The following is a 141361-nucleotide window of genomic DNA, read 5'->3' as shown; positions in this document are numbered from 1 at the left end:
GTGTTTCAGTATCCAAAGAACGCAAAGTTCTGAAAATGAATGTTATTCTCCTTTTATTTTTAATCAAATATCTATTATAAGGTTTGTGTACATCTCACCCTCCCTAGACCCCACTAAAGAGACTATACTGGATTTGTTGTTGTTGAGTTGAAAATGCATGCTCATTGGTAGTAGAAGTGGTAGCATGTGGACACAGATTATTATTTTTATTTTTTTTACTGTAGAAAGTTGAAAAGGAGACTACTGTGGGAATGTGGATGTTTGGGCTTTAGGAAAATGGACATGAGTTTTTCTTTTAACATTCAAGTGGGCTTCTTAATCACATTAACTCTACCTCCTGCCGCCCGAAAAATGGGATAAAAGAAGGGGGGGAGAGAGTGAAAAAAGAAGACTATTGGACCCTCTTTTTTTTTAAAAATCCGAACAGTTGACTCTACTTTGTGATACATGTTGTGATTTTCTAATACTTGTGAATTGTTCTTCTGTGTTTGAGCAGACAGGAGTTGCATTAGGAATAGAGCTTGAAGATAAGATGCCACAACATGAATATTATGAATACTTTGGTCCAGATTATACCTTGCATGTTGCTCCAAGTAACATGGAGAACAAAAATTCTCGTCAGATTTTAGAAGATATAAGATCAAAGCTGCTTGATAATCTTTCGAAGCTTCAGCATGCCCCAAGTGTACAGTTCCAGGAACGACCACCGGACACTGAATTGCCGGAGGTTTGCCTTCATTTACCTAACATTGCTCTTAGAAACATTACCAGTTTCTACTAGGTGTTTGAGTTTCAGTTACTAAGATTGGGTTATAATTTGAGACAAAATTGTTGGATCTATGCTACTATTTGTTTCCATATTTGCCACTTTCTATATTTAGCAATTTATGTTCCACTTTAAAAGATGCCAGCATAACCCTGCCCTATGTATGATAAAAGGGGCAGCCCGGTGCACTAAAGCTCCCGCTATGCGCAGGGTCCGGGGAAGGGCCCGACCACAAGGGTCTATTGTACGCAACCTTACCTTGCATTTCTGCCAGAGGCTGTTTCCAGGCTTGAACCCGTGACCTCCTGGTCACATGTACGCAGCCCTATGTATGATAGGCTTTCATATTTCTGCCATTGATAAGAATGTTGTTGGATTTTCCCCCCAGGGCTTTGGTTCGACGGTAAGGACACAACACCTGATGTGTGGGCTAAGCACACATCATGGGTTCAAACTGTACCATGGACAAAACCTTGTATATAAGTTAGGAGGAGGGTAGCGGGGGGAGCCCATACTCCCTGGGATTTGAACTTGAAAGCTAACTGGACTCAGGCTAGCAGCCCACAGGAGATTTATCTGATATTGAAAAAAGAATGTTTAGATTTTCTGTTGGAAGATGTTAATGTATTTTTGCAACATTCAGGCTGACGAAGATCAAGAGGATGCAGATTCAAGATGGGATGCTGATTCTGACACGAATGGCGAAGAACGGTACTTCACTTTTTCTATTTTATTCATCTGCACAGAGATATATTAGTTCTTCAACCTGCACCCTGTTATCTTGCTTATTATCTAAAGTGTGATTCATGCCATGTTCCGTTTATACAGTAAGCCCATTCCTAGCAGAGTGAGGAGGGAAAATGTTGAGCCTGAAGGAAAAGACACGGTATGCATCAGCCTTAACTTTGTATCTGAAACAATGTTTAGATGTGATCATCTGTTTTTGTGATGTATGTCAATGATTTCAATTCGGTATCTGTTGTTTCTGTGCAGACATTAGTTTAACAAAAAAAATTCCTCGTTCATTTCTAATGTGCTACAAATTCTCTCCTTGATGTTGATGGATTCTCGCTTCATATACTGTTATAGGAAAAACTGCTGCTTGTGGTTGCCATTCTGAACATTTTGAGTTTGCATCTCCCTTGAGTCAATATCATCTTGAACCATAGTGGAAAATGCTTTTGGTGATCAGTATAAAGAGGGAATGGGGGTGGGGGTTTACGGCAGTAACTGCATCTGTGATTGAGGATTACATGTAGTGCTTTCTTATGCTTTGGCCTTGGGTGAATTTAACTGGTGAACATGGTCAGTGAGGATTCATATAGTCGACCCCAATTTGTTTGGGACTGAGGCGCAGTAGTAGTTGTCGGTGAAGAAAGGTTTGTGGTAGGTTAATAGTGATTCTAATCGCCGTTAATTGGTAGAAACTAGTAACGCACTTGGAAGTTAAGCTTCACAAGCAATCCCTTACTCAAAAATAGTCGGAGATCTTTAAGTCGATGTTTTTTAGTTTTCGTATGTGGACCAGCTCTTGTGGAAGTCCTACTTCTGAAATTCCTTTTCTTTCCTCTTAGGCCATTCTTAACCTCCAAATCATGATTCTCACACCTCATGTAACGTCCATGATCTTTTAGTTGATATCCTGTAGTCCTTTTGATCACATTGTATCTTAACTTGTTCATTGAGTGAGAACATGTTTTTACCTCCAAGAAATTTCAGGTGTTACTAAATAAATAAGACAATACTCGACTTCCATCCTTCTCCTCTCATCAGAATGTAGTATCACCATATACTTCTACTGCATCTGGCAAATCCTTGTTATTCCATGAATATTATACATCATTCCCCCCGTTCCTGCTTAACCCTTATCGATCATTTTCATACTGATTGCCATATGGAAGTGTAATAATAATTTGTTTTCGTTCAAATTATCAGGACGATATGAAAACAGAGGAGCACCTAAGAGAAGTGGAGTCGACATTTGCAGAGTCAACAAGTTTGAAGGTTTTTAGAACATTATATTCGCATTTATAAACCGTAAAAAAATAATTGCATAGATCTAACAGCTATTTTATTTAATGTTGTTTTAATTCAGGGTGGCAATTCAGGTTCTGCACTGATGGATGGAGGACAGATTAAAATGGAACAAGGGAACTCTAACAAGCCTTTTGATCAACCAACAGATGTTATTTCTTGATTGAACTTTTCAATCTTTTGAGCTCTACTGTAATGTTTGATCTTTAAATTATACATTTGAGTCTACTTGTCATGCAAACTAATTTACAGATATGATATGATCCATGAACAATCTCTCCCTCCCCCGAACATAAGTTGAAGGGAAAAAACATGCAAAATGCCAACTGATTTGAGTAATCGGTTAAGTTGTTATCATGTGATCATGTGTTGACAGGTTTGAGTTGTGACATTTTTGTTGCAAAAAATGTAGCGTAATGTTGCGTATAGTAGATTATTTGTGGTTTTTGGAATCTGAGTATAGCGGGAATTTAGAGCATCGGGCTGCCCTTTTATCTGATTTGAGCACATTTTCTGTGGTTATAGCTCTTTGGTTCATTTCTTCGAGCTAAGATGGACATATTGCTACTGTCTGCTTCTGCGTAATATTACAGGAAAAAGAATAGTATTTTTTTTTGAAAACTATAATTTTAGCACTTAATATCTTTTTATTAAATAACTTCATTATTGTAAATTTACATGGTTTGGTATCAATGTAGAGTGTAGATAAGTATTTTCCTACCTATTGTGTGAGATTTTCTCACATCGATGTCAATAATATTTTCATTTACAATATTTCAGTAAAGTTGAATGACATTTTGAATACAATTATTTTTTTGTGATGCCTGGACAAAATTAAGTGATTTTTATATAAAAGAAGTTAGTTAAATAATTTTAATATAATAAATTAAAATTGAGTGACAATTCGTGAAATTCTCCCAATAATTCTTCCCCCAAAAAAGAAAAACAAGAATTTTTTTTTCATGTACATTCCTAATCTACCAAATACTTTCATTTTTGATTGGCAAACTTTGACCATTTCAAACATTTACAACAAACATGTAAAGACAGGGAAACATCTTGACAATGTTACAAAAAAATGAACATATTTTCCTCCATTTCCATGAAATAAAGGCCTAAGGGTGTGTTGGTATAGAGGATAAATGATTTTAATTTTCTCATGTTTGGTTGTTTAATATTGTAGAAATACATTTTCTACGAGAACAAGTTTCTTAAAAAATCGAAAAAGAACTTTCATGGGTAGAATAAACAAATTTCATAAGACACATAACTGTCTTTCTACGTTGATCATACCCTACCCCACCCCAACCCTCCAACATCCCCACCCCATTCAGCCACTCTAAGTTACTTTTCTTATCTCAATGTCCTTAGTCTGTCTAGCGCTTTTCAATTGGGGTGCACCTTGGAGGTTAGGTTAGACCCCTTAGGGGGTTTTCACCCTAGTATATATCAACAAATGCATGCAATTAATGTGTTAACTATTTCGCGCTACTCATTTGCATGTCATCGAAAATACCACTTTCCATCTGATTTTCACGTGTTAAGCATGCTGTCAATGTTCATCATGAATCAGGATCGAACTCTTCATGAGATTCTTAGCATTCCAATAGTGTTTGACTAGATTATCAATAAATGTTCTTGGATAATTATAAACTATGTGACTTTTCTTCTTTTTTCTCCTTTCTTTTCTTTATTTTTCTCCAAAAACTTTATATCAACAATAAAGTCGTAAAATTAAATCAAATTGGTAAACTACGAAAAGGTTAAAGAAAGTATTAAGATTAGAACCAATAAAAAGGTTAAGCAAATGATGTGTGATTTGACTAAAACAAAATTATGGAAAATTAGAAAAGTGAGTTGAAAAAAGTAGAGTAATTTAGCATATGGATTTACAGCTGCAAAATTTGTAATGAAGACTTTTTAAATGTCAATGTAATCATAATTTGTATCGCATGTCACGGCTTTAATTTGTTCTTTTGTTTGGTAAACAATTTTGATTTATCAACTACCATAGTATATTTCCGTTACTACGTTAAACCGTATTAATTTATCATGATTAAGTGATTAAATGATATATTAATTAATCATGATTAGATGATATGACATTTAAATATAAACATATGATACATGCATTTACTGATTTGATGTAAATATTGAGCGTGGGTGAATTTTGATCATATGTGTTACTGTGTGTTTGTTTGATTTTATGCGTTTTATTTGTTTAATCATTGGGTAAGATTACACTTAAAAAATCTATTTTCAGGATTCGGATCTAAGATCTCTAGTTACAGGGTAGGAGGATATCATCCATCAAATCGTACCATTCGATAGTGTTGGTGTGTGTATATTATACAAGGACGAATCTAGATGGTTGATTATCATGATTAGGGGTGCTCACGGTTCGGTTTGGATCGGTTTTTAATTAAAAAATAATCAAACCAATTGAGTCGGTTTTTCAAATTATCAAATCAAACCAAATCAAACGATATCGATTTTTACTATTCGGTTTTTGTCGGTTTTTATCGGTTTTTTCGGTTTTTTCGGTTTTTATCGGTTTTTAAAATACCTTGTAGTCACTATTTGAATAAACAGAAAATAAATTTCAAAAGTATTTTCTTATTATAAATTTCATTGTAGCCAGTAGCTACTAGCCAAGATTGACGCATACATGTTTAATAATAGAGAATGACTCACCTAAAGTTTTACTATTTGTAATTGTGAGTAGCTTTTCTGTGTATGAAGTCTATATTTTATTTATTTTTACTTTATTTAGTATAATTCAAAAGAATGGCCCAAGATCAAAAATATAAAAAATCAATATAAATTGTATTTTTTTCATAAAAAAATTAAAATACACACACATATATATACAAATTTAATTTTTAAAATATGTATATATAAAGTCGGTTTGGTTCGGTTTTTTCGGTTTTTTTTAGACTTGAAACCAAAACCAAACCAAATATAGTAGGTTTTTAAATTTAAAAACCAAACCAAATCAAACCAAATAAATGTCGGTTTTTTTTTCCGGTTTGGTTTGGTTATCGGTTTGGTTCGATTTTTTGATTTTTCGTGTTCAGCCCTAATCATGATCAATAGTTAGTAGTTTTTATTCATACCTTGTATATATATATTAAGAAATTATACTAAATATTTGACTATGGACTTAAAGTATTATTATAGTTTTTACACCAAAATAAACATGATTGTATATTTTACATATACATATATCCATTTAGGATGATTAAATAATATCTATTTTGCCTCAACTTATACTTGCCGCTCCTCCTAGTCGTATGAAATTAGCATGCATCTTGATTCCAAGATCAGGTCAAATTAATGATTGAGATTCCACCACCCTTAATCAAGAGGTCTCGGGATCAAATTCCTAGAAACAGAAAAAATTCTACTTGAAGTGTCGCTCCAGAAATAAACCCTACAATACGTCAATCTAAATTTAATCGGGCCTTCGGTAGCATGTTTTCCCCTCCAAACATAGTTGATTTCACATTAGAACACTATCAAAACATGTTTGTAAATGATCCATACAAAATTATATCTAAATTAATACTCATAAATAAAACAAAGTTTAAAGTTAATATATCCATGACATAATAAAACCAAAAGCAGAATCATTTCTGGTCCAAATTTGTACCTCTTTTATTGATTATTATTATCTAGATAAAAAAGAGGGGAGAGCTTTTTAGGAGTTCTTTTTTCAAGTAGACATTGTGAAAAGGGGAAAAAAGTACTCTTTTTTCTTTCAAAAAAGTGCAAAAAATTAAAGTGAAATTTGCAGCTTCCTTTTTAACTATAATACAAATTAATGATTACACATTGATGCTATGTATTATTCATCATACATGCACTAATAATTCTTTATATTTCGATACTACTTTAAGATAAGATTAATTTAGATTCACATCTAGAAATATTACCTTTTTTTAATTAAAGATAATTTAGTACACTATAGCTCAAACTTTAAATTTTTAATTGAAAATGAGAAATATTTATCAGTCTACCCAATGGTTATCATTTCCAAGTACTAGTATCATTTACTTGTCTACTTACATAATTGTTGAAGACATACTAAAATTGACTTAACGTACAAACAACTTTTTAATAATTTGGTTGACTTTTACGTGAGAAAAGTTGATGATAATAAAAGTAAAATTGTTGGCCACTAGAAAAATGATTGCTAAATAGTCCATAGCATTGCTAAATAGATTTAGCAATATTTGTTTAGTACTAAACCAGATATGTATGTGTTAACGCAACTGAGTCACTTTTGTTTTTAATTTCTATTTGATGTTCGGTATTTGTTTGAAAGTCGATTAAATTTGAATTTACGTATTATAGGATCTATTTTTGGGACAATACTATCAATAAAATTTCTTCCATTCCCACAAATTTATATTCAAAACTTCTGATTAAAACTAGATGGATCTCAATTACCTCATCACGATTCATAAATATAAGTCACATCACTCATTCAAGAAGGTAGTTGTGCTCTCCATATTTAATTCAATATGTAGAGTTAAAAATGAAAATGCATTATATATCTTCAAGTGTGAAATTAATTTTAAGGCAAAATTCTGAGAGGAAAAACAACTAAACTAATTGACATTTGTTAAAAGGATGTTATTTAATAGTTGATTTTTGTTATATTAAGAGGCGTAATATTTCATATTACCAAAGTCATTTTTCTCTCTAAAAAACTATTTATCCTTCAAAAAAGAATGATACATTAGAAATATAAAAGTTGAATTGTGGATATAAAATTAGACATAATCATGTATATTTCAAATAAATTTTAAATATAACCAATCATGTATTTTATTCTTAGTAATATTTCAAAATTTATAGTTAAAAGACAAACGAATTAATTGCAAAAATACTAGTTGTGCAAGTAATATTATTTTTTTCCTCCAAAGTTGTGCTAGTAATTAGAAGTAATAAATAAACAAACAAAAAATGTTGCAATAATATGTGGGGTCAAATGGATTTGCTTATGAGTCATACAAAAGTTGGACCAAATTTGCCACCAAATTTATGACACACCATCTATTTATTCATTTATTTAATTAGTTGTTGTATTATATTTATTATTATACTAACTATAAGGTAGGCCCTTTTAAATGTTATAAAATAAAGTGATTCGTGGATAAATTGGTCTTCTCTCTTTTTGATAATTTTTTTTTTCTGGTTGGGATTGTCTTTTGTACCCAAAAAACCGTACCATCACGTGGGATGTTAATACAAAAGTCTAATTAGAAGGAAAAACAATAAAAATGGGGAATTATATTTTAAGCTTGTATTTAGACATAAGATATGAAGAGTCGAGAATTTAATTTTAAATGTAAATTTACATTAAAAAAATAAAATTTATATATATTTGAAAACAATGGAGAAACTATAATACCTGTCATAGGATTAGTGTGTCTTTATAGTTCTTGTCATATATCGTTTATTGCATTTTGATTATTACATTGTTGCTGTTACTATTTTCTCTCTTATGCTTTCTTTATTGTTTTTTTTTTCTGAGTGTGATACACTTGAGCTGAGAGACTTTCGGATACAAGTTTATATCTTTACGAGGTAGTGATAATGTCTGCATACATTTTACCCTCCTCAGACCTTATTTTGTGACATTTCACTGAATATGTTGTTGTTGTTGATAACTATGTAAAAAGTACTATTAAGACATAATAATAGACAATTTAAAAGATATATAATTTTTTTTTGTTTAAATCGCAAAATTCAAAAGTGCAGCATAAATTAGAATAAAGGAAATAAAAATTATTTTAAACTACATTTAAAAAAAAAATCATAAACACCAATCACTGCGCGAAGGCAAAGCTGAAAAAGAAAAACTTCCTTTTTTTAAAAAAAGAACTGGAAATAATTTCTTTATTTTTTTTAAAAAAAAGAACTGAAAATAAATTATTATTATTTTAAAAAATAATTAAAAAAGAGATTTATAAATTGGAAGGAAAAAAGAAAAGAAAAATGTGAGGTTATTAAAAGCGTCTATACTCTACCGTAATCGTAGCCATGTGACTTTCTTCCGTTCCGACCCGTGATTGGAGGAAATATGAAAAAACGGGTCAAACCCAAAATTGTTTTTATACGACTTTGAATTTTGATGACTTGGAATTATAAAACAAACTATTTATATTAATGGAGGTGAGTTATATAGGTATCAAATTATGTATAAGTAGTATGATGTTTGATGGTTGTTTAGAAAATAAATATTCATATATAAAATTAGTACGATGTATGATTTATAATTTAGAAATTGGCGTAATTAATATATATATACAATTTAAGAAAATTCATTTATTATTTTATGTAGAATAAAATATGAAATATATAAATAATTCTATCATAATTAATTAGTATATTATTAATATTTACATAATTCTATCTAGCTACCAAATGAACAATATTCATTCTTTTTGCTTAATTTTACCACTTAATTATGGTAAGATGGATATTTTTCTTCCCGATTTAAACTCTTCCTGTTTCCGATTATATGATGCATTTAGATAGTCAAACAATTCTCCTTTGACTTTTATTTTACTTTTGTCATATTATCTTTTAACTTTTCTTAATTTATAAGAAAGTTGTAATTAATATTACTTCATATAACATATGAAAAACCACACCACACATCTATTTAAGGATTAATATTACAATCTTTATATTTATTTTTTTATTACTATTTATAAATTTTTAATTACAAGTATTAACATATCAATTTTAATAAATAAATTAATTATATTTTATAAATTAATTATATAATGTTATTTTATAATTAATGGGTGAGAGAATTAATGAGACAGAATCAGTTGATAATTATCAATTTACATCTTTTAAGGGATTTTTTAACTTATCACACGCCACCCCTCACCCTCACTCCAACATATCCACGTTTCAATTTTAACCCATAGTTACTTTTTCTCTTTCATGTTCTTCCTTGTTCTTCTTCTCCATTCAAATGAAAACCTCCCCAAATCTAGTACAAATTGCGTAGAATCAATCGGTTCACAAACAAACATGTTGAAGAATCAAAAAGTTCATCATACATTTAGAAAGAGTCCGAAAATTTGTAGAGGATGTATCTAATGTTGAAATAGAGCTTACAAGTTTCAAAATATGTATTCCTAACTTATTGTAATTTGTTCATAATAATTAATTCACTTTCTTTCTCAAAATTATTTTTTCAATGTTATTTCAGTGATTGTGACTTGTACACATATCTTTTTGCTGAGTATATTAGCAATGAAGTTTTTAATATGGGGCACATTGATACAAAATATCATCGTCAAAGGTATGCCACAATCCTCTAGGAGTATGAAAGAAGCAAGACCTCAATTATTGAAAGCAAAGTAATGGTCAATGTTGATAGCAAATTTAGTGGACCATGTATAGCAAAAGAACATGCTCCTGATATTACCAATTATCCTACACCAAGACCAAGAAAATTAGTTGTCAGATAGATGATTGTCTTAGACTTTAATTATATGTGTTTGATTTTAGAATGTTGTATATTTTTTGCTTTAGTTTTTGACAATAATATATACTATGCATTATTTTATTGTTGTTACTGTGCAGTATTAAACAAATTTTATTAATTTCGTTCATTTTTTTTGAAAATCAAAAGTATATTTTATGTTCAATATAAAAACATACATTGTTAGACTTATTTTTTCTAGTTCGATATCAGTTAGATACCAATTGCATACAGTGTTAGTCTTAATTTTTCAAGTTGGATACCAATTGAATTCAAATTGGAGATCAGCAGTAACCAATTTTAGATTGAGATTTTACTTTTGAAAAATAATGCATAAATAAAGTAGTAAGAATTAAACATTTTCAAATTCTATTTAGATACCAATTGCATACGTTGTTAAACTTAAGCATTCCAAATGGATACCAATTTGATACAACATTAATTAGTTTTAAATTGGCTTACTCGATTGAAATCTTAATTATATATTGTATTTTTTAACTGGATACTAATTAGATACCAATTGCATACATGGTTAGATTTAATATGAACATTGAGATATTAGTTGGATACCAATTGCATGCACTGATGGACTTAATTTTTCTAGTGGATACCAAATAATTACCAACAGTACTTAGTTTTAATTTTTGACTCTACATTTGAAAAACACTGTATACACAAAGGAGTAAGTAGTACACATAATAAGTGTTCTGAAATCAGAATTCATTAAATTAAACGATCGAGAAAATCATAACATGTGTTTGTCACAATTAAACAACTAAATTAAAATAAAAACAAATTATGATTAATTTTTAGTAGGGTAATTTGAACATATCTTCCTGTTGTGTCCCTTCCAACGACATATATTGCACATAACTTTAGACCTCTTGAATTTCACATTAGCTAACCCCTTTCAATGTTCAAGTTGTGGTCTCCCTACCTTTATTTTAATTAGAACCAGGCGGTAAAAATTTAGGCCCCGACACATAACATGGTATATTACTTTCGCATGGGAGAGGTCAACAAGAATTACATGTACATCTTCAAAAAATTTGTGATATAAATAGTATACCAATTACATACAAGTTTTTTGTCGATATCTATACCAATTTCATACAATTATTATGTAAAATTCTATATTAATTTCATGTCAAAATTAAACACTGATTCATATCAGATTCATACCAAAAAGATACAAATCGTAACATCAAAACATGTGTTTGTCACAAATCTTAAAACTTGAAATTCAATTACATAAATTAAATATTTGTATATAACAGTACAACCATCAAACTATTAAACATTGAAATCCAAATTAGATATTGTATTTTTACACAAAACATATATATTTATTAAGGAATTTAGAGCAAAATTTTCATGTTGTCCCTATTCATTTTAGCTATTAAGTAACTGTCCTTTTTTTGATATATAATTAATATGATTTTTTTTACAGAGACAGAGACGAATACATTTGAAATAATATACCACTTATTTTAAATCAAAATATTACACAACAATAAAAAATATTTAATATAAAACACTAACCTGAACAATCTCATCTACTATCATATTTTATCAATATTGATATTAAACTTCCAACTTCCATAAGCATACAAAAGGATACCAAAAAAATATATATTTGAGAGAGAAGACAAACAAATAATTAAGGAAAAAAAAAAGAAATCCATTTTGATAGATAATTAAAGAGGTGGGAGAAAATGATACTAATTGTTTTGAGTTAATTAAGGACGAGCATTATACTTCGAGTTATATTCTCCTTATTTTATGCCAATTAATATCTTTGTTAAATATTTTACATTTTTTTAATTTTTATTTTTATTTATCAAATGTTATATCCGGTAAGTGTTTTACTGTTAAAATTTAAAACATAAAAAATAATGTCATAACTAGTAATACATAATCTTATATATGTCAATTATAAAATTTTCTCTATGTTATATGTTCAGATTATAGTTATTTAAAGAAAGTTTGACCAATATATTGTGAAGCCCCTCATCGTCTTGAAATGGGGGGAGTAACAAATTTGAAAACATAATACTCCTTTCGTTTCTTTTTAATTGTCATAATTTTCTTTTAGAATCAAATCGTATGAACTTTGACTAATATGTTGAGATGTATCTTTTTTAGGAAAAAATATCAAATTACACACTTTATATTCATATATTTTCAATTATTCCCTACCATTTGTAAAAATTTCAAAAATCCCTCTTCTAATGCATAGAAATGATGCTGATACATCGCGATTTGATACATAAGTCATTTTCATGATACATCGCTAGTTGATACAAACCAAACACAAAATGTATCAGTAAAACTTATGTTTTACTACTATTTTTATTGTGTTCATGATATATTAGGTGTTATAAGCTGATTCATAAGTTTTATTGATATTACAATGTTTGGTTTGTATCAACTAGTGATGTATCATGAAAAGGACTTATGTATCAAATCGCGATGTATCAGCGTCATTCGTATGTATCAGAAATCTGAAAAAAAAAGGGAATTCGGGTAATTACCAAAAAAAAACAGGATAAATTGTAATTGGTTTTTTTTAATCATATTGATATGAAAAAAGATTGCAACTTATAGTAATTTTCGTATAGTTTTTGAATATTTCAGTTTTTATTTTAAAATTCGATATTAATGTAATCTAATTTAACTTTGAAAATTAGTCAAATTAACTCTCGAAAAACGTAACATGACAACTAAAAAGGAACGGAAGGAATAATATCAAGAGTGTTTTGGGATTTATAAGTGAGTTGATCGATATTTCTTTATTTTTTATCAGATGGTTCGAGTTTGTTTTGAAAATGAAAATTTCGTTTTGATAAAAAGCGTTTTAATTTCGATTATAATATGTATTAGCAATGCAAAGTCGAATATTTCGACAGGTAAATTTTGAATACCAAATGATTTTTTTTAAAAAAAACTATCTTCTTACACTTTGGTTGACGAGTACTTACTTTAATTCTCTGAAAAGATGGGTTAAATCTTTTTTAAAAGTTGAAGGGAAAAACTATAGAAGAGTAAATAATACACAATTGTCTATTTTTGCCTTCACAAGGCGCCAATAGTTCTTATATATTTCCCACTAATTTTTCAAAATTGTCTTTTTATTTCTTTATTAGTCTTCAGTCTTCACATTGAAGTTGTCTTTTTATTTTATTTTTTTGCTTTATATAAAATAATTTTTGTTAGAAGAAGTTTAAAGTATTTGTAGTTTGTAATTGCTTTGTTTATGTAGGTGCTTTTAATACTATTTTACCGTATTATATTTTAAAATCACAGAATAAGTTTTTTAATACAATATAAGTGGACTACGTAATTCCACATTTGTAATATTCATACATAATATTTCTAAATACATAAAATATATTGTGCTTCATTGCATATTTTGCTTTTATCACAAGTGGATATACTAGATGTTGAATGCTAGTTGGATATTTGTGACATTAATTAATTGATGTTATGATCGTTGGGGCCAAAATGTTTTCGTATTGCTATTTACGTAATAAATATTTTTAATGCTTATTAGCTTTCTAAATATTTTTTAATCTTGTGATCTTAACTCTTGAACATGTCACACCAGATATTAAAATTAAAGAGCTGTCAAATTATTATTTTATTAAAATACATGCTAGCAACAATTTTCCGCTTAAGCAAAGAGGAGAGAAAAGGAAGGCTTAGCGAGCTTTAGAATACCGATCACTACATAAATCATAATGAAGAAAGCTCAAACATAGTTTCCCTTTCTTAAATAAAATCATGAAATAGGAAAACTTTCGAAGAGAATTTTTAGTATAACTTGAGGTATGAACAAATATATGCAATTAGATATTACTAGCATACAGTGGCGGATCCACCTTATGCCGAGGGGTTCATCCGAACCTCCTTTGGCGGAAAATTGTACTATTTATACATGGTTAAAATATTTTTTTATGTATATAAAGTAGATGTCGAACCCCCTTCGACTAGCTCGTGTGTCTAGTTATTTGGATTTTGAACTCCCTTATTTAAAATTCTGATTCCGCCACTGCTAGCATATATTATATGAAGTGAGAAAAAAAGGATGCATCAATGAAAAACATGTGATAGGTAGAATTGTTTCCACATTTTTGCACATGGAGTACACATGCAAAGGTTCATTTTCCAAAAATAAAAATAAAAATAAAGGACCCTAATTAACTAGTGAGGTGTATTGATAAAGAAATTTTAGACAAAAAGCTATAGGGTGTCCAACTATTTGGTAGAGTATTTGAAGATCAAAATAATTATTCCTATAGTTCAAAATAAATCATATCCATGTGCTACATTTGGATAGTTGGGGGGGCAATGGGGTCATTTGCTTGACAATTTCTTTCTTAGAGATTTGGCCATGATTAAAACTAGATAACTAACGATAATTAATTTCTTGCTTAATTGTTTTCTCATAATACCATATAACCCTTAGAGTCTAAAAAAATAACAAGATTCTTTTTATGTAATTTCACGCAAGTGAAAAAGTCGATATATAAATACAAAATCATGATAATTTGAAGATTATATTACAGAAAATAATATCGTCATTGAAAAAAAGATGATGAATATCAAAGTACGATCGCAAAGTTGGGATATATACATCAAAAAAATTGTTATTCTTTTGCACTACATATATAATAATTGCACAAAGAAAAGTCACATCTTGTATTAATGAATTTCAAGAGGATTATTATTGGATTGTTAAATATCTGAATAATAATTATCCATGAAAGATATAGCCTCTTCTTTTTTCATTTTTTTTTTGTTTTTTTTCCCATCAAAATTGGCTGGTTGAAATTGAATTCCATGTGATATATTTGGATGGTAGGGAACAAATGGGTCAATTAGAAAACTATAGCCTTAATTGGTCACAAATACAAAGAGTACAAACTAAAGTTGCAATAATTTTGCTCAATTGGCAAACTCTTGTTAGTATAATACTTTTTTGTATAGATATTACAATGAATGACCATTCTGACTTTCACTTTATTATATAATACTAAATTCAGTAAATTATTACTCAACTTTAATTTAACCCCTAAGTTCATAATTTTTCACTTTGAGTACGTAGGCTTCCTAGAAATTTCTTACTTGTTTCTTTATGTCAAGATTATTGAAGCTTCATAGCCTCCTGCAAAGTAGTAATTGTACAAAGTAGTTGGTCGATTTTTACTTGATTTTAAATTATAATTGATGGGCTGATGTCGATTTTGATCCTCGATTTGCAATCTGTTTTTAGTAGTATATTAAATTCTATCTATTTATTATTTTCTAAGACAAATCAGATGAATTTCCAAGAGAGATTACCCACATTAACCATTTTTAGTATTAATTCATGTATTACTATTACTGATATAATTTCATTAGAGAGTTTTATATATTATTTCATGGGAAGTAGAATATGAAGTGATAATCTTTATGTAACATCACATCGATCCGTTTTAATAATAATGTGAATACTATTATTTATCGTGTACTAATCTTGAATTATAATTCCTTTATAATTTAATGGAGGTTATAGACTTACAGTAATTTTGGGAAGTTTCCATATCTTTTTCTAAGTAAAAGAGCTTCTTTACTGAAAAGTACATATGAGAAACTTCTAATGTCTTGTCCCTTGAGCACCATGATAAAGATAGTGAACAACTAAAAAAAAGTTGTATAATATATGCTTCTTCTCTTGCGTGCAATAGCTACTCAAATATTTTCATAGAAATTGACTTTTTGGCACAAATCGAGATTTAGTCAAATCTATAGAAACTACACACTGAATGAAAAAAAGAAGAAGAAGAAATTCTCGTGCACAAGGGTAAACACCAAATCTTCTTGCTAGCACGCTTATTGAAAGTATAATAGGATTATAGATTTATTAGCAAAGAAAGGAGCCAAGAAGAATTTTTTTTGAAAAAATTCATTATAATAGCAAATTCTTATAAACGTATATGATACTTTCTGGACAAACATCTTTATAAAACGATGCAATGTTAATAATAGCCAAATGACTCGATACACTCTTTTGAATTGCTTACGCTTCCTAAACCCTACTTGTGAGTTGTTTGTTTGGGTGGAAATTTGTTGTACAAAAAATGTAGAAATTAATAAATTGGTTTAGTTGGACTTAACATGCAAAACTATAAAACTAGTGAACCACTAAAATGAAAGAATTAATAGATGGGGCCCCTCAGTAGCAATTTCCCAAAAAAAGCTGTTAAAAATGTAAATTCCACGTGAGGGGACTTGTCGTTTTATTAACGGCTCTGCAAAAACATTTCTAACGGAATTTTACTCTCAAATGTCACTTTCATTAACGGCTAAACATTAGTAGTAAAAGTTTATTTGCAATCTTAGTTATCGTAAAAAAATATGTATTTATTTCTAATTTTATTAACGCATTAAATTATTTAATTATGATAAGTTGATATGACTTAATACATAAATGGGTATGTGTAATTTTGTTCTGTATAATAATCACCACCTCTGTCTTCGTATGTGTTAGTTATTACCTTTTTATTTTCGTTACGACAAATGCATACCGTCGTGTTGCAGAAAATGAAGAAGTCTCAAGTTCAAATCTCAACAAAAATAAATATTTTAGATTTTTTAAAATTTGTCTAAGTCTTGATCTTGATAAATAGAATTATTCAATACCTATATATGCTGATGAAAAATATATATATATCCTATCAAATTAGTTAAGATGCAAAATAAGCAAAATAAATCATCTCGATTACTAAAAAAAGAAAATACTTTCATGCTATGTAATCTTATTTGTTAGTGACCCTTCATACTTGTGCAGGATAATGCATAAGTAACTCTGTAAACTATATCCGAAATTTTTAACTACACACCTCAACTTTACTAAGGTCCTATTACCCCTCTGAACTTATTTATTTTATAATTTTGTGCACATTATTTGCATATGTGGCACATTGAACCAACACACGCGTGGAGTCATGGGGTGTGCCACGTAGGCAATAAGGTGCACGAAATTACAAAATAAATGAGTTCGGGAGGAGCGTAATAGGACCTTAGTTAAGTTAAGGTGTGTAGTTGGAATTTCGGGCATAGTTAAATGGGGTACTTATGCTTTTCCCCTACTTGTGCATAGGGAGGCGCAAGGAAAATAAGAGTTCACTTATAAAATTATATTTAATATTTTATTATTATTTAATATCAAAACTACTTATATGTAAAGTATTTAAAAATCAAAATCAACAAAAACCGTAATTTGGCCAATTTATAACTTTTTTAGCATATAGATAATCTTTTCCTTATCCTAATATATTTTGTACTTTCAAGATTACCCCTTTTTGTGGTTTTTCATTTTAATAACATTTAATTTTATATTTTTTTAGTAAATAACACTAAAGACATTCAAGTCATATTATTAGCATTTTCCACTAAAACACTCCAACTATTTATTATCAGTTTAATATTTCTATTCAAACACATAATTATTTATTTATAAAATTATTTTCAATAAATAAAAGTACTTTTTAAACACTTACTATCAATTATTTCTATTGAAGTAGCTCAAATTAGGAACTTGATTGATGGTCCGTTATTCGAGGTAAAAAGTGACCAATTTACGTACAAGTAGACTATAGTACTGTCTCGAATCTTGACCAATTTGACTAATCTACAGTTTGAAAAAGAAAATAAAAAAGTAATGCAAAGAAAAAATATAATTAAATTAAAGCTGTTAAATGCAAATGTTGGTAACAAAATTAATGAAAAACTACACATTGGCCTACAAAATCAAAACTTTTACTTTTCAATGAGTAAAAAGAAGATAGTAATTGAGTGACAAAGAGTGAAAGAATTGAGTGACATAACCCCACAAAAACTCTTGTCTATGTTAGGAAAAAAAAAACTATTTCCTTGCTTGTAGGTCAAGATATATTGAAATAAAGGCATGTTAAAAGAATTGATTTCTACTATGGTAAAAATAATAATTCATATGGTCCTCTTTGAAATTGGCATAAACTTCATTCAAATAATAACATAGTTAGTGTGATCTCAAAAGTGAGGTTTGAGGATGTTGCGATATATGTGGACTAGTCTTTATTATTATGCGAAAGATCTCCGCTCAAGAAAGTGATTTTCAAAGAAATACAAGAGTAGAAAGATGAGATGAAAGTAAATAAGGAAAAAAAGTAATATTGGAAATAGAAAGGTAGTCGGATATAGGCTACTAGATATGGGTTCAACTGCACAATTTAATATTTTTTTGTTCAAATCTTATATATGTGGTAAAAATAGTGTCATCTGGCCATTTTTCGGTCATGTCTAGCAAAAACAGTCAATATCTCAGAGTTGTAAAATTTCTAGGTGAAATTTCATGATAACATCTTGAAATTTTATTTGTGTAATTTGAAACTCCGCGACGATGATTGAAAAGGGGCTATTTGCAAACTTTACCCGTTAAGAAATTCGCTATATTATACAAAAATTAACAGAATTGAATTACTAACACTTAAGGTCATTATCATGATAAAATCCATAACTTATAAAGGTCAAATATTAAAATCGCGTCATATCCAAATTTTTCAAGAATGGAAATACGGAAACTAAAATATATATAGTAAATAGTAGAATTAACTTTTAAAGGTTTCAAATTATAACCATACTCATTATATTCTCTTGATATGACTTACTATATTAGGACAATTGTATGTTTAAAGTCTTACAAGCAAAAGATTATTTAGTGTGAAATAAGTCAAACATAGATGATGGTAGTTACATCTAATAACTAAAACAAATGGAAAAATATCATTAAGCATATATTTGATTAGTTTTAGTTTCTATGTCACCATCCATATATTAAACTTTTAATCTGGTCAGTAACATAAGTTGTGGTGGAATGATTGAAATTTTTCCACCTTTAATTAGAGATTTCGAGTTAGAGTTTCTTAAATTGAAAAATCTTGCTGAAAACGTCGGTCTTCTCTAGAATGGACTTTGCAATGTGCAAATCCAAATATAATCGACCCCGTGTGAATATCGTATGGAATGTACAAATTCGAATTTAATCGGACCATGCGAATACCAAATGGGATACCAAAAGAACTACTAATCTAGCCGAAAGAGCAACAAGAAATTAGTTCTAAAGCAATTTCCACAATTATGTTTTTTTGTCAAACTTCTGAAATTCCACATTAGTTAGTTAGTTATTGCAGGTGTTGACTCATGTAAAATAATATTTCAACTTGTGCTAAAATTGTGAAATTGATTGAGATTTATTAATTAATGAATAAAATGTAGCTTCGAATTTTATAGCTTAAAATCCATCTTTTACTATTTCACCGTACAAGAATAAACCCTTTATGAGTTCCAAACTAAGTGAAGTTTTAATTCTTTATAAGTACATATGTATCCATTTTCGATCAGCTTATATAAACCGTTGATTGATAGAGTTATCCGATAAATAAAAATTAACAAACAACTAGTGACCTACGACTATTCATAAGTAACCTATAATAAATGATAATTAATAACATGTTATAACAAGTTAAACTACATTAACGCTAATATAGAAAATCATTACACTATAAATGAATAAAACTTAAATTCTAATAAAACCTAGAGTTTCCAAAAAAAAAAAAGAGTTTGTTATTGAAGCTAAATGAAATAAAACAAGAAAAAAAGGAGCAGTTGTATGAGCCGTTAGCAGTTAGATCATATATGCGGTTTGTAAGGTAAATGATGACAAATTGGACCATGCAATGACCTAATTTAATTTGATTTTTGCTTTTTCATTAGGTTCGATATTCATATTGAGATCTGAGTAATTCACAACAAAAAATATTAGTAGTAATCTAAAGGTAAAACATTCTCCTTCAAAGACGGATTTCATATCCAATGCTCGAATACAAGACCATTGACTAGGAAAAATAATTACTACTTACCGCTCTATCATAACCGCTACTGATAATTATATTAGTGTCTAGAATGCTTTTATTTCATTATGTTGTTTTATATGTATAATGTATGTAACTTTTTATGCATGGAGCCACCCACCCATCTCACCCTAGTGGGAGGGGTGGGGGTAAAAAAAACTTGGGATTGGGAAATTAAAATGTAGTGTATAGAGGCGTGAAAAAAATGTTATGATGGAGGTCACTTGGTTGTTGCATGGAGAACATAATATTGTCCCATTTTCCCCTTCTAAAAGAACAATATTTTAGCCAAAAGCTCAAAATTTTGTAATAATTCCCAATTTTGACTTTTGCCACAAGTTTAGGAGATACCCTTTTTAAAATAAAAAATAAAAAATGAGGGATTAGAGGATTTAATTTTGAATTATTGATAATTTGTATGGTAGTCCTTGTAACATCTGGTTAAGCTCAATTGACCTGAAATTGATTGAAATGTGCACTTTTAATTTTTATGTTTGTGAATCTTTACAAAAAATAAATAAATTGTCAGTCAAAACTCAGAACAATCCAATTGAGATTTTTCTTTTTGTATGTTTGTTGTCTCTCTTTTTATATGTTATCCAAATGATTTAAAGTGCTGGTTCAAGAATTTTGAAAATCATGTTCTATTTGAAAAATAAAAAAAATTAAAAGGTGGGGTGAGGGTGTGGGGAGCATAGTTTTAAACGTAAATTTAATTATGTTTAGTTAGGTGATGATTATACTATTGATGACTAGCAATAATAACCGAATATGGCATCATTTCTGTGAAAAAGAATTAATTCTCTTTTGAAATGAAAATAATGTAATTGTTTGTAATATTCGTTCTCTTTAATTTTGTTAAACCTTTTCATGTGATAATTAAACAAAATAATGCATTTGTATGGGGTGAAAACAACTTTGGTTAGGTGGACGTATGATGCAATGACATGTAATAAGTGTATTGAATTATATCTTCGAGACAAAATTAATAAAGTTGATCTGATTCAAAATTTTAAAAGTTGATACCACATAGATACTCTGATACAAAAACAGACATCGAATCATAGTCATATAAGATAAAAATAAAATTAGCTCGTTGGTCCGTCTATCATAGTATTAACACATAATACTTACGATCTCACAAGCTATTAAAGTCCTCTCTTCTCAAGTTCTATCATATTACTTTGTTTCAAGGCTAAGACACAAATTCATAATACAAATTTTATATTCGGCTATTTATTATTGCGCGTTCTTACATTTCTTTAATACACAATTATTGATATCTATTTTTTACCACACTAAAAAATTCAATTGTAATTTTCTAAGGGTACACACTATTAATTTATAAATCGTGGAAATTGATGATAAACATGATTTAATAGTTAGTTTGACAAAGTTAACATTTTTTTTTTGTATACCAAAGAGATCTAATTAAATAGGTGATAGTATGGATTGAAATTCAGATTTAACGTTTGAACCTATCGAAAAGTGGTATGGGGTAATATGATTCAGTTCAACAAAAATAGTACTGAATGGAGCATAAAGTCATATTCCGTAAAGTTATTGATTTTATCCATTAAATTTTTTTGGATTGTCCAGAATGACGGAAGCGGAAGAATATCATCGATTAACCAAATAAGATAAGCTCTAATGATCAATAAATTACAAAAAATTCAGACTATAAATTCAATTGCAATTCTGAACCACAGCTTTAGAAGTAAACAAAGATGATAAAGTTGGAGTACGGAATCAAAAATACACTTAATCAAATTATTCTAGAAATTTCAAAAGGTGAAAAAACGAATATTATATTTTTAAACTAGTCGTTTGTCTGTAATTTGTAGAGTTAGTAAACAACTCATATAACATGCACACCCAAAAATTAAAGTCAACACACATAAATAAATTCAAAATAATCATTCCAAACAATCAATCATAGGTAGCATTTATGCATACACCTCATATTCCTTTGGACAATGTTTAATTTTAAGTTAATTTGTATGTATCTCTATCTGTTAAATATTTATTATCTCTGATAAAATATTGTTATTATTTAATTTCAAACATTGTTTACAAGATTGCTGCTTTAACTTTTTAATCGTTCGATATCTTCTTGTTATTGTACCTAAACGTTAATAAGAATCACGCTTCAATCTCAAAAAAATTATATTTAATGATATGAATCCTTACTAATCGTATCATGTCACTTTATTTAAGCTCATTTTATATTATGTATTGTGAAAAATCATAATAAATTAATTAATTTTACCATAAGTCTACAATCTCGTACGATTTCCGTACCCAAATGCTGCAATACTAAAAAAAAAAAAAGAAATTTGAAAATAAAAACTGAAAACATGGTAGCAAAAATTCATGAAGATCCAGACAGAGATGAATTATAAGATACTTAACAAACCGAAAAAAAATGCCTTAATTGACACGTCAAATTTAAACATTATATAATTTTTTTATTTTTTTAAAAAATAAACAGTCTGTTTGACAAAAACAGAAATAATCACCCAACAAAAATTTTCCTCAATGAACTCCGCCGAGACTCCCGCGGATAGCCCATAATTCTTTATTATTATCTTTTTTTGGACTTATACTTTCTTTAATTCTCTTTCTGGTCCTCTTTTTTTTTATTTATTCATCATTTATATAGGATGACAAATAAATTCCTTTTGTTTGGACTTTGGAATATAAAAAAATAATTGTAACACCGTAGAATCAGGTAATCCCCGTAAATCTTGTTCCGTTCCGTGGGAATGTTGGAGCTTTGAGGCAGAGTGAAATAGTTATATTATGCGGATATTAAAAAAAGAGTTGTATTCAGATGACATACATTAATTAAATCAAGTAAATATCATCTGTGTTAACACATGTTGAACAACTTAACACAAACAATATTGCCTATGCAACATAAATTATTGTCAATTGAGTTAATTCATTGTCTTTGACTTATTATAATGTCTCAACTTTTGTCTTTTTTCTTCGTTTTTTTTTTAAATTTCAAAAGTGAAATAAACATCTTAATACACTAAAAATCTGCTATGTGGGGGTTTAAAAAAAGATTAGATTATAAAAATTTATTATAAATATCTTACCTTATATTTCTATAAAAAGTTATTTTTCCTATTTAAACCCATAACCTTCTCGCTTGCAACTAAATGAATCAATGAAATAAATTTTATTAACATATCACAATCAATTTTAGATAAATGAAATAAATACAATCATAAAAAGGGTCATTTCTTAAAAGAGGTCATAGAAAAAAGAAAAGAAAAGCCTTAACTTTAACTTAAGCAGTTAGTGGCGGTTACTAAAGTGGTCACTGGTTGGTTAAAATGACAATTTAACCTCAGGACCAAAAAACCAAACCACTAACCATAGTTAGTAAAGAAGATTTAGTTGATAAACGGCCGTTAAACCTAACGTTTTCTGTTAACAGGGTCTATAAAAAGGGCATTCAGAGGCCGTTACGTTGGGCTCAGTGCACCTTCTTCTTTTCTGACTCTCTTTATTTTTCTTCTTCCTTTGCTCTGTTCCCTTTTTCCAATTTTTGAAAGAGGAAAAATGGCAATGGGTTCGTTGAGTTCGAAGAAATGGCTTTCGTTTGGCTTCAGTTCTCTGCTGCTTCTGTTGCTTCTCGTCGGAGTTTACGCCGCCGGTGTTAGGAGCAACGACGGTTCCGACACTAGGTTCGTTCGAGTTTCTCTGAAAAAGCATAGATATTCACTTTTTGTACAGTGGAAAAAGCTTAGTAGGAGTTTTAAAAGTGAAATTCTAGCGAAGTGGAGTGTATTTTTGGCTTCTCTGCTACAAAATTCATCTGCATTTTCGGAAAATTTTAACAAAATTTATGTTTCATGGATTCTCAAATTTTTTTACACCAGGTCCGTCGAATTTCTCTGAAAAAGCACCTATATTCACTTATTCTTCAGTGTATGAAGCTTTGTAGGAGTTTTAACAGTGAAATTCTAGTAAAAGTAGAGTGTATTTTAGCTTCTCTGCTACAAAATCCATCTGCATTTTCTTTTCATTTTTTTTTTTTAAATTGTGTTTCGTTGCTTCTCATTCCTTTTTAGTGTTTTGCTTCAAAGTTCTTCGAATTCCAGCTCGTTGGGCTCTCTCCTTTGAAATTTTGGGATATTCTTACAGATTTCTAGAGAATTCTGCGAAATTTACTGTTTCGAACTTTGTTTTCGCAATTTTGGGACATTCTCCTTAATTTTCTTAGTTTAGATTCTTCTAGAAACACTGTTTTTTGCAGAATTCTTAGAAAATTCTATGAGTTTTACTTTTTGAGCTGTTTTTAAACTCTACATTAACACAAAGCACTATAGTTTAAGCTTTTTCCAGGGAGTAAATACTCCACATTTTACCTAACGAGGGCTACATTTTGGTTTTGGTTTAACAGGACTGTGGAAAAAGAGCAGTTGCTGAGCTCTGAAAACTCAACAATGGCGGTGAGGTAAGCAGAGACTAACTCATCGAGTTGACGACTCAGTATATGTGATAATCTCAGCCGTTGGTTTTTGGTTCCAAAAGGATTTATTCAATATCCACCGTCGGATCTCACTGTTCCGATCCAAGAACTTTGTATTCGAAACAATCTCAGCCGTTGAGATCCTTTATTCCATTAGATCTGGACTGTTTAATCTGTTAAAACATTCATTTTCTCACTCCCATTGGATTCCTCTGCTCTTCGACCAGAAAATCTTCATTGGTTAATTAACTGCCTCTCCTTAACTTGTATTCCCAAAAATACCCCTGTAAAACTCCTTAATTAACAGATTAATGATGCAATAATAGTGAGGTTCATGGGCATTTTTGTCATTTTGCTTCATGCTTAACGATTCGCCTCATCTCACAGTTTTACAGTTGCACTTTATATATATATATATTCATACATACGTATAGGGAGTGTATATTTATGTTTATACTGCATTGAGCTGTGTAAAGAAAACACGCACTTAAAGTGTAGTGTGTGCTTTTTTACAGTGTACTTTGTGTCCCCCCACTTTTTGCTGCGTGAAATAGTGGATAAATGTCGGTTGCTGCCTATGTTTTATCTGAAATTACCAATATACTCCTGTTTTTTTCTTTAATGGTTAAGGGGTTGTTTGGTTGATGATTTTTTTGTTTTTATATATCAGTTTGGGAGAGGCTGAGGAGAAATTAAGCAAACATGCAGTGGAAGATCCAGAAGAAGTTGTTGCCATGGTTGCAGAGTGAGTTCTTTTTTTGTTCTGTTTTTACTATTGCAATTTTTCTTCTTTCTTTTTAAAAGTTTTCGTGCGCGAAAGCCGGACGGAACACCAATAAAAAAAATTGCATTAACTCACAATAAGTTTTGGTAGTTAGGAGTAGATCATTTTTTGTGGCCTTTTATAAACGAGTCCTCTATGGCAGACCTACTCAATCGACCCCCACAATACACATGGTCCAAACATCTCCTGCACTCTCTACCCCCCACCCCCTCCTTTTTTGGGGATGGGGGTGATGAATCTATATTTATATATACAATTGGAAGTGTCTTAAACACAAAGAAGTGTGTATGTTGTGTTTATTGTGTTGGCTACTTTTTAGTATTTCTTGGTTCTTGTTTGATTACTTAGACATTTCCAGCATTAAAAATGTAGAGACCCCCTTAGTAAAGATCTCTACTGTCTCCTTGTCCTTTTTCTAATTCTAAAAAAAATGGCAATAGTTTCTCAGGCGTAGGATAACTTAATATGGGAAGTCAATTAAATATGCTAACTTTAACTCACCAATAGGCTAATTAGTAATTAATAGCTTCTATTTTTGTCCTTTAAAGACAATGAAAAAGGTTGTTTTTTTTTGGGGGGGGGGGGGGTATTATTTGTAATCTGTAAAGTCATTAATAGACTGGTTACACATGGTGGAGTTGTGACCCTTTTATTAGTGCATGTGCATGCAAGAAAATATATCAGAATGACAGAGCAAACTGAATGGTGCAATGCCTACTAAAATACAATTGGATTATAGTCGTTCAGATTATACTGTTTTCTTTTTATGATTCTTATCTTTTTCTCATGTGGCAGCATCACCCATGTCTTTGGTCTTTTAAACTATAGTGCCTCCATAATTATTGTTTTGCCTATTTTACCAAGAAAACAACAACCCAAACATGAAAAGACCAAATTAGTCCTTGTGGAATGACGAAATGCTTTAATGCATTTTCACTGGCTCCAAACTGATGGTCCCTACACTTCTAACCGTATAATATTGCTAGTTATTTGCACCGACACTCTTAAAAGTAATCACAAAAACAGTAGTTGATTTTGACCATTGTATTTCCATTCCTAGGAATAAATGAATTCCCCTGTTCTTAGACTCAATAATTTTACTTTAAAGAATAGAAAGTGACATGTTCCTAAGATACTGTTCAATGGATTTACTGTCAATGTGTGAAAATGACAGTTATTTTTTTTGTTTAACTAAATATGTTGTGGGTGCTAAACAGGAGCATTAGGAATAGCACTGAGAGGCGAAAACTTGGATATTTCTCATGTGGGACAGGAAATCCTATTGATGACTGCTGGAGATGTGACCCCAATTGGCAAAAGAACCGGAAACGCCTTGCTGATTGTGGCATTGGTTTTGGGCGAAATGCCATTGGTGGTCGTGATGGTCGTTACTATGTTGTCACTGATTCGCGTGACGATGACCCTGTTAACCCCAGGCCTGGTACTATTCGTCATGCTGTTATCCAGGAGGAACCCCTATGGATTGTGTTCAGTCGCGACATGGTCATACAGTTGAAACAGGAGCTCATTATGAACAGTTTCAAGACAATTGATGCTCGTGGCTACAATGTTCACATTGCCAATGGAGCTTGTATCACGATCCAGTATGTTACCAATATTATTATCCATGGTCTCCACATCCATGACTGTAAACCAACAGGAAATGCCATGGTGAGGAGTTCAACAACCCATTTCGGCTATAGGACAATGGCTGATGGTGATGCCGTTTCTATCTTTGGCTCAAGCCACATATGGGTTGATCATAACTCACTCTCTCACTGTGCTGATGGTCTTGTTGATGCTGTAATGGGCTCAACTGCCATTACTATTTCTAACAATCATTTCGCCCATCATAATGAGGTGCTTTTAATTCTTGAAACTAATTTTTAGATTTTTATCTCTGATGTCCAGAGGTGTGGAGCTAACTTCAGGGGCTCTTTTTGTTAATGCAAACAGGTCATGCTATTGGGCCACAGTGACTCCTACACTAAAGACAAGCAGATGCAAGTGACAATTGCATATAACCACTTTGGAGAGGGTCTCATTCAAAGAATGCCTAGGTAATCTCTGCCCTTGGACTTAAAATTCCAAACAAGTTGGAATTGGCTATATAATTACTCATTACTTGTCAAACGAAGATCAGAATTTCCTTTGAGGAAGTGTATTGATGTGATGGTTTATGAAAAACTGCAGGTGCAGACATGGCTACTTCCATGTAGTGAATAACGACTACACTCACTGGGAGATGTATGCTATTGGTGGAAGTGCTAACCCCACCATTAACAGCCAAGGAAACAGATACCTCGCCCCAACTAATCCTTTTGCAAAGGAGGTAAATTAAAAGCCAAAAACTGGTAGATGATTGCTACTTCATAATGTAGTGAATTAACAAAAATACTAATTCAATTGAAACTGTTGAAACACAGGTAACGAAAAGGGTTGACACAGCAGCAGGTCAATGGAAGGGATGGAACTGGAGATCATCGGGAGACTTGATGCTTAATGGTGCCTATTTCACTCCATCAGGTGCTGGAGCTTCAGCAAGCTACGCAAGAGCTTCAAGTTTAGGTGCCAAGTCCTCCACGATGGTTGGTGCCATTACCTCAAGTGCTGGTCCCCTTGCCTGCCGTAGAAGCCGCACTTGCTAGTACAGCCAGCTTCACTCTATCATTTATACAGATTTACCAAAAGAAAGTGTCCCTCTTTTCCCTTTTTTGCTTCTTCCACTGTTAGATTTCCATTCTTACTACTAAAAAGCACTACTCTATAGTCCTCCCAAACCAAAGTTATATCCCATTGTTTGTCAATCAGTCCATTAATCCATCTATTCGATTCCTCTTGGCAAGTGTACATTTTTTACACTGTCAATTCATCAGTTCCTGTCTCAAAGCGTTGTGCAACCTCGGCCTCATTTCAATTCAAGAAAAGCCAATGTCTGTTCTTGAAGCAGGTGCAGAAGTGTTGTCCATGCCCAATTTCTTCTTTGTTTGTTTTTTTTCAATCTCAAGAGTGCTCAGCTTTCTCATCCATTGGTTTCTTCTAACCACCACCCTTTGTTCAACCCTCATTCTATCTTTGTGATGCTGTCTTGAGTCTTTAGTCTGCAATATTGTGCTTTGGCTATTGTGTTTTTCCCTTTTTTTATTACTATAGGAGTGAATGGTTTTGTAAGTTTTTTCTTAGCTTTTTTGAGTCATACAAGCTACATAGTGTGAATTGTCAAAAAAATTGTTATTGGAAGGGAAAGAAAAGAAGAACCTTTCTGTTTGAAATGATGCAAAGTTACTACCTTTATATTACCTTTTACTTTCTTGCTTTGTCATTGTCAATGCAAACATTAATATCATCTTGGTTGTGCCTTTTTGCTTTGTTAATATCATATACTATAATTTGATATCAATTACACTTGTCCAATTTTTTGCTTTTCATCTTCCTAGCAGTTTGCCATAATGGTGGTAGCATGTGCTTAAAGAGTGTAAACTTAACTTTCGTAATGACTAATGAGTATGTCTTTTGTAGTAATGAGATACTTTTAAAACTTGGTAGATTTACTTACCTAATGGTTTGTAAGTGGCTAAATCAACTCCACTTAAGCATAATCTAATATAAAATGATGAAAAAGATGTTCTAATCACATGGGGTTACTTTTCTCAACTCTCTATAATTTTGGCAAATCACCTGATAGTTGGATAGTACCGACATTGTTGGAGAGATGATAATATGTCATTTTAGGATAAAATTATATATAGTATCTTACTAAAAGAAAGAACAAATTGGTTGACAACTATCTTAAATCTTTGACAAAAGATGACTTGACATAATAAAAGCATCGAAAAGCTAGTCCAAATATCGTTATATCGAATAACTATACCTCAATTCAAATTAGTATCATTGTGCTCATCTCAGTCCAATATTATATAATAAAATTTTACAAAAAGAAAAATATAAGTTCAATTGTTGTATGAAAGGAAGATAAGTTAATAGGTGCTGTACCCAACATATTGCTACATTGACTTGATTGGACAATAAGCTAAAGAGTCTCAATTTCACATTATGGGGAGGAAAGGAATTGAGATAGCATGTGAGGATGGACCCCCAAAGGGCATGTGACCTATTCTTTAATTTTGCCCCAATTGAAAAACACTGCTTTTGTAGTGTTGAAAGAGGAGTGGGTGTCTTTCAATATTATTCTTAATGAGATGACCAACTTACCACATGTATACCCATGTTACATGTTATAGGTACATTGAAATGTATAAAAAGAGATAAAGATGTCACATTCAATACAACTACACAACCCAATTTTGATCCATGTTCAAACACTTAGAAATAGTATTGTTCATGTCAATCATGATTATTGAGTCCCAGACACTTTTTAATGTATATTTCACCCTTCATAAAGTGAAAACAGAATGGATATATTTATACTATGAGGATTCATCATGAATCATCAAGTTTTATGTTGGTTGTTATTCAGACTTGACCAGCAATATAAGCAAACCCCGCATAAGTGTACAATGTATACACAAAATTAGTAAAATATAATGTAGATTTCTTAAAGGATATTCTCTATCCTAATCACAGGCTTAATTGTTTCATGAATTAATATGAAACTTTCCTCTTCATACTAAATTGCTAAGTAGATAAAGAATATGTGGTACAGCAGATTGATTTGAGTTCAAGTGGTATAATTAATACCCATCCTTTTTGTGATAAAAAGCAATATATATTAATTTAATATAGAAAATAGACAAGATCAAATTTGGTTACTTGATTAGGTTAACCACAATGATTATGTTGGTGAGTCCATTTCAGCCTGAGGGGAAAATGATGAGTAATAATTAATAACATAACTTATCATTTTCATATTGCAGCTTTGGATGCCTTCCAATTTCTGTACAATATGGTACCAAATGTTTATTATAGTTTGCTTTTAGTTTCTTAAACAACACTACTCTTTCTTTGCTATGAAAAGAAAGGTCATCTAGGCAGAAAAAAGAATGATTTGTTGTCTAGAGAACATGATCTTGGACAATTTCCAACCTCGTAAGCTAGCTTTTAAGTTGAGTTAGATATAAAATACAATTTCCTAAGATCGTATCAAGTCAGGTCCGTTTTTATTCATGGTTTTATTCGATGTTCACACCAAATGTCCAGTCCTGAACGTTGCAAGGGAGAATATTAGAGTATCACATGTTGGTTGAGGGAATGACCGCTATCACCTCATATGGTCGTGGACGATTCTCATTTCAAGCTAGTTTTTGGGATTGACTTATGCCAAATATTGATTTTCCGGAGCCTACCCCCATACCAAATGAAATTTAAAAATAAAAAGAGAAGTTGTGCTAGATCGTAAAATCTATTAGAAACAATCATAAGTTCCAAAATTTCGCGTATCTCATCCTTCATACTATTTTAGCTGGGAGAATAAAAGAAGCTTACATGGTCATCAATTATAGCTCTTGAGCAAAAATATGAAGATTATGTCACTACAGAGGCATGCATACACACCCTAGTCTTAAGCACTGGAGTCCGTCTGGAATGTGTAACGAGCCTCAGCAAAGTGTAACTTCACTAGTTCAAGAGCTTTACCCCGGTGAGAAATCTTGTTCTTTTCTTCCTTGGGCATCTCAGCGTAACTGCAACACAGTTCTATAAGTTAGTACTCTCTTCATATCAGATGTTCTCATGTTCAATAGGAAAACATTCAAGGGGAAAGGATTTACGTCTGGTCATAGCCATGAGGTTGAAATATTGGATCCCATCCGAAGTCATTGGGTCCCCTAGCTGGAACTATCCTTCCCTGAAGAACCATGTTCGCAATGTTAGTTCTATTGTTCACACAGTTCAACAAAGAAACATTAAGTGAAAAATCTATCAAGTTTCATGAGTTCCTCATTTTAGGATAGGATCCAAAATATTGTCTTACAAGGATGTAGGGAATTTTCGGATTATACTCTAAAGTATGTAAATAAGTGGAGCGATAACACTCTGAATAAACATCATCAAAAGGTTAAGGTACAACAGTGAAGAAAAACCAAAAGCAAGATTGACAAACAAACAAAAAGGAAAGCTCTTTAGTTTTAGATGTTAGTAGTGGGATTTTGACCGCGGGGGGTTGTGAAGCAGCAGGCTTGTCTTGCTACAAATAGCCATATTCTTAAGCAACTCAATTCACCAAGTGGATTGCGACAGAACCATCAAGCTTGTCAAACAACCAAGTTTAAGGTGTCTGCTGTATTCTAGGAGGAACAGTCTCTTATTTCACCAAGGAAATATGGTGCCATATAAAACATGGCAAGAAATTCACCAGAAGCTCAGAATTTGGGATCTTCTGGACATGCCTATCTCCTAGGACTATTTTTCATCAAAAACCAAGAAGAGAAAGGTAAAACAACTTTCACGAGTAATACCTTGCATCTCTTTAGTTCTCTGAGTAAAAACTGATGTGCTGATTTTATGGTCGCACTAACAGAAAAAGAAGCACCATTGTAAGAAATAGAGGAACTACCTTCTATTTCTCTTCATAAATAGAGAAATGACCAGAACTATGGTACTTAAATATAAAACGAAATAACCACCAAAGACCATTCTAATTTGAAACATAACCTCGATCAGCAGAAGTAATAATGAAAAAATTGAACACAAAGTCCAAAGGAAGTATTGATGGATTACAGAAGCAAATACTTACAAGCGTTTTTCCTACAAAAGTCATTGGCTCTGTATTTGGCCCAAGAGCAAGCGAAAAGATACACATGGCATATGCAGTTTTATCCTCATAAGCCATCAATAAGTTGTTGAGACCTAGAAAATGTCCGGAAAAAATGAAAAGCAGAACAGAAAAATAGAGTGATTTCACAGAAAAGGAAAACATAAAAGAATAAGTCCAAGGCAATGGTATATGAGGAAAAACAGGCTAAGCAATTACCTTCATGACCGATCTTTTGCAAAAACCACTTGCTGCAGAAAGTAATATGGCAAGCAATCCCCGACATAAAGCAACAATGACAAAGTATATTATGTCAGCCATAAAAGACAATAGTTAAAAAGAATTGGCAAATAACAACATAAACAAAAATGTCTCCTGGCATGTTTACATTAGCAGGGCTGTTTAACAAGTGCAAGAAAAACGTTCTCCATTTAGGTAAATGATATGAGCAGGGTACATTCTCAAAGGTAAGTTCCACAATTTTGCGTGCCAGATATTGTCCATAGGCAATTTTAATGTGAAAAGTTACCAAAACTCCAAATATTATTTAGTACAGGAAAGAAACAATCGAGGAAAGTCCTATTAAAACAAGATTATGTCAAATAAACATTGACTAGCTATTGTAACATATTTAATTTCCTCCACACAGTTATGCAGTTTTAAGTTCATCCATCAAGCACTCCTTTCAAAGCTGATAAAAAGACACATGACTAGTTGTGGTAAATTTTAGTTTATAATTTTTTCCACTTTGATAAGGAATCATTGAAGCAAATGCATGTTTCTGTGGTCATCTAATGGAAAAATGAAATTATCACGTCCTCTCTAGCTTCATGGACAAATATTAGACCAATAAATGGCAGCACGAGCATGCTGGGTAAGATTCTAGTATTGAGAAAGAAGATTTTCCTATGGAAAGATAAGCCTTTACATTTTGACATTGGAGCAATTATCTCTAGGAACCTATGTCACAAGAATGGACCCAATTATTAGGCTGTGAGTTCAACTTTTTCGACTCAATTTAGTCATAGAGCAGTAAGAATTCCACTTGTATATAAGGTTTCACTGCAACCCATGTACTGTTTTGTGATATAATACAAAGTTACCAAGTTCAAAAAAAAAACTATTAGGCTGTGAGTTCAACTTTCAAGATATTCAATGAAGGAAAAATTTGAATGTGTCATGTTTATTCCCAGATCAAAAAGGTGAGCTTCAGACTTGCAAAGGACTGCATCTAAGTAATGACAAGACCCAATGATTCCCAGTAACTTAAAGTTTTTTAACACACTACTACCAAAAGATAGCCAAATGATAAAAGGAAAAAGAAATGCAGAAAGTTGAAGATACAGCTAGTTGATCAATTAGTATAAAAGTATTTAATAAGCGAAAAACTTGCAACAAAAAGAACACAAGGTTGCCTACTGCACAATGAACTAAAATGTTGAGAGAATTCTAACAAAGAGATTCTATGTTTGATATGCATGGGAGCAGAAATTCGTTCAAAGGGAAAGCATAAGTTTCAAAGACTTGGTTCATCAGCACATTGTTGCATGATAATTTTTTGACATATTAAAATTTCATTGTATGTTGCCTATTCATTTAGAGGTTTCATTCTTAAAAGTAGAAAATTTGTGCCGCATCCCCTATATTGTACATTTTTACTTTGAAATAAGTTATCGACCTTCATACCCAATACTGGAACCTGATCTAGAAAATAGTTTATAAGGAAACATTGAAATTGGACTATTGGTCATTTGGTTGAAGCAAGTTGAACAAGAGTTAACAATTGTAATGACTCACACACATCAATGTAAGTCAATTATCCCTATTTGGTGTAATAAAAAAAAACCTTCGCAAAACATTATAAACATTATCAAAAATTTAACACAACCAAACAGTAGAAAATGGTTTCATCAAGGAAAACATTTGTTGTCAATAAATATCTTAAGCCATACGAAACACAACTTATAATTCTGAGAATGCTAAACTTTATAAACCACATGCGTTGAGTAAGGAAGTAGCTTGTTAGTACTAACAGAAGTCTAACAAACTGAAATAACTAATCACTATATACAAACCCAATATTTCACACATTTTAAAGTTTATTAGTTCAATTCATCTCTGAACAGAGACAAATTGAGAGCTATAGGTTTCGTATTGAGGAAACGGCACAAGGTATTGCTCAAGTGCAATTAGCAGAATTGCATAACAAGAATATTACTCTAGAAGCATCACTAAATATCATAACGGCTATTATAGGAAGTATATAAAGAAGAAGACAGCCCTTAACTGAAGAGCAGAATGATGAAAGAGAGGATGAACTTACACGTAAGGCCCTGCAAAAATAAGAAAACTCAGCACCTTAGTTCATTGTCACAACTCTAATAAAAGCGCATATACTGATCCTGGAATGTGTACATAAGTTTGTTGAGTACCTGGGAGACCCTTAAGGGCGTTGAAACAAAGACAAGTATCCTCAACTAGCACTGGTCCATTCACCTAAGAATTTTTTCAACTCAGTCAATTTCCCAACCATACACAAACAATAAATATGAAAGCTATCGTTCATAGATGGGGCAAAGAAAATTACAAGAGGATAATTAGAAAGTGACAACAAGTGTTATATCCCAATGAGTGGTGGCTCATGTATTTAGCATCATATTATTGAATAGCAAGATATTAGTGTTATATCACTTGTCTCACATCAAATATCAAGACAATGCAAATGCTCATGTCAAAATGAATAAGAAATACCGCAAGGATTCAGTATCTCAATAAAACCTGTCTAAAGTTGAAGCAGGAACAATAGGATGACAAAATCCTTCAATAAATCAACTTACAGAAACCAGAATTTATTGAATAACCTTTAGAGTGGTAGGCAGAGTTACCACGTGCCTTTGCTGATGGGAGGTCATAGGTACCTGGTGGAATATTCAAGGTGCTCATCCCAGAAAAAGCCTTCAGGAGTGGACTACTTGGTTGAAAGGTTCATTGGAATGGATACTCTTAACGGATTAAGATTATACGCAAGATAAGAACTTGAATTACGAAACCGGATCAATATAACTTCGGTAAACACAGATTCGTCTAAAATCTAATAAAGGAGGAATTGGCACCTAGCTACATCAAATATCTGCTTTCGGTATTGCATACAAACAGACAGTACACACTTATAAGTTAGGAAAGAGTGCTTAAAAGCTATTTTGGCTTAAAAGCACCTAAAATAAGCCAATCCAAACATTCTCTATAGTGCTTATTCGAAAGGATCATTGAAATGGATGCTCTAGAGTATTAATCAGTATAACTTTGGCAGACATGGATTCAACTAAAATCTAATAAAGGGAGAATTAGCACCTACATGAACTATCTGCTTTCGGCTTTTGCTATTGCATGCAAACAGACAATATACACACATATATATGCAATAAAGCCAAGGTATAGTACCTCTTTGGCAGCAATTCTTGCTTTTTCTTTGGATATATCTTCAGGCTCCCCTTGAAGTTCTGGTACTAAGATCAAATTTTGACATAAAGGGGTTCAATTTCTTAACAGGAAACATTGAAATTTAGCACAAGTAACATATAAAATAAAAAATATTGTGAACTTACAGTCGAGCTTAAGGGACTGAAAGGGAATAGACTGGCCAAGAATTGCCCTAACTTCCTCCAACTTCTTAGCGTTTCCGGTAACAAATGTCACTGACCGCGGCAACACCACCCCTGAACCCACCGTCCTCGCCGCCGCCGCCATTGTCCCTTTCTCACCGGAAAAAAATTGCACGTTCAAAGGAGGGAGATTTATGGGTCTATTGAGTTTTTGGAGTAAAAGGTTATTAGTGCCAGCAACTCAATTAAAAATAAGTATTAATACAAACTTTTTTCCAATCAATATCTATAATTAATTAATTAATAGTTTGATGGAGTACTATCAAATAATATTATATAAATAGTATAAATAACCGTGTATATATAATGTATAATTATGTATCGAAATATTTTTTGCGATTTCGATCAACTTGAATTTCTTCTAAACAATCTTCAATTTTGATATGAGCTCCTGTTAATGTTCAAGAGAGGTCTTTTGATATTGTAACATCATCCCTTTATTCTTCATTCTATTTATTTTTTAAAAAAAGAAAAGAAATATCTTAGAAATAAAAAAAAACATGCCCATGTATATTTGGCAAAGAATGACACTTTTGATGTTTGGCCAATGCACTTTGAAAAATTATTGGTTATGAATGTATGCCAATGCACTTTAAAGTTTGGCCAATGCAGAAATAGAAAATTATGCCAATGCACTTTGAAGTTTAGATAGCAACTGATAATTTAATCAAAATATTTGGTGATCTAAATTAGAGGTCTCGAGTTCAAATTTTAGATATAAAAGAAAATTTTGTTGGAAGCGCTAGGTCTTGCAGTGCGCGATTTGAATTTAATCATTGTTTCAATGTGGACTTCGAACACAAAGTGAAAAATAAAAAAGGGACAATTTCAAATATATACAATAAACTAATTAGTTTATAACAAACATAGTCATATTTTATTAAAAAATAATAATATTAAAACTTCTAGATTGGTTGGGCCAACTCCACAATAGACCCAAAAAGTGGTGGTTTAATTGAAGCAACCCATGAGGAGGCTTTTATTGGGTCTGATCAGCACCGGCCTGTTATCCTTCCGTTGCACAGAGCAGGAGTTGTTCGTTGCTCTGTGAAACCAGCCTCACACTGTCCACCCAACTTTAGGAGCCTAGCAACCCATTCCTTCGATTGGATCACAAGGCCCATCTCTGTACTAGAACAGGGCAGGCCAGATATAAGCCCACTAGGCCCAACCTTTTTGGAATAGCCCTATATTCCACCACATTATTGCCCCCACTTGGGTTACAAGTCGAAGTTACTGAGCTCGACGATTCACGTAGTCTATAATATAAGAATGAAAATAGTTGTTCATTTACGATGTGGGAGAATTTTTCATAAAAATTATTTTGTCATGATAAATAAAAAATAAACAATAAGTCCAAATTGTTGATAGACCATATATATTTAATAACATTGAAACAAAGTAAGATCTTATAAATAACATTTATCACAAGAGGATTTTCACCAGCTTCATCATTATCTAAGGAGATCTTTTATAGTCCGGAATAATGAAGCTCGCTAAAAAAATTTAAAAATATTTATCTATAAATCACTTGATTTTATCAATTTGACATGTCTACAAGTACAAACTGATTTAATCAATTTGACGTGTCTGTTTGCTACCTCAATCCCAATGTCGATAATCTGATCTTGGGCACAAACAACTATCAATTATTTGCATCCGTCTAAACATTGTATTAGTATTCATTGAAACATGTTTAATAATTACAATAATTTGATAGCATACATGTATAGATTTCGATTGAAGATATTATTTAAACTAGATGATAATGAGTAGTAATTTACTGGTGGAGCAGTTAACACATGATTTTATTTTAGAGGTGTAATTTCCAAATTAGAAGGAATTCACAAATTTTGCATTAGAAACCTAAGAAAATTCCTACTGCAGAGAAAAGAAGATTTAAGAAAAAAAAGTCCCTTTTCAAATGTTAGATTAGGATCTAATATTGCTCAACCTTATTGACAAACATTATTAGTATGATATTTGTAATAACATACAAAAAATTTAGACCAACACCATTAAAAAAAATTCTTGTGGGATTTATAATTTGTTCGAAAAAAATATTAAACCAGAAAGTATTTTACTACACAGATACAACCAACAGAAGTTTATGAGGAAAATGAAAAATGCTTGAGAAAACTGTATAAATAGTTATAGTTTAGAGCACAATTTCTTAATATAACTGTAGTTTGCGTATTTGCGAAACATAGGTAGAATTATTGTATCAAACTGAAGAGTTGTATCAGTTGGTAAGGGTTATATTCATGCAATGTGTATCAACTGTATCATGTGAGTTTCAGGTGAGTATCAATTTTGGTATCAGCTATATCAACACATAATGTGTCAACTGAAAATGTGTGAAAGAATAATATCAACGCATCATGTATCGCTTGTATATTGTATATTTGCTATAAAAATTGTAAATTAACTATGTTTCGTAATTTTTTAAAACTGCAACTATATATCGTAAATACAATCTAAATATGTATCGCGTCGTCTAATTTTTTTTGGACGTTTTTTTGCATTAGCTCATTAATTTGCCCAAAATATGTAGTTGACTGGTTGGTTATTCTCAAATAATAAAGTGTAAAAAGAAGAAAAAAGAAGAAGGAAGTCACATGATTTATCATATAATCATGTGAGTTACACCTAATCTATATTTAATATACATTTTTTTAATGATTATACCTTTCTTTTATTTTCCTAATAATTGAAGAAAAGAATAAATACCGCGGACCAATGTTCAAAAGTTTATAACAAGGTCTATATGATGACTGGAGTCAAAAAAACATTATTAATAATTAGCTATTTTAGTCTCATACTTTTATTAATGTCTATTGAGTGTATCTACCTTACAAGTTGCACATGACATCAATTATTTTCTCATATTTTAAACTCTTTTTACCCTTTGTTTTTGTTAATAATTATTAATGTTGATCACACTTTATATGAAATTTGAATTTCCAAATATTCAAGTCTTGCGTCCGAAGAAAATCTCCTATTTCTATCAATTAACTGACAACAGAAAATAATAATAATATGTATTTAATTGCGTAAATTGCTAAGATTTGGTTCAAGATTTTTAATTATTCAAAATCTGCAGATGTCAAAATGCCAACATTATACATCACAATATATAGGGTTGAAGTTAAATTATAGTGAAGTAATTTGTCTAGCTCATTGCCAGAAAAAAAAGAGGAGGGTTGCGATAAATTGGAAGTAAGCATAAAACTTTCAAATCCATGTTAAATACTTATAATATGAGAACTGCTATAAATATATTGTATTATGGATGTTTATTTAAGTACTCTTATAGCTTCTTGAAAAGGCTTACAAATCAAGCAGCCAACTTGCAAATAGTTTATACAGACCTTCCAAGTTCTTTGGCTACATCTTTTTTATTGTCTTTGTATTTTTTTCTTGTTAAAGGGAACACACAATGCTATTTTTCAGGTGCGCTTTAGGTAAACTTTGCTCTGATGTAATAGCCCACAAATTAAATAGAAAATGTAAATCGTACTAAGTAAGTCTTGTGCGACGAGCTCAACCGAATAATAAATGCAGATGATATCTAACTCAAGATTTTGCTTTTGAAAAATCTTCTGCTCAACCGACTCGACCAGAACCTTTCTCTAGCCAAGAATTCCATTATTGATCGAATCGGGGCGGATCCAATTCTGAAGTGGTTGTTGTATTGTATCTTCTTTTTTTTTATAAGCCAAAGTGTGAATGAGTGAAAGGGTTTTTGGTTGACACTAAGACAGAGCAAAACGTGTAAAGATTCCAATAGGAAGAGTTTAATTTTCCAAGGCCACAAACACCCTTATTTTAGGGAGTAGTAGGCTCTTCTTTAATTTGCAGCGCCGTTTATCTTTATCTCTTTTGGACCTTATTGTCCAAATTCTTTTCTATATGGACCAGAAATACTATATAGTCCAAACCCCCACCCCCCCCCCAAAAAGATCATGCTAATAATTATTTCAAAAAAATAATATCTAAAAGTCACTATTTATGGAATTTACCCTTTTACCCTTTAGGCGTACGATGTTTAAAATATGGAGAAATTACTTAAATATACAATTTATTTTTATCATATTTTTCAAAAAAAAAAATTATCTAAGAAATTTATAAAAATTTCTACTTTTTTCTATTCTCAAATACATTACTTTACGCGTATCGATCATATACATCACTTTACGTGATGTATCGAGACGTCAGATATATATCACATTACGTGATGTTGGAAAAATGCGGACTAACACAAAAATATATATGATCAAAATAATAAAATAAAATAGGGAAATAATGACACCAAAATTTTTACGTGGAAACCCTTTTAAATAAAGGAAAAACCACGAGCCAAGAGGAGCAACTAATATCACTATATTAAGAAATTTTACACTAGTTAGTACCGAATATAACACTCAAAAAAGGACTACCACACACTCAAAAGGAAGAACACTCTTTTGATTTACCACCTTACAAAAAATATCGCTCACACTCTAATTTCTTATAGTCTATGAAATACTTCACAGCTCAAATATTTTTTTCTCTGTTTGTGAATTGGATGTCTGAAATGAGGAGCTGAAAAGCTCCTTTTATAGGTGAAATTTGTATTTCACCGTTCACCATTTGTTAATAAAATGGTGCTACTTTTCCACCAAAAATTTGTATTTCTGCAAACTTTGTTGACAACTTCAGCTGCCTCCAATTGTTGACTAAACGATTTAGGCAATTGTGGAAAGAAAATCATGGGATAGACGTCACACGCGATGTATCGGTTACATCACTTTACGTAATGTATCGTGACATACGTGATGTCATATTGTAACATTGAGTGATGTATCCGAATTCAAGACGATGTGTATCAGAACATTGAGGTATGTATTCGAAATCGAGATGCGATATATCAGAACGTTTTGGGATGTATTCGAATTCCACCAAATTTAAAGAATTTTTGTAATTTCAAAAAAATAGAAAAAGGATATAATTAACTCTTCACACTATGAAATTTATATAATTCCACTTAAAATATATCATTCAATTAATTCAAATTCACGTCGATAGATCAACTAAAAGAGGTTGAGCTTATGTATGTTAAAAGAAGGGTAATACAATGGGAAAATGAGAGTAGTAAACGAGAGTGGTGATAATAGAATTCACATGTAATTTTGTGAAAAACTCATAGTTAGGCTCACCGGAATGATTATCCTTGCCCGATGGGTCTACATTCATCCCTGAATATCGTTAGCTAAGAATTGTTATTGTTTTTAAAATATTTATATATTATAAGTAATTTTATCAAAATTAATGCAAGATTTGAACTAATATTATGGAGTTTGTTGAATTTGTAATGTTTATAGTACTCCTACCACTAAACTCTCGTTTGAACGTAAATTGTTGAAATTTGAAATTTTTTAGTTTTACTTGATTTTTTTAATTATTTTTTTGAAATTTTATGAGTGGAAGTGAAATTTATCCCAAAATTGATTTGAGACAGTTGTAAAAATATTTTAAAAATATTTTTTCAAAATCTGATAAAATTTCATGATCAACTAACTATTTAAAAATAATTTTTTAAAATCTAATATATGTTATAAATATACTACCTTTAATAATTAATTAGGCGGAAAGGGTAAGGAACATAAAAGAGAGCAAAAGAGAAGAAAGTGTATGTATTTCTTAGTTTGTTGTTCAGTACATTTCAATTGCCAAAAGCTTAGCAATTTATAGAGAAGAAAAGGGAAGATGTGGGAAACTTGCCCACTTGAAGTGGGCCCCACACAATTATTTAAAAGTGAAGATAATATTAAGTGGATAGCCACCTACTTGGCTTCTAACACTCCCCCTTGGGTGTCCACGTAAAAACAAAATCCTAATGAAAGAATAAATATCCTGAACACTAATAGATGTTGAGTCTCGTTGAAACCTTACTAGTAAAAACCATTGGGAAAAAATCTAGCGAAGGAAAAAGAGTATACATAACTGGTAATACGCCTTGAATGCTGCCTCATTAAAAACCTTACCAGAAAAACCCAGTGGGACAAAATTTTGGTTAAAGAAAAAAGAGTACAGTGCGTATTTTACTCCCCTGATAAAAACTTCATTTGATGTTTTTGGAGACGACGCATTCCAACCTTATATCTTAGCTTCTCAAAAGTTGATGTTGGTAATGCCTTTGTGAATAAATCTGCAAGATTATCACTTGAACGAACTTGTTGTACATCAATATCACAATTCTTCTGTAGATCATGTGTGAAGAATAATTTTGGTGAAATATGTTTCGTTCTGTCTCTTTTTATGAAGCCACATTTCAACTGAGTTATGCACGCGGCATTGTCTTCGAATATAACTGTGGATACTTTAACATCCTTTTCTAGACCGCATCTTTCTTTGATGAACTGTATCATCGATCTCAACCACACACATTCTCTACTTGCTTCATGAATTGCTATTATTTCAGCATGATTTGAAGAAGGTAGCAACAATGGACTGTTTTGTAGATCGCCATGATATAGCAGTTTCTCCATGTGTAAATAGATAGTCTATCTAAGATCGAGCTTTATGTGGGTCTGATAAATAACTTGCATCTGCATAACCAATAAGGTCTACGCAACCTTTGTTAGTATAAAACAAACCCATATCAATAGTACCCTTCAGGTAGCAAAATATGTTTGATACCATTCCAATGCCTTCGCATTGGGGATGAACTATACCTTGCTAGCAAATTAACAAAAAATGTTATATCAGGTCTAATTGTGTTAGCAAGATACATAAGTGCACCAATAGTACTGAGATATGGTACTTCAGGACCAAGAATTTCTTCATCCTCTCCTGCAGGTCGAAATTGAGGTTTTTTCCACTTCAAGTGATCGAACAACCATTGGAGTACTTAATGGATGTGCTTTGTCCATGTAAAATCTTTTTAAAGATTTTCTCAATGTAGGCAGATTGATTGACAAAAACCCCGTCTGCTAAATATTCAATTTGCAGACCTAGACAATTTTTTGTCTTTTCAAGGTCTTTCATCTCAAATTCTTTCTTTAGATATTCAATCGCCTTTTGGACCTCTTCAGGGGTTCCAATGAGATTTATGTCATCAACATAAACGGCGAGTATAACAAACTCCGATTTCTTTTTCTTAATAAAAACACATGGACAAATGACATCATTTATATAGCCTTCATTTATTAAATACTCACTAAGGCGATTATACTACATACGCCCTGATTGTTTCAGACCATATAATGATCTTTACAGTTTTATTGAGTACATTTCTCGAGACTTTTTACATGTTGCAGGCAATTTTAATCCTTCTGGAATTTTCATGTAAATTTCATTATCAAGTGAACCATAAAGGTAAGCTGTAACTACATCCATTAGATGTATTTCAAGATTTTTATGTATAGCTAAACTGATGAGATATCGAAATGTTATTCCATCCATAACAGGTGAATATGTTTCTTCATAGTTGACCCTGGGTCTTTGAGAGAATCCTTGTGCAACAAGGCGTGCCTTATATCTTACAATTTCATTTCTCTCATTTCGTTTCCGTACAAAAACCCATTTATATCCAACTGGTTTCACACCTTCAGGGGTTAGGACTACAGTTCCAAAAACCTCACGTTTAGAAAGTGAGTCTAATTCGGATTGAATTGCCTTTTGCCATTCTGGCCAATCACATCTACGTCGACAATCTTCGACGGATTTAGGCTCAATACTTTCACTATCTTGCATGAGGTTAATTGCAACATTATATGCAAAAATATTATCCACCATAATTTTCGATCGATCTAGATTAATCTCATCACCGGTAGAACTTATTAAAAGTTCTTCATTCACTTGAGTCTCGGGTTCACTGATTTCTTCGGAAATATCAAGATTACTCAAATGTTGACCTTCTTGAGGAAGTTCTTGTGTAGTATCATCTTTATTATTTTTCACGCTTCTCTTTCTAGGATTTTTATCATTTGAACCCAGTGGTCTACCACGCTTCTTGCGTGTTTGGGATTCAGAAGCTATGATACTTGTAGATGGTCCTTTTGGGACATCAATCCGGATAGGCACATTAATTGTAGTGATATGTGACTTAGTTATCCGTTTCAAATCAGTAAATGCATCTGGCATTTGATTTGCTATTTTCTGTAAGTGGATGATCTTTTGGACCTCCTGCTCACATGTGCTGGTACGTGAATCAAAATATGATAGTGATGAAACTTTCCACACAATTTCTTTTTCTTTTTCTTTTTCGGGTTCTTTTTTCTCTCCCCCTAATGGCGGGAAAAGTATTTCATCAAACCGACAATCTGCAAATCGAGCAGTAAATAAATCTCCAGTCAACGGTTCAAGGTATCGAATTATGAAGGGTGAGTCAAACCCAACATATATGCCCAACCTTCGTTGAGGGCCTATTTTTGGCACGTATACCGCACAACCAAAAATTCTTAAATGAGCTATATTTGGTTCATGACCATATACTAATTGTGATGGAGAATATTTATTATAATGTGTTGGTCTGAGACGTACAAGTGCTGCTGCATGTAAGATAGCATGACCCCAAACAGTAATTGACAATTTTGTTTTCATTAGTAGAGGTCTTGCTATCAATTGTAGGCGCTTTATAAATGACTCTGCAAGGCCATTTTGAGCATGAACATGGACAACAGGATGTTCAATATTGTAGTAACATTTGCTTTTCTTCTTAGCAAGTTAGAAAAATATTTCTCGTCTTTAAATATAGCATGAGTTGTTACACTATCAATCACACAAATATCCTCGTGATTGGTCATTGATCTAAATAAAATTTGAGGCATTTCCATATTTTCTTCAATAAGAAATAAAATAAGTATTAACACATGGTACATTACACAAATTTTATTTATTTACATTGACTAGGAAAATACAAATATCATATTTAATACAGATAAAAAGAAAAAAAAATATTTACATATTATTAGTCTTGTCAATATTCATATTTTCGTCTGGAAAATTAAAGAAATCAGTTACATCTAAATGCATGGGCTCAATATTATCTCCAGAGATAAAATTTGTCTCTCTATTATTTTCTGCCCTTTTCAAAGATGCCCGATATAACTGAACCAAACGTTTTGATGACCGACAAGTCCGCGACTAGTGCCCCACACCTCCACATCTATGACATACACTTTCTGAATTTTTCATCGGTAAAGCTTCTGGCTTTTTACCCTGCCTTTTATATTGCTGATTATTTCTCGGTGCCAGCCGAGTATCATGATTAAAATTTCTTCTTTGACCACGACCACGACTAGGGCCATGACCTCTTTCTCGTTGGTTATAATTTGCCTAATTCACTTCAGGGAGGGACAAAGAACCAACGGACCGACTATCATGATTTTTCATTAATAGCTCATTGTGGCATTCAGCAATCAGAAGGTGAGAAAGTAGTTCAGAATATTTTTTAAATTCTTTTTCGCGATATTGCTGCTGTAGGAGCATATTTGCGGGTGAAAATGTGGAGTATGTTTTTTCCAGTTTATCTTGCTTAGTGATCTCTTCTCCTCATAAATTTAACTGAGCTATAATTCTAAACAGAGTAGAATTATATTCAGTTATATTTTTGAAATCAATTAATCTCAGATTTAGCCAATCATGACGAGTTGTGGAAGTATGACCAACTTCAGGTGGTCATATCTTTCTTTTAAATTTTTCCACAATTTAAGGGAGTCTTTTAATGTAAGATATTGTAATTTTAGCCCTCGTCAAGATGGTGACGGAGAAATATCATGACTTTAGCACGGTCTTGATTGGATGTCATATTGTCATCTTTAATGGTGTCTGCCAGACCCATTGATTCTAAATAAATTTCGGCATCAAGTGCCCATGATGAGTAGCCTTTTCGAGAGATATCAAGAGCAGTAAATTCAATTTTTGAAATATTTGCCATTTTATGAAAATAAAATTAAATAAAACTCTTACCGCTTTTTGTTACCTTGAAAAATTAGCCGGAGCCTCGTGCTGATAATGTGGTATAAATATACTACCTTTAATAATTAATTAGGCTAAAAGGGTAAGGAACATAAAAGAGAGCAAAAGAGAAGATAATGTATGTATTTCTTAGTTTGTTGTTCAGTACATTTCAATTGCCAAAAGCTTAGCAATTTATAGAGAAGAAAAGGGAAGATGTGAGAAACTTGACCACTTGAAGTGGGCCCCACACAATTATTTAAGAGTGAAGATAATATTAAGTGGATAGCCACCTACTTGACTGCTAACAATATAAAATATATGATTAAACGCTAACGAAGTTATTAATGTCTTCTGTCTGGACTATATTTTTAATTAAACTTCTAGTGTTTATCACTAAATAACTTGAATAGTAGTCAAGTTGATGGAATGGGGAGTCGAAAAAAAAGTTTAGTCAAAGTGATACGAGTGTGCTGTGAATCATTGTTAAAGAGAAATGAAATAGTAAAATGATTATCGAATTATACACTTGAATTTTTATCTGATATTCGATATCTGCTTTGATATTAATTAATTTAATTTTTCTTAAATATCAAAAAAAAATCTATATTCAGAATTTGACTTTGATTTTTTTTTTATTAAGAATAAAGAGTATTTACCACTCTACTTCAATCTTTGATAGGTTATTGAATTATAAAATTTATGGTATACACTAATACACAATCAAAATAATTACTCTGTATGTTTTAATTTATGTGAAAAAGAATGATACACTTTTTAATTCAAAAACATTTAAGCTTATACTTCCCATTTTAAAGAGAATTTTTTTTATAATTTTATGACAAATTAAAGACTACAAATTCAAAAGGAAAAAATTACCATACAAAAGCTCTAGAATAATCAAGTCAATAATTTATTTATTTTTAAAAAAATCGTATATTATAATCTCCTTCTTTTCCTCTTCCTCGTCCTTCACAAAACCAAATAAGAAATACTTGAAAAGACAAGTCAAATACTTATTGACTAGTTTCTAATAGGAAATAAATAGACGAAAAAGAGAAGAACATCATATATACTATAGTTTTTTAATAGAATAGTCCAACACTAACCAAAAAAATAACAAGAAAATTGAAAGGGGAAATTGGTATGGTGAAGCAATTAGTGGACATAATAAAATTTGTGAGATTCTTAAGCTCACGTGAAGTGCCCTCAAAATCTGGAATTTTGTTTGCCAAAAAGCTATCATTATTCCTACTAAATTCCACTTACTTCCAATTTTATATTTGTTCTCTTTCTATTTTTAAACTTCACTAGAGATAACAACTCTCTATGGTCACTTTAACACTTAAAAATAAAATTTGAGCGACCGCTACTGTTTAGATATGTATTAAATAGATTTATTTCTGTATAATAAGCGTAAATTACATTAAACAAACATAACGTAATAAACTCAACTGAAAAAGCATTGAAAGAAAGAATTAATTTTTGACTTCTCTTATGAAATATCACATATTACGTCAACTGAATCATTCTAGCATTGGGACTCTTTTTTATTCTTCTCTATTTATTTATATTTATTTCAATTTTCTTTTTAATTTCCACCTTTTGATGTTCATTTTAGGAGGCTGATGGACACTACATATATATAGGTCCCACTCTTTAGATTTGATTTTGACTTTGGTCTACATAATCACAAATTCACAATCAACATGTACGTGTGGGTGGATCTTGAAAATTCTCATGTCCTTTACCTAAATTTCATCTTTTTTGGACAATCATTGTTAGCTAAATTTGAGGAAAGTTAGCAATTCTTGATTGTTTTGCTCTACCATATTGAGCGGTAAAAATTAACTTATAAAAATATGAATTATTTAATTAGCTGACTTATTTAAAAGTTAAGATAATTTGAACTAAAAATGTAGTCCGGATTAATTTATAAAGTTTGCTATTGCGATATTATTTTTCTGCTTGATAAAGTTATATATAACCAAAATGAGCGAACTTTTTGTTAATTTTGTTTGATAATTAATTATATTATAAGAAATTAAGCAAAACAAATTTGAAACGGAGAGAACATTAAATTCAAATTTATAACTTTTAGGTTATAAGTCATAAATCAATTAAAAAGACCTTTAAAAAGAAAAGTAAAACGAACAAATTGAAACGGATGAAATATTAAATTATATATAGGGAAAATCGGAGAAGGGAAAGAAAAATTAGAAGGAGATTATAAGGTGGAAAATTAAACTTCCATTAACAAAATAAAAATTCAAAATAGCCAATCAATTAGATTGTTATTTTGCCAGTTTTTAAATTTAAAACTAAAAACCAAATCAAAATTATTATTTCTTTTTTTTAAAAAAAAAAATTCTTTCAATTTCATTTGATTTTGATTTGTGGTGAACGCCTTCATGCGCATTTTCAATAGATTGAGGTATTCAATAAATTGAATTGAATCCTTAGTTTAAATATCTAAATAAAATATTTTAATAGTCCAAAGGATCGTTTATGTATTCCGCCATTGATTAATTTATAGCTTTAGCTTAGTTAAAAAACTAATAAATTCAAATGTGAAAGAAAGTCCATTTTTCATAGTCCTATTCTAAACCAAAAATAATATAAAATAATAATTTTTGTACAATCCTTTAAAATAGGCCAGAATTCACATTATAAAAACAAAATAAAAATGAAATTAATTAGTGGGGAATATAGTAAAAAAAGAAAGATATAATAGTTAGTGTCAAACAACTTTATTAAATATTATATCCTTTTGTGACTCCCATAATTCAGTTTTTTTTTAACTATATAATAATTTAATTGAGATGACACAGCAGACTTTTAACCATAAAAAATAAATAAACAAATAAAGAGTTCCCCTTCCCCTTTAAAGTCTTACATCAGCCTAAATATTAATTAAACATAATTTTGAAATAGTTATGGCAAGATTTTGTTTCCTAATGCATAATAAAAACATAAATTACATTGGATCTTGAAGTAAATTTTGCTAATATCGATATATGCTCCAATGTTAGGTGTGGTAATATGTACTTAGGAATAGTACTTATTACCCCAATAAACTTATGATCAATACATGATTATACGTGCGCGGCTGCTCCACTTCGCTGCGGTCTCGTTGGCTCACTTCTGAAAACTGAGTGACGAGAATCTGTCTTCACAAACCTGCGAAACGAACTGAACTTCGTTGTTTTTTCGCGCACGAAGCGAATGGACGCTGCGGGCTTTACACAATCGATCGGATTAGACAGATATCCCTTCAACATAGGTCACTTGTTGCAGAAAGAAAAGTAGCATTTTACAAACAGCTGTAGGAGTTATGACGTCATTCCTTGCAACAACCACTAAAATATTACAGAATGATCTAAAGAGGGGAGGATTGAATAAGGAATTTATTTCTCTAAATCTAAAAGGAGGAGTTAAGGTAAAATAAATAAGTTAATTAAAATAAATTGTAATTTTTAATTAACTAGCTAGTTGATGTAATAACTTAAGAAAATAATGTATTATCCAAATATGTCACGCCTATACGCATGATATTACATGTTTATGATTAGTTCTCATGCTCGTTAAATTAAAGAAACAATGAAAAAATATGAAGGAAAAAAAGAACAATTTTTCACAAATAGATTCATGTAATTTAAGACAAAAAATTAAGAATAAAATAATTCATGTATTTTAGAGATTAAATGTCCATAGACATTTGACTTTTCTTCCCTTACATGGAATACATTTTCTCATGACCTTTATATTGTTAATTATATGATATTCAAAATTAACTGACATGGTTGATTTGAATTTGTGCCATATAAGATTTATTAAAAGGAGAAATATTTTTTAATTTTCATCACTTAATATTTAAGATATTTAATTAAAATTAAAAAAACTATATTCGTTATTAAAAAAGCTGACGAACAAAAAAAAGAATAATAGTTTAGCGAACATCATTTAAAAAGTGTTTTTTAAGTTGATAAGTAAAGAGTCCTCACTAGAATATAGCCATTGTTAATTATCTTTTCCCTCAAATTTCATGATAATGATCATATTTTTAATTACATGAACGAAAAAGGGGCTATATTGTGAATTTTACTCAAATATTATATAAGTATTATATATATTTTTGGGGAGAAATAATTCTTACCATATTAGTAGATGTGATAAAATTAGCTCATAAAAGCATAATCTGTTTACTCTGTCCAAATTTGACATCCTCATTTATTACTTCATTTCATCAAAATTATAAAAGATAAATAAAACAATTAAAATTTAACAAAAATTAAACGAATTAAGTTATAATTCGTATTTTAGTCCAAATAATTTTTAGACGGTCAATAACTCACCTATATTTAGTTAAATCCGTTCATTTAACACCTCTACGTTGTGTGCTAAAATTAAAATTATTTTTGTCTCTTTTTTTTTTTGCTCAGCAATGACATGAGACTAAGTAAATTGAAGATATGCTTTGGATGATAAAATGAGGTTGCAGCCCGGTGCACTAAAGCTTCCGCTATGCGCAGGATCCGGAGAAGGGCCCGACCACAAGGGTCTATTGTACGCAGCCTTACCTTGGATGATAAAATGACGAAATCAAAATTTGAGATGGCAAGAAATAATTGGGAGCATGAGAAAAGCCAATTATATAAAACGTAACTGATTTATGAATTTATACACTATATAAAATAATAATGAGGAGAGTGATAATATCAAGGGCATTATCACTAAAAATTGTGATAGAATGATAAATATTCTTTTATTCTTAACAAAAAATATTGATTTTGAGTCTTATATATATAGTCACATTTAATAAAGAATTGTTACTCATAAATTAGAACTTCTAACACAAATTCAAATTAATCGAACCCTCAAAATAAATTTTGAATATCAAAAATCTTAAGTCACCATCCACAATAAATAATGTAAAATATTACATACAAACACAAACGCTGACTCTCTTGTGTTTGCTATCAAACTCCAGCTGTGTTGCCTCTTCCCCTTCTATGCATGACTCCATTGGGGGGATCTGCAATACAATTTATATGCTTATGTGAATATAATAATTTTTACATATTATTTTAATAGCGATTGTAAATTTTAACTATTACTATTTATTAACTTACTATCATAAAACAAAAACAAACTTTTGAGAGAAACTTTCTCTTCCATCAATATTTATAATGTCACATTCTTATATAGAATCCATAGCCGTTATATTACATTGATACTTTTTCTTAATTAGACTTACGATTATATAATTACCAGAAATACAATTTATCATATTTCCTTGATTATTATTTTTTTCAATTCAAAGCTCACAATATGTAAATTTTGTATTTGAAGTCTGAATTCTGAATCCACGGCTGAAAGTATATTTACGTGAAAAATACACACACATATATATAAAAAAAAGATTTTAATCTAAATAGTCAAATCACAATTAAAATCAAAAAAAATAATTATAATGGCATGAACATGAATGGAGTGAACTTGTCGTTAGAGGATTTATTCAAATCCCATAATAAAATTCTTGACTCTGCCGCTAAGCGCAAATATATATTTTTGAGTAAGGAGGGTAGTGTGAGTTGTAGGGATCCTAGGGGAAGATGGTGGTGGAGGTGCATAAGAGAATTGCCAATCTCAATGTATTCCTTACTTGGTTCATTTGTTAACCATTTTCCTCTCTGTTTAATCTTCTCTCTTTTCACTTTAAAATATTATTTTAATCATGCTGTGTTCTGCACCATCACCAATAGAAAAAGAAAGACAAAACCACAAATAGCCTTCAAGTTTTTAAAACTTATAGAGTTTGAGTAGAAACCAAGAAAATACACAGAGAGAAACAGAGCAAAACCCAAGAAAAAAAAGAAGAGATTTTTAGTTAGTTTTTTGATATGCAATTGCAAACCCAAGAAGAAATTTTTAGAATTTGAGGCAAAGATGTCTTCTTCTTCTTCAAATCCCAACAAAAAAAACCATTTTTTTCTTTCACTTCTTTTCTTGGCCACCCTTTTCTTCACTTCTTCTTCTTCTTCTTCTTCTTCTTCTTCTTCTTCTTCTTCTTCTTCTTTTGATGCTGCAATAGCACCATTTTCTAATTGGGACATTCTTGATACTACCCCATGTAAATGGTCTTTCATAAAATGCAACTTTCAAGGTTTTATTACAGAAATCAATATTCAGTCTATTCATCTTGAACTTCCTTTGCCTACAAATCTTTCTTCATATAAGCACCTCAAGAAACTTGTTATTTCTGATGCTAACATCACTGGTACTATACCCTTTAATATTGGTGACTGTTCTTCACTTGTTACTATTGATTTGAGCTCAAATGGTCTTGTGGGTAACATCCCTTCAAGCATCAGAGCTCTTGTAAACCTTCAAGATTTGATTTTGAACTCAAATCAGCTCACTGGGAAAATCCCAGTTGAGCTTGGAAACTGCAGAAGCTTGAAAAATCTTGTCCTTTTTGATAACAGGCTTAGTGGAGCTTTACCAAGTGAAATAGGGTTGCTGTCAAATCTTGAAGTGTTAAGGGCAGGAGGGAATAAAGATGTTACTGGAAAAATCCCAAATGAGTTGGGGGACTGTGGGAATTTGACAGTTTTAGGCTTAGCAGATACAAGAATATCTGGTTCTTTGCCTGTTTCTTTGGGTAAGCTCAAGAATCTTGAAACTCTGTCTATTTACACTACAATGTTGTCTGGTGAGATACCTTCTGATTTAGGTAACTGTACTGAGCTTGTGAACTTGTATTTGTATGAAAATAGTCTTTCTGGTTCAATCCCATCTGAGCTTGGGAACCTTAGAAAGTTAGAAAAATTGTTGCTTTGGCAGAATAATCTTGTTGGTGTTATACCAGAAGAGATTGGGAATTGTACTAAGTTGACTATGATTGATTTGTCTTTGAACTATTTGTCTGGGAGTATACCATTATCTTTTGGTGGTCTTGTTATGTTACAAGAACTTATGCTTAGTAACAACAATGTTTCTGGTTCAATCCCTTCTGTTCTTTCACATGCTACAAGTCTTGTGCAATTGCAGCTTGACACAAATCAGATTTCAGGTTTGATTCCTTCTGAGTTAGGGAATTTGACTAATCTTATTGTGTTTTTTGCTTGGGATAATCAACTGGAAGGAAGTGTTCCCTTAACTTTGGGTAGTTGTAGTAACCTTCAGGCATTGGACTTGTCACATAATTCACTCACTGGTAGCATTCCTCCAGGCCTGTTTCAGTTGAAAAACCTTACTAAGCTACTACTGATTTCTAACGATATTTCGGGTACTATACCTCAAGAAATTGGATATTGTAGCTCATTAGTGAGGCTTAGACTTGGAAACAACAGGATTGCTGGTGGAATTCCTAAAGAAATTGGAGGTCTTAAGAGCTTAAACTTTCTTGATTTGTCCGGAAATCGCCTTTCTAGAACGGTTCCTGATGAGATAAGTAGCTGCACTGAGCTACAAATGGTAGACCTCAGCAACAATACACTTGAAGGTCCCCTGCCTAACACTCTGTCTTCACTATCAGGGATTCAAGTCTTGGATGTTTCAAATAACCGATTTGGAGGGCCTATACCGGCTAGTTTTGGGCGTCTTGTGTACTTGAACAAGCTGATTCTTAGTAAGAACTCGTTCTCAGGATCGATACCTCCATCTATCGGCCTCTGTTCGAGTCTCCAATTGCTTGATCTTAGCAACAATGAGCTCTCGGGCAGCATACCGATTCAGTTAGGAAAAATTGAGTCCCTTGAAATTACTCTCAACCTTAGTTTCAATGAACTAACAGGTCCAATTCCTGCTGAAATTTCTTCACTAAGCAAGCTGTCAATACTTGACCTTTCACACAACAAGCTTGAAGGGAACTTGAATCCACTAGCGAGGCTCGATAATCTAGTCGTACTGAATGTCTCATACAACAACTTCACTGGTTATCTTCCGGACAATAAGCTCTTTCGACAATTACCAGCATCAGACCTAGATGGAAATGAAGGTTTATGTTCATTTGGAAGGCCTTCGTGTTTTCTCAGCAATATCGATGGAGTAGGAATAGCTAAAACTGAAAATGATGAGGGAAGGTCAAAGAAGCTCAAATTAGCCATTGCATTGCTAGTCACCATGACAATAGCAATGGTGATCATGGGAACTATTGCTATCATACGAGCACGAAGGGCGATGAGAAGGGATGATGATTCAGAGATGGGAGATTCTTGGGCTTGGCAGTTTACTCCATTCCAGAAGCTTAAATTTTCAGTGGACGAAATACTCAGATGCCTTGTGGATACTAATGTCATCGGAAAAGGGTGCTCGGGGATGGTATATCGTGCAGATATGAATAATGGTGATGTCATAGCAGTGAAGAAGCTTTGGCCAATAACCATGACTACAACTAATGGAGGCAATGATGAGAAGTGTGGAGTACGTGATTCGTTCTCTGCAGAAGTTAAGACGCTTGGTTCAATTCGACACAAGAACATTGTTCGATTCTTGGGGTGTTGTTGGAACAGAAGCACAAGGTTGCTCATGTATGATTACATGCCAAATGGGAGCTTAGGAAGTCTTCTCCATGAGAGGAGAGGTAACCCTTTGGAATGGGAATTGAGATACCAAATATTGCTCGGGGCAGCACAAGGGCTCGCCTACTTGCACCATGACTGTGCCCCTCCAATTGTTCACAGAGACATCAAGGCCAACAACATTCTCATTGGTCTTGAGTTTGAGCCTTACATTGCAGACTTTGGCCTCGCAAAACTAGTCGATGATGGTGATTTTGGTCGTTCCTCCAATACAGTTGCGGGTTCTTATGGCTACATTGCTCCAGGTAAAGATTCTTTTTTATTTCATGTCAAGTTACCATTCATGTCATCATTTTCCTTACTCCTAGCATATTATTCCAAGTATATGTTTTGCTTAGTTATAGTTTAAGAATTGATTGCATATTGCCACCACCACCACAACAACATACCTAGTGTAAGTCCCACACACTGTGGTCTAGGAAGGTAAAGAGGTTGTTTCTGATAGACCCTCGGCTTAAGGAAAAACAAATCAGAGCAATGCAAAGAAAAAAAGTAACGGATGTGAAAGCATAACAAAGCATGTTGAATAGTAACTACATCAAAATAATATGATAATCAAAGTACAAGAAACACACAGTAGTAATAAAAATCGAAGGACAATGATTGCACATTGCATTTATCACAAATTTTCAAAGAATATCTGTAGTTCTGATGATCATGGATCTAAATTGTACTAATGTTGTTCATTTTCCTAATAGAATATGGCTATATGATGAAGATCACTGAGAAGAGCGACGTCTATAGCTACGGAGTGGTTGTGTTAGAAGTCTTGACAGGTAAACAGCCAATCGATCCAACAATTCCCGAAGGAGTGCATCTAGTGGATTGGGTAAGACAGAAAAGAGGAGGAATCGAGGTCCTTGATCCAAGTCTACACTCGAGACCAGAATCAGAAATCGAGGAAATGTTACAAGCATTAGGAGTAGCCCTGTTATGTGTTAACTCCACTCCTGATGAAAGGCCTACAATGAAAGATGTAGCAGCAATGCTAAAAGAAATCAAACATGAAAGGGAAGAATATGCAAAAGTTGATGTTTTACTCAAAGGCTCTCCAACAACTACTACTGATCATACACAAGAAAACAACAACTCATCAAAGGGTGTTTTAGCAACATCTTCATCAGGACAGAAAGCAAGAAGTATGTATGCAAAGAGCAATAACACAAGCTTCTCTGCTTCATCATTGCTTTATTCATCATCATCATCAAATGCCAAAAGTGGAGTTTAAGTGATTTAACAAAACTACATTTGCATTGAAGTTTGTCATATTAGTTACTATTAGTTTTAAGTTTCTTTTAAGTCCAATAATCCTTTGTTTGTTTGGAACTTTCTGTAAAGAGAATTAGAAAGGTAGATATGTGTGACTAGTTGTAACAAAAGAAGCCAACTTATGCAAATTTTGCTGTCGAGCATTTTTAAGTTTTCATGTAGTCGCTAAAGTCAACTTTATTCCTCCAGGTTTTAAGGTTCATGTTTGCAGCTTTCAAACAAATATTTGGGACTATCAAGAAACTAATTGGACCACTTCTACTACATGAATAAAGTTGGATTGGAAAATGAGTATGATAAAACAAAGTTGTATGGAACAGTAGTGATTATTGTACATCTTTTGTTCTTGATTTAGGTATTTGAATAATGATACCATATATAAGAACTTATACGATAAGGATAACGTTCGCGTATATTTCATCCTTTTCCAACTTTTTGTGGGATCACCAAATTTATTGTTATATACTATAAGAAGTTTTTTGATACGCGGAATAAGGTGGGATATCTCAAAATTAAATTTGGAATTAAATTTATCAACCAAACATAGTGTAAATTTTATCTCAAATTCAATCCTGAATATCCTAGCTTACTTCATCGAATTTTGATATTATTTTATTCCACCTTTCAAGCAGAATAAATTAGTCCAATAATTATAATTTCAAAACTATAATTCTAAAATAATTTAATCTTGAACCAAATGACCTACTACTTTCCGTTTTTCTTTTGCTCCTCCCAAAATTCCTCTTTTTCATGAACAATTGACTAATAATTTATAATAAACTCCTAAATCATGCACAAACTTTATCAACTTTGTGGATTTGTAGTGGGAAAGAAAATTTGGGACAGATTTCCAGGGGCAAAGCATTCCCCACTAGCCTTTTTTTATGTGTTTGGTTTGTTGGAAATTATTTTCAAGAGAAAAACATTTTCCAATTAAAGGGGTGTTATTATATGAACTTTTAGTTTGTATCAATATATATCATTTTTCTTAGAAGTATCTTAACATTAAATTCATATAAGATGTTCATCTTACATATGCATATTAATTTGAAAAAATAATTTTCACTCATCAACCAAAGTGGAAACTATGTTCTCTGATTTCTGTTATTATCTATTACTTTTTGTACTTCGATTACTCTATTTTATCTCTGTCATTGTCGTTATTTGCTTTCTCATATATGCCTTATCTGACCTCTTTTATGCTTTTATTGAACCGAGGATCTTTCGAAAATAGCCGTCCTACCTTGGTTGAAGTCAGGTCTGCGTACACTTTACTCTCCCCAGACCCACGTTGTGGGATTTCACTGGGTTGTTGTTGTAACCAAAGTGGAAACTATTTTTCACGAAAAATGACTTCCAATTATACTCCAATTTAATTATTTTCAAGAGATAACAAATAAACATGTTGAAAGTGATTGTCATGATTTCAAATTTACCGAAGGTGATGTAGCGGATGGAGTTGCTTCTTCTTCAACAAAAAATTTGATTTTAAATCTTGATCCTTAGTAGAGAGCGCTTCCCATTAATAGACCCGACTTGGCGCAATCTAGATTACAGATATCAGACATGAGATAAAAACCAATAAACAAAATTCAAATTTTGTTTTCTTTATTTGTTTTGTACTAGTTGGGGCAAAAGTATCCTCTATTGTCTGAAAATAATATGGGACTTTATTATTATGAAAAATGATTCCCTTACCTGATTTGGACAATTATGTGGTCAAATATGACTATTGAAACCCAAAGCAATCAATCATGAAAAATTCTCAATACTGAAAAAGTGTAACAAAAGCTAAAAATGCCTCAAGTGGTAAGTACTTTGAATGAGTTTTCCACAGTTGAAAGAGGCATGTGACTGATTTGACATATGTAGTTAGTAATGTAGGAATCAAGTACTAGTAGGCTCTTTGCCATATTGTCATGCATGTGTGCCTAAACAATATAAGATGTCCCTTAGCTTTCACTTTTTTTTTTTTATGACAATGTAATGAAACAATAGGTAAGGTCGTCGGGTTCATTCGAATTCAGTTTGAAGGAAAATTTTATTGTATATATAATTAATTTTTTTTATGTTTATATAGTAGATATTAAATATTCTTAAACTTCTTTATTTATTTGAATTTTTATATTTTGAAATTTTTTAGTAAAAATTTCAAATCCGCCACAGATAACAATGTATCATTATTCTTGTCCAATTTTTATATAAAAGTCCTTGAAATTATTTAGGATATTTTACTTAAATCTCATAGTGAAAAAGCTCAATTACAATTTATCCCGATTTTTTTGATAATTATCCGAATTCCCTCCTTTTTCCAGATTTCTGATACATACGAATGACGCTGATATATTGCGATTTGATACATAAGTCTTTTTCATGATACATCTCCAATTGATACAAACCAAACATTGTAATATCAATAAAACTTAGGAATCAACTTATCACACCTAATATATCATGAACACAACAAAAATAACAGTAAAACTTATGTTTTACTGATACATTTTGTATTTGGTTTGTATCAATTAGCGATATATCATGAAAATGACTTATGTATCAAATCACGATGTATCAGCATCATTCCTATGTATCAGAAGAGAGATTTTTGAAATTTTTACAAATGATAAAAAATAATTGAAAATATAGGAATATAAAGTGTATAATTTGATAATTTTTCCAATTAATACATGTAAATTTTGAACAAAACTAAAAAACGCCTAAAAGCAATAGACCAGAGGCTGGCCAAGCTATTGGGCCTAAGGCTCAACCACAAAGAGGCCCAAGAACTAAACAACTCAATAATAGATTTGATCGGGATCTAAGTTGAGTAGAGTTTAAATGATTGTCGTCTGCATTTTTGGAAAATTATGCGAATTGTTAAGATTTCGTCTTTTCCAGAGTAGAATCTCTCATTTCCATTCTTATCTTTATCTTTTGATATTTATTAATGAGAGGAAACTTAAATAAATATATTATATTAAGAAAATATTTATCATTTATAGCAATAAAAAATTTTTACTGGACACTTATAATATACGTTTAATATATATATTAGCGAGAATAATTTATAAAATTCATATTATACAAGTTTTATTCATTGATAATATATTTATCACACACTCTAATAGATTTATAATACATTATGTCAATTTTTTACCAAACAAGTATAATATATTTTAAAACAATTATAATACATTTATATTGCATGCATAATTCACTTTTAATACGACAGATATATCATAATATTATTGTGTATTGCTATAAATGATAATAAATACAACCACTAAAATTAATAAATATTTATTAAAAAGTTTCAGATTTGAACCTTAAGAATGAAACAAATCTTGATTATAAAAAAACACTTCTTTCTTTAATTGCCTTACGCAATTAAGGCGAATCATTACTAATTAGTCAGAACCTCAAAGTGCATATCAATCAGGAAAAAATGGACAAAAAGAATAAAAGACCAATACTCGCAAAATGCAAAGTTTTTTTTTATTTATTTATTTTACTATAACATACTGATAATGTAAAAGAATTATCAGTTAATTTCAAGGAAAGAGGAATTATATCATTCAAATTCAATAAAGAAATAAATACTTATTGGGAGCAAAACAAAAATCATAAAAACTATTTCTATGGATCACAACAACAGAATTGCTCAAAAGGTGGAACACATTGGCCAGACTTAAATCCTATTCTTTTGCAAAATTCATCACAATCTGGAAACTCCTCACATTTTCCTTGACACTCTGGCCCTGTTTTATCATCAACACCTCCTCTTGCCACAATCACTTTGACAAACAAAGAAAAGAATAATGAAAAGAGAAACATAATAAGTGTAATAAATGTGTAAACAAGTCGTGACGGAGTCAAAATTTCCAGTACGAAGATTCATAATATAAAGAAATAAACACGAGATGAAGATTGACAAATAGATTCAACATCTACTATATAGTGCAATTTTATATCTACTGTATAGTATATTTTTTCAGCGAAGAACCCCCGTTCTGCCTCCTACCTCTGCCCTTGAAAACAAGTAATTTGATCTACAAACATTCGATGTAAAATGCTTCTTCTAAAATATTTATTTTGTATTTCTTTTTTGGGGTATTAATATATATTATAAATGTCAAATTAATTATATTTACTTACCAACTGAGAGAAGAAGGAGAATGAGTATAGCACTCCTTAAGATTTTCTTAGCCATGAAAGAAAGGACTCTGATTTTGATTTCCATATAATTAGGCGTTTATAAAGGACTTAAGATTGGCACCATAATATATATAAGTGGTAACATATAGTGAGTTTTATTTTTTGTTAAATTAGTACTTTAAGTAAAACCGTTGAATTAACCTAATCATACTTAAAATATTACTTTTAACAAAGATTATTCTTTAAATATTTCCAATTTGAACCCTTTTAATGAGTTATCACCTCACATAGTCACATGTTAAATTAATCTGATCATCCTTAAAATATTACTTTCAACAAAAATTATCCTTCAAATATTCTTAATTTGAGCATTTTTGACGGTTTGTCACTTCATCACGTGTTGAAATTAATATGACCATCTTTAAAATATTACTTTTAACAAAGATTGTCCTTCAAATATTCCTAATTTGAGCACTTTTAACGATTTGTCACCTTACGTGTTAATTAAATTTACCTAATCATTGTTAAAATATTACTTTTAATAAAGATTATCCTTCAAATATTTCTAATTGGAGAACTTTTAACAGCCTGTCATATCACGTGTTCAATTAATCTAATCATCCTCAAAATATTACTTTTAACAAAGATTATCCTTCGAATATTCCTACTTTGAGTACTTTTAACAATTTGGCACTTCGCGTGTTAGAAAATGTTATATGTGTCCATCGCGTGAAAGATTTTGTACGAGTTAATGATGTTATAAAGTTTGTATTGGATGTGCGTATTTATTTACATTGTATCAAGACCAAAAATTTAATTTGTCTATTAATTTAATTGCTCAAAATTTTTCTATTAGATATATTTTTATACTTATGTTATAGCTACTAAAAAGTTATTTCCCATCTTTTTGAATGACAAATGTCCATTACCTTTTAACAAAAAAAATAATTTAAGCCATCACCAGGGTTGTGAGCAATGAAGTCGTCTTACTAAGAGGTTTCATTTTGCAAATTGCAATAAATCATTGTTAAATTAGGTATACTTAGCTGATTAATTAATTTAGGGCATAGGATTACGACAATTAGAGAGAAATATATAGCAATCGTTCAAAATTCAAAAACAAATGTCAAACAAAATTAAATATTATTTGATTCTAATTAATAGTCATTTTTATCTACTTTAAGATCCCGATTATTTGCATGATTATAATTAATATATATAAGATTGATTAAAAAAATATCATATAGATTAAAACGATGAAAGATTATTTAGATGAAGTAAAAATAGAGAAAGGAATAAAATAAATTTATGGAAGCTAGAGTGAAGGTCCACTATCTTTAAATTGAATCGGTTGTTAGGGATGAGATTGACTTTTGAAGTTTTTTAACGGTTACTTATTCTTTTTAAGATTAAAATGTATGAATCACAATATATATTTAATTTTAAAGATATTATATTGAAACTCATATAATGAACCTTTTTTTTTCCAATATCTATCTATCTCTATATATTAAAGTTTATTTTAATGAAAAATTAATAAAATTAAAAATTAAAATTAAAATACTACACGGAGAAATATTACTAATACTACTACAATAAAATATTAAAATTGATAGTTAATGTTGACAATTTTGAATTTGTGATAATTAATAATATTCAATAGTAATGATATTGATAGTGATAATTGTTTATGATAATCTATGATAATATTAGTATGATAGATGTAAATAGTGGTGACAGTGATACCGTGGTGAATAAGTAGCATCTTTATAATGTTGAAATTTTGATATAGGTATTAATATATCTTGTAGGTTTATGTATCAGTAATCTAAATGCCATTTTTTTTAAAATTTATGATCCGAGTAAATTTAAATTCGAATGTTACTCGTAGAGTCTATTTCTCGGGCAACGTAAGCTTTTAATATGATTTTTTTCCCAACTGACCTACTTACGAAGCAACAAGTGTCACGCAAAGAACAAATGAGAGTTACATGCATGGCCTCTGAATGGCTTGAATAACGTGAAAGGCATAAAGTCATCATACCTTTGGAATTTGTTTTTAATTTTTTGAGTTGATATCACTATACAACTTTTTAAATTTTTTGTTCACCTAACTCTGTCGTCAATAAGCAGAAAGAAGACCATTCTCGAGATTGTTAGGGCTTTATTTAATACTCTTCATGTACTGTATTATTTGCCTCTTTAATTCCTTCCATTCTCACAACTGTCCCCTCCCCTTTGCCTTCCTTTAAATACCCCTCTTCACCATTTTTTATCTCCTTACCACACAACAATAGAAGTAAAAAAAAAAAAACTTACCCTATTTTTCTTGTGTGTGTGTGAGAGAGAGGGAGGGGTAATTAAGAGTGAAAAAAATGGCAAGTAATATTTGGTATGTAATGTTTGTGTTTGCACTTGTACTTGTCCATGTTGTCACTGCAAGAAACATTCCTCAGGTTTGTTGTTTAGCCATAAAAGTTGTCCGTCACTAATTTCTTTTTTTTTGGTACTACGTGTATATACAATAAGAGAACAAAATTACGTTACATTATCTTATTATTTTTACTTGTTGCAAGAGGTAGTTTAAATTACCTCATTTTCTAACTTTCACGGATGGTTATCTCATATATTTATTTTTTTTGGTGATTTTAGTGTAAAAAATTCTCTTTTATAAAAATTAAAGTTGTCCATATACTAAACATTATATATTGTAGCATGCATCCTTACGTACGTCTATTGCTGATTTTTCTAACAAAAGTAGTTCCTAATTTGTCTGCTTCAGGCTCAGACTGAGGGTGTAACGGTAAACACTGAGGTTCTAAGTAGAGCTCCAACACCTAGTGAAGGCCTTGATGACAAAAAGAATTTCATCTCATTTGGTGGGGTTGGTGGCTGGGCAGGAATTGGTGGCTATGCTGGTGTGTTGCCTACTTTTGGTGGCATTGGTGGCGCTGGTGGAATAGGTGGTCTTGGTGGACTTGGTGGAGCTGCTGGTGGCGGTGTTGGTGGTGCTGGAGGACTTGGTGGTGGTGGTGGTCTAGGTGTTGGTGGTGGAGTTGGCGGTATTGGTGGCATTGGTGGTATCAAACCCTAGGAACATTGTAATTTGTTGTTGTAATTTTGTCTAATTAAACTTTTTATTTTATTTTAGTATTGCATGCATCTCCTAATTATTATCCTACGTTTGTGTCAAGTGTAGGTCTTTGTGTTTTGAAAAGTTTCATGTATTAGTAGTATTTTCCTAAGTTGGAACTTAGGATATCGTACTACTACTTTGTTTGGGTTCAATTTCCAAGTCATTGGAAGTAGCTAGTGTTCGTTTGACTTGTTTCTATGTTATCTACTATAAGTATATGCTTCCTTCTTTTTTTTCCTACGCAAATATACTACGTGGATGTAGTCATTATATATATAAGATTCGCGTAAGAATTATTAGATTCTGATGTATCCGTACATATACTTTTAAATTTGCCCTTAAAAGTCTTATACATCTGAATTATGATAAGAAAAAAATGAAATTCAATTTAATCGATTGAAAGATGTAAAAGAAAAATATGAAATGCATGATAATCTCAATGATATATAAAACATCAAAATATTATAACCTTAGTTGAAAATTAATAAGGAAATCTCATTTTTCCCAATTGAACAAGTCAAAAAGCTATATACAACGTTTGGATAAGGAGATTGACTAGAATTCTAGAAAAATCTTTCGACACCCTTCTAAAACCAAATACATCCATCTATAACAATATTTCATTATAATAATTATTTATTTTGAGAATCAATTTTTTATTTTATATTTTATTTCTTTGTGGTGAATCCAGGGTGTTGTATTAATGTAATTCACAAAAAATCACATGGGCAAAACCAAACCTCTGGCATACAACACTTAATTAAAAAAATAATACGATTATAAAAAGGTTTGATTGTATTATCGTAAGATGCCATTTCAAACCCCCGGCATTTAATAAAAAAATCTCTACGATTCGTGAAAAATGGTATATATGCCCTCTCTCTTACTGTGAGCTATCAAATGCCACACTATTGTTGCAGTAAAATAATTACAATTTTACATAGCCATATACAAAGAAAAAATAAAGACGAATTTAGAGTCGAGTCGATTAGACCGGCCCAGTGAAATTATATGCAAGAGAACATATATGACGATAAAATTTCTGTCTTAATTATTATCCAAATGGTGCAAAAGTTCTCCAAGACCCTTAGATTCTGGCTTTCTTGATTATTTTGCGTCACTTTCTGTTTGTCACACATTATTACTCCACACACCAACACTTCCTTTCTTCCTTAATTTCTTTTTTTCTTTCTCTCTCTCTTTCTTCTCTTTTGCTTAGAATTCAATCTTCACTTTGTAGAAGCAGCTAATAAGGCGTAGATTATGTCACTTTTACCCACAAAAAATGGCCTTTTTGGTACGTAAAATATGTTCATACTTGTCTATTCACGTGAGGTACGTAGTTTTTCTACGTATATATATGTACATTTTCTACTCAACAATCATTAAGCATTCAAGGTAGTTTTCATAGTTTTAGAAACATGGCTCGATTATTGTTGTCGACGTTAGCATTTTTCCTCATCATGATGATGAACATTAATATTAGTCAAATTTCAGGTTCTCCTCCTCTTATAGTGCCCCTTCCTTCCCCAATTAGCCCCGCACCTTCACCATTACCTAGTGGAGGTAGCGGTGGAGGAGGTGGAGGAGGAGGAGGTGGTGAAGGAGGTGGTGCAAGAGGTGGTTATGGCTTTGGAAGTGGTAGCGGTTCTGGATGGGGAAGAAGTGGTGGAGGTGTTGGTGGCGGTGGTGGAGGTGGAGGTGGAGGTGGAGGTGGAGGTAGTGATCGAGGACGAGGCCGTGGAGGATCAGGCCAAGGTAGTGGTTATGGTGGGGGCTATGGTTCCAGCGGTACCGATGGAAGTGTTCCAATTCCTAGTCCTGGTGTCAAGCCTTGGATGACAAGGAAAGTGTTCCCAGGCTTTTACTAGTAAAAATGGTCATGTACTGAATTGTAATATGACGCAGTAATATACGTAATAATATTCTCTTTTGTACTAATACTATAGTACAAAAGATAAATAACATGTGCATGGACCCTTGATTATGAATGAGTATTAATGTGATCTTCTAAGTTATGTGTGCATGCTCTACTTACTATTTTAAAATTTTAATAGCTCGAGTTGCTTTCGAAAATGATATAACATCGTTTTAGAATATTTCATATTGATTGGTTTTAATTTTGATTTTGGTATAATCCCGACCAAAACGATAATTCAGATGCACATAAAAATTTCTTCTCATCCCGATTTTTTGCGAATAAAAAGACTAAAAATATTTAATTTGAATTAAGAAAAAGTAAATCTTAAGTTATGATATGAACACTTTTACCTCAAAATTCTTTGGCCTCGAAAAAGTTTTAAAATTAGACTAATTTATCCATCATTTAACGAATTTGATTTTGCACTCCATTATAAATGATACTCAATTTGGTTATATGATCCTTTCTCCGCAAGTATCAATGAAAAACTTATACTACCATAAAAGATCTATAAATAAAATACTAAAAATCATCACAAGATCATTTTTTCCTATTAAAATTATAAATCGTATAAAAAAAATTCATATTGAATTGACAAAAAAACAAAAAACAAAAAACAAAATGGGGTGTCTATGCTAATACTACATCGAACAGGTGTCACTATGTAAATAAACTTAAATCAAAAGGGTAATAAGAAAACTTATAAATTAATCTATAAGTCCCTTTCATTCTCACTATAAATATTTCCCCAATCCCAGAAGGCGGGAAAATTTGGGAAGGAAAATTCACACAGAGAGAAGATGAAGAAGAACTCAAATTCAAAATCCGGTAGAGATCTACAAAGCTTGGTCGAAGCTATCAAATCTTCAGATGTAAGCTTTTTTTTCTCCAATTTCACTCATTTTGATTCATCTGTTGTATCATTTTTATAAATTCCTTGTATTTTCAGAATTTATTTCGCTATAGTTTCGTTGTTATGAGTTGCAGTTTGATCCTGGAAGCAGTGTTACATTGTTTTTAGGTTTAGTTTCTCACTTTAGGTTCCCTATTTTGACTGTGTAGAGGTCAAATTGATTGATTTCAGTTTCAGTCATTTGATTAACTGTTTGCACCGTTTCGCCGTAAAATTTACTCGTTTTCAGCAGTTAATTCGATAAAATTTTGTTGTTATGAGTTGCAGGTTGATACTGGAAGTAGTGTTACATTGTTTTTAGGTTTAGTTTTCTCACTTTAGGTGTCCTATGTTGATTGTGTAGAGGTTAAATTGATTGATTTCAGTTTCAGTCATTTGATTCAACTGTTTGCACCGTTTTTGCTGTAAATTTGCTCGTTTTCTGAAGTTAATTCACTAAAATTTCGTTATTGTGAGTCAAATTTTAATGAAATCGCTGTTGGAAATAGTGTAGATTGTTATTTATGGTTTAGTTTCAGTAATTTTTGACTAGATTCTGCTTATTTCCCGCTCTTTGGTGCCCTAGAGCAAACTGACTAATATCAAGTTTAGTCATTTGATTCAACTGTTATATCATTTCCTCATCACGTTTTTAAGTGTTTCCGTGTAGTTTCAGAAGCTTATTTCCTATAATTTCACTATTATGAGGTGTAGTTTGTTTATCTATAAGTTATTCTAGATTAAGTACGAGGCAGGATTGTTGTCCAATGTTCTGTTTGTAGATAATGCATTGAGTCTGCGAAATTAAAAAGTTATTAGTGAACCTTCTCTAGTAAACAACATATAGAAATTTCAGTTTCTTCATGGAAGTATTTGTAGCTTAATACTCTTTCTGTGAAACATCTCTCTTTCTAGTTTAATAAGTTGTAAGTGCAGCTATCTATTGTTAATGTGTTTTACATTGAAGGAAACTGGTAAGGTTTGCAATATATACAATCCCCATCACCTGCATCCATTTCCCCTGTTTAAGAATTTGATCAGTAAAGATGAATGAGTCTCTTATAATATTTCCCTTTTTTCTCCTTTTTCTGCTATTATTAGCTTGGATTGAGAAAGCTCTGTCTCTTCCAAAGTTACATACACATCCAACCTGTATCTGTCATTGGATAGAACCTCCATTTAAACCACATGCATAAGAATCCCAAAAATACTTATCACATAATTAATTGTAATCATAAAGACATCTAGTTTGGTTTTGTAGGCCCCAAAATATTAATAGAAACTAGGTGAATGCTCTGAACTTAATAAAGTTCACATGAGGTTGCAAAAGGGATTTCTGATTGGAACATAAAAGGTGTATAAGCCGATATGGAGGAGTTTGGTGCTCGAGATATGGCATTTTCCATGGACATTGTTCCTCCCGACTAATGTATCTATGCTTTGTTCTTTTCGGATGCTTTTTATACTTGTTTTTTCTTTCTTGATCGCTTTTCACTATTTTAAATGTTTTCTTGGATCATACCAAATAACTCTTAACTTTTTGCAAATCTTAAGCTATTCCTTGATATAATTTGCTAGTTATTTACATCGTAAGTTTGATTCAATAGTGTTGTTTCTATCCCACAGGTTGTTGAGAATCGTGTTGAATTGCTTGATGAACTTGGTGAGCTAGATTTGACAGAGAAATCAGAAGTGGCTTCTCTTATAGAATCCTTACAAGTATCCTGATGACTATTAGACATACTTTTATTGATTTCACAGTGCAATGCATGGATTAATTGGATTGAGAAAGGAGAATTTAGATTTCCATTTAATTTTTTTTAATGAATCATGATGTCTCAGTTTAAATCCTAGCAAAGACAAAAATACTAGTTGCTTTCTTTCCATCTGCCATAGCCTTGGTGGACAGAGTTAATTGGTTCATTTACCTGTTAGGAGGTGACAAGTATCTCGTGGAATTAGCCGAGGTTGCGCGCAAGTTGATCCGGACACAACAATTATATAAAAAGAAAGAAGAACAGAAATAGAGAATTCAGTTTGTTGTCTGGAAAAAATCATAAGCTAGGAATTAGATTGTGGTTTTATCATTTCCATTGGTGTAGTGATTCCACAATCCAGTTACAATAAATGATTTTCTATAATCACACGAGACTACAAGAAAATTTGGTTGAGAGAGCTGATCTGCCTAGGCTTGAAACGATTTTCCATGATTTCTTCCTTGCTGATGTTTAACTTGTTCATATTTGTAAGCAAACAGAACTCCTGATAATATATAAAGGCTTTGTTAGAACGAATACATGTGAGCTACACAAAAAACAAGTCAGCTGCTCTTGCTCTTCGTGTTTTATGAATGATTCTGCAACCAAATATATGTATTTATGGAAGATCTGGATCTCATTCTTCTGGTTCAGTAAAACTGTTTGTTTGATCTCATTTTAGTAGCTGCTCTTTGTTATCTGCCTTAACATTTTACTGGACACTCTGGGAAGACTTCACATGTCTTGACATTTCCCAATGCAAATTGAACAAAACCATTTTGCACGTGGCTGCAAAATATTTGTCGTCAGACATATCTGCAAGCCTAGGGCAGTTTCTAGGCCTAGGAGCCAAAGTAAGTGTGTTTTATTCCTCATCTCCTTAATTAGGTAATCAGTATTCATGATTATACATATTACTTATATTAAGTTCTTAATCATTAGGCTGCTGTATGGTGTAAAAAGCATTTACAGATGACACTCATGTCGACCCAGGATTCTCCTGAAGAAGAGCATAGTAACCTCTTTTATCAGGTCAAATCATTTCTTTTTAGTATACTAAAACAATTTCACTGATAAGTCTAGATTTGGTTGTACATTTTAAAGATAGGTCTCATCTATCCTTTGAATCCTTGAGATCAATCTAGTTGCAATTTTCTTTATTTGAGTTTGAACTTTATATCATAGTCGTCCATCTGCATAACTATTAGAAGATTATAATTTCTTGTCTTGTGAAATTCGTCCCCCTTTTCTGTTGCTTTCATTATTTCCCTAGCATGTTGACCTTTTTTTCCTTATACTATGAATTTTTTTCCATTCCAACTTTGATAAATCCACTGCACTTTTTAGTTACAGTGTCTGGCATGGCAAGGTTAAGTACTAGCACCACATGGATAAGGAAGCAAATGTAGTCAACCAAACAGAACTAACCAAATCATCTTTAACACTTTAAACTGAACTGGACCACATGATATACCTGTTGATACCATTATTGTTGTTTGTTGTGTCATGAAGCTGATTGATTTAACTGGCTAAACATCCAAACTGAACTGTGCAAAGTGGAATCCCCTTGTGGATTCTGTAGTTATGTTTCTAGCATTAGACATTTAGCTGGTGATTGTTATGTGCCTTTGCATTTCCTTAAAATGTAAGTTTCCGTAACTTTGAAATGCATGTTGTGTTTGACAAGGCTATCAAGTTGTACTTGTCTAACAGATCTTGTTTTTTATCAGTTGCTATTGGATTTGCTTGGCTACTCTGCTTCTATATTTGCAACTTTGACCAGATACCCCGTTGCGGTTGACAGGGGGTTAATGTCTATTATTGAAAATTTCATCTTGGAGGAATTAAATCTTACAAAGGATTGTATTTTAGCAGTGAAGGTATTGATTTCTAATTTTTACTGGTCCACATGTCGTGTTTCATGTGAGTACTCTTATTTTAGCCTTTTCCCCTCTTCTGGTCAGCGCATGTCTTTCTTACCCCAAAAATGTCACGAAACTCTTCCATCATGGAGCTAAAATTGTTATTTGCGATACTTTAATTTCTGTCATTACAGGCCCAAACTTGCTGCAGAACCTTTTATTTGTTCAAGTATTTGCCATCATGACCATTGCATCACTTTGGCACTCGAGTTAAACTTTTATTATAATAGCCATTTTGATCTCAAAAACTTGGTCAAATATTTCCCATTTTTCATAGTAGTAACAGCAATAGGGTGCATGTCACTTGGCAACTATTTTGAGCAATGGGAACTCACGAAATTGCTTGAGTTCGTTGGACTCGTAATAGAAATATAAATTGAGAGATGTTGTCCAAACCTACTGAAAGCTGGTTGAAAACCACAATGATAAAGCATATTCTTGAATTGAAAAAGTTTTCTCAACTATATTCCAGCAGATAAACTTCCCATAAAACCATAATATTGGATTTAACCATACATTGAACACAATACAGGGCTTGGTCGTATGGAAGCAGTCATACTACTTCCATTTATCAAAAATGATAAAAAGAAAGCAGTTGTACCTTCTTTTCATGTTTCACTCATATTCTATTACTATCTTTTCCTTCTGACCGACCTCTAGCAAATCTGATACAGGAAATGCCTTCTTTTTTCTCATAAGTAGGTGTAATAGTCAATACATGCTGAATGTGTACGTAGGTATATGCAATGGAGATAATTTATTGAACTGTTTGCTGTTATTATCTTTACCACTCTAAGCTTTCGTGATTATCTCCAGGCAATTTCCTCATTTGGTTCAGACGTGCAGAAAATTGCATTGGAAGTTCTTGATGCTCTGATACGATTATGTAAGGTATATTCCCATGGCATAAACTGGGATTCTTACCTTAAGTTGATGGAGGAGGAAAGAAAAGTTATGGATAATGAAGCGGCTGAAAGTGCAGATCATGTCAACAAGATAATGAAATTTACGGTTGAGAAGTTGTGTGAGTTAGGCATCCTTGCAGCTAATGATGGAGGAAATCTTGTGAGCTTAATTAATTTGTCATGGAAAGGTGTAGTTAACTTACTTCAACTTGGCAAGGGTTCTTTGGCTGTAAAGTTGAATGTAGGAGACATTATTCTGACTCTTATTTCTCTGGCTAATGGATCTTTGAGATGTGCGGCTGAGACTTGGTCGTCCCCACTGAAAGAAGCAGTTTCTGCAATGGAAGCTAGAAGAGTGTTTCTTCCAGTCAAGTTTTACCTGATTAATGCTGTGAGAATTATCTCTCAGTACCCATCCGAGGCATTTTATGTGTTCAAAGATATAATATTATCTGTCATAATGATCTCAACCTTTAGAATATTCCTCATTAAAGATGAGCTGCTCAAATTTGCCGGTGATGCAATTTCAGATATCTTGGAGCCGACATCCTTTCATATGCTTAACTCTTTCCTTAACTCAGCTCAAGTGAAATCAGAGCAAAAGTTTCAAATTTTGGAGTGGCTGTTTGGTGATGAAACTAATTTAGATAATGTTCCCATAGGGTGCAATATTAACGAAGCTAGTAATATGAGTGCAATATTTTCTGTAAGTTCTGGCACTATGCACGGAGCAAAGATACTATTTATTGGTCGAGTAGCCTTGTTTGTTAATCTTCTGAAAAATTCACCTGATATTGAAGATGATGCAAGGCTAGGGATGGCTAGAAAACTTGGATGGTTATTGTGCATCTTCACTGATAAAGATGTGTATTCTTCCATTCTTGTCTTGGAACTTCCTACAATGTCTCGTACTAGTCAAATACAAGAACCTGATGAGCCCCTGTTCCATTTCATTATTAATGCCTTGAAAACCTTCATGATAGTTACCTCTTCAAGTCAAGCTTGGTGTGAAATAGAGTCTTTTCTTCTTGAAAACCTTTTCCATCCTCACTTTCTTTGTCGTGAGATTGTTACTGAACTTTGGTGCTTTATCTCACGTCAAGCTGACGAAGTTGTGGTAGACGACATTATTGAAAAGTTCTGCTCATTAATGAAGTACACAGAAGCTCCTGACGTTGCACTAAATCCTGATAGTCTGGTCAGAAAAATGGCGAGATTTCTCTGTGTGCTTGTCACATGTGGTCCAAATTCTATGGTAGATAAAGTTTATAAGACAGTAGTTGGATATAACACATCACACTATTCATCAATTACATACTTAGCCTTGCTTATTGAGGGATTCCCACTAAATGCACTTTCAGAAAAATTGAGAATTGAGGCAGAGCAACAAATTGTAACTCAATACTTTAACTTCCTTGGGAGTTTTGGGGGTACACTACCGAGAGAAGGCGGCTCTGCGGTTTATGGTGCTCCAGTTTTTGCTCTTTCTGCTGCCCTGCAGTTTCGGTATGTGATCAGCTCCTTTTGCATGAATTGGCTAATTCTCTCAAACTTAATTGGCAAAGTACAAATGTCTATTCTTGCTAAACACGCACGGAATGTTGAAATTTACAGTTTTAAGCTTGTCGTGGAACAATACTTAACTATTTAAACTTTTTCTTATTACTTGTACTCAATGATAAAATATAAGATTAAGAAAGTTGATGTTTTAGTTATAAAGCGATTGACTAACAAACTTCGTGTTTTTTGGCCTCTGCTTTATAATTGTAATAAATGTAGCTTTTACGAGACATTATATATGCTTTTACTATTGTTAAGTTCAAGTTACCAACTTAGATTCCCTATGTTCCCTTTTTTCCCATTATTCTTGTTGCAGCCTAATCAGCATATCAGATACTGAGATGAAGACTGTAAAGTTCCTTGTTGCTATTATTCACAAGTACAGAGATTGTTCAGACATCAAAATAATGGACAAATACCGCAGGCTTCTTAGTGAGACACTAGGAATCATTTCTAACATGAAGCATTTGTATACTTCCAATGATATGGAAGAAGTCATTTTGGCCCTTCAGAACCTCTTCATCTCTGGACCAGCATCATCAGATGGAAAGTCATTTCAATGCAAACCAAACTTGTCATCTTTTATGGCTGGCCTTGGTGAGATTGAATTGGAAGATCGAGAGGACAATGCAGTGAGTTCAGCTGTGTGGGAGCTGTATCACATGCTGCTTAGAGAGCAACATTGGGCACTTGTTCACCTCGCTATCACAGCCTTTGCATATTTTGCTGCCCGCAGTAGTTGTAATCATCTCTGGAGATATGTACCTCAAGATGCCGCTCTTTCGTTTGATTTGGCAACAGGAAAAGAAGCTGATGAGGAGAGATTTATGTCTGAACTGAAAACGTTTCTTGATAAGGAACCAGCATGTCCAAAGATAAAACCTTGTCCGAACACGGTTAAAATGTTTGCTATGGATGGTCAAATGCTAAAAGAGACCTTTAAAAAGATAAAAGATGTTGATCCGAAGCTTATGGTCTGTGATCCCATGGAGGTTGACAATGAAAAGCAACCAAATAGAAAAAGAAAATTTCCTGACAGAGTTACCAAAGGAGTGGAATTACTGAGAGATGGCTTGAAGGTTATGGGTGATGCTCTTTCTGATTGGAAGCATAGCCAGTTCGACTCCACTGATATTCGTGATAAATTCTTGACTCACTTCTCTCACCTGGAAGATGTGGTTACCCACTTGGTGAGCCTTGCTGACAGTGACTAACTTCTACTGGAATAGTTCACTTCTGCAGTGACTGATGCAAATCATAATCAGGTATTTGTATTGGACTTAATCTGTTATGGATAAAGGTGCATCTCTAGGATTGTCTATAATTCTCTAAGTTTAATGTTGGATGAACTCAGGATAGCATGGTATGGTTTTCTTTGTACTTATATTTACATGTAAGTGAAGCAAGTTCAGAATTGACGTAGTTATACACTTCTAACATGTTGACAGAGCAAACAAAAGTACCTCTACATTGTTGGAGAAAGGAAATGTTATTCAGTAAACATCTTGAAATTTTGTAAGTCATAGTTGTATTGGGTAATTAGACTTTCAGCACATAAGGATCTCCTTGACGAATCCTAGTGCCAAGTCTAAGTAAGTCTTATCAATGACCATTAAAAACAATAGGAAAAGAAACATACTTAATGCTTTGCATAATAAGATGAATCCAATTGATGGTGGAAAGCTAATGAAGAACATACCAACATCATGTCATTAACGAACTCCAATTCAACTTTGTTGAAGAGCATTGCTCATACTCTATATATTCTAGAGATTGAAATTTGCTTACCATATTTCTTACAACAACATATCCGGTGTAGTTCTACTAGTGGGATCTAAGGAGGGTGGGGTGTACACCCTCCTTAGGCAGTGAAGTTCTTTTTTTTATTGTTATACCATGGGGTTAAGAATCTGAAAACTTAAAAGAAAGAGTAAAATAATTAACTTGCAATAAAAAGTTAAAATACAATGACAGTGTCACAAAACTTATTGTGACTTTACTTCTTTGATCAATTTCTAGTGCAGCATTTGAGTTTATAATGTATTAATATATTTAGAGATCTAGAAATTCAAACAATACATCCAAGAAGAAACTACCAAATATTATTCACCAATGAAATAAAGAAATAGTTAGAGATTAAATTCCTCCTTCTTTCCATTGGTAAAACCTAAGTAGTAGGAATGCTCCATTCTCATTAACTGCCAAGTGCACCTTTTGTTAACACACCTACTCTTATCCTCTGGTAATCAAACAGAACCCAACTATCTCCATAATATTTAACCGCTCCATAATTGTCACGATCCAAAATGGGCCATGAGTGGCATCCACACTTAACCTCCTAGGTGGGAGAACCAACGATACAAATCCTAACTAATAAATATGACAATAACGCGGAAGTTCAATTAAATACGTTTTTTCCAAAACCTGAAAGTCATCACGTGAAGGACATCTAAATTTTAAAACTAAGTCTCGAATTATCAAACACCCAATAAATAAATAACATAATGTGTACGAAAACTAAGGACACCATGCCATGACAAGAGATTCCATCGCCAGCTAGAAGGATAGCTCACCCTGCAATCCGATGAACTGGAGACTGACTAGAGCTGAGGTCGAGTCGAAGTCGGTGGAACACTCGCTGCACTCCACAAAATAAAACAAGAAAAGATACAAGTAGGGGTCAGTACAGGACAATATGTACTGAGTAGGTATCATCGATTGACTCAAAATAAGAATCAATATGCAATAAGTAATAGCGGAAAATCAACCGTAGCACTTAACAGGTGGCAACTAACAAGATCAAGATCACGTGACAACACAATGAACAATTTCATAACCAATCAACAATATTAAGATCACAATTCACACATGAGGACTCAAGTCTCCACATCACACTCTTTTGGAAAATGAGTTATTGGAAATTGGGTAGTATTAAGTTATTTTAAGTTGTTCTCCTTTTATATTACTGTGCCGAAACGTGACACCCAATCCAATAATACCGTGTCGAAACATGACACCCGATCCAATAATACCGTGTCGGAACGTGACACCCGATCCAAGTATACCGTGTTAGAACGTGACACCCGATTCAAATATACCGTGTCAGAACGTGACACCCGATCCAAATATACCGTGTCGGAACGTGACACCTGATCCAAATATACCGTATCGGAACGTGACATCCGATCCAAATATACCGTGTCGGAACGTGACACCCGATCCAAATATACCGTGTCGGAAAGTGACACTCGGTCCAAATATAATTAATTTATCATTCTTTATTATTACATTCCACTTCATTAGCAATATTTTATCAAACCTTCTTTATTCAAGACACCAATTTTTGATAGGAAAAGTTCAAGATTTTGAATTTCATGGTCTTGGAATTTCAAACAATTCACAACAACATACCAACCATCCAAACCACAACAATTAAATGCATAGTAAACTTCACGCATTACTCAATGACTATTAATCACTATTAAGAGTCTATCTATGATATAAAATAAAAACCATAATCTATCTCAACCGAAGAACCGAAGTAAAGCAAACTAATCCACTAATGTCTTTTCTTTCTTCAATGCCTTTTCAATGCCTCAAACCAATTTCAATCTATCAAGTATATAATATTTATAAGTAAACTAATCCGTAAACACCAATATTATATATATGTTTAACCTACACCCAATAACTCACCCAATTCTATAAACACGTTCTTAATCTTGATGCCACTTAACATGTCAACTCCCATATTTTCTGAATTTCAAAACTAGGGTTAAACCTCAATTAAATTGAATAATCACTTTAAAACTTGAGCCTTTCGTAACGCTTCCGAACGATCAAAATCTATTCAAATACATAATCTTCATAAGAATACGAATCTAATGACACCCATATAGCTATATTTATTTTCGGATGAAAAAAAATATATCTACTCTAACATTGTCCAAGTGAATATTAGATTCTGATGTGAGTCGAAAAAGAGATATAAACCATCTGGCATTAGATTCCAAGTGCACCTTTTGTCCATAATTTCACACCTAGGTACATCTCTACTATATTTAAAAAGAAGAAAACTTTCAGACCTAGGACCAGAAGTCATGTTACAAAGTAGAGTAGGCACTGATTGACTGTCTGTTATGATTTCAATAGAATATTTTTGAAGGTGAGATTGTCTAAGAGTAACTCTTGGTTGAGCAACACCATTGATTTCACAATCGATGTCTAATGGATCGATTAATTCATCGATGAGATATACATTGAAGAAAAGCATGAAGAAATTTGCAGTTTCTCCATAGAAGAAGAATGATGATAGAAAGAAGAAGAGGCAAACTAAAATTGGCAATTGAAATTTGAGTGAAGAAGACATGTTTTTTTTTTTCTGTTTTGTTTCTCTTTTAAGTTTTTGGAGTTTGAGTTCTTTAAATAGGGAAATATAATTTTTTTTTTAAAAAGTTGACTTCAATTCATTCTTAGAATAATCAACAATAGTTATGTAGTTTTGTTAATCACATAATATTAATTCCATATGTTTAACATTTTGGTTAGTAAAATCTACAAATAAAAAGTTATGTTTGGAATATGCAAATGCAGAAACCAAATGAAATACTTACCCTACTCAACCAAAATATTCCTGTTTGAGGCAAATTAAGTAATTCTTGTAACCCGCTAATTTCTTCGTCCCAATTTATATGGCTGTGTTCGAATTTCGAGAATCATGAATTTTTTATTGCAATCTTTTTATATGTCTCTTAAATATTCTAAATTGTCCATTATTATGAATGATAATACTTTTTACATAATTTTCATTAATGTAAATTTTATTTTTTAAAATCAAAAGATTTCGTGTTTGAATTTGCAGTTGAAATTAAGAAGTTTGACTTTCAAACCATCTTGCATAATATTCCAAGTGCATCTTTTATGCCCGATGTCACACGTATCTTTGATGATATTACCATTAATTATACTATCGATATATAATGGATCTATTAACTCACTAATGACATTTACGTCAAAGAAATTTGATGTTGCATAAAAGGAGAATGATAATAGGGTTAAGACTTAAGAGGTAAACCAAAATGGGCAATTGAAATTGGAGTGAACAAGGCAATGAGGCATAATTTCCTTTCTTGGTATAATTAATGACTTTTGTTAGTCAAATTATTGATCACAATCCAGAGTGAGATAACAAAATTAAATGAAAGACCATATAAGACACCGTATTTTTATACAATAAACAACTATATAAGTAATGCAATTTGGCAAGATTTCACAAAAAATACAACTATCTAACTTAAATCGCAAGAAAAGAGATCGAGAGAGTTGTTCGTATGGTAAACACCTAACAAAACAGAAAGGAAAATCAAAAAAGAAACTTTTAAAAATGCTTTTTTTCTTTTTGCTTCTACAATTGCACCTGTTTTTATTTCAATTTTTGTCATGGAAGAAAAATTGAGAATGCAGAGGAAGAGATTGGTGTTTTTGAGTTGTTTAAATTAAAAATAAGCCTCATTATCTATTACGATAAATAAAAATTATCTAATAATATAATATTTTTTTTTGTATCATAACATATCATCATAGAGGACATTACAAGGAGTGGTTAGAGATCATAACTAAATCTTAGTGAGGGTCGACAAGCCCACCCTAACATGCTTTTAGAACTAAGAAATATGATATGATCATCATAGAGTTTATAACATACTTACTCTATGAGGATTTTACAAATTGTATCATGATGACATTGTCCAATTAAAGATTAGGTTTTGTTGAAAGTTGAAGAAGAGATATAAACCATCTGGCAATAGATTCCAAGTGCACCTTTTGTCCTTGATTTCACACTTAGGTATATCTCTATTAAATTTAAAAAGAAGAAAACTTCCAGACCTAGGACCAGAAGTCATGTTACATAATAGTGTAGGCTCTAATTGGCCCGTTGCAATTTCAATAGCATATTTGTGAAGATGTGATTGTCTAAGACTAACTCTTGGTTGAGTTATATTACCATTTATTACACAATCCTATGTCTAATGGATCTATTAACTCATCAATGACATTTACATAAAAGAAATTTGCAGTTATAACATAGAAGGAGAATGATGATAGGAAGAAGAAGAAGAAGAGGCAAACTAAAATTGGCAATTGAAATTTGAGTGAAGAGATATTTTTACATTTTTTGTTTTGTTAATCTTTTTTAAGTTTTTGGAGTTATGAGTTCTTTAATAGGCAAGAGTATAAAAAAAAAGAAGAAAAATTAATTTATTAAGGTCTTAATTGAAGTTGAACAAAATCTAGAGTTTAGATTGTATATATTTTAAAAAAAGTTGACTTCAGTTTAATTCTCAGAATAATCAACTATAGTTAATTACATAATATTATTTCCATATGTTAAACATTTTGGTTAGTAAATTTATATATAAAAAGCTAACTTTGGAATATGCATGAATATATTTACAAGAATGACTAGTCCCCAAATTTGAAAAGCAAAAACCAAATAAAATACTATTCTACTTAACCAAAACACTCCTGCTTGAGGCAAATTTAATTAAGCACATACCTTTGCCAACAAGTGTGGCTAAAAAAAATCAATATCAAAATTAATAAAAGAAATGTACTTTTAACCCTCAAATTTAGAGAGCTAAGAAAAAACTATACAGTAAAACACAATGCTTGCTTTTACTAATTTACAAGTTACCAGCCAATCTCAATGAGTCTACCAATTTCCAATTCACTTAATTTCTAGCAAAATTAATACCACACACTATAGCAAAAAAAGAACACAGTACAATAGATAGCAGACGTGTTCGTTTCAACTCCCAAACAAGAATCATATATAGGTGATGCATCATCCTTGCAGCTATGTATGTTTTTTTTTGACTTAATAGATTCATTCAATTGAACTTAGCAGGATTGGGACGACGACAATGAGCTTTGCACATATGTATACAATCATAATAACAAGGTCCACCACAATGAAGAGGACAATCCAAACGTATTCCTTTGCATCTATTTTTAACCATGCATTGTGCAAATTCACCTATCTTGTAATCTTGATTATTGTTCATATGCCAATGTTTATGATGATTATTATGCTCTTTTTGTTTCCTACATCCCCATGCCCACCACCCACCCCCACCTCCTCCCCAACCCCATCCACCGCTACCTCCCATACCCCCACTCCCACCCCCACCTCCACCACCACCACCTCCTCCTCCATTACCACCGCTTCCACCTCCACCACCACCACCCCACCAACGACCACCACCACCGCGACCTCCTCCTCCTCCTCCACCACCTCCATTATTCGTGTCCTTTTTATCGATAACATCACGAGTAATATTATGAGAATTGTTGGCATTTGTTGGAGCTTGAGCAATATTGCTACTTCCATCCACATTTTGATCATCACCTCTCAAACACACCACAAATGCAAAAAAGAAAAACAAGAATGTTAACAAACTTTGACTAGGAATACAATTCATATTGTTGCTTTTCTTGATTAATATTTTTGCACTATTGTCTTCCTTTTATAGTTGTTCCTAAGAGTGGAGATAGGTAACTATATATTGAACATATATTACGTACCTATATACTTGGTCTTGCTCTAGTCATGTTGAAGCTATATATCTAACGAACTATTGTTGACAAATAATTATAATATATATATTTCTATTGTACAAATTGAATTGTCTTGAATTTTACTCTGTCCCCACTATAGCAGTTGAATGGCTTGGACTCATTTCTTGGCTTGTATGAAAAGGGAAGGCACCTCATGAATGAGGATCCTTGCAATTTGATTTGCCTAACTTATTTTAATAGGGTGCTCATTTTAATATAGACATAGCGTGACCAACATTTATAGAAATTTTGGGATTCATGAGGTTTTATCAATGGGCCCCACTTCTTGTTATGTTGGTCCAAACACTATTTTATTCTCGTTCGATATTCGGTATTCATATCGATATCTCAATTAACTCAAATTTGCAATGCAAAAAGCCCATTTAAGAGGGAAAATGTTAGTAATTTCTATTTTATGAACTCAAATATTAATATATTTGTACATAGATATGCTATCGTGAAAGTAAACCATTTTTTGATCTAATAAATCATTTTAGATAAGTTAAAACCCATGAAATTTTTATTAATTATGATTGAAACTTATAAGAAAAAATACCTTTTCTAATTATCTCCCATTTGGACCACATATATTTCTGAAGAATCGTGTACAAACTTTTGCTATTTTAATTAAAATATCTCAAAACAATCTGGTCCATCGATAATATCAATATAGGATTAAAACGATTTTCGTAACACGTATATTTATAACTAAGCCATCAACAATCACAAATATCAACAACATCAATTTCTGTGCTCAAACTAGAAAACTCTAATTAAAACGGAAGGAAAAATCCTAATCATCAATTTCACCACAATCCTCAATGATTCTACCACAGGTTGGCTGGTAAGCCTAGCAATTGGAGTGGCTTGCCCAAAACTGCTGGGTACATTCGTAATTACAAGTTACAACTTGAATCTAATTAATTTGATGGTGGTGTAAAAACTTATTAACTTTATGTGCTGAATCAATATTATTCTAATATTATTTTTAACCGTCAAGTACATATTTATATATATATATATATGCAAAATGTAATTTTTCAACATATTAAAAAATTAGTGTCGAATGACACCCCTTGCTTTGGCTGATAACATATTCATCGCTAAGAGTGTACACGTTAAATCGTCAAGTCAAACTGAACCAAAGAATCAGATCAAATTGATAAAAAATTGACTTATGATTTGGTTTAGTTGCTTTAGTGTTGAAAAAAATAAATCGATCATTATTGATTTGGTTTGGTATTAATAAAAAAAAATTAAACTAAATTCAAACCAAATTGACATAATACATATATAATTTTATTTTTTTATACACAAAAAATATTTATTATAATATACTTTATAAGTATTTTTAAAATTAGTTTAATTTTTGAAAAAGCAAATCCGTTAGGTTTAGGAAAGGAACAATTGTCCTTGAGATTTAAAAGTTACCAATAAATACAATTTTTCAAAAGGTATTAAAAACAACCTTTTATTGGTCTATTTATAAAAGTTAAAAGTTGTAAGGCCATTATAACCATTAAAGCTCATTAATTGTTTTTTAAAAAAACATTATTTGCAAATAGAACCCCTTAATTAAAGTTGAAAAAGAAGAAATTGACTACATATGTTTCAAATTGAAATGGCTACATAGGTTCACTTTTCTAAAATGATAAGTTTTTTTTTCAAAATATTACCATTATTCTTCAATCTCCCACTGCTGATAAAATAAATAAAAAATATATTCTTGTATATCTAAAATCAATTCAAGAAATTGTTCACTCCCTGACAACAACAACATATCCAATGAAGTTCCACTAAGTGGAGTCTGGAAAGGGTAAATTGTTCGCAGATCTTACCATTACCTCGAAGAGGTAGATAAACTGTTTTCGAAATACCCTCGGCTCAAGTGCGTCAAACCTAAGTAAAAAAAAAAGAAGCAATGAAGAAAGCATAGCCGTTAATAAAAAAAGCAATATAAAATCTACAAGAAAAAAAAATAACAACAACAAAATGGAGTGATAATCAAAACACGACACACAACATAATACCCTAATCTTACCTTCACCAATAATGGAGAAGAAAAATAAGTTGTTAGTCCTGTTTATTAAGATGGTTAAGGCATATTCGATTAAAATATTCCTTCACTAAAAAAGTAAATAATAACTATATGTCTTATTTCAAATAGTAAAAGTGGATAAAAACAATTAATGTCTTTTTTCACAAAGTGACATTATAAAAAGGACCAAAGATGATTTGAAAATAGCACATAAAAAAAGTTTAATGGCTTCCCTAATTATCCATCATTTTTCCTTTTACTTTCTCTTCACTATACTACTTTTCTCCATTAGTTTTTCTCCTTCCATAGCTTATGAAAACTATACTGTTAAAATGCACAACAAAATGCCCCGTGCTTTAACAGTTCATTGTATGTTAAATGGAAAAAAAGATCTTGAAAAAAGGACCATAGGTGCTTTAATATTTATTTACACAATTTATGTTCCTCCTATTTATGATCATGAACAAACTTATCTATTGTGTGATATGTGGGCAGAAAATAAATCAGGAACATTTGAGGTGTTTGATTATTATAGAGATCAGTACCTTTGTGCTGAAAATAAACTTTGTTATTGGCTTATTAGTGATAATGGACTTTGTCTTCATGGAAATAATGGATGTCTTGTTCACTATGATTGGTGATGATTTAGGTTTTTAAGTATTGTTTATGCGACAAGTGCGATGTTGGTTATGATTTGAATTACAAGTTGTTTCTAGAATGATTTGAATTTTAATTAGTATACAACTTCCTCCAGATCTGACGTATATCCAAAGTTTAGTAAATAATTATTTTTTTGGTGCTGCAAATTAAATATTATGCTTATACATATGTTCTTTTCTTGATGTTGCTCTTGGTTTTTCCCTTCTATATACACATAACATTACTTATATAGCTTGTTTGATTAAGCTTTTGGGAAGTCTATTTGGTTATTTTTTAAAAATAAAATAATACTTATTTTAGAAGGTTAAGGTGTTTAATTAATCAAGATTTTACGAAAAAAGGGAAGTATTCTAATGTAAAAGATGTTTTTTTAGAAGTCCAAAGAAAAGTTTCTTGCGAGAAGCACTTTTTAGATATTTGACCAAACACAAATTATTGTTGATTTGTATTGACAAAAATATTTTCTAATTTAATTGCCAAATACAAACTACAACTCTACAAAACTACTCCCTCCGTCTCATTTTTTATGGCACCATTTGACTTGACATGGTGTTTAAAAAAAGGAAGACTTTAGAAACTTGTCGTCTAAAACAATCCTTAGATGTTTGTGTGGTTATAAATCATTTCATCAAGGATAAAAGAGAAATTTTAAAGTTAAATTGTTACTTATAATAAGATGATATTCTTTTTGAGACACACTAAAAAAAAAGGGGTGCCACGTCAAGTGGGATGGAGGGAATTTCTTTTGCATTAAATAAATTAAAAGTAATTCAAGAAGTTGTAGGAAATTTTAAAAAATAATAATTAATAATTAAAAAAAAGTGGGTGGGGTTGTGGAGGGAGGGGGGGTATGTGGTGGTGTAAGAAATTTTTAAAAAAATTTAAATTTATTAAAAAAGGGGTCAAAAATGCCCCTGAACTAAAGAAAAAGAGGGAGAAAGGCTGACATGGCTGTCCATGTAGATATTTTTTTCCATGTGGTACTGCCATGGCAGCTTAAACAGTCAATCGTTAAGTGGAAATGTATTTGTGGTCTCCTTTGATAACGTCGAGAGTATATTTGATCTAAAAAATAATTAAATGATATATGTGAGTTATTTTGAATAATTCAAGGATAATTTTAACCCTTTTCCGTTAAATAAATTATAAGTAGTTCAAGAAGTTGTAGAAACATCTTTGGGATAAAGTGTGATTTTATCAACTTGGGAATTAAAAATAAATTTGGGGTAGAGAGTGTTTGGAGGGTCAAACAATTATTTTGAATTTTTTAATAATTTTTTTAAAAAAATTGGTCAGTGCCCTGTGGCCCGTGCCCCAATCCTTAAACTGGCCCGGTCCATCGGGTCCAGCTCCCTATCCAGACCCCCAGTGCCAGATTTGGGCTGACCGATCCGGTATTTTTACCGTTCCTAAGTGGGCCACGGCCCGATTGATAGGCTGATACATGTTGTATCAATAAATATATTTTGAGTGTATACAAACATACAGAAAGTATAAATTTAGGAAATTGTATCTATTCGCTCTAATTTAGCTTGTATCCATTCATTGTAATATCACATGTATTCATTCGCTTTTGTATTACTGGTATCATTTATGATACAGAAATAAATAGAAAGAGACAACACAAAATTATAGAAATATAGAAAAAGAGATGGAATATACAGAATACAAATAGAGAGAGGCGAGGGTGAGAGAGGAAGGAGAGGCGATAAAGAGAGAGGAGATATGTGGGAGGGATAGTGAGAGATAGTAAAGTATTGTTATGAAATATAATTTTTTAGAGTGCAACAATAAACAATAAATACATAACATATATTTATTATATCATAAAAAATTCCCTTCATTTTAATACATGAATTTACATGTCAATTCCTCATCTAGGATATGTCTTACCTCCTTAATGTATATTTATTTAGGATATCAGTAAACAAGTGTTGGCCTCCTAATTAATTCTCTCTCAATCAGCAGATTTAATTAAAATTAATAATATTATTGAATTTTAAATCAGTCCAAAAATTGATGGCTAAGATATGTCTACATCTTTAATGTATCTTTATTTTGGATATCAATAAATCTCCTCAATCTTGTGATTAAAGTTATGCATGTATTAGTAATATAGGAATTAGTTATAAGTGAATCTATGTATTATTTTATGCATGTATTAATTATGCATATATTAGTTAGTATTAGTTATATATGTATTAGTTGTTCCACTTTTTAAATAAAATAATATATATATATTTTTATAAATTATACATATTTTAATTACGCGAGTTTTTAAATTACAAATTAAACATCATATTAATTTTACATGAATAATTTTCTCCCTAATCAACTATCAAACATAGGAATATGAATTTCTACCAACTACTACCTAACACAGTATAATTTAGCTCACATCTAAACCAACTACCAACCATCCCAATATTGGTGTCTTATTTGGAATAATAAAAGTGGGAAAAAAACAATTAATGTCTTTCTGATTTCTCAACGTGCACAAATATAGTGACATTATAAAAAGGAGCATAGAGGAGAAAATAGCACATAAAAAAGTTTAATGGCTTCCCTAATTATCCATCGATTTGCCTTTTTCTTTCTCTTCACTACACTAATTTTCTCCATTAATTTTTCTCCTTCCATAGCTCTTGAATTCTATACTGTTGAGATGCACAGCAAAATGACACATTCTTTAACAGTCCAATGCATATTGAATGGGAAACAAAATCTTGGAAAAAGGACCATAGGTGCTTTAATTTATATTTACGCAGTTTATGTACCTATTTATGCTAATGAAGAAAATATTCTTTTGTGTGCAATACAGGCAGAGCATAAATCAGGAACATTTAAAGTGTTTGATTTTAAGAGAGATCAATCCCTTTGTGCTGAAAATAAAATTTGCTATTGGATTGTTACAGATGATGGACTTTGTCTTTATGGAAATAATGGATGTCTTGTTCACTACAATTGGTAGTGATTTAGGTTCCTAAGTGTTGTTTATGTAACTAGTGTGATAATGGTTATGTAGCTAATTGAAGTTGTTTCTATAATGATCTTAAATTTCAAAGAAGTGTTATGTAACTCTTTTGAATTTAGTGCACAACGAGAGCTTAGTGTATGCAGTTGATTGTGCTTTTAGTCTTATTTATCAACTTTCAACCCTAATTCTTGATTATAATTTTTTTGTTTAGGGTCATATCCTCAATAAGTTACAACTGTGTCATGTCCTGTCTGATCATCTCTTCCCAATACTTTTTTAACATATCTTTACCTAGCGCTCCTTATACCCAGTGGTGGAGCCACCTAGTGGTCAGGGGTTTCATCCGAACTCCCTTCGACAGAAATTATACTATTAATACATGGTTAAAATAATTTTTTATGTATATATAGTAGATGTCGAACCCCATTCGGCAAGTTTATATGTCTACTTATTTAAATTTTGAACACCCTTAGTCAAAATTCTGGTTTCACCACTGGTTATACCCACTGTAGCTAACTTCTCACACCAGCCTCCTCATTGGAGCATATATGTGTATTTTCTCTTCACATGCTCAAACCATCTTAGTTGTCTCTCATCTTGTTCACCACGAAAAAGTCCCTCCCCAGATAGCTTCATTCCAGATTCCATCTCTCCTAGAATATCCACACACCCAACTTCCTCATTTCCGCTATTCTCATTTTCTGGACATGCGAGTTCTCAATTGGCCAACACTCTGCCACATTATTTAATAAGATATACCAACTATCAACAACAACTTTCTTGTACTTTAAATACGTATTTGTAATGTTACTTAATTATAATATATTACTATATAAAATTAAACACTTAATTATCATATATTACTATATAAAATTAAACTTTCTCTTTTTTTTTATTTTAGGATTAAATTTATTCTTTCACTGCAAAAACTATCTTATATATACTTGGTCAGATTTTTATTTGTGTAGGATTTTCATTTGTTTAAAAAAGTTCAAATATTTTAAGATCAATAGCATATCATAATAGGATGTGTAACAGTGGAATTTCAATAATATAGAGGATACAAGTGTTTGATTTCAAAATACAAAGAATTATCCTCAATTAACTCATAATTAATGTCATTGTGATATACATATGCTCAAAAAATATTTTCTTTGACTAAAACGACTTATAAAAAGGACCATAGAAGAAAAAATAACACATATTTTTTTTGGGGCTTCCCTAATTACCCATCAATTTACCTTCTACTTTCTCCTGACTACACTAATTTTCTCCAATTTTTCTCCTTCAATAGCTGTATACTTTACTCCTAGAATTACAAATACTACACCAAGTGTTGTAACAATTCAATGCAAATTAAATGGAATTTCTCTTAAGAAAGAGACAAATAATCCAATGAGGGCTGTTTACCAAATAAGTGTTCCAATATATGATGATAAAGAAAACACTCTTTGGTGTTCAATGTGGTCAAAGGGTAAATCAGGAAATTTTAAGATATTTGATTATAAGAGAGATCAAATATTTTGTGTTGAGAATTATTGTGATTGGTTTATTAGAACTGATAAAATTTGTTTAACTACTGTTGGTATATTGGATTGTGCTTTGGCCTTCAAATGGTGATTTTATATATGTTTTAGTATGGATTAAATAAAGGGTCATAATCAACTCGTTCAATTTATAAATTTTCTGTATCATTATTTCATTTTTTACTATATATAATTTATTTAATTGCAAAATATATTTTTTCTATTTATTATGACTATATTTATTATATAAAAACATAATTTTCTTTGACAAAAATTTTCATAGATTAATTTGGGCTACATATGTCGTCAAATCAATATAGTTGTTAGATGGATTGAATTTGATGAATCAAATTGAGCTAAGTTGATAAATGAATGGATCATTAATTCGCCTAAACTTGCACGAGCCATAAAACATAAAAATTTAGTAATAATAATAATAATTAAAAAGATTAGAAAGAATATTGAGTGTGAGCATAGGTATTAGGCATATATTTCTTTTATTGTAAAGGGATTTCTTTTGAAAGATATATTTAAAAACCGAGGTGTAAATTGGTGAGATTATAATATTTCTATATTAATGGAGAATAAGTTAAATAATTGTTGAAGAAAATAAAAAGAACAACAAAGAGAGATCCGCACTTCTGAATATTTATTTATTTATTTATTTTATTTTCTACAGTAAACTATTTTAATTTGTGCATGGTATATACACCAATATAAGAGAAATATCATGAATCAATTGAAAAATTAACATTATGAAGTTAAATCAGGAAAAAGATCTCTAAAATTATTCCTATGAAAATTCTAGTAACTATTTTCACCATTTTAATTAGAAAAGAACAATTCTTTGAAAGACAAAAAGGATTGTAACTATTTTATTTTCATAAATGAACTGATTAGTCAATTCCATTTAGGATATGTCTACCTCTTTAATGTATCTTTATTTCAGATATCAATAAAAATCGAATGTGGTAGAATTGATATGATTTCTCAATCTTTAATTAAATATTTTATATTTGAGTCGGAGACATGAAAAAAAAAAACCGGACATAGAAAGCATATTCCTTTTTAATGACCTTATATGGTCCAAACCCACATTAATGGAGTTTTTATTGAATATCAGGTAAGAAATAAAAAATATATCAATAATTGGTGCAGGTCCGCTAATTAATTCTCCCACACAATCTGCTGATTTAATTAATGAAAATTATATTACAAGAATCTAAAAATTGTCCCAAATTATTGATTACTATTTTCCTGATTATAATATTAGAACCCCTTCAATAATAGTGGAAAAGAGGAATAAATTGCTAGTTATCTACTGCTATTTAGTATAGAGAAAAAAGTTGCTAGTCCTTTTTGTATGTTCACATTAGTAAACATATAATAATAAGAAATTTAATTTATTGACTGTTGTCTAAAATTTTGATATAATAATTTCCTACATGAATGAAAATAGCTATATGATAAAAATATGCTTGAAAAACTATACAAGTAATTCACAAGTAAAGACTAATTTCATAGATTTTCCTTTAAGCTTTTCGCAGTAAATATATATTAAATATACCCAGTCAATCATAACATTTAAGATCTTTAATCTATCAAGCTAATTTGGTGTATATATAAATGACATAAATGACAAATTAATTCCTAATCGTCTTTGATTTTTATTATTGCGTTCATTTCAGCCACAAACAATTCTTTATTATTACTATTGACATTTCATATTTCGGTATTTATATTTCATATTGATCATTCTTTCCATTAATTTCTTTAGTAGACTATTTTTCTTGGTTCGTATCCCTCATCATTATAGCTATATCGAGAATCGATAACTCTGATACCAATTGATGCAACAAGAAGAAACGAGTGAAAATAAGAAGCAAATATATATTCTTAATGATAATTTAATATACGTATTTAATTTATCACTTAATGACAATTAAGTAATATATATTCTTATATTAATCTAAATTAATAATATTTTTAGTTATTTAATTTGGTGCGAGTGCAAATAAATATCACCAATAACAAATATCTTAAATCAATAGTGAGATTCATCAAATGACACCGGAGTCCTATACTAGTAAGTTTCAAATTGTTTGAATCTAATTATTATTGAATAGCTCTCCTAATTTAGTCATTATCTAAATAGAGAAAAATTGTTCATAAACTTCATTATATTCTTCCTTTTTTTGCTAGTCATCTACTATATATTATCACCACATATCCATCAAAAAAAATAAAAAATCATTCCCCACATCAACAAAATTGATGGCTTTTCTTACACATCAATTTTCCTTTTATTTTCTTCTCACAATTTTTTCCATCATTTCTCTTTCAATAGCTGATTATGAAGTTCATGTTGCAAATCAAACACCAGATGTTTTAACATCAGAATGTTTTAGGGATGACACATCTTTAGGAAAACAAACAATTAAATCAATGGAGATTTACAAATTCAATGTTACTATTGTTGATGGAAACAATAACATTGTTTGGTGTCCAATGTGGTTAGGGAAAAGGCCTGGATTATTTAAGGTGTTTGATTATAATAGAGATCAATCTAATTGTGCTGATCAAGTTTGTCATTGGTATGTTAAACAAGATGGGATATGTCTTTTTAGTGTTTATCAATGTGCTGTGCACTATAATTGGGTATGGTGATGTTAATTAAATTATATAGGATAAAGTTTGTTTAATTTCTATGATGTTTTGAAATTTTAATGGTACTCTGAAGATGTTATGCTTCGTTAGACTCTGGAGGTATAGCGGAAGCTTAATGTATTAGATTATCGTTTTATCCTATGTATTTTGTTATATTGGCTTGTGGATATGATGAGTCGATTTGTGGTTTTATCCTCCTTTCTTTGTAATTTTTTTTATTCGATAAACAATTTAGTGGTCTGTGAGTGAGTAAAAATTAAACCATCAAATTAAATCGAATCAACAAATTAAGTCAAATTGACCAAAAAAAATCTACTTGTGGTTTGGTTTTGACGTTGAAAAAGATAAACTGATAATTGTTGACTTGATTGTATTAACAAAAAAAAGTCAAACTAAATTCAAACCAAACCGACATAATACATATATAATTTTAATTCTTTTATGCACAAAAAAGTATTTATTATAATATGTTTTGTAAGTATTTTTTAAATTGGTTAATTATAACTTTCAATGTTTACATATATTATTTCATATTTGGACTAGTAATATGACAAAAAATTGATATGTGTTGTGTTTTTTGGTAAGTTTTTTATATGTTTTCCTAAGACAATGTCTTGAAGATGTTATTGTACATCTTATTTTTTTTGATTTTATTTATTCAGGTGTCTTTGAGATATTAAGCAATATATATAATCGCACGATCAAAGAAACAATCTTCAATTGAGAACTTCTAGTGCAGTATTAAAGTACACGATCAAGTAAACCATCTCTTCAATTTGATCTCCTTTTCAAATTTCAATCATGGTGTAATTGTAAAAAAAATTTAGAAAAATCGAGAAAACCGACTAAAACCAAAAATAAAAAATCAATGTTAGATTGATTTGATTTGGTTTATAGGTTTAATAAACCAACATAATTGATTTAGTTATTTTTTAATAAAAAACCAAAGCATAATTCTTTAATTTTCTGTCTATGATTAAATTAATGTGTATTTTCCAACTATAATATAATACAAACATTCTATTTACACTAAGAACAATTCATTTTTCTCCCTAATAATTTGTAATCTTTTGGAAAAGATTTGGTGACTTAATATTTTATCAATTATAATTAATCTCCTATTTTTAGTCAATGGTTTCCAAGTCAAGAGATAAAAAAATCAGCACATATATTACTATAAAAATCACTTATAAAAAAATCACTGATGATTCCCCAAATCCCTGATTTATCATACCAAATAATTAAAGATTTTAACTTATATATAATGTATCTATACATGATATATTAATTATGTTACCATTTTATCATGTCACCAATTAATTCGCGATTATCGTACTTTTACACTAATAGTGTTTTTCTGTAACCATTTTTCCATCCATTGTCCAAATCACACACAAAAAAAAAACATGGAAATTTCTTACTTAATCCTCTTCTTATTAATTATCTTCTACTCAATTTCATTTACAAGAACCAATTTTGATAATTAATCAAGGCCGTCAAAATTTATCGGTTAGATGTCAATCCAACGGATACAGTTACACAGAGCACATAGTAAAACATAATGGTTTTTACAATCTTGATGTACTTTTAGGAACAAGTACAATAGTTAAGGCGTGGTGTACAATGGAATTAGCAGGAAAATGGGGAATTTTTCAAGTGTTCAACACAAAAAGAAATTCTTTGTTTTGTCTAGAAGGAAATTATTGTGGTTGGTTTGTAACTGAAGATGGACTTTGTTTGTCTTCTAATCCATTTAGTGGATGCATTAAGAAGTATTTTTGGCCTAAAATTTGATTATTATATATAACAAGTGGAATTATTAATATTGTAATTGTGTTTTCTCTTTTATGTTCTCAATTCTTCAACATGACTGCTTCACTGTTGTATTATTTTTTTCATATTTGATTTGTTATGTTTTATACGAAACGAGGTCTATTGAAAATGATTTATATATCTTTATAAGATAAGAATATGACTACATACGTACACTGCTCTTTTCAGATCAGACCTCACTGAGATTACATAATTTGTTGTTGTCTTTACGTCCTTGGTAAGTTTTTTTTTACAATAGTCCCCCTTGATCTTTAATATTTATATTTTTTGGTAATAAAATTTTTAAGTAGATATTTTATAATTAAATTCATGCGTCTCTCTTTCCTTTTTTTACAAATAATTTTTCACTAGACATGAGTTTATATTTTCGTATCATAAATTTACAATATATCATAATTTATATTGTATAAGGCATAACAAGTTATGGTGTACTATATACTTTAGTTCTTACAGAACTTATGCTAAGCGAGACTAAAGTTCAGTTTCAGAAGCCATAGGTTATGTTGTAATAGGCATAACAAGTTATGTCGTACTGCATCACTTAATTCCTACAGAACTTATGTCAAGCAAGACAAAAATTGTCTAAAATTTTGTTGAATGAATTAAATCATATAAATATTACACAACTTATGATGCATAACTTATAAATACTACACAACTAATGATGCATAACTTAATTTTCTCCGGAACTTATGCTAGGTGAGACAAAAGATTTCTAAATTTATGTCGACCAAATAGGTGATAAATAAGAGTACTTTAATACATTATTTTTCTTTAAATGATTGGTAAGAGCAAAAATTAAAGACCGCTCTAAAATACAGATAGTTTGTGCAAAAACTTGAAAAAAACATAAAGTATCATGGCATGGGTCGTTGAATGGGCTACACGTGAATATATATTGGGCCTATAAGTTACGAATTGAAGGAGTTGGGCTCTCAAAAGGAATTGGGTTCTAAAAAGGACTTCTTCATTGATATATTTTGTAGATTTTTTTCTGAATACTTATTATTGTTTCTATAATTAAATCTTCATTTAAGGTATAAGATCCTTTATAAATTAGTTGATTTTAAACATGGGTAAGAATATATATTAACTCAATAAAATATACAATGTAATTAATTCTAAGATTCTTATATAATTTTCATAATTGAGGTATATTACGTAATAAGCTTCTATAAATGGTATAATTATATATTTTTTTCGTTTTTATGTGATGTATTTTGATTAGTTACGTGTTTAATAAAGAAAAAAAATATTATCATTTTTTATTAGTAATAAATCATAGATATTTGTATGATTATAAATTTTAATATCTCATTAATGTGTAATAAAAGAGAAGGCTTAATTTTTTTTCTTCCTAAATATGAAATATATCATTCTTTTAAATACAAATTAATAAATAAAATACATTACATAAACTGATACAAAAGAATTATTTTTAATTTTAGATTTGTAGTAAATGTAATTTATTTCCTTGCTATTTTTTGTTTCTCCCTAATAGGTAATGTTTGGTCTCTCATATCAACACATATTATTGCTTTAAATTGGAGTCACATCAACACACAAAAAAACACGTACTCACACACCCAAAAACACAAACTCACACACCCAAAAAGAAAACATGTCTTCCCCATTGTCTCAAGTCTTAACACTTTGTTTTGTACTTAGTTTATTCTCAACTTCTGTTAATTCATTAATCTTGTTTGACTACAATGTGTTAATTCTTAATGTTGCTTCATCAAAAGTGGATGTAAAATGCACTTTGAGAGGAAAAGGTCTTGGTGATCATCCAATGAAGCCAAACGATTCATATAATATTGATGTTCCCATAGTTATCAAAGGTGACAATCATGTCTTTTGTGACATTAATGTATTAGGAGGTAATAAACAACATGGACATTTTGAGATTTTTAACTATGATAGAGATATGAATACTTGTGTGGGTATTAATAATTGTCATTGGGAGATACAAGATGTAGGGTTGTGTTTTGTTGTTGGGACCAAATGCAATTTGTTCTTCAAGTGGTAGTAATTTATAAATTGATGATTGATATATTTTATTATTGAAATGCAAGAGTATCATTCAACATATATATATATATATATATATATATATATATATATATATATATATATATATATATATATAAAGTCAAGTTGATTATATTTATATGTTTACTTTGTTTCATTAGTTTCTTTACTCCTGTATCCTTTTTTTAAAACCTTTGTTGAAATTATTTACTTGAGTTTAGTGTGTATTAGAAACATTTAATCTCTCTAATCTACGTAAACACCATTCTACTCAGATCCTACTTGTGGAATTATACTAAATATATTATGAATTAACACATTGTTTAGGCTAAAGTTGAAACGTGACTTTTGGGTTATTAGGACTCTTGGCTCAGGTCTTGAGGTATTTAGATGAGTTTTGAAAGAGTTTTGATGTTTTGAAAGTTGAAAGTATAAGATAGTTGACCAAAGTCAATATTTGGTGATAGGAAGCTCGGAATGAAATTCCAAGAGTTCCGTTAGCTTCGAAATATGGTTTTTGGTCTATATGGATTATTAATACTTGTGATTAATTTGTGCTTTTTTAACAATTAGCTCTGGAATGAAATTCCGAGAGTGCTTTCTAAAAAAAAGTATTTTGGGGGGAAGGCTAAATTTTTAGCTTGTGAAAAAATCAGTTTCTACTATTCTCCATAAATACTTATTTTCTTCCAAAAATTTGATCAAACATTTCACTTTTAAGCAATAAGCATCTTTTTTTATTTTTAATAAAAAGAAGCATTTTGACCTCCCAAAAACTTGGTCAAACAGACTATAAATCCATCTTATATTGTACCACTCTAAATCACATGAATACATATTTTATTTCTAGTTTATTTATTATATCGCCAACCATAGGGATGTCAATGGTTCAGTTCGACTAATTATTTCAATAAAAATAATTTTTGTAGAGAATTTTATAAAACTTTATAAATAATTGTGTACTTCCAATTTTGTTAGATGCTTATAAATATAATTGTATATTACCATGAATATCATTAATTCGGTTATTTCATAAACTAGTCATATACTAGTAAAAAAAAACCAACGATCATCATATCATATATGTTGTTTCATAAAGAAAAGGTACATAAGGGATGTCATGAACTATTTCTGGAATTAAATTTAACTCCCTACCAAGAAAATTAAATAAGTGAGATCTCTTTTTCTTTTATGGAAAAAAAATGGAAATCTCATTCTCATTCAAAAGTTCCACTTATAAAATGTAGGAAATGAAGGCACAACCTTAAACAAATCTAAAAAAAAATATGAAAAAATCAAACTCTCTCTTATTCTCTTTTTCTCCTTTCTTCTATTTTTCTACAAAATATCCTTTGTTATTTGTTTACCAACAATTCACATAAAAAATGTGTTTCCAAAAGCTTCACCAGCTCTTAAAATTAGTTGTGTGGCTGGTAAAATTAAGTACCAGAACAAGGGAATGACACAATTGAATCTGAATCAACATATGACTTTGAAATTACTACAAATGTTCCCTATTTGTGTAAACTACATCACGATAATTTAATTTCATGTTTCAAGTCATTTGATCCACAACAAGACCGTCCAAAATTTATTGGCTACCTAAAAATGATTGGCTCTATTATTCATGTGACCAAATTACTTATGGTGATGGTCCTAAATGGGAACTCAAAGATGACTGTGTGTTCTATATAAAATAACTTTGTATTTTTCATTGTAATAAGCACACTAGAAGAATTGTTAGTGGGTTGGGAAGATGTATTTTATTTAAATATGTTGTCCTATCTTTTTGGCTAATGAATGATAAATCTTTTTTTCTGTTACATGAATTTAATTGTGTTGTTATCCTTAATTTGAGGAATGTTAGAGATATTTCTTTCTTTTTATAAATGAATGTTATAATACCTCGTCATTTACGTCCCTCCACGCATTTACATGTGTTGATTCACTTCCATCAATAACGAATTTAGACTATATTTTAGACTCATAGTACTATATTTCAAAATTACTTTAAAATACTATAATTTACAAATATTAACAATTTAAAGTATTTTTCAAAATTTTAATAAAAAAACTGACTCTCAAAATTCCAACTTGTCACATGAATTGAATTGAGGGTGTAATAAGAATGGAGTAAAATCATAAATGAAGATCTAAGATTGCCTACCAAAATAAAGATGAGATGAGTGTAAAAAACACATCTAAATTATCTTCTTTTTTGAGTTTTATATCTAAACTATCACTTATTAGTTTGAGAAACACACCTTAGTGGTGTGTGTAAAAAAATTCTCATTTTGTATTAAATATGTACATATATTTTTAGGAAAATATTTTTTTCCTACTTGCGTACCGAATATAACAGAAATAAAAATTTATTTTAAAAAAAGTCTTGTATATAACACAAAACGGGAAAATTTTTTAAAAGCGAAGAATTAGGTAAGACGGGGTGGAATTTTTTATTTTATATAATAGCACTAATTTCAATCAAGCAACCAGATGAATACTTTGAATTTTTTTACAACATTCACATTATCAATGGCTTCACAAATAATTCATCTTTGCCATTAATCGTTATTTCTGGTGATAGTGTTGATATAGGAGGTCGCTCTCTACAAGATCTGCAATCTATCCTCCCCAGATTCCACTTATAATATTACACTTAGTATAATGTTGTTGTTATCCTTAATTTGAGGAATGTTAGCGATATCTTTTTCTTTTATAGATGGATGCTATAATATCTCGTCATTTACATCCCTCCTTGCGTATGCATTTTTTGATTCATTTTCCTCAATAACGAGAATTTAGACTATATATGACGGGAAAGAGGGTGGTTAGGTGGCATTTCCATATGGTGTCCACTTCACTGAAATATTATGTCAATTTCTTATAATTCACTTATAATACATTGTGTCAATTTCTTACCAAACAAGCATAATATATTTTAAAACATTTATAATACATTTATATTCTTGATTTTTTTGCCAACGACCATGATAATTTTATTTCAATAGTATTAACGGAGGTTGAATTGCAGATAATATTTGGAAGTAGAAGAATAAATTTGACTCTATCTCTTGAAAGGAAAAGATAGGCAGTCAAACTCTTTAAGTATTACAATAGCTAATTTCTATATAAATGGCCATTTCCTCAATATAAAGTGGATATTAAAAACTTTTTTTTTTATATAAATGTAATTTTCCTCAATATAAAGTGGATATTAAGGAGAACAATATTTGCCTCTTTATATCTGAAAAATGTTTATTAAAGAAAAACTGCACTTTGGTCTTTTGATTATTGGTAAGTTTTGATTTTAATTCTTATAATATTTGACTAAGTACAACGAACCTTAATTATTGAAATCCTTAATTATTAATCTAAATTGGTAAATTCTAAATAAAGAATAAAGATTTTTAAAAAGACGGTATAATAGGGATCTGATGAACTTATATATTTATGGATTTAACTATTTAAGTCCCTAGCAAAAATAAAATAAAATTATTGAGATTTTTTTTTATTGGAAACAAAATAATGAAAATATCCTTCTCATTTTTTAGATTCCCACTTATAAAATGTAGCAAATGAACCTTAAACAACTCCAAAAAAAAAAACCAATGGATCAAAAATCAAAGTCTCTCAATATTGTTCTTCTTTTCTCCTTTCTCTTATTTTTCTACAAAACATCCTTTGTTGTTAGTTTACCAGGAATTCGCATAAAAAATATATTTGCAAAAGGTCAACCTCCCCTTCAACTCAATTGTGTGGCTGGTACAATTAAATTATCTCCACAAGGCAATGAAACAATTGAATCCCAAGTAACATATTACTTTAAAATTACTATAAATGTTGCCTACTTGTGTAAATTATATTGGGGTCATTACATTTCATGTTTGGCGGCATTTGATCCACAACGAGACCCTTCAGAGAAGGAGAATATTTATTGGCTACCTAAAAATGACGGGCTTTATTATTCATATGACAAGATTACTTACCACGATGGACCTAAATGGGAACTCAAAGATGATTGTGTGTTTTATTAAAAATAAGTTGTATTGCGTCTTTTCTTTTTCTGGGTGTTTTATTATTTCACTGTAAGTGCACAATAAGGATTATTGACGATTTGGGAAGATATATTTTATTTTAGTGTATTGTTCTATCGATCAGGCTAATGAATGAAAAAAAGAATCTCTTGTTGCATGAATCTAATTTTTATTTCATCCAAAAAAAATTCATTTTTTCTCAATAATGTACTTGGTGCATTCAAAATATGGGGCGCAAACAAAATCCCTCATGATAAATAATTGTAATAAAAAGAGGTTCTTCACTAAGAAGTGAACTGTGTTGAGAGAATAACGTGTAATGCTTTTGAATAATATGAAATTATTCCCAAATGTCTTATGGTATTATATAGGACAAAAATGATATAACTAAGGAGATACTTTTATCTATCTTTTTTCTCTTTTTTTTGACTCTTATGTTTTGGATAGCAAGAAAAAATGGAAATAATAATAATAATTTATTTCTATAATCTTATTAGAGTCAAACTCAAACCTCGTTATGGTAACAATATTTATTTAAAAAAGTTAGGGTTATTAGTGAGGTGTTGTTATATATTTATATTAATATTTGATATTTAGATTTTATTTAGTCATTTTAAGCAAAAATATACAAAAAATTAATTTAATAATTTCGTATACCAAAAAGAAGGAATGTATTTGTTAATCATGTAACCGATTTTATTTTTATAGAAAAAGTATGAATGTAATGTAAAAAAAAGAAGAAGCAAACACCAGTAACTATACATGAGTAACAATTAGAATTTAATTAGTACAATGAACGTGTGTTTTGTATTGAATTGGTCAATTAAATACTATTTATATTGAGTTATCCAAAGAAACCCAGGCTAATGTCTTCTTGTTTACCAGATTCATTGTAATATAATCTTATCATTTATTGGAATGTAAATTCATTTTTTGGTACAAAGACATTATTAGAATATTTTTTAAGTAGAGGACAAAATGACCCTTCAACGTTTGATGGATATTTTCGTTAAATGTTCTAGCCTATTTAAAGCACTCAAACTTCAATAATTTGACTAACAAAAGTCATTATACCAAGCCATGGAAAATATGTCTTGTTCACTCCAATTTCAATTGTCCATTTTGGTTTATCTCTTAACCCTATTGTCATTTTCTTTTTATGCAACATCAAATTTCTTCAATGTTGATGTCATTAGTGAGTTAATCGATCTATTATACATCGATTGTGTAATGAACAATAATATTATTCAACCTAGAGTTGGCCTTAAACAATCAAATCTTCATAGATATTCTGTTGAAATCAACACAGGTAGATTTGAACCTATTCTTTTATGTAACACGACTGCTGGTCCTAGGTATGGTACTTTTCTACTTTTTCAATTTTATAGAGATGTACCTAGATGTGATGTCCAGCATAAAAGGTGCACGTGGAACATTATGCAAGATGGTTTGTACCTCTTCTACAACTACACACAGAATTTGATTTTCAATTGGTCGATGTCACCTATATCATACAAGGTAGATATCGCCAGTGAGTTTCATACATAAACTATCACTTATTAGTTTGAGAAACACACCTCAGTGGTGTGTGTAATACACTCTCTCTACTCTCTCTATTTTTTGAAAAAACTTTGCCGTATGGCATTTCAAATTGATAAAATATTTCACTTTGATAAAAATTAGACAAACTGTTAATAAAGTTAAAGATTAAAGTATTTCTATCCCCCAAAAAAGAAATTATTTTTTTATAAAAGAAATTACTTTTTTTAAAAAGAAATTATTTTTTTTAAAATAAAATTTAAAATATTTTGTTCACGTAATCCACCACCACCTCCCCTCCCCCCACAACCCCCGTCCTTTATTTAAAAAAAAATTTAAATTTCTTTTATAAAATATTTTTAAAAAATTCATTTTTCACCCCCTCCCCCTATTTCTTCCTTAAAATGTTATTATTTTTATTTTTTTTAAAAAAATTTCTCGTTTTGTATTAAATATGTACATATATTTTTAGGAAAATATTTTTTCCTACTTGCGTACTGAATATAACAGAAATAAAAATTTATTTTAAGAAAAGTCTTGCGGGAAGTAAAAAATACTTTTCTAAAATCATATATATATATATATATATATATATATATATATATACATATAACACAAAACGGGAAAAAAATTTAAAAGCGAAGAGTTAGGTAAGGCGGGGTGGATTTTTTTTTTTATATAATAGCACAAATTTCAATCAAGCAACCAGATGAATACTTTGAAATAATTTACAACATTCACATTATCAATGACTTCACAAATAATACAAGATCTGCAATCTATCCTCCCCAGATTCCACTTATAATATTACACTTAGTATAATGTTGTTGTTATCCTTAATTTGAGGAATATTAGCGATATCTTTTTCTTTTATAGATGGATGCTATAATATCTCGTCATTTACATCCCTCCTTGCGTATGCATTTTTTGATTCATTTTCCTCAATAACGAGAATTTAGACTATATATGACGGGGAAGAGGGTGGTCAGGTGGCATTGACATATGGTGTCCAGTTCACTCAAATATTATGCCATGTGGGAGCAATATGTGGAGCATTATATGGTTAAAAATAGAAAAAATTACGCGAATAAGCAAACATATATTAGTTAATTAGTTAACACGATTATAGTTTAGCAAATTTACAATTTATCACCAACATTTAGCCTTAATTACGGTTTGAGTTTGTATTATTCGAAATTTGTATAGCTGTTTAAAGTTCATATGTTTGTGTTTGTATAAATTCGTTATTTAGAATTTATATAAAAATAGCTCAACTATCCGCGAATTATACAAACCCGTGCAGTATATTCTTGATTGTTTTGCCAACGACCATGATAATTTTATTTCAATAGTATTAACGGAGGTTGAATTGCAGATAATATTTGGAAGTAGAAGAATAAATTTGACTCTATCTCTTGAAAGGAAAAGATAGGCAGTCAAACTCTTTAAGTATTACAACAGCTAATTTCTATATAAATGGCCATTTCCTCAATATAAAGTGGATATTAAAAACTATTTTTTTTTATATAAATGTAATTTTCCTCAATATAAAGTGGATATTAAGGAGAACAATATTCGCCCACGATTCAGGGTTCAGGGTTCAGAGTTCATGGTTTAGCCCACGGATTTTTTAGGTGCCGGGGGTTCAGGTTGAATTTTTTCGGATTCTTTCATAGTATCGTCCGTAACGACCTACGGGAAGACTCTAGTAGCCCCGGCAGTGCTTTAGAGGGGTTTAGGAGCATTTTATTGGCAATGCAATAGTAATTAGGAGATTTTGTCAGTTTTTCGTGTGTGTTAGCCCATGGATTTTTTAGGCGTCAGGCGTTCAGGTGAAATTTTCTTGGATTCTTCAATAGTAGCGTTCGTAATGACCAAGGGAAAGACTCCAGTAGCGCCGACGGTGCTTTAGAGGGATTTAGGAGCATTTTATTGGCGATGCAACAGAAATTAGGCAATTTTGCTAGTTTTTTGTGTGTGTTATTCCACAAATTTTTTAGGTGCCGGGGGTCTAGGTTGATTTTTCTTGGATTATTTTATGGTAGCATCCGTAACGACCTGGGAACGACTCCAGTAGTCCCGGTGGCTCTATAGAGGGGTTTAAGAGCATTTTATTGGCGACGCAATAGAAATTAGACAATTTTGTCAGTTTTTCGTGTGAGTTAGTCCACGAATTTTTTAGATGCAGGGGGTCCGGGTCGAATTTTTTAAGATTCTTTCATAGTAGCGTTCGTAACGACCTAGGGAATGACTCCAGTAGCCCCGACGGCGGTTAGAAGAGTTTAGGAGCATTTTATTGGCGATGCAATAGGAATTAAGCGATTTTGGTAGTTTTTCGTATGTGTTATCCCACAGATTTTTTTGGTGCTGGGGTTCGGGTTGAATTTTCGTAGATTCTTCCATAGTAGCGTCCGTAATGATCTGGGGAACGACACCAGTAGCCCCGATGGCGCTTTAGAGGGATTTATGAGCATTTTATTGGCAACGAAATAGGAATTAGGCGATTTTACCAATTTTCTGTGTGTGTTAGTCCACGAATTTTTAAGGTGCCGGGGGTCCGGGTCAAATTTTCTTGGATTCTTCCATAGTAACATCCGTAAAGACCTAGGGAAAGACTCCAGTAGCCCCAGCGGTGCTTTAGAGGGGTTTAGGAGCATTTTATTGGCGATAAAATAAGAATTAGGTGATTTTGCTAGTTTTTCGTGTTTGTTGGCCCACGAATTTTTTGGGTGTCGGGCGTCCGGGTGAAAGTTTTTTGGATTCTTCCATAGTAGCGTCCGTAACGACCTAGGGAAAGACTCTAGTAGCCCCGACGGTACTTTAGAGGGGTTTAAGAGCATTTTATTGGCGATGCAACAGGAATTAGGCGATTTTGCCAGTTTTTCGTGTGTGTTATTCCACACAATTTTAAGGTACCAGGGTTCCAAGTCGACTTTTCTTGTGTTATTTTATAGTAGAATTCGTAACGACCTGGGGAACGACTCCAGTAGCTCCGGCGGCTCTTTAGAGGGATTTAAGAGCATTTTATTGGCGATGCAATAGTAATTAGGCGATTTAGCCAGTTTTTCGTGTGTCTTAGCCCACAGATTTTTTAAGTGCCGGGGGTCTGAATCGAATTTTCTTAGATTCTTCCATAGTAACGTTCATAACGACCTAGGAAAGACTCCAGTAGCCCCGACAATGCTTTAGAGGGGTTTAGGAGCATTTTATTGGCGACGCAATAGGAATTAGGTGATTTTGCTAGTTTTTTGTGTTTGTTAGCCCACGGAATTTTTAGGTGTCGGGGGTCCGGGTCAAATATTTTTGGATTCTTACATAGTAGCATCCATAACGACCAAGGTAACGACTCCAGTAGCCCAGAGGCGCATTAGAGGGGTTTAGGAGCATTTTATTGGCGACGCAATAGAAATTAGATAATTTTGCTAGTTTTTTATGTGTGTTAGCCCACACATTTTTTAGGTGCCGGGGGTCCAAGTCGAAATTTCTTGGATTATTTTATAGTACCGTCCGTAACGACTATGAGAACGACTCCAGTAGCCCTGCCGGTGCTTTAGAAGGATATAAGACATTTTATTGGTGATGCAATAAGAATTAAACGATTTTGCTAGTTTTTTCATGTGTGTTAGCCCATAAATGTTTTTATATGCCGGGGTCCATGTCGAATTTTCTTGAATTCATCCATAGTAGTGTCTTTAACGACCTAGGGAATGACTCTAGTAGCCCCGGCGGTGCTTTAGAGAGGTTTAGAAGTATTTTATTGGCGACGCAATACAAATTAGGCGATTTTACAGTTTTTCGTGTGTGTTACTCCACTAATTTTTTAGGTGCCGGGGGTTCGGGTTAAAGTTTCTTGTACTCTTCTATAGTAGCGTTCGTAACGACCTAGGTAAAGACTCCAGTAGCCCCGACGGTGATTTAGAGAGCTTTAGGAACATTTTATTGGCTATGCAACAGGAATTAGGCGATTTTGCCAGTTTTTCGTGTGTTATTCCACAAAATTTTTAGGTGCCGGGGGTCCAGGTCAAATTTTCTTAGATTATTTTATAGTAGCATTCGTAACGACCTAGGGAACGACTACAGTAGCCCTGACGGCGCTTTAGAGGGGTTAAAGAGCATTTAATTGGCAAGGCAATAGGAATTAGGCAATTTTGCCATTTTTTTTGTGTGTTAGCCTATGGATTTTTTAGGTGGCAGGGGTTCGGGTTGAATTTTCTTAGATTCTTTCATAGTAGCGTCCGTAACGACCTAGAGAAATATCCAGTAGCCCCGACGGTGCTTTAGAGGGATTTCAGAGCATTTTATTGGCGACGTAATAGAAATTATGCGATTTCGCCAATTTTTCGTGTTTGTTAGCCTACAGAGATTTTAGGTGTCGGGCATCCGTGTCAAATATTTTTGGATTCTTACATAGTAGCATCCATAACGACCAAAGAAACGACTCTAGTAGCCCCCGGAGGCGCATTAGAGGGGTTTAGAAGCATTTTATTGGTGACGCAATAGGAATTAGGCAATTTTGCCAGTTTTTCGTGTGTTTTAGTCCACGGATTTTTTAGGTGCCGGGGGTACAGGTCGAATTTTCTTGTATTGTTTTATAGTAGCATCCATAACGATTTGGGGAGCGACTCCAGTAGCACCGGCGGTGCTTTAGAGGGGTTTAAGAGCATTTTATTGGCGACGCAATAGGAATTTGGCAATTTTGCCAGTTTTTTATGTGTGTTAGCCCACAGATTTTTAGGTGTCAGGGGTTTGGGTTGAATTTTCTTGGATTCTTCCATAGTATCATCCGTATAGTCCTACGGAAAGACTCCAGTAGCTCCGACGGTGCTTTAGAGGGGTTTAGGAGCATTTTATTGGCGACATAATAGGAATTAGGCGATTTTGCCAGTTTTTCGTGTGTGTTAGCCCACGAAATTTTTAGGCGTCGGGCGTCCGGGTGAAATTTTCTTGGATTCTTCAATAGTAGCATTCGTAATGACCAAGGGAAAGACTCTAGTAGCCCCGATGATGCTTTAGAAGGGTTTAGGAGCATTTTATTAGCGATGCAACAAGAATTAGGCAATTTTGCGAGTTTTTCGTGTGTGTTATCCACAGATTTTTTAGGTGCCGGGGGTACAGGTCGAATTTTCTTGGATTATTTTATGGTAGCATCCGTAACAACCTGGGAACGACTCCAGTAGCCCCGACGGCTCTTTAGAGGGGTTTAAGAGCATTTTATTGGCGATGCAATAGGAATTAGACAATTTTGCCATTTTTTTGTGTGTATTACTCCACAGAATTTTTAGATGCAGGGGGTCCGTGTCGAATTTTTTAGGATTCTTTTAATAGTAGCATCCGTAACGACATAGGGAATGACTCTAGTAGCCCCGACGACGCTTTAGAAGGGTTTAGAAGCATTTTATTGGCGATGTAATAGGAATTAGGCGATTTTACCAGTTTTTCGTGTATGTTAGCCCATGGATTTTTTAGGTGCCGGGGTTTGGGTTGAATTTTCGTAGATTCTTCCATAGTAGCGTCCATAATGACCTAGGGAACGACACCAGTAGCCCCGGTGGTGCTTTAGAGGGATTTAGGAGCATTTTATTGGTAACGAAAAAGGAATTACGCGATTTTACCAGTTTTTCGTGTGTGTTAGTCCACGGATTTTTAAGGTGCCGGGGGTCCGGGTCAAATTTTCTTGGATTCTTCCATAGTAGCGTCTGTAACGACCTAGGGAAAGACTCCAATAGCCCAGTAGTGCTTTAGAGGGGTTTAGGAGCATTTTATTGGCGATGAAATAGGAATTAGGTGATTTTGCCAGTTTTTCGTGTTTGTTATCCCATGGATTTTTTAGGTGTCGGGCGTCCGGGTGATAGTTTCTTGGATTCTTTCATAGTAGCGTCCGTAACGACCTAGAGAAAGACTCCAGTAGCCCCGACGGTACTTTAGAGGGGTTTAAGAGCATTTTATTGGCGATGCAACAGGAATTAGGCGATTTTGCCAGTTTTTCGTGTGTGTTATTCCACAAAATTTTAAGGTGCCAAGGTTCCAGGTTAAATTTTCTTGTATTATTTTATAGTAGCATCCATAACGACCTGAGAACGACTCTAGTAGCTCCGGCGGCTCTTTAGAGGGGTTTAAGAGCATTTTATTGGTGACGCAATAGTAACTAGGCGATTTAGCCAGTTTTTCGTGTGTCTTAGCCTACAAATTTTTTAGGTGCCGAGGGTCCGAATCAAATTTTCTTGGATTCTTCCATAGTAGCGTCCGTAACGACCTAAGAAAAGACCCCAGTAGCCCCGACAATGCTTTAGAGGGGTTAGGAGCATTTTATTGGCGACACAATAGGAATTAGGCGATTTTGCTAGTTTTTTGTGTTGTTAGCCCACGGAATTTTTAGGTGTCGGGGTCTTGGTCGAATATTTTTGGATTCTTACATAGTAGCATCTGTAACGACCTAAGAAACGACTCTAGTAGAACCGACAGTGCTTTAGAAAGGTTTATAAGCATTTTATTGGCGATGCAATATGAATTAAGCAATTTTGTCAGTTTTTCGTATGTGTTAGCCCATACATTTTTTAAGTGCCATGGGTTCGGGTCAAATTTGTTTAGATTCTTTCATAGTTGCGTCCGTAACGACCTAGAGAATGAATCCAGTAGCCCTGGCGGCGTTTTTGAGGGGTTAGGAGCATTTTATTGGCGACGCAATAGGAATTAGGTGATTTTGCCAGTTTTTCATTTGTGTTAGCCCACATATTTTTTAGGTGCCGGGGTTCCAGGTCTAATTTTCTAGGATTCTTCCATAGCATCATACGTAACAACCTAGGGAGCGACTCCAGTAGCTCCGACGACGCTTTAGAGGGGTTTAGGAGCATTTTATTAGCGATGCAATAAGAATTAGACAATTTTACTAGTTTTTCGTGTGTGTTAGCCCACAGATTTTTTAGGTGTCGAGGGTCCAGGTCTAAATTTCTTGGATTCTCCAATAGTATCGTACGTAATAACCAAGGGAACGACACCAGTAGCCCCGACGGTATTTTAGAGGGGTTCAGCAGTATTTTATTGGTGACACAATATGAATTTGGCGATTTTGCCAATTTTTCGTGTGTGTTAGCCCACAGATATTTTAGGTGCCTGGGGTCCAAGTCAAAATTTCTTGGATTATTTTATAGTTGCATCCGTAATGACCTGGGGAACGACTCCAGTATATCCAACGATGCTTTGGAGGGGTTTAGGAGCATTTTATTGGCGACGAAATAAGAATTAGGCGATTTTACCAATTTTTCATGTGTGTTAGCCAAAGATTTTTTAGGTGCCGGGGGTCCAGTTGAATTGTTCTTAGATTATTCAATAGTAGCATCCGTAACGACCTAGGGAACGACTTCATTAGCCCCGGCGGCGCTTTAGGAGCATTTTATTGGCGACTCCAGTATCTCCAACGATGCTTTGGAGGGGTTTAGGAGCATTTTATTGGACGAAATATGAATTATGTGATTTTTCTATTTTTTCATGTGTGTTAGCCTTAAGATTTTTTAGGTGCCGGGGGTTCGGGTATAATTTTCTTGAATTTTTCTATAGTAGCGTCTGTAACGACCTGGGGAACGACTCCAATAGCACCGATGGTGATTTAGAGGGGTTTAGGAGCATTTTATTGGCGACGTAATAGGAATTAGGCAATTTTGCCAGTTTTTCGTGTGTGTTATCCTACAGATTTTTTAGGTGCCAGGGGTCTGGGTCGAATTTTCTTTGATTCTTCCATAGAAGCGTCTGTAACGACCTAGGGAACGACTCCAGTTGCCCTGGCGGCGCTTTAGAGGGGTTTAAGAGTATTTTATTAGTGACGCAATATAAGTTAGGCAATTTTGCCAGTTTTTTTGTGTGTGTTAGCCCACAGATTTTTTAGGTGTCTGGGGTCCAAGTCAAAATTTCTTGGATTATTTTATAGTTGCATCCGTAATGACCTGGGGAACGACTCCAGTATATCCAACGATGCTTTGGAGGGGTTTAGGAGCATTTTATTGGCGACGAAATAGGAATTAGGCGATTTTACTAGTTTTTCATGTGTGTTAGCCCAAAGATTTTTTAGGTGACGGGGGTCCAGTTGAATTGTTCTTGGATTATTCAATAGTAGCATCCGTAACGACCTAGGGAACGGCTTCATTAGCCCCGGCGACGCTTTAGGAGCATTTTATTGGCGACACAATAGGAATTAGGCGGATTTGCAAATTTTTCGTGTGTTTTAGCCTACCAATTTTTTATGTGCCAGGGGTCCATGTCGAATTTTTTTGGATTCTTCCATCGTAGCGCCTGTAACGACTCCGATAGTCTTGGGTGCTTTAGAGGGGTGTAGAAGCATTTTATTGGCGACGCAATATGAATAGGTGATTTTATAGTTTTTCGTGTGTGTTAGCCCACAAATTTTTTAAGTGCCAGGGGTTCGGGTTGAATTTTCTTGGATTCTTCCACGGTTGCGTCCGTAACGACCTAGGGAACGATTCCAGTAGCCCTGACGATGCTTTAGAGGGGTTTAGAAGAATTTTATTAGCGACGCAATACGAATTAGGCAATTTTGCCAGTTTTTCGTGTGTTAGCCCAGGAATTTTTTAGGTACCGGGGGTTCGGGTCGAATTTTCTTGGATTATTTTATAGTAGAGTCCGTAACGACCACGGGAATGACTCCAGTAGCCCTAGCGACACTTTAGAAGGGTTTAGGAAATTTTATTTGTGATGCAATAGGAATTAGACAATTTTGCTAGTTTTTCATGTGTGTTAGCCCACAAAATTTTTACATGCCGGGGGACCATGTCGAATTTTCTTGAATTCATCCATAGTAGTGTCTGTAACGACCTAGGAAATGACTCCAGTAGCCCCGGCGGAGCTTTAGAGGGGTTTAAAAGTATTTTATTGGCGACGCAATACGAATTAGGCGATTTTACAGTTTTTCGTGTGTGTTAGCCCACAGATTTTTTAGGTGTCGGGGGTTCGGGTCGAAATTTCCTGGATTCTTCCATGTATAAGACCGTAACGACCTAGGAAACGATTCCAGTAGCCCCGACGGTGCTTTAGAGGGGTTTAGGAGCATTTTATTAGTGACGCAATAGGAATTAGGTGATTTTGCCAGTTTTTAGTGTGTGTTAGCCACATATTTTTTAGGTGCCGGGGGTCCAGGTCTAATTTTCTAAGATTCTTCCATAGTATCGTACGTAATGACCTAGGGAACGGCTCCAGTAGCCCCGATGGCGCTTTAGAAGGGTTTAGGAGCATTTTATTGGCGACGCAATAGGAATTGGGCAAGTTTGCCAATTTTTCGTGTGTGTTAGCCATGGATTTTTTAGGTGCCGAGGGTCCGGGTCGAATTTTCTTGGATTCTTCCTTATTAACATCCGTAATGACCTAGGGAATGATTCTAGTAGCCCCGGCAGCGCTTTAGAGGGGTTTAGGAGCATTTTATTGGCGATGCAATAGGAATTAGGCGATTTTGCTAGTTTTTCGTGTGTGTTAGCCCACAGATTTTTAGATGCCGAGGGTCCAAGTCTAAATTTCTTAGATTCTTTCATAGTATCATACGTAACGACCTAGGGAACGACTTCAATAGCCCTGGTTACGCTTTAGAGGGGTTTATGAGCATTTTATTGGCGACGTAATAGGAATTGGGCAATTTTGCCAATTTTTCGTGTGTGTTAGCCCATGGAATTTTTAGGTGCCGGAGGTCCGGGTCCAATTTTCTTGGATTCTTCTTTAGTAACATCTATAACGACCTAGGGAATGACTCTAGTAGCCCCGACGTCGCTTTAGAAGGGTTTAGGAGCATTTTATTGATAACACAATTGGAATTAGGCTATTTTTTCAGTTTTTGTGTGTGTTAGCCACAGATTTTTTAGGTGCCGGGGGTTTGGGTCAAAGTTTCTTGTATTCTTCTATAGTAGCGTTCATAATGACTTAGAGAAAGACTACAGTAGCCCCGACGGTGCTTTAGAGGGGTTTAGGAGCATTTTATTGGCGATGCAACAGGAATAAGGCGATTGTGCCAGTTTATCGTGTGTTATTCCACAGATTTTTTAGGTGCTGGGGGTCCAGGTCTAATTTTCTAGGATTATTTTATAGTAGCATCCGTAACGACCTAAGGAGCGACTCCAGTAGCTCCGACGGCACTTTAGAGGGGTTTAGGAGCATTTTATTGGTGATGCAATAGGAATTAGACAATTTTGCCAGTTTTTCGTGTGTGTTAGCCCACAGATTTTTTAGGTGTCGAGGGTCCAGGTCTAAATTTCTTAGATTCTTCCACAGTATCATACGTAATGACCAAGGGAACGACACTAGTAGCTCCGACGGTATTTTAGAGGGGTTCAATAGTATTTTATTTGTGACGCAATATGAATTTGGCGATTTTGCCAATTTTTCGTGTGTGTTAGCCCACGGATCTTTTAGGTGCCGAGGGTTCGGCTAGAATTTTTTTGGATTCTTCCATAGTATCATCCGTAACGGCCTATGGAAAGACTCCAGTAGCCCCGGCGGTGCTTTAGAGGGGTTTAGGAGTATTTTAATGGCGACGCAATAGGAATGAGGCGATTTTGCCAGTTTTTCGTGTGTGTTAACCCACAGATTTTTTAGGTGTCGGGCGTCCGTGTCGAATATTTTTGGATTCTTACATAGTAGCATTCGTAACGACCAAGAAAACGACTCCAGTAGCCCTGGAGGCACATTATAGGGGTTTAGAAGCATTTTATTGGCGACGCAATAGAAATTAGGCAATTTTGCCAGTTTTTCGTGTGTGTTAGCACACAGATTTTTTAGGTGTTTGGTGTCTAGGTCGAATTTTCTCTAATTATTTTGTAGTAGAGTCCGTAACGACTAGGGGAACGATTCCAGTAGCCCCAGCGGCGATTTAGAAAGGTTAAGGACATTTTATTGGCGACGCAATAGGAATTAGGCAATTTTGCCAGTTTTTCATGTGTGTTAGCCCACAGATTTTTATGTACTGGGGGTCCATGTCGAATTTTCTTAGATTCTTCCATAGTAGCATCTGTAACGACTTAGAGAACGACTATAGTAGCCCCGCGGTGCTTTAGAGAGGTTTAGAAGCATTTTATTGGCGACGCAATACGAATTAGACGATTTTACAGTTTTTCGTGTGTGTTAGCCCACAGATCTTTTAGGTGCCGGGGGTTCGGAAAGCATTTTCTTGGATTTTTCCATGGTTGCATCCGTAACAACCTAGGGAATGATTCTAGTAGCCCCGACGGTGCTTTAGAGGGGTTTAAAAGCATTTTATTGGCGATTTAATAGGAATTAGGTGATTTTGCTAGTTTTTTGTGTGTGTTAGCCCACAAATTTTTTAGGTGCAGTGAGTCCAGGTCTAACATTCTTGGATTCTTCCATAGTATCGTACGTAACTATCTAGCGAACGAATCTAGTAGCCCAGCGGCGCTTTAGAGGGGTTTAAGAGCATTTTATTGGGGACGCAATAGGAATAAGGTGATTTTGCCAATTTTTCGTGTGTGTTAGCCCACAGATTTTGTAGGTGCCGGGGGTCCTGCTCTAAGTTTCTAGGATTCTTTCACAGTAGCCTCGGCAGCGCTTTAGAGGGGTTTAGGAGCATATTTTGGCGATGCAATAGGAATTAGGCGATTTTGCTAGTTTTTCGTGTGTGTTAGCCCACAGATTTTTAGATGCCGAGGGTCCAAGTCTAAATTTCTTAGATTCTTTCATAGTATTATACGTAATGACCAAGGGAACGACTCCAGTAACCCTGGCGGCGCTTTAGAGGGATTCAGCATTATTTTATTGGCAACACAATAGGAATTAAGCAATTTTGCCAGTTTTTAATGTGTGTTAGCCTATGGATTTTTTAGGTGCCGAGGGTCCGGGTCGAATTTTCTTAGATTCTTTCATAGTAGCATCACTAACGACCTGGGAAACGACTCTAGTAGCCCCAATGACGCTTTAGAGGGGTTTAAGAGCATTTTATTGACGACGAAATAAGAATTAGGTGATTTTGTTAGTTTTTTGTATGTGTTAGCCCATGGATGTTTTAGGTGCCGGGGTCCGGGTCGAATTTTCTTGGATTCTTCCTTAGTAACATCCGTAATGACCTAAGGAACGACTCCAGTAGCCCCGGCGGCGCTTTAGAAGGGTTTAGGAGCATTTTATTGGCGACACAATAGGAATTGGGCAATTTTGCCAGTTTTTCGTGTGTTTTGGCCCACAGATTGTTTATGTGCTGGGGGTCCATTACGAATTTTCTTGAATTCTTCCATAGTAACATCTGTAACGACCTAGGAAATGACTCCAGTAGCCCCGCGGTGCTTTAGAGGGGTTTAGAAGCATTTTATTGGCAACGCAATAGAAATTAGGTGATTTTGCCTGTTTTTCGTGTGTGTTAGCCCACAGATTTTTTAGGTGCCGGGGTCCAAGTCTAATATTCTTGGATTCTTCCATAGTATCATCCGTAAAGACCTAAGGAATGACTCTAGTAGCCCCGATGATGCTTTATATGGGTTTAGGAGTATTTTATTGGCGACGCAATAGAAATTAGGCAATTTTGCTAATTTTTCGTGTGTGTTAGCCCACGGTTTTTAGGTACCGGGGGTTCGGGTCGAAGTTTCTTGGATTCTTCCATAGTAGCATCCGTAACGACCTAGAGAATGACTCCAGTAACCCCGGTGATGCTTTAGAAGGGTTTAAGAGCATTTTATTGGCGACGCAATAGGAATTAGGCAATATTGCCAGTTTTTCGTGTGTGTTAGCCTATAGATTTTTTAGGTGCTGGGGGTCTGGGTTAAATTTTCTTGGATTCTTCCATAGTAGCATCCATAACGATCTAGGCAAAGAATCTAGTAGCCCCAACTGTGCTTTAGAGGGGTTTAGGATCATTTTATTGGAGACGGAGCAGGAATTAGGTGATTTTATTAGTTTTTCGTGTGTGTTATTCAACAGATTTTTTAGGTGCAGAGGATCCAGGTCAAATTTTCTTGGATTATTTTATAGTAGCATTCGTAACGACCTGGGGAACAACTTCAGTAGCCCCGACGGTGCTTTAGAGGGGTTTAAGAGCATTTTATTGGCGATACAATAGGGATTAGACAATTTTGCAAGTTTTTCGTGTGTGTTAGCCCATGGATTTTTTAGGTGCCAGAGGTTTGGGTCAAATTTTCTTGGATTCTTACATAGTAGCGTCCGTAATGACCTAGGAAAAGACTCCAATAGCCCTGGCGGTGCTTTAGAGGGATTTAGGAGTATTTTTAGGGCTGGGCATTCGGTATTCGGTTCGGTATTTTCAAAGTTTGGGTTCGATAATTTGGTAATCGGTAATTCAAAATATATATCAAATACCGAACTTTCAAACTTCAGTTCGGTAATTCGGTAATCGGTAAATCAAAATTCGGTTTGGTACGATATTCGGTAATCCCATATTGAAGTCGAAGTCCACACGAAATATGTTAGTACATCATATTCACATTAGCAACAATAAAAGATGTGTTCATCTTCTATCTAAACATAAAAGAGATTACAAATGTTATAAGACATGAATTAACAATCATTCAAAACACACAAATAATATGCAGAATCACAATATCCAAATAACTGTGGCTATCTTCAAAAGACATAATCAAGGGTCAAAATCAAGAACAATTCCAACTATTTTCATTTTCACTTAGCTTCCACCCCCAGCCCACCCAAACTAAACATAAAACAAAACAACCCAATTTCAAATCTAACCCTACTTGACTATATTTCCCCAATTAATTAATAAAAACTTCAACTTTCAGCCTTATACCCTTTGTATTCGTCCTTAGCCCCCCCACCCCTCCCCAAAACCAAAAATCTCAACCAAACCTAAAATCAGAACAAACCCATTTTAGATCTAACCCCATTACACCATATTTCTCCGAGTAAACAAAAAAAGAATCTCAATTTTCAGCCTTAAACAAACAATTAACAGTGTAACTCAAATATAAGCGGGAGAACAAACACAAAGTCAAAATTGGTTTAAGATCATACAGGGAAGAAACTGGAAGTGTTAATTGTAAGAAGAGAGATCTCATCGACTTTAGGTCTGAACACAGCAAGTTGAGAATTTTGCGACGAAAGAGATAGCCTCTTATCACAAGGAGACAACTGAACTGAGTTGTTGACGAAGAATGTTGTTCTTGAAGAAAATGCTATTCCAAAGCTGAATCCATCCGATCTATGTACTTTTGCATCGGCACACGGTGAGAACACGTGATTCGTGTCGCTGCAGATTTCAGAATACACAAGTCAGAAATCGTGGTGTATAGATATATTTGATGGCGGCGTGAAGCAGTGAAGGCGTGAAGCTGAAGGCGGCGTGAAGACTGAAGCGGTAAACTGAACTCAGAACTGAAGATTGAAGTCGTGAAGTATAGGGGTGAATATTGAAATGAAATCTAAATAGGTTAATTAGGTTTTTAGGGACTTAGGGTATGTTAGACAATTGGGCTGGACTTTAATAGTTAAATTATAGGAATGGGCCTATAGCTTTTTATGTTTAAAATACATTTTTAGGAGGCCCAATAAAAATAATTTCGATACTCGGTAAATACCGAATACCGAACGGGAAAATTATACTGAAATACCGAAACCGAAATACCAAAATGTTAAATTTCGATACCGAATACCGAATAGCAAAATACCGAAATAGCCGGTTCGGTTCGATAATTCAGTTTTTGGTATTTTATGCCCACCCCTAAGTATTTTATTGGCGATGCAATAGAAATTAGGCAATTTTGTCAGTTTTTTTGTGTATTAGCCCATGAATTTTTAGGTGTCGGGCGTTCGGGTCAAATATTTTTGGATTATTACATAGTAGCGTCTGTAACGACCTAGGAAATGATTCCAGTAGACCCGGCGGTTCTTTAGAGAGGTTTATAAGCATTTTATTGGAGAGGCAATACGAATTAGGCAATTTTGCCAGTTTTTCGTATGTGTTAGCTCACACATTTTTTAGTTGCTAGGGGTTCGGGTTGAATTTTCTTAGATTCTTCCCTAATTGCGTCCGTAACGACCTAGGGAACGAATCCAGTAGCCCTGGCGGCGCTTTAGAGGGGTTTAGGAGCATTTTATTGGCGACGCAATAGGAATTAGGCGATTTTGCAAGTTTTTTCGTGTGTTAGCCCACAGATTTTTTAGGTGCCGGGGGTCCTGGTCTAATTTTTTTGGATTCTTTCATAGTATCGTACGTAACGACCTAGGGAATGACTCCAGTAGCCCCAACGGCGCTTTAGAGGGGTTTAGGAGCATTGTTTGGCAACGCAACAGGAATTAGGCAATTTTGCCAGTTTTTCGTGTGTGTTAGCCCACGGATGTTTTAGGTGCCGAGGGTCCAGGTCTAAATTTCTTGGATTCTTCCATAGTAACATACGTAACGACCAAGGGAACGACTCCAGTTGCCCCAGCGGCATTTTAGAAGGGTTCAACAATATTTTATTGGCGATGCAATATGAATTAGATAATTTTGCTAATTTTTTGTGTGTGTTATTCAACAGATTTTTTAGGTGCCGGGGGTCCAGGTCAAATTTTCTTGGATTATATTATAGTAGCATCCGTAACGACCTGGGGAATGACTCCAGTATCTCCAACGATGCTTTGGAGGGGTTTAGGAGCATTTTATTGGCGACGAAATACGAATTATGTGATTTTTCTAGTTTTTCATGTGTGTTAGCCTTAAGATTTTTTAGGTGCCGGGGGTTCGGGTATAATATTCTTGAATTCTTCTATAGTAGCGTCTGTAACGACCTGGGGAATGACTTCAATAGCACCGGTGGTGATTTAGAGGGGTTTAGGAGCATTTTATTGGCGACGTAATAGGAATTAGGCAATTTTGCCAGTTTTTCGTGTGTGTTATCCCATAGATTTTTTAGGTGCCAGTGGTCTGGGTCGAATTTTCTTTGATTCTTCCATAGAAGCGTCTGTAATGACCTAGGGAACGACTCCAGTTGCCCTGGAGGCGCTTTAGAGGGGTTTAAGAGTATTTTATTAGTGACGCAATATAAGTTAGGCAATTTTGCCAGTTTTTTATGTGTGTTAGCCCACAGATTTTTTAGGTGCTGAGGGTTCAAGTCAAATTTTCTTGGATTCTACCATAGTAGCGTCCGTAACGACCTGGGGATTGACTCTAGTAGCACTGGCGGTGCTTTACAGGGGTTCTAGAGTATTGTATTAGTTACAAAATAAGAATTAGGCGATTTTACTAGTTTTCGTGCATGTTAGCCCATGGATTTTTTTGGTGCCGGGGGTCCAGGTCTAATTTTCTTAGATTCTTCCATAGTATCGTACGTAACGACCTAGGAAACGACTCCAGTAGCCCTGACGTCACTTTAGAGGGGTTTAGGAGCATTTTATTGGCGACGCAATAGGAATTAGGCAATTTTGCTAGTTTTTTGTGTGTTTTAGCCCACAGATTTTTTAGGTGCCGGAGGTCCGGGTCTAATTTTCTTGGATTCTTCCATAGTAGTGTTCGTAATGACCTAGGAAATGATTCCATTAGCCCCGGTTCTTCCATAGTAGTATCTTTCACGACCTAGGGAATGACTTTATTAGCCCAAGCCGCGCTTTAGAGGGTTTTAGGAGCATTTTATTGGTGACGCAATATGAATTAGGCGATTTTGCCAGCTTTTCATGTGTGTTAGCCTATGGATTTTTTAGGTGCCGGGGGTCCGGGTCAAATTTTCTTAGAATCCTCCATAGTAGCATCCGTAACGACCTAGGGAACCACTCCAATAGCCCTGACAACGATTTAGAAGGGTTTAGGAACATTTTATTAGCGACGCAATAGTAATTAGGCATTTTTGCCAGTTTTTTGTGTGTGTTAGCCCACAGATTTTTTAGGTACCGCGGGTCCGGACCGAATTTTCTTGGATTCTTCCATAGTAGCATGCTTAACGACCTGGGGAACGAATCTAGTAGCTCCGGAGGCGCTTTAGAGGGGTTTAGGAGCATTTTATTGGCAATAAAATAGGAATTAGGAGATTTTGCCAGTTTTTCGTGTGTGTTAGCCCACAAAATTTTTAGGTGCCGGGGGTTCGGGTCATATTTTCTTGGATTCTCCCCTAGTAACGTCCGTAACGACCTAGGAAATGACTTTAGTAGCCTCGGCAACACCTTAGAAGGGTTTAAGAGCATATTATTGGCGACGCAATAGGAATTAGGTAATTTTTCCAATTTTTCGTGTGTGTTAGCCCACGGATTTTTTAGGTGCTGGGGGTACGGGTCGAATTTTTTTGGATTCTTTCATTGTAACGTCCGTAACAATCTAGGGAACGACTTCAGTATCCCCGGTGGCACTTTAGAGGGGTTTAGAAGCATTTTATTGGCGACACAATAGGAATTAGGCGATTTTGTAAGTTTTTCGTGTGTGTTAGCTCACAGATTTTTTAGGTGCCGGGGGTACGGGTCAAATTTTCTTGGAATCCTTCATAGTAGAATTTGTAACGACATCGGGAATGACTCCAGTAGCCCCGACAGCGCTTTAGAGGAGTTTAGGAGCATTTTATTAGCAATAAAATAAGAATTAGACGATTTTGCCAGTTTTTCGTATGTGTTAGCTCACTGAAGTTTTAGGTACCGGGGGTCCGGGTCAGATTAGCTTGGATTATCCTATAGTAGCATCCGTAACGACCTAGTAAATGACTCCAGTAGCCTCGGCGACACTTTAGAAGGGTTTAGGAGCATTTTATTAGCGATGCAATAGGAATTAGGTGATTTTGCTAGTTTTTCGTGTGTGTTAGCCTATAGATTTTTTAGGATTCGGGGTTCCGGGTTGAAATTTCTTAGATTCTTCAATAGTAGCATCTGTAGTGACTTGGGGAATGACTCTAGTAGCCCCAATTGCATTTTAGAAGGGTTTAGGAGCATTTTGTTGGCAACGCAATAGGAAGTAGGCGATTTTGCCAGGAGGTCAGGGTCGAATTTTCTTGGATTCTTCCATAATAACGGTTACCGACCTAGGGAATGACTTCAGTAGCCCCGGCGGTGCTTTAGATGGGTTTAGGAGAATTTTATTGGCGACGCAATAGAAATTAGGCACTTTTGTCAATTTTTCGTGTGTGTTAGCCCACAAATATTTTAGATGCCGGGGGTCTTGGTCGAAATTTCTTGGATTCCTTAATAGTATCCTACGTAACAACCTAGAAAATGACTTTTGTAGCCCCAGCAGCGCTTTAGAAGGGATTAAGAGCATTTTATTGGCGATGAAATAGGAATTAGGCGATTTTGCTTATTTTTCGTGTGTGTTAGCGCAAAGATTTTTTAGGTGCCGGGGGTCTGGGTCGAATTTTCTTGGATTCTTTCATAGTAGCATCAATAACGACTTGGGGAACGACTCTGGTAGCTCCGGAGTAGCTTTAGAGGGGTTTAGAAACATTTTATTGGCAATGAAATAGGAGTTAGGCAATTTTGCCAATTTTTCGTGTGTGTTAGCGCACATATATTTTAGGTGCCAGGGGTCTGGGTCGAATTTTCTTGGATTCTTCCATGGTAGCATCCGTAACGACCTAGGAAACGACTCCAGTAGCCCCAACAACACTTTAGAAGGGATTAGGAGAATTTTATTGGCAACGCAATAGGAATTAGGCGATTTTGCTTGTTTTTCGTGTGTGTTAGCGCAAAGATTTTTTAGGTGCCAGGGGTCCGGGTCAAATTTTCTTGGATTCTTCCATAGTAACGTCCGTAACAACTTATGAAATGACTTCAGTAGCCCCAACGGTGCTTTAGAGGGGTTTAAGAGCATTTTATTGGCGACGCAACAGGAATTAGGCAATTTTGCCAGTTTTTCGTGTGTGTTAGCCCACGAACTTTTTTGGTGCCTAGGGTTCGGGTCGAATTTTCTTGGATTCTTCCATAGTAACGTTCGTAGAAACCTAGGGAACGACTTCAGTAGCTCTGGCGGTGCTTTAGAGGGGTTTAAGAGCATTTTATTGGCGATGCAATAGAAATTAGGCAACTTTTGGCAGTTTTTCGTCTGTGTTAGCCCATGGACTTTTTAGGTGCCGGGGGTCCGGGTCAAATTTTCTTGGATTCTTCCATAGTAACGTCTGTAGAAACCTAGGGAACGACTTCAGTAGCTCTAGCGGTGCTTTAGAGGGGTTTAAGAGCATTTTATTGGCGATGCAATAGGAATTAGGTAATTTTGGCAGTTTTTCGTCTGTGTTAGCCCATGGACTTTTTAGGTGTCGGGGGTCCGGGTCAAATTTTCTTGGATTCTTCCATAGTAACGTCTGTAGAAACCTAGGGAACGACTTCAGTAGCTCTAGCGGTGCTTTAGAGGGGTTTAAGAGCATTTTATTGGCGATGCAATAGGAATTAGGTAATTTTGGCAGTTTTTCGTCTGTGTTAGCCCATGGACTTTTTAGGTGTCGGGGTCCGGGTCAAATTTTTTTGGATTCTTCCATAGTAGCATCCGTAACGACCTAGGGAACGACTCCAGTAGTCCTGACAGCGATTTAGAAGGGTTTAGGAACATTTTATTAGCAACGCAATAGGAATTAGGCAATTTTGCCAGTTTTTTGTGTGTGTTAGCCCACGAACTTTTTTGGTGCCTGGGGTTCGGGTCGAATTTTCTTGGATTCTTCTATAGTAATGTCCGTAGCAACCTAGGGAACGACTTCAGTAGCTCTGGCGGTGCTTTAGAGGGGTTTAAGAGCATTTTATTGGCGATGCAATAGAAATTAGACAATTTTGGCAGTTTTTCGTCTGTGTTAGCCCATGGACTTTTTAGGTGCCGGGGGTCCGAGTCAAATTTTCTTGGATTCTTCCATAGTAGAATCCGTAACGACCTAGGAAATGACTTTAGTAGCCCCTGCGGTGCTTTAGAGGGGTTTAGGAGCATTTTATTGGTGACACAATAGGAATTAGGCAATTTTGCCAGTTTTTCGTGTGTGTTAGCCTACAGATTTTTTAGGTGCTGGGAGTTTGGGTCAAATTTTCTTAGAATCATCCATAGTAGCATCCATAACGACCTAGGGAACAACTCCAGTAGCTCTGACAACGATTTAGAAGGGTTTAGGAACATTTTATTAGCGACGCAATAGTAATTAGGCATTTTGGCCAGTTTTTCGTGTGTGTTAGCCCACAGATTTTTTAGGTGGCGGGGTTCTGGGTCAAATTTTCTTAGATTCTTCCATAGTAACGTCCGCAATGACCTAAGAAACGACTTCAGTAGCCCCTGCGGCGATTTAGAGGGGTTTATGAGCATTTTATTCGCGACGCAGTAGGAATTAGGCAATTTTGCGAGTTTTTCGTGTGTGTTAGCTCACCAATTTTTTAGGTGCCAGGGGTCTGGGATGAATTTTCTTGGATTATTCAATAGTTGCATCCGTAACAACCTAGGAAACGACTCCAGTATCCCCATCAGCGCTTTAGAAGGGATTAGGAATATTTTATTGGCGACTCAATAGGAATTTGGCGATTTTGGCAGTTTTTCATGTGTGTTAACTAACCCACAGATTTTTTAGATGCCGGGGGTCTGGGTCATATTTTCTTGGATTCTTCCTATTAACATTCGTAACAACCTAGGAAATGACTTCAGTGCCCCGATGGTGCTTTAGAGGGGTTTAAGAGCATTTTATTGGCGACGCAATAGGAATTAGGTAATTTTGCCAGGTTTTCGTGTGTGTTAGCCCACAGACATTTTAGGTGCTGAGGTTCAGATCAAATTTTCTCTGATTCTTCAATAGTAGCATCCGTAACAACCTAGGGAATGACTCAGTAGCCCTAGAGGTGTTAGAGGTGCTTTAGAAGGGTTTAGGAGCATTTTATTGGCGACGCAATAGGAATTAGGCGATTTTGCCAGTTTTTCGTGTGTATTAGCCCATAGATTTTTAGGTGTCAGGGGTCCGGGTCAAATTTTCTTGGATTCTTAATTAGTAGCATCCGTAATTACCTAAGGAACGACTCTAGTAGCCATGGAGGTGCTTTAGAGGGGTTTAGGAGCATTTTATTTGCAACGTAATAGAAATTAGGCGATTTTGCCAGTTTTTTGTGTGAGTTAACCCATGGATCTTTAATGTGTCGGGAGTCCGGGTCGAAAATTTCTTGGAAACTTTCATAGTAGCGTCCGTAATGACCTACGGAAACGACTTTAGTAGCTCCTATGGCGCTTTAGAGGGGTTTAGGATCATTTTATTGGCGATGCAATAGTAATTAGGTAATTTTGCTAGTTTTCCGTGTGTGTTAGCCCACGGATTTTTTAGGTGCTGGGGTCCGGGTCAAAATTTCTTGAATTCTTCCATAGTTGCATCCGTAACAATCTAGGGAACGACTTCAGTATCCCCGGTGGCACTTTAGAGGGGTTTAAGAGCATTTTATTGGCGACACAATAGGAATTAGGCAATTTTGCCATTTTTTCATGTGTGTTAGCTCACAGATTTTTTAGGTGCCAGGGGTACGGGTCAAATTTTCTAGGAATACTTCATAGTAGAATCTGTAACGACCTCGGGAATGACTCCAGTACCCCCGAAAACGCTTTAGAGGAGTTTAGTAGCATTTTATTAGCAATAAAATAGGAATTAGACGATTTTGCCGGTTTTTCGTGTGTGTTAGCCCACAGAAGTTTTAGGTATCGGGGGTCCGGGTCAGATTAGCTTGGATTATCCTATAATAGCATCCGTAACGACCTAGGAAATGACTCCAATAGCCTCGGCGGCACTTTAGAAGGGTTTAGGAGCATTTTATTAGCGATGCAATAGGAATTAGGTGATTTTGCTAGTTTTTCGTGTGTGTTAGCCCATAGATTTTTTAGGATTCGGGGTTCCAGGTTGAATTTTCTTGGATTCTTCAATAGTAGCATCCGTAGCAACTTAGGGAATGACTCTAGTAGCCCCAGTGGCGTTTTAATAGGGTTTAGGAGCATTTTGTTGACAACGCAATAGGAAGTAGGCGATTTTGCCAGTTTTTGGTGTGTGTTAGCCCATGAACTTTTTTGGAGCCTGGTGTTTGGTCGAATTTTCTTGGATTTTTCCATAGTAACGTCCGTAGAAACCTAGGGAACGACTTCAGTAGCTCTAGCGGTGCTTTAGAGGGGTTTAAGAGCATTTTATTGGCGATGCAATAGGAATTAGGTAATTTTGGCAGTTTTTCGTCTGTGTTAGCCTATGGACTTTTTAGGTGCCGGGGGTCCGGGTCAAATTTTCTTGGATTCTTCCATAGTAGCATCCGTAACGACCTAGGAAATGACTTCATTAGCCCCTGCGGTGCTTTAGAAGGGTTTAGGAGCATTTTATTGGCGACATAGTAGGAATTAGGCAATTTTGCCAGTTTTTCGTGTGTGTTAGCCTACGGATTTTTTAGGTGCCGGGGGTCCGGGTCAAAGTTTCTCAGAATCCTCCTTAGTAGCATCCGTAACGACCTAGGGAACGACTTCAGTAGTCCTGACAGCGATTTAGAAGGGTTTAAGAACATTTTATTAGCGACGCAATAGTAATTAGGTATTTTTGCCAATTTTTCGTGTGTGTTAGCCCACAGATTTTTTAGGTGCCGCGGGTCCAGGTCGAATTTTCTTAGATTCTTCCATAGCAGCATCCTTAACGACCTGGAGAACGAATCTAGTAGCTCCGGAGGCGCTTTAGAGGGGTTTAGGAGCATTTTATTGGCAATAAGATAGGAATTAGGAGATTTTGCCAGTTTTTCGTGTGTGTTAGCCTACAAAATTTTTAGGTGCCGGGGGTTCGGGTCAGATTTTCTTGGATTCTCCCATAGTAACGTCCGTAACGACCTAGGAAATGACTTTAGTAGCCTCGGCAACACCTTAGAAGGGTTTAAGAGCATATTATTGGCGACGCAATAGGAATTAGGTAATTTTTCCAATTTTTCGTATGTGTTAGACCACAGATTTTTTAGGTGCTTGGGGTACGGGTCGAATTTTGTTGGATTCTTCCATTGTAACGTCTGTAACGACCTAGGGAACGACTCCAGTAACCCCGGCAGTGCTTTAAAGGGGTTTAGAAGCATTTTATTGGCGACGCAATAGGAATTAGGCGATTTTGTAAGTTTTTCGTGTGTGTTAGCCCACAGATTTTTTAGGTGCCGGGGGTACGAGTTGAATTTTCAAGGAATCTTCCATAGTAGCATCCGTAACGACCTAGAGAACGACTCCATTAGCCTCGGCGGTGCTTTAGAAATGCTTAGCAGTAATTTATTGGCAACGCAACAGGAATTAGGCGATTCACCAGTTTTTCGTGAGTGTTAACCCACAGATGTTTTAGGTGTCGAGGGTCTGAGCTGAATTTTCTTGGATTCTTCCATAGTAGCGTCTGTAACGACCTGGAGAACGAATCTAGTAGCTCCGGAGGCGCTTTAGAGGGGTTTAGGAGCATTTTATTGGCAATAAAATAGGAATTAGGAGATTTTGCCAGGTTTTTGTGTGTGTTAGCCCACAAAATTTTTAGGTGTCGGGGGTTCGGGTTAGATTTTCTTGGATTTTCCCATAGTAACGTTCGTAACGACCTAGGAAACGACTTCAGTAGCCTCGGCGACACTTTAGAAGGGTTTAAGAGCATGTTATTAGCGACGCAATAGGAATTAGGTAATTTTTCCAATTTTTTGTGTGTGTTAGCCCACAGACTTTTTAGGTGCCGGGGTTACGGGTTGAATTTTCTTGGATTCTTTCATAGTAGCATACGTAACGACCTAGGAAACGACTTTAGCAGCCCAGGTGACACTTTAGAGAGGTTTAGGAGCATTTTATTGGCGATGCAATACGAATTAGGTAATTTTTCTAATTTTTTGTGTGTGTTAGCCCACGGATTTTTTAGGTGCCGGGATTACGGGTTGAATTTTCTTGGATTCTTCCATAGTAGCATCCGTAACGATCTGGAGAATGACTCTAGTAGCCCCTGTGGCACTTTAGAGGGGTTTAGGAGTATTTTATTGGCAATAAAATAGGAATTAGGCGATTTTGCTAGTTTTTCGTGTATGTTAGCCCACAGAATTTTTAGGTGACGGGGGTCCGGGTCGAATTTTCTTGGATTCTTCCATAGTAGCATCCGTAACGATCTGGGGAACAACTATAGTAGCCCCTGTGGCGCTTTAGAGGGGTTTAGGAGTATTTTATTGGCGACATAGTAGGAATTAGGCAATTTTGCCAGTTTTTCGTGTGTGTCAGCCTACGGAATTTTTAGGTGCTGGGGGTCCTGTTTGAATTTTCTTAGAATCTTCCAGAGTAGCATCCGTAATGACCTAGGTAACGACTTCAGTAGCCCCAACGATGGTGTATAGGGATTTAGGAGCATTTTATTAGCGATGCAATAGGTATTAGGTAAGTTTGCCAATTTTTCGTGTGTGTTAGCCCATGGATTTTTTAGGTGTCGGGGGTCCGGGTTAAATTTTTTTGGATTCTTCAATACTATCATGAGTAACGACCAAGGAAATGACTTCAGTAGCCCGAGTGGCACTTTAGAGAGGTTTAGGAGCATTTTATTGGTGACGCAATAGGAATTTAGCGATTTTGCCAATTTTTCGTGTGTGTTAGCGCATAGATTTTTTAGGTGCCGGGGGTCCGGGTTGAATTTTCTTAGATTCTTCCATAGTAACATCCGCAACGACCTAAGAAACGACTTCAGTAGCCCATGCGGCGCTTTAGAGGGGTTTAGGAGCACTTTATTGGCGACGCAATAGGAATTAGGCAATTTTGCCAGTTTTTCGTATGTGTTAGCTTACCAATTTTTTAGGTGCCAGGGGTCTGGGATGAATTTTCTTGGATTATTCAATAGTAGCATCCGTAACGACCTAGGGAACGACTCCAGTAGCCCCATCAGCGCTTTTTTTTTTTTTTTTTTTTTTGTACGAAAACAGACCCTACACGAGGCTCCCACCTCTCGTGCACAGTCAGGAGTTAAGCAACACCCCCAAGCCTTAACATAAATAATCAAATTAAAAAAATACAAGGAGGGGGACATAAACCTTACCTCCGATCCTATGGTGGTTCATAAGTCGGCTAACCTATTAAGGTCGGCTAACTCATCCCCGATACAAAAAAGATACTAACTATAACTAGAAAGCAGTAAACCTGTGAGAGGACTCCTCCCGGTATAATTCAACTATGAAAGCATAAATGAGGGAGACTCTCCCCTTCCATGAGAAAAAAAGAAAAGTAACCTACACTAGTCCTATTCCAACTATGCTACGTACCAGACATAGCTACATTGAAGAAGAACAAGTATACGAAACTTCTATCTCGCATGGGATGGGAAAATTCTTTTCATCTTTGCTCTTTTTAGTCTTGTCGTACCAAGTCGGTCCAAGGAAGTTTGCAGCAACAACAATCACAGCTAGGGGGGATGAAATGATAGGAAGTAAATGTAGCCATAGCAGTCATCTTGCTTGGGATTGTAGTTAAGGAAGCTGAGGGACAGAATATTTGTAAAATGCATTTTGTATGTGGTGCAACCCTGACTTGAGTTGCTGGTTGGAAGTCTATCAGTGTGTGCCTTACACTTTGCATGATTCCAGTTCTGTCGAGGCTGATCAGGGATGTACCTGCACATCCACAAATAAACCAAAAAGGAGTTCCAAGAGTCTTGGATGTAAGGTAGCTGTTGCAGCTGTTGATGGAATGCATCTGGTATGCATGAAGGGGGATGTGTTGCTGTTTTCTCCCTTTTTCTGAGACATTGTGTACCTGCCCAAACAACTAACCAAAGAGCCAAACAAGTATAAGATCTGTGAGGGCTGTTACAATCCTGTAGGCAGCTTCTTGTTGCCTCCAAAGGTGATTTGATCAGCTCCTTTGAAGATACCTTATATGCCAACCAGGATGGGCTTTGAGTACAAGGTTGTCTCCCTCTGTTTGACTCTTTGTGGAACTGTACACAGCTTCTTGTTGCCTCCAAAGATAGAGTGATCAGCTCCTTTGAAGTGTTCAGCTCATTAAAATACCTGCACATGTCCACAAAAACAAGACAACATGCTAACAAGAATTGTAGATGGTCCTTCTGAGCTGCAGTGCTTGTTGCTGCATGTTTCTGTTCCTGCACATAACAAGTGGACATAGCCAGGAGCTCCAGGAAGCTTGAGTTGTAGGGGAGCTGTTGCAGGTGCTGCATCAAGGAATTTGGCATGAGAGTAGTATTGGTGTGTTGTTGAGTTCCTAAGCTGCCATGTTGTTGTCTCCTCAGATCAGAATGTGAAATGGGAAATAATTCTCTAAAGCAATCCCAAATATCACTCTTTGCTGCAAGGATGCTGTGGCTGGTTGCAACTCCTCTTGTTGATGGTCTTTGTAGCTGCTGCATTCCACATCTGTGAAGTTGTTGTTGCTTCCACTCAACTTCAGCTTCAGCACTCTGTGGCATGATATCTACAACTGCAGCTTCATGGATTTTGCAGCTTCTGATGTTCCAGCAGCCTACATTCACAAATAAACAACCACACAAACAAGAACAATGGTCTCCCAGATTAGACTCCCATAATGAGTGTTGATGGGTGCTGCTGCTGCCAGGAGGTTTAATAGATGGTGGCTTAGATATTGGAGAGTTCTTGTGTGCCTGCATACTATCCAATCTCAGTTGTTGACACTCCAGCACCAACCCCTTGATGTGAGTTCTGGTTGTATGGAGGAATTCCACAAGCTGCAAGCTCCAAATAGTGAATTGCTCCATCATGCCACTGCTGTAATATGCATCACACATAGCTGGCCCTCCAACTGTGGATTGATATGTTGCATGTGTACAAGTTCCTGCACAGTCAAAAGGTAGAAGGAAAGGAAAGAAAAAGAAAAAGGCTACTTTAATCCTAGGTAGGAAATAGCCAAACAAACAGCAGGATGGTCCTTGTGCAGGGGGTTTGGAGATTGTATTTGATTTGATGGTTGTGTTTGTGATATCTTCTATGTAGTTGTTGTTATTACATGTTGATGAATCAATCCAGCAACCTGCATCAATACAACAAACAACCAAAGGCAAATAGGAACCTGCACCAGTTAGCAAACAGGAGAGGACCTCCAAGAGAGCTTTGGGTTTCAACGACGCTCGACTAACGTCTCCAATTATCCGATTGAGTTGAAACTTCTTGAGATATGTCCAAACAGCCCTTTCTTTAGTTCTGCAAGGTTTGGAGATTTTTTTTCCAAGTTGGAAGAAAAGCCCTCTCTTTAGGCTTAAGGCAGCTGAAATTTTCAATATCGCTCGCCTAACGCCTCCAATTGTCCGTTTGGGCTGAAACTTCTTGGGCCTTGTCAATATATTATTTTCTGAACCCCTGCAAAGATTGGAGCCATTTGGACAGGTCCTCATGCTGCATCTCACCCTGCACATGCTGACCTGCTGAAGCTTAAGTGCTGCAGGGTGGTTGGAATTTGTGTTGTTGCTTTTCTCTATGTATTTGTGGTTAATGAATGTTGATACATCACTCCAGGATCCTGAAATAATACAACAACTAAAAACAAACAAGACAAGGCATGCACAAACTAGCAAACAGGAGGGGACCTCAGTAAGGGCTTTGGAAACTATTAACTTTTTCCAAGTCGCTCGACTAACGTCTCCAATTATCCGTTTGACCTGAAACTTCATGATATTTGCATATATGGCCTTTTCTTTATCCCTGCAAATTTTGAAGGCTTGACTCCCAAGCTGGAGCTTCCAATTACCAAGTTTCTCTCTCTTTAGGCTTAAGACTGCTGATTTTTTCAAAGTCGCTCGCCTAACGTCTCCAATTATCCTTTTGAGCTAAAACTTGTTGAGCTTTTCCAAATTAGTATATGATGCAATCCTGCAAAGTTTGGAGGTGTTTGGACATGTCCACTTGGTACAAATCACCCTGCACCAACAAACAGAAAAGCACAAAGGCAAATAATTCTGCAGATTATAATAGCTACTACTATTGTCTTGTATGTGTTCCCTGAAGGTTACAGTTTTGTGACTTTGTTGGTGCAGGATGTTGTTGCTGAGTAAGGTAAGAGGCAGGCTGAAATTGCAATACAAAGGGCTCCTTATGCATGATCCTGTGGTATTGCATCCTTTAGCAGCCATCCAAAGTTGAGTTGCAGCAGTTGGATTAGGCAAACTTCCACTTGTAGTTTGTTTCATCCTGCTACTGCTGCACCATGGGGCACCTAAGTTTGTTTCTCCAAGGATCCACATGCTGCTGCTCACCTTGAAGTTTTCCAGACCTGCAACTACCTGCATATGCAATTGGAAAAGAAAGGAGGAGAGAGGTACTCTAAATCCTAAATCTATTGGTAAGGAGATTATCCTATTAGAGCAGTAAATTAGGGAGACTCTCCCTTTTTCAATGGACCTGATTATCATTATTAATAACAGTTAATATTTCAAGGTATGAAGAAGTTCCTTCAATGTGGTTGATTGATCTTCTTCATCTTGGTTCTCCTGAAGCTAGCCATGCCAGCTTTGTCCATTTTGTAATGTCCCTTGGTCTCTCTTGGAAGCTGCTGAAAGCTGTAGTAGTGTTGTGTATAGCTTTTCATGTGGCTTTCCTTTGAGAGTGAATCTGCAGTGTAATTAGCTTCCCTAAAGATATGCCTGAACTGGAAAGTCTCTAGTTTGCTAACCAATACCTGCAGTTCAGTAGTATAAGCAACAATGTTCCATGGAGGTTTAGCCTCTTGTTTGAGCCACTTGATTAGAAGTTCAGAATCCACTTCAAGGGCTACCCTGCTGTATCCATGTTGTAGGCACCACTGAATACCAATAATTGCTGCCTGCACTTCAGCTTGGTTATTAGAACCACAGCCTAGTGGAGATGCAAAAGCATATATTAACACTCCATTATGGTCCCTTAGAATGCCCCCTGCCCCTATCTTCCCTGGATTGTTAAGGGCACTCCCATCTGTGTTTAGCTTGATCATTGTAGGCTGTGGTTTAGTCCAGCATACTTTGGTTATTCTCAATTCATGTTGGCTTTTTTCAACCATGGTAACCAAATCTGCCCAATTACTTGGCAAATCAATATATGGATACACAGTGGAGATAAGCATATATAGATCTTTGGATATTGAGAATATTACTCTAGTTGCATTAGACTTCTTGCCTCCATACTTGCATGCACATCTATTCTTCCATAGATTCCAACACACAAAAATGGGGGTGGCCTGCATTACTAACTTATGTAGCTCATTGTTAGTTTTGATTAGCCACCACCTCATCAATAGGTTTTTTAGAGGAATGTTGCTGTGTTGCAGACCCCAGTACCCTGAGAAGTGCTTCCATATGTGTTGTGCAAAGTAACCTGATACAAAGATATGCTCTATATCATCAAGACCTGCTTTATAACAACAGGAGCATGCTGCAGGATCCTGTCCAAATGCTACTATTCTGTCATTTGTGGGGAGTTTAAGTCTGAAAGCTCTCCAAAGCAGAAAAGAGGCCTTGAAAGGAATACTATTGTGCCATATGTTGCTGTTAGTGGTTGATCTTGTCTTTTTCTTCCTTACCAACTCCCAGGCTGATGAACAAGTGAAATTACCATGAGAGTTAGGCTTCCAGTAAGCTTGATCCTGCATATTTGGATTGTAGCTGATGGGAGTGCTGAGAATTCTGTGCACCAGTTGAGGGGGTGCATGTTTTCTTACTTTCTCTTCATTCCATCCTTCATTTTCCATGAATTCTGATACAATAGAGTTATTCAATCTGGGGAGACTTTCATTGTGGTAAGCTAAGGGACCTACCCCTAGCCAATCATCCCACCAAAAGCTGCTTGTTCCAGACTTAATCCACCACTGTATATGAGGTTCTATATCCTTTTTGTTGCTCATCATATGCTTCCACATTAGGGACTGTCCTGTGTTCCACTTTTTAATGACTGGATGAGCCCTTTGGCAGTATTTTGCTTTAAGGAATTCCCCCCATAGTGTCTTCTTTGATCTGAAAGTCCACCACTATTTGTATTGGAAGGATAAGCACACATCCTCTAATTTTTTAACACCTATACCACCCTCCTCATAAGGATAACTGAGAGTATCCCAAGAGGCCCAGTGATATTTTCTTCTTTCAGTATCCCATCCCCAAAAGAAGTCAGCAATTAGTCTTCTGATCTGATTTATGGTGGTCTTGGTAGGACTGATAGCTGACAGCAGGTGTATAGGAATGGATTGCAGCACTGATTTCACCAAGGTGACTCTACCTCCATAGCTTAACATTTTAGTCTGCCATCCCCTAATCCTGCTTAGAACCTTAGAAACCATACTAGAGAAGTATATGATCCTTTGTCTTCCTATATATAGGGGGCAGCCTAGGTAAGTGATTGGGCCATGAGTGCATTTGTATCTTGTGATCATGCTGACCCTATCCACCACACCAGAGGGAGTATTCAGTGGCATCATGGTTTGACTCTTATCTTTATTGATAAGTTGTCCTGAAATAGCTTCATACAGTTTAAGAGTTTTGGTAATCAGTGTAAGTGAGAAGTTGCTGGTAGATGTGAAAATGATCACATCATCTGCAAAGCTCAAGTGATTTACTTGAGGACCTCTTCTTTCCATCTAGAATCCTGTGTATAAATGATGGTGATGAAGATTGTTGAGAAGCCTAGACAGAACTTCAGCTCCAATGATGAATAAGGTAGGGGATAGGGGGTCTCCTTGCTTGAGTCCTCTTGTAGAGTGGAAGAAGCCATGCCTTGCACCATTAATGATGACTGAGTACCAATTGTTTGACATAATCCTCCAAACCATATCAATCAACACTTCTCCAAACCCCATTTTCCTCATGACCATACAAATGAATGACCAAGAGACCCTATCATAGGCCTTGGCCATATCCAGCTTTATCACCACATTATCCCCAGCCTTTGGTCTCTTAATGTTGTGGATGATTTCTTGAGCTAACATTATGTTCTCAGCAATACTCCTACCTTTAACAAATCCAGATTGGTTATCTGAGATTAGCTGAGGCAATATAGGAGCAATTCTGATGCTTATCAACTTAGAAATGATCTTGTTAGTGAAGTTGCTGAGAGAAATAGGCCTGTATTCTGATAGGCTGTTGGGATGCTCATTCTTAGGAAGTAGAGCTAAGCATGCATGAGAAATAAACTTGGGAATACCATGTCCATTGAAGAAATACTGGACTAATCTCAGTAGGTCTTCACAGATGATATCCCAGCATGAATGAAAGAATTTCCCATTCATTCCATCTGTTCTAGCAGCTGATGTAGGGCTCATAGAAAATACAACTTTCTTCAGCTCATCCATAGTAGGTAAGGCTTGCAGGCTCTCATTCTGCTCCTCTGTAACCATCCTTGGAATGCACTTAAGAACATCTTCCCTGATCAGTCTCTCTTCTCCAGTGAATATTTTTTCAAAGTGTGCTGTGGCAGCTCTTGCAATATTGTCTTCACCTTGAATAGTATTGCCTTGTTCATCACTAATCTGATGGATGAATAACCTTCTTCTTCTTCCTCTGATAATAGCATGAAAATAGCTGGTATTGGCATCTCCATCTTTGAACCAATGAAGTTGACTTTTCTGCTTTAAGATAGCCTTCTCCATCTTCAGATATCTAATGTACTGAGCATTGATCTGATGTAGCTTGGACCTGTTCTCTTCAGTATTGTCACTGATTATTTTCTCTTCAGCTTGTCTCACCTGCTCTTCATATTCTTTTACTGAAGCAAAGATGTCCCCAAACTCATTTCTTGACCACTTACTAAGAGTATTAGAAACTCTTTTCAGCTTTTGTTGGAAGGTTCTCATTGGATTTCCTTCCACAGGATTATCCCAACATGCTTTTACAGTGCTAAGGAAATTGTCATTGTCTGTCCAGCAGTTTAGAAATTTGAAATACTTGATAACATTACCTTGTTTTGCCCTGCTTTCCATCAATAGAGGGCAATGGTCAGATCCTGTGGAGGCTAAGTGACTGACAGTTGTTACAGGCATGACTTCTAACCAAGAGTCATTAACCATGGCCCTGTCAAGTCTTTTCCAAATTCTAGCATCTTTGTCCCTATTGTTGCACCAGGTGTACTTCTGCCCACAGAACCCCAGATCAGTGAGTCCACATGCTTCTATCACACTAATAAACTCAAAGCTCTTGTTCATATTATATGGCTGGCCCCCCATCTTTTCTTCAACATCTGTAATAACATTGAAGTCTCCAATGGTGCACCAAGGCTTCTCCTTACTGGAGAACTGCAACATCTTGTCCCATAAGTCTCTTCTCATGTAATCCTTGCACTTTGCATAGACAAAGGTAATGAGGTAGCTATTAGGACAAGCCACATGATTGATCTCACAAGTGATCTGCTGCTCATCCTGGTCCAAAATGTTGCAGGCAATGTCTTTGTTCCAGAATAACCAGATTTTGCTATTGGAGTTGGACATAACATTATCCATACCTAGCTGAATTCTGTGGAACTGAATTTGAGATTTGTTGGAAAAAGGTTCCAGCACTGCTATGATAGACAGCTTATGAAAGTCTTTCAACCTTTGTAACCTATCAAGGGTCCCCTGAGTATCAATACTCCTTGCATTCCAGCAGATTGTACTAATCATCAGGGGTTTTGAGTTTTGGACCTAGTGTTGATGTTGCTGTTGACAACAACATTAGCAAAACTGCTGATGATACTTTGTTTAGTCTTCTTCTTTGTCTGCTTACTTTTAGAGGGTGGCTCCTTCTTTTCCTTGTCTTGCTGACTTTCCTTCTGCAATACAGCTGTCATTGTAGATCTGAATGCCTCCAGGTGATCTTCTTTTTGTGCCTCTTCCCCATGGTCATGGTCTTCCACATCTTCAGAATGAGTGACCCTATGTGCATCAGATGATCCCTGGGACTTAGCAACCAGTTGGACCTCATCCTCATGCACCTTGTCCCTGGATGGGCTGGAAGCCTTAATTTCACTCACAGCATCCTCATCCTCAGAGTCAATCATTGGTTGATAATCACTGTCCTCTTCATCTTCCAGAGGCTGGTCATCAGAATCTTCCTCATTCTCAGACTCACACACAGCATACTCATCTTCTTGTATGTTGAGGGTGCAGGTGAGCTGAGGTAGATCAGTAGCTCTCTCAGTGATGATTTCAGCTGGATTTTTGGGAGATGTAGGAATGCAATGGGCTTGGAGAGGAGTGATATTCATCCCCACCTAGTCATCATCTAAGACAAATTGTTGACACCCCTGCTCCCCTTGCTGTACTATCACACTGTCCATTTTGGGAGTTTGACATTTCTCAGTTGAGTTCATTTCTTTTATTTTCTTTTTGATGGCTTCTCTTCTTTTCTTGCTCAGCTTATTCTTCTGAACAGTAGTATTTTTACCACTAGTACTGGGATGAGATCCCAGATCTTTGGCCATGGCACCTTTGCTAGCTTGCATGGTAAGTTCAACAATACTCTCATGCATAGCATGAGGGGGTACCCCTCCCCTATTGGTTTCCCCATCCTGCATGTTAGTGGGGTTCTCCTGTACACTTCCAGCCTTTCCTCCTTCAACTACCAGATCAGCAGCAACAATATTAATCTTTGGGAGGTTCAGGGTTATTGGGAGTGATAAGTCAATACCTGAGTTCCTTGCAGCATTGGTCCCTTGAGCAATACCTGTTAAGATAGTACTTGTGCATACAATATGGGGGAATGGGGTTTGTGGGAGAGATAAGTCAATACCTTGTCTCTGATTTGGAGTGCTTTCCTGCATTGTTGATGAACTCCTCACTATTGAGTTCTTTTGAATGTGTGTGTTCCCTGTAATTTAGTTAGTGGGTTGGTCTTGCATAGCAAGATCAACATGAACATTTGGAATAGAGATAGAAGTAGTAGTTTTACCTGGATTTACTTTGCTTTGCTGTACTGCAACATACTTACCTTTGGTTAATACTCCTGCAGCTCTTGTTTCTTGGTTCAGCTGGCCATTAATGTGTCCTTTGTTCTGTTTCCTTCTCTGAGTTTGCCAAGCATTGTCCTCCTTGCTAGTCTTATTGTTCTGTGACTGTTGTGGTATATTGGATGTCAAAGGATTTTGGTGCACCTATAAGTTGTCAGGTTGAGGTTGGTTGTGCTCTTTGCTCTCTCCCTGAGTTTGACTTGTATTTTTTGTTGTATTTTCAGAACTTTTCTTTTTCATTTGTTCTTCATCTCTTCTCTTGATATTACACACATGCACCTTGTGCCCCTGATGCTTACAATACATGCAGTACTCAGGTACACTCTCATATAAAAGTTCCTGCCATCTTCCTATTGTAGGATCACTTTTGTCATGCCCAAGCCATACATGATGGGGTCTTTCTTGTGTAAGGTTGACCTGCACTCTTACCTTAGCAGTACTTCCCCTAGTCTTCTGAATAGAGGCTGCATCCATGAAGAGTACTTTCCCCACAGGAGCAAGGAGGGTGGTCAGGAACTCCTTATCATAACAGTGCCAGGGGAGTTCAGGAAGGGCAACCCAGACTGAGACAATGGGAGTCTCCTCCTCAGGCCTAAAAGTTGGAGTCCAGGTTTGTATCCTCATGGATTGGCCTTCAATGGTCATTCTTTGCTTGGTCCACACAGTTGTGTAGTCCAATTCATTGTCCAAGTCAATATACACATGTCTGGCATTGAAATGGGCAATTTTAACACCCCCTACCAATTGAGTTTGGAGAATGAAGCTTCTCCTTATTAGCTCCACCTTAGGCATAGTGTTGCTGAATTTTCCAACAAGGGTATATTTACACTTTTCAGCCAATTTCACCATGAAATCCTCTTTGTCATAAATGACAGCTGGTAGGCCTTGTCTGGTGGTGTAAATAGGAGCAGACAAATTAAGAGGGATATCATTTTTTGCTTGGTTCAGCCTCAGTTTGGAAGCAAAGGTTTGGATGACTGTATATGGGGCTGGCTGAGGGACCTGTTCCTTTCTATTAGGGAACTGGTTCTTTGAGGGATTTTTAGTGATGCTTTCTATTGGCTGGGGCTGGTTACTAACAGGTTTGGGGCCCTGGTTAGTGGGGTTAAGCCTATCAAAATTGGAGGAGACTTTAGGGAAGCTATTTTGAATACTTACAGGCTTATGCATTTGCATTATGTTGTTGGCCCTGTTTTGAGAGTTGGTATTAGGCTTGGGATTAGTATGCTCAGTATCCTGCATGACCATACTAGGAGCAGTACCAGGGAGTTCACAAGCTCCCCTGGAGTTCAACAAGTTAGCATCAACAATTATAGGATTAGAAGGATGCCCATCTGTACTATGCTTACCAATGTGATGGATAGACTCATTAACATTAGGCACCACATTATTATTCAAACATTGCACAAGATTATTAGAATTCTCAATATGCTTAGACTGTATTTGCATGTCATTAGGGGAACAAATATACTGACCCTGTATATTGAGTTCAAGAGAGTGAGAGGACTTACCTTGTGCTCCTGTGGTTGAGCTGCTGCTGTGGGGGTGGTTCAATCCTTTTGGCATTTGATTCGTTTGATTATTTTGGGATTGAATACCATTGGCAAGGTACTGAGATTGATAATTTGCCAATGTAATCTCCTCAGTTCTAACATCACTGTGACTGTGACTATCTTCCTCAAGCAAGTCTTGACGACTTTTTGGATTTGAACTTTTCGGAGCTAATTTGGGGTCTGTAGTTTGTGTAGGAAGCCTCACAACAGCCTTAGGAACATTTTGATATTGGCCCCTCATCATTTGTCTCGCCGGAACTCCGGCGACCCCACTGTGGTTGTCGTCTTGACGACTTTTCAAATTTGACTCGATTGGTAGTGATTCGAGGCTTGCCACATAGCTAGGAAGCTTCTCAACACTGTCACGAACCTGTTGAACTATGCTTTGAACCAATTGGCTCGCCGGAGCTCCGGCGACCTCTTCACGTTCAGAATTCAAATTAAAATTCGAAGCTTTTGGTAGAGATTCGAGCTGGTTTTGGATACCTGGTAGGTTCTCCTTATCCAACTTAGTGAGTTGGCATTGATTTTGAGATGAAATTGTTGCCTGAGCTCCGGTGCCAAAATCGCGGTCAGTGGTCAAATTGAAATTTGAGATTCCAAATTGATATTCGAGCTGGTTGTTTATGCCTGTGAGGTGCTCCATGTCCAGCTGAGTATTTTGTCATTGAGTTTGGTCCTTTAATCTTGCCGGAGCTCCGGCGCTGGCGTCGATATTATCACCGGCGATAGCTACGCCGGTGAAACTTGTCCCATTATGTGCGCCATCGTCTGGGGAACAATCCCCAGTGGTCATATCCTCTCGAACATGGCCGGAACTAGGTCGAACGAGTGATGGAAACTGCGGCGGCGCAGTTAACTTCGCCTCTTCAGTCGCCAGTGAATATCTCGACCATGGATGATTCAACTGATTTGATTTTTGCATATTGTGTAGTTCTTGCAATGCTGATGATTCCCCAATTGTTTGTTCGATTCGAATCCGCCCAGCTTTCTCCAAATCGTTGATGTGATGAACCCAGGCGAGTTGCTCCTCCGACAGTGCTACAGTGATCGCCGACTAATTTTGCACTTTGGAGGGGCTACGGGTGGAATTTTTTGATGCTACGACTTGCGTTGCATTCGTGTCGTCGTTATCTTTGTTCCTATCTTTCGAACGAAATTTTCCTACGTCGGGAGGTGGTTCCTCTCCCATATTCGTCTTGATGACAATAGTGCCCTTAGTTGAGAGCTTTGTTCCTAGAGAGATGTTAGAGAGAGAAAATTGTTGCGATCTTTAATCATATCAGCGCTTTAGAAGGGATTAGGAACATTTTATTGGTGACGCAATAGGAATTAGGTGATTTTGCCAGTTTTTCATATGTGTTAACCCACGGATTTTTTAGGTGCCGGGGGTCTGGGTCATATTTTCTGGTATTCTTCCATATTAACATCTGTAACAACCTAGGGAATGACTTCAGTAGCCCCGGTGGTGCTTTAGAGGGGTTTAAGAGCATTTTATTGGCGACGCAATAGGAATTAGGCAATTTTGCTAGTTTTTCGTGTGTGTTAGCCCACGGACATTTTAGGTGCCGAGGTTTGGATCAAATTTTCTCTGATTCTTCAATAGTAGCATCCGTAACAACCTAGGGAATGACTCAGTAGCCCTAGAGGTGCTTTAGAAGGGTTTAGGAGCATTTTATTGGCGACGCAATAGGAATTAGGCGATTTTGCCAGTTTTTAATGTGTATTAGCCCATAGATTTTTAGGTGCCGGAGGTCCGGGTCAAATTTTCTTAGATTCTTCATTAGTAGCATCCGTAATTACCAAAGTAATGACTCTAGTAGCCATGGCGGTGCTTTAGAGGGGTTTAGGAGCATTTTATTGGCAATAAAATAGGAATTAGGCGATTTTGCTAGTTTTTCGTGTTTGTTAGCCCACAAAAGTTTTAGGTGCCGGGGTTTCGGGTCAGATTTTCTTGGATTCTCCAATAATAGCATCCGTAACGACCTAGGAAATGAATCCAGTAGCTTCAGGAACACTTTAGAAGGGTTTAGAAGGGTTTAGAAGCATTTTATTAGCGACGCAATGGGAATTAGGTGATTTTGCCAGTTTTTCATGTGTTAGCCCACAGATTTTTTAGGTGCCTGGGTTTCGGGTTGAATTTTCTTGGATTCTTCCATAGTAGCATCTTTAATGACCTAGGGTACGACTCTAGTAGCCCAGGCAGTGCTTTAAAGGGGTTGAAGAGCATTTTATTGGCAACGCAATAGGAATTAGGCGATTTTTGCAAGTTTTTCGTGTGTGTTAACCCACAGATTTTTTAGGTGTCGGTTGTTCGGGTCGAATTTTCTTAGATTCTTCCACATTAACATTCCTAACGGCCTAGGGAATGACTTCAGTAACCCCAGCGATGCTTTAGAGGGGTTTAGGAGTTTTTTATTAGCGACGCAATAGGATTAGGTAATTTTGCCAATTTTTCGTATGTGTTAGCCCACGGATTTTTTAGGTGCCGGGGGTATGGGTTGAATTTTCTTCGATTCTTCCATAGTAGCATGCGTAACGACCTAGGGAACGACTTCAGTAACCCAAGTGGCGCTTTAGAGAGGTTTAGGATCATTTTATTAGCGATACAATAGGAATTAGGCAATTTTGCCAGTTTTTCGTGTGTGTTAGCACACAGATTTTTTAGGTGCCGGGGGTATGGGTTGAATTTTCTTCGATTCTTCCATTGTAGAATCCATAACGACCTAGGGAATGACTCCAATAGCCTCGACAGTGCTTTAGAGCAATTTAGCAGCATTTTATTGGCGACGCAATAGGAATTATGCGATTTTGCCAATTTTTCGTGTGTGTTAACCCATAGAATTTTTAGGCGCTGGGGGTCTTGTTCAAATTTTCTTAGATTCTTCCATAGTAACGTCCGTAACGACCTAGAGAATGACTCCAGTAGCCCCTGTGGCGCTTTATAGGGGCTTAGAAGCATTTTATTGGCAACGCAATAGAGATTAGGCAATTTTGCAAGTTTTTCGTGTGTGTTAACGCACAGATTTTTTAGATGCCGGGGGTCCGGGTTGAATTTTCTTCGATTCTTCAATTGTAGAATCCATAACGACCTAAGGAACGACTGCAATAGCCCCGACAGTGCTTTAGAGCAATTTAGCAGCATTTTATTGGCGACGCAATAGGAATTATGCGATTTTGCCAATTTTTCGTGTGTGTTAACCCATAGAATTTTTAGGCGCTGGGGGTCTTGTTCAAATTTTCTTAGATTCTTCCATAGTAACGTCTGTAATGACCTAGAGAATGACTCCAGTAGCCCCTGTGGCGCTTTATAGGGGCTTAGAAGCATTTTATTGGCAACGCAATAGAGATTAGGCAATTTTGCAAGTTTTTCGTGTGTGTTAACGCACAGATTTTTTAGATGCCGGGGATCCGGGTTGAATTTTCTTCGATTCTTCAATTGTAGAATCCATAACGACCTAAGGAACGACTGCAATAGCCCCGACAACGCTTTAGAGCGGTTTAGCAGCATTTTATTGGCGACGCAATAGGAATTATGCGATTTTGCCAGTTTTTCGTGTGTGTTAACCCACAGAATTTTTAGGTGCTGGGGGTCCGAGCTAAATTTTCTTGGATTCTTCCATAATAGCATCCGTAACGACCTGGAGAACGAATCTAGTAGCTCCAGAGGTGCTTTAGAGGGGTTTAGGAGCATTTTATTGGCAATAAAATAGGAATTAGGAGATTTTGCCAGTTTTTCGTATGTGTCAGCCCACAAAATTTTTAGGTGCCGGGGTCCCGGGCCGAAATTTCTTGGATTCTTCCATAATAGCGTCCGTAATGACCTGGAGAAAGAATCTAATAGCCCCAGCAGCTCTTTAGAGAGGTTTAGGAGCATTTTATTGGCAATGAAATAGGAATTAGGTGATTTTGCCAGTTTTTCGTGTGTGTTAGCCCACGAATTTTTTAGGTGCCGAGGGTCTGGGTCGAATTTTCTTAGATTCTTCAATAGTAGCATCTATAACGACCTAGTAAATTACTCTAGTAGCCACAGCGGTGCTTTAGAAGGGGTTAAGAGCATTTTATTAGCGATGCAATAGGAATTAGACGATTTTGCCAGATTTCGTGTGTGTTGGCCCATAGATATTTTAGGTATCGGGGTCCGGGTTGAATTTTCTTGGATTCTTCCATAGTAGCATCCGACACGACCTAGGGAACGACTCCAGTAGCCCCGACTGTGCTTTAGAGGGGTTTAGGAGCATTTTATTGGCAACGCAATAGGAATTAGGTGATTTTGCCAGTTTTTCGTGACTAACACCCACAGATTTTTTAGGTGCCGGGGGTCTGGGCTGAATTTTCTTGGATTCTTCCATTGTAGCGTACGTAAGGACCTGGAAAACGAATCTGTAGCCCCATCAGCTCTTTAGAGGGGTTTAGGAGCATTTTATTGGCAATAAAATAGGAATTAGGCGATTTTGCTAGTTATTCGTGTGTGTTAGCCCACATAATTTTTAGGTGCCGGGGGTCTTGGTTGAATTTTCTTGGATTCTTCCATAGTAGCGTCCGTAATGACCTAGCAAATGACTCAAGTAGCCCCAGCGGCGCTTTAAGAGGGTTTAGGAGCATTTTATTGGCGACGCAATAGAAATTAGGCAATTTTGCCAGTTTTTCGTATGTGTTAGCCCACAGATTTTTTAGGTGTCGGGGGTCCGGGTTGATTTTCTTAGATTATTCAATTATAGCATCCGTAAAGACCTAGGGAACGACTCCAGTAGCCCCAGCGGCGCTTTAGAAGGGATTCGATGAATTTTTTGGCGACGCAATAGAAATTAGAATATTTTGCCAATTTTTCATGTGTGTTAACCCACAAATGTTTTAGGTACCGGAGGTCTGGGTCAAATTTTCATGGATTCTTCCATAATAGCGTCCTTAACAACCTAGGGAACGACTTCAGTAGCCCCGAAGGTGCTTTAGAGGGGTTCAAGAGCATTTTATTGGCGATGCAATAGGAATTAGGCAATTTTGCCAGTTTTTCGTGTGTGTTAGCCTACGGATTTTTTAGGTGCCGGGGCTCCGGGTCGGATTTTCTTGGATTTTTCCATTGTAGCGTCCGTAACGAACTAGGGAACTACTCCAGTAGCCCCAGCAGCGCTTTAAAAGGGATTCGATGAATTTTTTGGCGACGCAATAGAAATTAGAATATTTTGCTAATTTTTCGTGTGTGTTAACCCACAAATGTTTTAGGTACCGGAGGTCTGGGTCATATTTTCATGGATTCTTCCATAATAGCGTCCTTAACAACCTTGGGAACGACTTTAGTAGCCCCGAAGGTGATTTAGAGGGGTTTAAGAGCATTTTATTGACGACGCAATAGGAATTAGGCAATTTTGCCAGTTTTTCGTGTGTGTTAGCCCACGGATTTTTTAGGTGCCGGGGCTCCGGGTCGAATTTTCTTGGATTTTTCCATAGTAGCATCCGTAACGACCTAGGGAACTACTCCAGTAGCCCCAACAGCGCTTTAGAAGGGATTCGATGAATTTTTTTGGCGACGCAATAGAAATTAGAATATTTTGCCAATTTTTCATGTGTGTTAACCCACAGATTTTTTAGGTACCGGAGGTCTGTGTCAAATTTTCATGGATTTTTCCATAATAGCGTCCTTAACAACCTAGGGAACGACTTCAGTAGCCCCGAAGGTGCTTTAGAGGGGTTTAAGAGCATTTTATTGGCGACGCAATTGTAATTAGGCAATTTTGCTAGTTTTTCATGTGTGTTAGCCCACATATTTTTTAGGTGACGGGGGTCCGGGTCAAAATTTCTTGGATTATTCCATAGTAGCGTCTGTAACGACCTAGGGAATGACTCTAGTAGCCCAACAACGCTTTAGAAGGGATTGGGAGAATTTTATTATCGACGTAATAGGAATTAGGCAATTTGGCTACTTTTTCGTATGTGTTAACCCACCGACTTTTTAGGTGTCGGGGGTACGGGTTGAAATTTCTTGGATTCTTCTATTGTATCATCTGTAACGACCTAGGTAATGACTCTAGTAGCCTTGGCGGCGTCTTAGAGAGGTTTAGGAGCATTTTATTGGCGATGCAATAGGAATTAGTTGATTTTTCTAGTTTTTCGTGTGTGTTAACCCACAGATATTTTAGGTGCCAGGGGTCCGGGTCAAATTTTATTTGATTCTTTCATAGTGGCATTCCTAACGACCTAGTGAACGACTTTAGTAGCCTTAGCAATGCTTTAGAAGGTTTAAAGAGCATTTTATTGGCGACGCAATAGAATTAGGCAATTTTGCCCATTTTTGTGTGTGTGTTAGCCCACGGATTTTTTAGGTGCCGGGGGTCCGGGATGAATTTTTTTGAATTCTTCTATAGTAGCATCCAAAACAACCTAGGGAACGACTCCAGTAGCCCCAGCAGCACTTTAGAAGGGATTAGCAATATTTTATTGGCGACGCAATAGGAATTAGGCAATTTTGCCAGTTTTACGTGTGTGTTAGCCCACAGATTTTTTAGGTGTTGGGGGTCCGGGTTGAATTTTCTTGGATTATTCCATTGTAGCATCTGTAATGACTTAAGGAACGACTTCAGTAGCTCCGGCGGTGCTTTAGAGCGGTTTAGGAGCATTTTATTGGCAAAACAATAGGAATTAGGCGATTTTGCCAGTTTTCCTTGTGTATTAACCCATGAAATTTTTAGGTGCCGAGGGTCGGGGTCAAATTTTCTTGGATTCTTCCATAGTAGCATCCGTAACGACCTAGGAATGACTTTAGTATCTCCGGAGGTGCTTTAGAGGGGTCTAGGAGCATTTTATTTGCAATGAAATAGGAATTAGGCAATTTTGTCAGTTTTTCGTGTATGCTTGCCCACGGATTTTTTATATGCCGGGGGTCTGGGTCGAATTATCTTACAATCTTCCATAGTAGCATCCGTAATGACCTAGGGAACAACTCTAGTAGCCCCGACGATGCTTTAGAAGGATTTAAGAGCATTTTATTAGCGACGCAATAGGAATTAGGCGATTTTGCAAGTTTTTCATGTATGTTAGCCCATAGATTTTTTAAGTGTCGGGCGTCCGGGTTGAAGTTTCTTGGATTGTTCCATAGTAGCGTCCGTAACGACCTGGGGAAATGACTCTAGTAGCCCAGAGGCGCTTTAGAGGGTTTTAGGAGCATTTTATTGACAACGCAATAGGAATTAGGCA

General features: G+C 34.2%; 8 protein-coding genes across 8 annotated transcripts in view; 6 read left to right on the top strand and 2 right to left on the bottom strand.

Annotated features, from left to right (window-relative positions):
- LOC129883230 (histone deacetylase 19) overlaps positions 1-3157 on the top strand; it is a 7952-nt gene extending 4795 nt beyond the window's left edge. Inside the window, exons 4-8 of the mRNA XM_055957843.1 lie at positions 497-727; positions 1410-1477; positions 1595-1652; positions 2702-2770; positions 2862-3157. Of these exons, the coding sequence (XP_055813818.1) occupies positions 497-727; positions 1410-1477; positions 1595-1652; positions 2702-2770; positions 2862-2963 (528 nt within the window). The 3' untranslated portion in view covers positions 2964-3157. The remainder of the gene's footprint in view (positions 1-496; positions 728-1409; positions 1478-1594; positions 1653-2701; positions 2771-2861) is intronic.
- A 20580-nt stretch (positions 3158-23737) lies between these two features.
- On the top strand, positions 23738-28790 carry LOC129883227 (probable pectate lyase 8). The gene is made up of 7 exons (XM_055957841.1): positions 23738-23946; positions 24666-24719; positions 25405-25479; positions 26736-27378; positions 27475-27578; positions 27712-27850; positions 27945-28790. The coding sequence occupies exons 1-7, from the start codon at positions 23822-23824 to the stop codon at positions 28164-28166; spliced, it is 1362 nt and encodes a 453-aa protein (XP_055813816.1). The 5' UTR covers positions 23738-23821; the 3' UTR covers positions 28167-28790.
- Positions 28791-30838: 2048 nt separating this feature from the next.
- LOC129883228 (inosine triphosphate pyrophosphatase) lies at positions 30839-36063 on the bottom strand. Its single transcript, XM_055957842.1, has 8 exons — positions 35833-36063; positions 35669-35733; positions 34660-34723; positions 34551-34560; positions 32447-32478; positions 32210-32322; positions 31245-31321; positions 30839-31157 (listed from the first exon to the last, which is right to left on the bottom strand). Exons 1-8 carry the CDS (start codon positions 35972-35974, stop codon positions 31037-31039), a joined length of 624 nt encoding a protein of 207 aa, XP_055813817.1. The 5' UTR covers positions 35975-36063; the 3' UTR covers positions 30839-31036.
- A 15446-nt stretch (positions 36064-51509) lies between these two features.
- Positions 51510-55941, top strand: LOC129883226 (LRR receptor-like serine/threonine-protein kinase RGI1). The gene is made up of 2 exons (XM_055957840.1): positions 51510-54661; positions 55115-55941. The coding sequence occupies exons 1-2, from the start codon at positions 51781-51783 to the stop codon at positions 55642-55644; spliced, it is 3411 nt and encodes a 1136-aa protein (XP_055813815.1). The 5' UTR covers positions 51510-51780; the 3' UTR covers positions 55645-55941.
- A 6190-nt stretch (positions 55942-62131) lies between these two features.
- On the top strand, positions 62132-63125 carry LOC129881892 (glycine-rich protein 23-like). Its single transcript, XM_055956007.1, has 2 exons — positions 62132-62293; positions 62620-63125. The coding sequence occupies exons 1-2, from the start codon at positions 62213-62215 to the stop codon at positions 62929-62931; spliced, it is 393 nt and encodes a 130-aa protein (XP_055811982.1). The 5' UTR covers positions 62132-62212; the 3' UTR covers positions 62932-63125.
- A 1269-nt stretch (positions 63126-64394) lies between these two features.
- On the top strand, positions 64395-64844 carry LOC129883725 (glycine-rich cell wall structural protein 1.0-like). The gene has a single exon (XM_055958335.1). The coding sequence runs from the start codon at positions 64395-64397 to the stop codon at positions 64842-64844; it is 450 nt and encodes a 149-aa protein (XP_055814310.1).
- An 834-nt stretch (positions 64845-65678) lies between these two features.
- Positions 65679-73360, top strand: LOC129883225 (uncharacterized). Its single transcript, XM_055957839.1, has 7 exons — positions 65679-65766; positions 67413-67507; positions 68265-68397; positions 68486-68575; positions 69274-69423; positions 70282-71876; positions 72247-73360. Exons 1-7 carry the CDS (start codon positions 65695-65697, stop codon positions 73142-73144), a joined length of 3033 nt encoding a protein of 1010 aa, XP_055813814.1. The 5' UTR covers positions 65679-65694; the 3' UTR covers positions 73145-73360.
- A 5099-nt stretch (positions 73361-78459) lies between these two features.
- LOC129881891 (glycine-rich protein DOT1-like) lies at positions 78460-79458 on the bottom strand. The gene has a single exon (XM_055956006.1). The coding sequence runs from the start codon at positions 79409-79411 to the stop codon at positions 78821-78823; it is 591 nt and encodes a 196-aa protein (XP_055811981.1). The 5' UTR covers positions 79412-79458; the 3' UTR covers positions 78460-78820.
- Between the last annotated feature and the right edge of the window lie 61903 nt (positions 79459-141361).

This window comes from Solanum dulcamara, chromosome 3 (assembly GCF_947179165.1).
Source record: "Solanum dulcamara chromosome 3, daSolDulc1.2, whole genome shotgun sequence".
Taxonomy (NCBI): domain Eukaryota; kingdom Viridiplantae; phylum Streptophyta; class Magnoliopsida; order Solanales; family Solanaceae; genus Solanum; species Solanum dulcamara.
This window is presented reverse-complemented; position numbering and strand designations above follow the sequence as displayed.

Coding starts and splice junctions, on each gene's coding strand:
- LOC129883227 (XM_055957841.1), top strand. CDS start 23,822: ATGGCAATGGGTTCGTTGAGTTCGAAGAAATGGCTTTCGTTTGGCTTC. Junction 24,720..25,404: donor AACTCAACAATGGCGGTGAG/GTAAGCAGAGAC, acceptor TTTATATATCAG/TTTGGGAGAGGCTGAGGAGA. Junction 25,480..26,735: donor GTTGTTGCCATGGTTGCAGA/GTGAGTTCTTTT, acceptor GGTGCTAAACAG/GAGCATTAGGAATAGCACTG.
- LOC129883228 (XM_055957842.1), bottom strand. CDS start 35,974: ATGGCGGCGGCGGCGAGGACGGTGGGTTCAGGGGTGGTGTTGCCGCGG. Junction 32,323..32,446: donor GCAAAAGATCGGTCATGAAG/GTAATTGCTTAG, acceptor GACATTTTCTAG/GTCTCAACAACTTATTGATG. Junction 31,158..31,244: donor CCTCATGGCTATGACCAGAC/GTAAATCCTTTC, acceptor ACTGTGTTGCAG/TTACGCTGAGATGCCCAAGG.
- LOC129883226 (XM_055957840.1), top strand. CDS start 51,781: ATGTCTTCTTCTTCTTCAAATCCCAACAAAAAAAACCATTTTTTTCTT. Junction 54,662..55,114: donor TTATGGCTACATTGCTCCAG/GTAAAGATTCTT, acceptor TTTTCCTAATAG/AATATGGCTATATGATGAAG.
- LOC129881892 (XM_055956007.1), top strand. CDS start 62,213: ATGGCAAGTAATATTTGGTATGTAATGTTTGTGTTTGCACTTGTACTT. Junction 62,294..62,619: donor CTGCAAGAAACATTCCTCAG/GTTTGTTGTTTA, acceptor TGTCTGCTTCAG/GCTCAGACTGAGGGTGTAAC.
- LOC129883725 (XM_055958335.1), top strand. CDS start 64,395: ATGGCTCGATTATTGTTGTCGACGTTAGCATTTTTCCTCATCATGATG.
- LOC129883225 (XM_055957839.1), top strand. CDS start 65,695: ATGAAGAAGAACTCAAATTCAAAATCCGGTAGAGATCTACAAAGCTTG. Junction 69,424..70,281: donor ATTGTATTTTAGCAGTGAAG/GTATTGATTTCT, acceptor GATTATCTCCAG/GCAATTTCCTCATTTGGTTC. Junction 71,877..72,246: donor TCTGCTGCCCTGCAGTTTCG/GTATGTGATCAG, acceptor TTCTTGTTGCAG/CCTAATCAGCATATCAGATA.
- LOC129881891 (XM_055956006.1), bottom strand. CDS start 79,411: ATGAATTGTATTCCTAGTCAAAGTTTGTTAACATTCTTGTTTTTCTTT.